The 142,177-nt window shown below is 40.7% G+C and overlaps 7 protein-coding genes across 13 annotated transcripts; 5 read left to right on the top strand and 2 right to left on the bottom strand.

Moving 5' to 3' along the window:
- The first annotated feature begins 27,086 nt into the window (after positions 1-27,086).
- LOC121347465 (cysteine-rich venom protein kaouthin-2-like) lies at positions 27,087-36,971 on the top strand. The gene is made up of 8 exons (XM_041426135.1): positions 27,087-27,126; positions 30,076-30,137; positions 31,619-31,738; positions 32,211-32,298; positions 33,416-33,561; positions 34,299-34,393; positions 35,998-36,086; positions 36,778-36,971. Exons 2-8 carry the CDS (start codon positions 30,078-30,080, stop codon positions 36,786-36,788), a joined length of 609 nt encoding a protein of 202 aa, XP_041282069.1. The 5' UTR covers positions 27,087-27,126; positions 30,076-30,077; the 3' UTR covers positions 36,789-36,971.
- An 18,743-nt stretch (positions 36,972-55,714) lies between these two features.
- On the top strand, positions 55,715-60,262 carry LOC121347469 (cysteine-rich venom protein-like). Its single transcript, XM_041426138.1, has 7 exons — positions 55,715-55,774; positions 56,581-56,712; positions 57,920-58,010; positions 58,412-58,557; positions 59,145-59,239; positions 59,835-59,923; positions 60,135-60,262. Exons 1-7 carry the CDS (start codon positions 55,715-55,717, stop codon positions 60,260-60,262), a joined length of 741 nt encoding a protein of 246 aa, XP_041282072.1.
- Positions 60,263-72,029: 11,767 nt separating this feature from the next.
- Positions 72,030-87,113, top strand: RHAG (Rh associated glycoprotein). Its single transcript, XM_041426168.1, has 10 exons — positions 72,030-72,236; positions 76,736-76,919; positions 78,744-78,894; positions 79,089-79,236; positions 79,961-80,118; positions 80,961-81,098; positions 81,324-81,445; positions 82,154-82,239; positions 83,114-83,187; positions 83,863-87,113. Exons 1-10 carry the CDS (start codon positions 72,104-72,106, stop codon positions 83,938-83,940), a joined length of 1,272 nt encoding a protein of 423 aa, XP_041282102.1. The 5' UTR covers positions 72,030-72,103; the 3' UTR covers positions 83,941-87,113.
- Positions 87,114-89,322: 2,209 nt separating this feature from the next.
- Positions 89,323-97,210, top strand: LOC121347462 (cytochrome P450 2K6-like). Of its 2 annotated transcripts, XM_041426132.1 has the most exons (10): positions 89,323-89,395; positions 89,468-89,580; positions 91,138-91,300; positions 92,267-92,416; positions 92,887-93,047; positions 93,699-93,872; positions 94,475-94,616; positions 95,321-95,505; positions 95,585-95,726; positions 97,023-97,210. In XM_041426132.1, exons 1-10 carry the CDS (start codon positions 89,323-89,325, stop codon positions 97,208-97,210), a joined length of 1,491 nt encoding a protein of 496 aa, XP_041282066.1. The 2 variants fall into 2 exon arrangements, with proteins under 2 accessions (XP_041282066.1, XP_041282065.1); XM_041426131.1 differs by having other exon boundaries at positions 89,323-89,580.
- A 2,065-nt stretch (positions 97,211-99,275) lies between these two features.
- CENPQ (centromere protein Q) lies at positions 99,276-103,561 on the bottom strand. Of its 6 annotated transcripts, XM_041426175.1 has the most exons (10): positions 103,483-103,548; positions 103,028-103,128; positions 102,356-102,511; positions 101,990-102,047; positions 101,743-101,857; positions 101,532-101,600; positions 100,811-100,940; positions 100,480-100,599; positions 100,110-100,187; positions 99,276-99,534 (listed from the first exon to the last, which is right to left on the bottom strand). In XM_041426175.1, exons 3-10 carry the CDS (start codon positions 102,506-102,508, stop codon positions 99,406-99,408), a joined length of 852 nt encoding a protein of 283 aa, XP_041282109.1. In that variant the 5' UTR covers positions 102,509-102,511; positions 103,028-103,128; positions 103,483-103,548; the 3' UTR covers positions 99,276-99,405. The 6 variants fall into 6 exon arrangements, with proteins under 6 accessions (XP_041282109.1, XP_041282110.1, XP_041282108.1 ...); XM_041426176.1 differs by lacking the exon at positions 103,028-103,128 and having other exon boundaries at positions 103,483-103,561; XM_041426174.1 differs by lacking the exon at positions 103,483-103,548 and having other exon boundaries at positions 102,864-103,424.
- Positions 103,559-121,003, top strand: MMUT (methylmalonyl-CoA mutase). Its single transcript, XM_041426170.1, has 13 exons — positions 103,559-103,645; positions 105,841-106,220; positions 107,141-107,508; positions 108,188-108,345; positions 108,567-108,738; positions 110,100-110,348; positions 110,630-110,741; positions 111,994-112,109; positions 112,642-112,757; positions 117,129-117,260; positions 118,824-118,971; positions 119,080-119,247; positions 120,591-121,003. The coding sequence occupies exons 2-13, from the start codon at positions 105,866-105,868 to the stop codon at positions 120,717-120,719; spliced, it is 2,223 nt and encodes a 740-aa protein (XP_041282104.1). The 5' UTR covers positions 103,559-103,645; positions 105,841-105,865; the 3' UTR covers positions 120,720-121,003.
- Positions 121,004-123,351: 2,348 nt separating this feature from the next.
- LOC121347468 (opsin-5-like) lies at positions 123,352-129,829 on the bottom strand. The gene is made up of 4 exons (XM_041426137.1): positions 129,757-129,829; positions 126,001-126,294; positions 125,097-125,428; positions 123,352-123,699 (listed from the first exon to the last, which is right to left on the bottom strand). Exons 1-4 carry the CDS (start codon positions 129,827-129,829, stop codon positions 123,352-123,354), a joined length of 1,047 nt encoding a protein of 348 aa, XP_041282071.1.
- Between the last annotated feature and the right edge of the window lie 12,348 nt (positions 129,830-142,177).

Raw genomic sequence — 142,177 nt, 5'->3', positions numbered from 1 at the left:
TCTGCAGAGAAGTCTGGACTTGTCCCACACTGGGGGAAGTTCGATAAACCTGTTTATTTCACTGCTGCTTGTTGTAAAACAGGGGAAGTAGATACTGTAGTCAGAATGGAACTGTCAGCTTAATCTGATTAATGTCCCCTGGAGAGAATAAGGATCTTCTGCTGTAACAGGATGGGGCTGCACTGACTACCCTGATGTAAAAACAGCTGCTTGAAGGCTGCACTCTTCCCAGCTGACACTGTCTAGTATCAGGTTAGCTCTGTTACACCCAGGTAAATTCTGTTAAATAATACACAGCATTGCACTGGAAGTTGTGTCTGCCCCATGCCTGGAAGTGTTCAAGGCCTGGATGGGGCTTGGAGCATCCTGGCCTAATGAAAGGTATCCCTGCCCATGGCAGGGGGTTTGGAAATAGATGATCCTTAATGTCCCTTCCAGCCCAAACCATTCTCAGTTTCTGTGATTTTGAGATTCAAATGCATCACAATGGTATACACTGGCTAATTAAGTTACTGTATTTTGAAGATAATTTTAATTTCCTGTCTCAGCAGTAAATACAATAAAACCCTCTTGATGTTCAGAACAGTACACCAGTGTCTTTTTTATTTCAAACAGAGGAAACAGCTCCTTTTAGTGAAGCAGTTCTATTGTTGCAGTGATACGTTGCTCTCCATTTCACATCACTTTTCTCCTTTCATTAAACCTTCCAAGATAAAATATGGAGAAAAATAACTTTTATATAAGAGGGTCAGAAACAATCAGAAAGTACTGCTATTTTACAGATGTCCTAAGCACAATCCAAACAAACTAAGACCTTTACTGTTGACTTTGGAATTTTATAGATTTATAAAGGATGGTTACAATTTCTGACATCTTTTGTGCAGTACAGCAATAATATCTCAATATCTATATGCCAATGTATTATCCTATATCCTATGTATCCCCCTGAAGTTGCATGAGAATAGATATTCCATAAAGACAGCCTGATTTAAAGGCACCAAGATGAAATATTAGGGATGTTCATCCTTCTCTGTTAAATACATGTGCAGTGCTCTGCTGTGATTAGTCTGGCTTTATCATGGACCCTTTACCCACTGTTATTCCTTCCTCAGCTGAAGGGAAAATAAATTCTGTAAAGAAACATTGAACATTTTTTTATTATTTATTTATTTTATTACTGGGTTATAGACCTCACAACATATTCAAGCCAACTTGCTAGGACAAAAACAAAGGAAGCCTGAAGGAGATAGATATTTTCTCATGTTAGACTTTTCTACAACAGAAGAAACATTTACATGGTAAAGACAAAGCCACCATTTACATTCCAAATTCAAATAACAGTAATAATATTTTCTGGCTCCAGATTTATGTTTCCATCTGGCTGAAGTGACTTGGCAACCAAAAGCATAAGCTTTGTTTCAATTCTTGGTATCAACAAGTACCCTTAAGGCATATTAGGGAGGTATGACAAAAATCTAGTGAATGCCAAAAGCAGTGAAGCTTATAAATTGGCTTGCCAGCATGAGAGAAATATAATCTGCATTTTGTAAGTATGAATATAGAACAAGCCCTGGCATTGCAAGCCGCTGTCAGTCAGGAGGAACTTCCTACTTCTTTTCAGAATATATTTTATTTTATGCCAATTTATTTTTGCAGCTTGATTTACTGAACAGAGGATTAAGCACAATGGTGTGGCATAAAACAACCTATGTGTAGTCTTTGAATACAGATTTTCTTATTCCACACCACCGCACTTAGCCCAGCATTCCTTGGGGAATGGATAACTAAGAATTAGTTCATCTCAGAGCTTTCTTGGGCATTAGTTTTGTTGTCCTAAAAGTGACTTAAGAGTATTTAAAAGCCTCATGTAATTACAAGACCTTCATCCGGGGTGTCTATGTATCAGAGGCTTGGCCTTGGATACGAAATCTTCATTAATCTGCCTTTGGCAGAATTTGAATCAAAATGTGATTCAAATAAGAAATGGAACATATTACTGTGAAGTGGGCAATAATGAGTGGGGCATTGTGCTCTGGGATGACCCTGCTTGAGCAGGGAGGTTGGATCAGATAAACCCACCAGTGGTCTCTTCCAACCTTACCCATTCTGTGATTTTGTGATTCCACACTGGATCTTCTCCCTCTGCTTGCGTGTGTTTCTTATTTAAGCTGTTCAGTTCAATTCTGCTTCCAAAATTTTCTACACAACATTTTCAGTGTTAAATACCTGTGTCCTGATTTCCAGTGGCTACGGAAGCAGGCAAGAGGGTGAATCAAGGCTGGAAGGCATCAGTGGTAGGAGGAATTTGAAATGTGGGTATTGCAACAAATCTTCTGAGACCTTTTTAAGAGAAACCCATCAGCTGTCTGATCTGTCATTCTGTGGCTCCTGAGCAGTGCTGGATGAAGACATCACCTAATCTGCCATGGATTTGTGTTGGGTGAGCACTGCTGGTTAGTCTGGCTCTGCTGGAGGCAAATGAACCATGGAAGCTGATGAAATTACCACTGCCAAATAGTCCAGGAATCTGGCTACATATCCATGTTCTGATCCCATGATGTGAAGCTGGACACATGAATGCTTTGGTATGTGACATACTGGCTCTTGGAGCTTGGCCGCCTCCATTTAAAAGAGTCAGACATAAAACAGTTCCAGATGCTGATTTTTCTTGGTTTTGTTGTTGTTTTGTTTGTTTGTTTGTTTTGTAGGGGTTATTTGCTTGTTTTTAGCTTTATCTTTCTCTGAATTACAGGAATGATCTTCTGTAGGAGGCCTCCCTAGTCTCCTGTTATTTAATGTAAGTTTTCCATGTCTTTCAGCCGAAGTCACAACGGAAAAAGCTTAACACAACCACCTTTCCCCTTTGACCAAGTTTTTATTTTTGTCAAGATTCACCTCAAAGGACAGTGATGGGCCTGAGATCACCTATTGCACCAGGAGCCTGAGCTATGCTTGCTGTCATTTCCAGGCTGTGGCCCTGAATGCAATGAAACTTTTGGGGGTTATTATTTTCTTATTATGCAATTTATCAAATCCCACTGAACAGACAAACTGTAGTACATTTTCAAGTTCATCTGGTCCAAGTAGGCTTTCAGCTTCCTGAGCTGTTTGGAGGTAGAGATTATGGAGAAAAAAAAAAACAGATTTTGAAGTCTGAGACAGTCTCTTTCCCTTTCTGCTGCCTTACAGTAGAACAAGTGTCTAGAGACATTTCCATGTCCCTCTCAGCAGTGCCATTGTCATTGCTATGCCTTCTCCTCATCTGAGCCCAAGGCTGTTTCAGGCTTTTCCTAGAACCCTTCTCCCCATTCCATTGTCCTAAGGCAGGACCAGGCAGATGCTTTCCCCGTCTTCCCCAGAGTGATGGAAAATCAAGAGTCCCAAGGAGCCAATCCTGGGCAATTGCCTTCTGGGCTACACCACAAGAAGTGTGGCCAGAGAGTCAAGGGAGGGGATGCTCATCCTCTACTCCACTCTTGTGAGAGCCACACCTGGAGCACTGCACCCACATCTGGGTTCTCTGGTACAGGACAGACATGGACCTGTTGGAATGGGTCCAGAGGTCCTTTTCCTATAAAGGCAGAGAGAGTCTTTTCCTGAGGGCCTCTAGTGACAGGAAAAGGAGCAGTGGACAAGGAGCAATTGTTTTAAACTGAAAGAGGAAAGCATTAGGTGAAATATGAAAAAGACATATTTAAAAATTAGGGGCTTGAGACTCTGGCACAGGTTGGCCAGAGAAGCTGTGGCTGCCCAAGGCCAGGCTGGATGGGGCTTGGAGCAACCTGGGATAGTGGAAGGTGTCCCTGCCCATGGCACAGGGGTTGTCACTTGATGATCTTTAAGGTCTCTTCCATTCTAAATCATACTATGAGTCTACATGCCTATAAAGGAATGTTAGAAATAGAAGGTGCTTTTTGGAGACAAAGAGACTGCCAGTCTCCTGAGTGTTCTGAGGTCCTACTGCAACTTCACAGTGTAATCAGCTGTCAGGGGGAAGTTAAGGAAAGGAAAGGAATGGGGAAAGGCAGTTTTGACCATGAAATAACTTCCTTAAATCATTCACTGCTCTTCAAATGTTCATCATAACTTCTTGATCTCACCCCTAAGCCCCCCTTCACATCCCTGAAACTTCCTGCAAACCCACATCTTCCTTCAGAACCCCACTGATCCTTCTTGTCACCCATCATCACATCGATCTCCATAAAAACCTCCACACTTCTGTCACAGCCACAAAATGCGATTTTTTTTCCTAAGACGTGTCAAATCAGCTGCGTACGAGGCGTAGGAAAAAGATTTAAGATGCCACAACAGCCTTGGAGAAATCACTAACAGTTGCAAACACGGGATTTCAAGTGAGTACAAGTGCTCCTGAACATCTGTATTTGTATGTGTGCATGCACAGTGGGGTGCATCATACAGCCTATGTGGTAGAGACTGATACTGCTCCAAGACTTGCCTTACCTTTCTAATTAAGTATGGAGTAGTACAAGAATTAAATTGTGAATTCTGCACCTGTTTGACTTTCTTCTTTATGACATAGCCCAGATCAGTGCATGTGGGTTCATTGAAAAAGGGACCGGTCTCAGTTTGGAAGAAAATATGGTTGGTAAAATCAGAGTTTCCTCATTCCCTTTGTTTTCACTCTTCCAGATGTATTTTCTGCAGCTGGACAGAGAAATACAGGAAAAAAAAAATCAGATGTGCTCCAGGAAATATCCCTTTCACAGTGATACTGTGGCCAGTCTACAGGAGCTCTTTTCTGAACACTGACTGAACAAAAACTGAGAGAAAACTTAAATTGATGTATAAATAAATTATGTATAAATGAAATTTATTAGATAGCCAATTAGGATGATATTAATTGCAACCAGGAGTTCTCTCTCCCTGACTGCACAAAGAGTCTAGATGAAGAACTTAAAAGAGCTTTACAGTCCATGTCTAAAGTAGAGGAAATGGATCCTGCCTTCAGTGACTCTCCAAATGTTCAGTTCTCGCCTCTATACCAGGGATATATGATTAAAAATATGCTCAAAAAGAGTATGAGTTGAAATTTGGCTATAGAATAGACATGTTAAAATGAGAGAAAAATGGGAGGGTGGAAGAAATATCACCAAAGTCATAGGATATGAGGACTTTTGTTGGCTATTTTTTCTTAAATTTAATCACGATTGAACTGCTAATATTCTGGTTTTATTTCAACAAAATGTATTGCTTACTTTTTTTTTAGAGGCTCAGGTGTTCTAGAAGGATTTAACATGAAGAACCATTCATCCAGCCTTCATCGTGCTGAAGAAATAGTTGAGTTAATTCTAGTCAAATACTCCCTCTCTCTTGCTCTCTCTCTCTATCTCTGTGTGTATATATATATATATATATTTATGTATACACAAATTTATGTATACACAGTAGTTTGTTGCTATAGGAAGTGATACAGTCACAGGGAATGGTATGGCTACACAGAAGTAAAATGACATTAAAATAAAGCAGCTTTTCCAGAAAGGAGAAGATCACTACAGATTAACCAAAATTTACAATTAAATGGGAAGCCCTGGTCAATGATCCATATTTCCCTCTCTTTCCTAACATCCACCCACTCTGCTGAGCACCTTGCTAATGTTAATTTATTCATCCTCTGCAATACTGAATCCCTTTCACTTGAGTTGGGCACTGAGCAAGCAACAAAGGGATCAGTTTCTACAGGGGACACCAGGATGAAAATGAAATCAGGAGTCAAAAGCAGAAGTTGTTTGTGCTGGGGTTGAAAACATCAAACATTTAACCTTCCATTTAGGGGGAAGAGAAACACAGCCCTTTCCCTACACATTTTTTTCAATGTATTTTAATCACTGAAGTGCCATGGGGAAGTGGAACATTGCCAGCAGCATCCAGGAGATTCTGTTGCTGATATTTATTACATTAATTACACTTTATTTCATTAAAATAGCACCCAGGATTCCCTGTGGAGTACAGTCTCTGTGTTACACATAACGCACATTCAGAGGATGATGATGAGGTCTGCTTCCTTAAATGACAGGGCCAAGGAATGGCATATTTGTGAGTCAAACCTCAACCTAGTCAGGAATTCCAACACTAACTCTTCTGTGATTCTATGAAATGGCCATTTATCTGCTTGTTTGTTTTATGGTGTGCCAGCCTCTGGGGAATTTTATTGTTACGAAACAGAGACATCTACAGCTCTGAAATTACTTTAGGTTAACTAGAGGGGTTGGAAAACAGAATTTTTAAAATATAACCACTGATTCTTTGTAAGTTCCAATTTATATATGCAAAATAGTTTCTCAGTTAAACAAAGTGTGTGCCAAAACCCACTGGCTTTGTTTAAAACACAAATGAGATTTTGTTATCTGTGGACCAAGACATTATAATGGACCAATCCCTTAAAACATCTCCTAGTTCTAATTATAGAAGAGGATCACAGAATCATTAAGGCTGGAAAAAACCTCCAAGATCATGAAGTCCAGCCTTTGACTGAGTAACACCATGAACCATACCACATCTGCTCATTTTCTAAACACTCCCAGGAATGGTGACTCCAACACTTGCCTGGGCAGCCTGTTCCAATCCTTAATCACTCTTCCAGTGAAGAAATTCCTAATATAAAAAAAAAAATCATATAAGTCTGCAGCTGGAGAGGTTTATCCAAGCAGTTTTCTTGTGCCATCAAACAAGAAAAGACGCAGTTTTCCTTGCACTGACTTTGTAGAATCAAAGTTTGTACTTAAAAATAGACAGAATTTATGTTTTCCTGTCTCAAACTCATTGACTGGTCAAAGTTAAAAGCATGGTCAACACTGAGGTGAGCTGAATTCATTCATGAGGATAACAAGAGTTTTGGCATTTTCATAATTTCCATATAGGTTTGAACACACTTATCCAGGTAGTAAAAGCTGCTAGTTTTGAACAAGAATAATATGATGGTTTGGGTAGAAAAAGAACCTTTAAAAGTCATTTAGTTTAGCCCCTAACATTACTGTTCTGGTTATCAAACCTTGATCTCAACCATATTTCATTTTCTACATAAAATAACCTCATCATATTTTGAGGATCTTCAGATATCAAATATGTGGGTGATATTTCTGTGTATATAGAAGCAGGAAAAGAGTAATAATATATTACTAAATAAATCAATTTTTAAACAGAAATAACTCATTATTAAAGTTTTTTTAAAAGCCTTATTAGAGTCAAGGACTCCAAGAGTTGGGTCAGAGACTAACTTTTCTCATTGAGAAAATTCCTGCCCAATTCCACAATGAGTAGGAGGTTGGAATACATGACTCCAGAATTCTTTGTGTCAATACCTCCAGAGAACATTCATCCAAACAAGCAAGACGTCAGCCAGGATATCTGATGTTCCTTTTCCACCTCAGTGATTTAGTCACTGCTCCTACCTCATACTTGTTCCTGTGTCCTAGGAGCACAACATTGCTGACACAGATGATGATGTCTCCTTTTAAATTTTGTTTTCTTGGGCTTTTATAAGAAAAAAGCACTGGTAGTTCTAGAATATACCAGTTTAGTGGGGGTTTTAATGTTTTTTTCTTTTTTCCTAGCAGCAGAATTTAAAAAAAATCAAGAGTCTAAATCATGGTGCTTGTTCATCCAGAAATTTCCCAAATCAGGAAAGTTTCTTGCCATGAGGGTGAATGGCCTTTTGCTGCATGTCTCATTGCAATGATTACAGCCCAATTCCAAAAAAAAAAAACCCAGCAGGTTTGGGGAGGAACTATTCTCCACATTAAGGCAATGAAGAATAGTGGTGTATAAAAGGAAGAAAGAAAGAAAAAGAAGAAAGAAAGAAAAGAAAGAAGAAAGAAAGAAAGAAAGAAAGAAAGAAAGAAAGAAAGAAAGAAAGAAAGAAAGAAAGAAAGAAAGAAAGAAAGAAAGAAAGAAAAGAATCCCTTCCAAAAATAATCTTGAAAATGTGGTTTGAGGAGTTTGTGGTTTGTTTTTGGGTTTTGGGATTTTTTTGTTTTTTAGTGGGGATGGAGGGTTGTAAACTTTTGTGTTACATTTTATAAAAAAAAGTAATGTTTGAGTTAAAAGATTTGAAATTAAAATGTTAAAAACTCCCCTTTAAAATGTCAGTAAAGAGGAAACTGTAAACTCCATGGATGTGTATATACTTGAGTGTATACATATGTACACACATAGACATACTGGTGACTATATTTAATTTATAGTTAGCACGCTGATGTTCAATGGAATTTCTCTTACAGAAAAAATGAACAGCTAGTTCTTTAAACTTCTGTCCTTTTGCTACATGACTCAGAGGGAAGCACAAGAGAATAATTGCTCTCTACTTAGATGCTACTCTTCAAGTAATTTGCTTGCACAGTAGCCCGTTGAAGTCAACCCTGAAGGTGCAGCTCCTGCAGTTCTGGAAAACAACAAAGTGAAAATCCCTTTGGAAACCTCCTAATCTTCCTATTGTGGTCAAAAGAAATTGGTATTTCTAGATTTCAGTTCATCTCATCCTTCAGGAAACACTCAAATGTCCAGTAAGAATCAGGTCATGACACCTTTTCCCCATTCACTTCTAAGAGAAATCAAGCAACTGATGCAGGCATCTGTATTTTCAGGAATGTCACAATAATACTTTGATTGTGAGCTCTGTTGCTGTGTTCTGCTCCAATTTGAGTGATTTTATCCCACTCCATTTATTTGTGATGATGTCAATGTTTTTGATGAAGTCTGCAATATTTACACAGATAAATCACAGAATTGCAGAATGAGTAGGGTTGGCACAGGGTGCCCAGAGAAGCTGGGGCTGCCCCTCCCCTGGAAGCGTTCAAGGCCAGGTTGGATGGGGCTTGGAGCAGCCTGGGACAGTGGAAGGTGTCCTTGTCCATGGCACAAGTGGTGGTCTAGGTGACCTTTAAAGGTTTCTTCCAACCCAAACTATTCTATTACTCTATTCTAAAATGACATATAGGTGTCTTTATGTGCCAGCTAAATCCCACCTGTTGCTTCAGCTCCACTGCTCCCAAAATTGTTGTTTAGTAGTGAAAGTGCTGCAAGACAAAGTTGTCAGTTAGCAATATTGCTCTCAGTTTTGAGAGATATCACAAAGGTGACAAAAACACCCTTCAGTTGTCAATATAGTATTTCCCTGCCCAACCACACAAGCTCCATGCCAAACAGGAGCTACAAAAATGTAGTTGTGCTATTGCTTCATTCAGCATTAAAGCTGCAATTGATAAATCTAATTTTTCTAGTTAGGATGCATTTGCTATAATAAGCATAGTAGACAGAGATTATAATTAAGCACATTCAGTTTTGCAGGATCCAGGAGCTGTTGGTTAATGAAGTTCAATGTGATACTGTCAGTAACCAACATGATAATTGGTTACAGAGAAAAGGCAATTTTAACAAATGCTCCTCATGCAGGTGGCTGGGAGAAATTGCTTTCACTCAATTATCTCTTCAATTATTTTGGATGAATGAGGCAGGATTCTTTAGCTCATTATAAGCCCAATTCCACAATAAGTAAGTAAATATTTTGACACGGTGTTGAAACTTCTGCAAAAGCATCTATAATATTTATAAGCATTGGAGAGGTCACATATTGTATTATCATCATTTGGTGCATTCAGTGCCAACTAAAAGAAATTAATGGTTTCAGTAGCCAATATCACTGGAGTAATACTGTAAGTAGTCAGTAGTTTTCTGGAATATTGTCAGAGATTTTATGGCTTATAAATACCCATGTCTGGTATCATCTCTAAGAATGGAGCATTACGCAATAGGACACATTTGCACTGGTTATGGAGTAAACTATATGTTATCATACATTGTGTTGGAAAAGACATATCTATCGATTTAGGAGTAGAATTTGATATTAATTTACATCAAAGACAAGACTATATAAAAATACAAGAAAATATGAAATGTCAGAAGATTTATTTAATATGGTTGAGGTCCAAACATTGTCATGTTCTCTTCACATCCCTGTTCATCCTGAAGGAAGAACAGATTTCCACCACTCTGCTGGCTGCCCAAAAAGCCAACTGTAACATTTGACTGGAGCATTTCAGAATGAACATCCACAGTCAAAAATTATTACCAAGATTTAGGTAATCCCTTCCTGCATTTGTATGTATTTTTTATTAGTCATTCAATAAAATCACACTCTTTGATGCATTAATTATATTACTTTGTCAGAGGGTTTTATGGAAGCTGTCCAGGTGATGCAACTTGCAACACTTCAGGGAATTTTTTTTTTCTTTTCAGGGATGAGTTTATCAGCTGTGTTCATCCAGCCAGCTCACAGAAGTATAAAATTCAGATTTGAGATACCCCTCAGACAGCTAAGACTTTCTTAGGAGACTTTTGAGGAGGCCCAACATGTGGCCACGAGAAACACTTGTAGCAGACATGGAAAATTTCAAGTATTGCTGGCAAACATCTCTCCCAGGCTGGCACCAGGAACTGTGACCTGCTGATATTCAAAATCCATCTGGGCATCTGAAAACGGTTTGGATAGTTCTGCTTGAGCACGGAGGGTGGACAAATTGACCTCCAGAGGTCCTTTCCAACCCCAACTGTTCCAAGATTCTGCATCTTCCAGACCCCCAAACCACATGGCTGCTCATTTTCCTTGTATTCTTGTATAATATTTATAATATTATAACACCTGTGGAATTGTAAAATAATTCCTGAAATTGATCTCAAAAGGAGAACCAAAGAGGGATCAATATGACAATGGACTGTCTCATGGAGTCTGGAATTCATGAGATATCCCTGTTGAGAATCCATGGGAAAGGAAAGGAAAGGAAAGGAAAGGAAAGGAAAGGAAAGGAAAGGAAAGGAAAGGAAAGGAAAGGAAAGGAAAGGAAAGGAAAGGAAAGGAAAAAGGGGAACAAAAAGTTCTCAGAAACAGAGGCTTCAATTTAGATAAAAATTAAATCCTTTTTATAACATAGAGACATAAGAAAGCACAGGACATCACCACTACAAGGAGCCAATGAATGTTTTTAATTTCAATTTTTCACCTGAACCAGCCAAAAATTATGATAATTTTTGTTCTTTCAGACCATGATCATGTCCCCAAACTGTTTCCACTTTTTCAGCTGATATATGGCTGTTACAATTTCTTGTGCTTATGGATGGCATCTCAGGGTATCTCTGGCTTCTGGGAACCCCAGCTGTACTTTAAGGAGGCCAGATGCAGTTGTCAGGGATGTTTGTAGCATGAAAGTTCCCAGGCTCACAGCTGCCAGGCTAGCTGGGAATATCTCTGCCAGTATTTTCCAGCAGACATTTTCTTCTGCTAGGTAATTTTGCCTCTCTAACCAGGCCACCTTTAAGGCTGCTCACACTGAAGCCTCTGCAAAGATCCATTCTCATTATCCCACCTGTTTTCCTTTTCCAGGTGGAAATTCAGTCCCTCCTGAAAGGATGCAGTTATCTTAGTGTAAATATCTACCTCCTCCAGTGTGAGCACCTCTATTTCTTCCTAGGAAAAGGAATACTTTCTGAAAAAAAAATCTAAGATATAACACAAATTTAAGCAGGATTTAGGCTGGCTATACTACATATGTATGCACATGTTGTGGAGCTGAAAGAGGTCAAGAAGGCAGAGGTTATAAATCATCAGTGAGCCTTTTCATCAGAAGAATAAATAGTAGTGATGATGATGAGAAGTGCAGAAAATCTGGAGGAAAAAAAAAAAAAAGGAGAGGAACTGCAGAAAGCAAGGTCTGAAACTACTGTTAGCCACTAAAAAAAAATGTCAAGAGTGGCACCAAAAAAAAAATAAAAGAGGAGCCAAAAAAAAAAAAAAAAAAAAAAAAAAAAAAAAGAAAAAAAAAAAAAAAGAAAAGAAAAAAATAATGCCTTGCTTTGGACTCAATAAAACCAATCTGCTTTCTGAATGGTCTGAAGAATTCCAGCATTCCTTGAGTTTTCAAGACTATTAACCTGAAAATATTTTTTTCAATATGTATTGCACATGCACACAAGGCTCAATTTGCTCTTAGGTGCTTGTATAACAAAAGCAAGATACTTGCAAAAAGCCTTGGAAAAATCCGTGCCTAAAACAAGTTTCTAAGGTAAATTTTATTTTATCCTGTTAAATGTTTTGCCTCTGCCATGAGGTGCCTTGAAGCACTGTCCTCGTCATGCACAAGGGAAATCTTACCTGATATTTATAGCAAATTTTGCATTATCCACAGTGAACCTGACTGCTTCCCCCACATTCTCAAGGATTATAAACCATGGATCTGCTGCTTCATATTGCTTGACTGAATGTTTAGGTGAATCAGTTTCCTTTATAGCATGTGAAAATGTGCTTATTTAGCAGCCGATTGTGAATTTTCTGGGTTTCTTTCTGAGATGGTCTGTGCTTATGGGTGACAAAAGGAAAAGAAAGGATATGTGGGAACTGCAAGAAGTCAGAAACAAGGACTTGTGGGACTGCAGCAGATCGATTTATAGTGCTTACAGATTGTGTGCCCAGATAATTTCAAAGCACATGGTATGAAGGGGTCAGATCAGCCTCGTGCCAACATTTTTTGCAGCATCAGGCAAGACTGTCACTTAAGACCCAGCCAAGAGATTTACAATGTAAAAATGGTTAGTGCATATGGGCATGAGATTGCCTAAAGTCCCCAGCTGCCAGCGTAGACAAAGCCTTAATTAGCCAATAATGCTGGAAATTTGTGCTTCTGTGGAAGTTTTCTTTATTCAATAAGCAGTTCCCCAAATAGTACTGAATTGAAAACAACAACCAGTTTGACAAGGAACTGAGGAATGTGGCTTTAGGTCAGTATATATTAACTAAAAATTCAATCAGCTAGCTAAAGGTAAAAGTTTATCATTATATCTCATTTGACATTGGTACACTAAGTGACTAAGAACATGTTTCTTTTCAAAGATTAGACATATCTATGGGGATCTAATTCCTTAGTGAGAAACCTGATTACATGGCCAGTTTTATAGATCCAGAGAAATGCAGTTTCCATGAGGTATATAAGAAACTGTAAGCATTTGTTCTGCAGACAAGAACTGTCCACATATCTAGGCAAAGAAATGCAACAGGTTCCAGGGATTTAGACTCAGTTCTCAGCAGGTATCAAAAATGGCATCTTTTATATTCAACTTTAGGTAAAGCCACTAAATGATACAAAATCCCTTTTATTGTTTGAATTAATAGTATTTGTTACCCTTTATTTTCTTGATTATGAAATTATGTTGCTGCAAACAATGTTCAACCTTAAGCAGAGAAGTGTACTTTGTTTTGTAGTTTTACATATGCAAAACAGTACAAATACGTTTTTTTGGTTGTTAGTCTTCCTTAAGTGCTTCCTAACTTGACTCAGATTTTGACCTTCTTTTGCATGTAGAGAAAAGAAGAGCAGAAGTATTGTGACATTATTTCCAAAAATACAAGAATTTTGGATTACTTGCTGTGCTGGTGCAGAGTCAAAGTGCATAAGGTACAGATAGGCATGCAAGACCAATCAGCCTAATGCTCATAAGAATTATTGAGATGTGTCCAAATTGGTACTTTGAAGCACTGCTCTGTCTCATTTGTATGCTATGCTCTTTAATTCTCAATAAGGTCTCAATTGTTTCAAAAATTTTCCTTGACAAAAGTAAGAAAACTCTCATAATATGTATCATCTGTATTTTTCATGTGGCTAAAAATTCTTAGTTGCAAGTGGGCACACCACATGATCTTCTTCAGTCCTAGACTGGTTTGGTGAAACTCAAACCTTCATGTGTAATGGACCAACAACATCCAGGACAGTAGTGAGAAATCAATCCCAGGTATTGTTTGAATTACAAAAAATATTCTGCATTGGGAGAAAAAACCTTTTGCTGTGCCAAACCTTTTTGACTTTGCAACAGCTGTGTGCTACTAAGTACTATTAATACCTAAATTCGGTTTCAGAACTTGGTGAATTATGTTATAGTTAAGCTCTCCCTACAACAGATAAGGCATGGAAATGAGTGAGACCAGCATTTCTCTTCCAGCCCCAACACTTTATGGAAGTTAGAATTCAGCTGTCTGAAAATTAGATAAGTACTAGCTAGATATTAGTTTCTCTCTTTGGGTTACTGCTGCAGTACCAGAGAAAAAGATTGCTTGTCTTCTTTGGAACAGATACTAAGAATAGATTTTGTTCCATTTTACATTACTTCAAAATTTCAAAGGGTAACTAATGAACTATGCTTACACTCCTCGCCCCAAAAGAGCCCCCTGCAGAAAGTGTCCTCATATTTGCAACAATGGACTGAGCAATAAGTGAAGAGGTGGTGGGAATTTTTGTGGATATTTGATGTAGCTTCAGCAGTGTTGAGCTGGTGAATCCATTACAGGTCCAGGGAAGGCGATTTGTCTTCCTGTTTGCTTTAAAAAAGAAGTGTTTGTATTACCAAATATCCTCATATTCAGTGCATAAAGAACTACCTGATATATCAACAGAGATGAAGTGTACTATTATGGTCTTTTAAATGCAGAAGATATGTGAGTTTATATCTCTTTAAGGAATAAAACTGGTAAGTGGTAAATTATATGTCTGGGAGTGCAATGTCTTCCCACTGCCCAGATGTGATTGCTCCTGTAGGCTTATACCACTGGTACAAAAGTAGGGTCAAACTGCTACAAAAGCAATGTCAAAGGAGCCAATTTCAGTGGAGCAGGTGCAGATAGTTTGTTCTGACAAGTTATCTTGTCAGAACGGAACTTTGGGAAGTAAAACCACACGTGTGTCTGAAAACACGGTACTGGTTCCTGTAAGTGCATCACTGATAGAAAACCACTTGCTTTAAGAGTGCTATGCAATTAAGATAGAGGAGGTTAGTTCTTGTGGTACAATGCAAATTATCTGTATTAAAAACTACTTCTAAATCTATAAAAACTACGTCTGCTTTACTCTATAGTTACACTATGGCCATATTATAATCTTCCAGTTGGCCTTTCTTTGCTATTAAGTTTTGCTGCCTATTAACTACAAATATATCCCTTCCAAACCTCCTTGCCAATCTAATTCCTTACTGAAATGGCTAGACCCTCATAATCTTTTTTTTCTCAATGTTATTTGCCTTGACACCACTTGAGAGAACTGAAGAAAGATGCTCCTTTACAAAGCTGCTTCCAGCTTTCAATCACCATTGAATTCTCAGAGAATCTGCAATGTCTTGTTTTCGAGGTTTCTGAACACCTAAAGAAAATTCAAGGTATGTTGCCTAACTGCAGATTTCTGGAGATGATCCTGTGTAGCCTTTTCATTTTCCTTGGATAAAAAGAATGTACTGCAGAGAATATTTTATCCTACTTTTCAGACATCTGCAAAGAAGTGATGTGGAGCCTTCTTGCAGTTGTCCATCTCTCTTCATCTACTACATGGGGAGCCTACAGAACCTGTTAAATTTGTCATTTAATGTGAGAAGATTAATTTGGGTCAGATCAATTCTCCCCTCTACTGAACTACTGCATATTTGCATTTCAGTGAAGTAATTATGAATCAGATGAAAACCAGAACAAAGAAATGTGATCCAATTTCTGCAAAAATGTCTTTAAATATATATAAAATATCCTATTTTTAATTCTGGGGGAGTCAAATTAAGGAATTTTTGTACCATATAGACAAATGTTGCACAAGAGCACACGCCTAACTTTTGCTCAGGCATAAATTCAAAGACTTGAAGAGCAGGAAAAAAAAAAAAGGAAGCCTGGAACTTAAGCAAACTGACATCTGTTTCATTAACAGACAACCTGGATAACTCAGGTTTGTGTGTAAGAGGTTTTCATTTGTCACAATTCTTCAAACTGGAGGAACTGTTTAATCAGCTTCAGCAGAGCATAATCCCTTAACTTTGGTACTTTCCCCTCACAGCACATAGCAATGCAAACTATGTTGTGAATACCTGGAAGCATTGCAGCAGATTCACAATAGCAACCTGTCTTCATCTGCCCAAGTGAAATTGTTCCTGAGACAAAAACAAACAACAACAACAACAAAAGAAGAAACTACTAAGACAAAATGGCTGTCATTTGGGAAACTCATATTAATTGCCTACAGTCATACTCAATGTGAACCCACTCAGCAAGGAATATTTAACATTATGATTTGAGCAGTCCCCAGAAAGTCAGCTTCTCTGTTTTAAGTGAGTTGCATGCTTTAACAACTGGCAGAAGAGGATTTTCACTAAGACAGTTGCTCCATTGATCTGGAAATGACAAGATTAAGGACATGCATTTACATAGAACAGAGGTGGGGACAGCTTGAAAAGTTAGCAGAGTATGGAAATTTTCAAGAACGTAAACCTAAGGTTTCCATCATGGACCATATGTGTGCCCCCAACAGGCACTGCCAAATAGGTTATCCTGGGTAACTAAAGCTGTTTCAGACTGGCAGTAAGAAAGTCAGAAAAAATGAAAAGTAGAAAGTGTTGAGAAGAAATGCAGGAATTATTCAAGCAGATAAAGTTTAAAAAAAAAAAATAAAACAACAAACAAAAGCAGAAGATCTCATCCTCTGTGAACATCTCTAGTTTGCAAGAGAATCAAATGAATCAATCTCTCCTCAAGATATCTGGATGAAATAGAGGGGTGGAAAAAAGGCAGAATAACACAAATCCTTCATATCAGTCCCTGTGATCTCTGTGATTGTCATGGTGCTCTAGTTTCCTCAGGAAAACCAATATATTACCAATATATGACCAATGTATTTCTGTTGCTACTGAACCTTTCCCTTATCAGTGCAGGGAATTACTCTCTTCCACAATATTAATGCTGATGAAGATCTCATTTTTCTTCCTCACAAGCTTCACACAATACATAAACCATGAGATGGGACCTTTTTTCCTCCACATCTCTTTGCCCCACCTCGATTTACAACACCTTTCCCTTGTGTATTTTTTCCTGTATACCTGCAAGAATCAGAGCTATTGAGGTAATCAATGCAGAATCAGTGGCAATTCCTGAGATTTTGCTGGGTATTTAAGAAATCAGTCATCTGGAAGAAGTGTAACACCAAGTGAGCTCCCCTTGACATATCAAATCTCATGGAGATTTATCTTACTGAAACTATGATCTATTTCTGAGCAGACCCACTGATTCTTAAAATAATTCACTGTTAAATTGCAGCTGAATGACACAAGGTTGTGCAACTAATTAAGTGCAGAAAGTGTCAAGAACCTCAGAAGAAAATAGGTCAGTGCTGGCATGACTGGCATGGAAATGGTACAAAAAGTGATTAGAAAAATGGCAAAAGTGTTTCATTCTACCTGTAAATAACTATAAAAATTGTTGACATGACTATTTAATATGAATGTGATTTTTCCTTGTTTCTCTGTTTACAGAGTCTTTCATAACCTTGTTCAAAGTTTTAATTAATTACTCAGGAAAAAAAATTTTATAAAAAGGACTTTCATCTGGGTTTAACAAAAACAAACAAAAGTACAAACAAACAAACAAACAAACAAAACCTCCCCAAACCTAAGTAGAAGGAAAATATTTCATTAGAAAGTCAAAATTTTGAGACTTCAGAAGAAATTTTGGTCTTTTACTTCAGTGATTTTTAAGACAGACATTTGTGTCCAAGAGCTCTGCCATCAATGTAGCAGTGCAAGCATTTCCAAAAGCAGTAGGTCTGGTCTTTAGTTGTCCAAGTGGGTTAAATCCTGCCCTAATGGTGTCTTTTTCAGTCTAATCACTGCAGGACATCTATATGTTTATCTTAGACCAGACACCAGGCTTTAAAATAAGAAAACCTTGTTGAAAAATTATCTCACCATTCATACCTAAATATGGTTATGTTATCCTTTGATATAAAAAAGAAAAATACCATCTGTTTTGTATAACTCTCTTCAGTAATAAACCCTTGTTCTTTTCTAAATGGAGTGAAAATTAATATGAAGAAACATTTTTCAGTGCAACTGTAACTTATTTTGAGTAAGGTAATTTTGGGCTGCATGTGCAGGTCTGGTGAGTACAAAGAACCTATTGAATGGTGAGACAACATCAAGCGAGATTACAAAAAGATTAATAATGAAAGAGCACACCTTTGTCTATAATTTAAGTCCCAAATACACAGTTATGTAGCAACATTAGGGCATAGTGAATGTGCTCTGTTATTTGCTTCACGGTGGGCTTTGAGCCAGGGAGTCATTCTGCCCGAGAGACAAAAGACACTCTGTCTGCACAGAGATCCTGCATCTTCCCGACACGTTTCCTCATACATTTTGTGAACTGTCTTTCCCCTCCCCTCTCCCTCTGTTATGTGAGCTGTGAACTGCACTGAAAATCTGTCTGTGACAGACACTTTCAGTACTTGGTCAGCTGTCAGACAAGCATGAGGTGAAAGACTTCAAATATGGCATTGGGCTCACAAACACACACGCACACACATAGAGAGAGAAACAGCCATCACTGGCTACTGCTCATGTCCAAGCATGGAGAAAACAACAGAACACACCAAACCCCCCCAAAAAAATCCAAGACAGAGAGTGCTTCTATATAAGTCTGAGATCTTGCAAACAAAGAAAGCATATTTTATGGTTTTCACAGAATCACAGACACAATGGGTGAGGTTGGAAAGGGGCACAATGGGTCACCTGCTCCAACTTCCCCAATCAAGCAAGGTCATTCCAGATCACATTTTAGTTTGTGCTCCAAGTGAAATATCCTCTCTGGGCTATGTACAATAACAAAATAATGTTGTCTTCTCCTTCAGCACCCTGCAAACACAATGCAATACTCAGGGAAACCAAAGGAAACATCCCAGGTAGATCTAGTCTGAGATCAGATCCTGAAAAGCTTTCTTTGTTAAAAATCTCACCTAATAAAGCATCTGGTCTGGAGTACACAGAGGACACAAACTCCTTGATTTCTTTTTGACTCTGAGAGAGATATTTTTTGTCCCCTGAGCTGCAGGACTCTTTCAGTGTAATTTATAAATCTAAACAAAAACCATGTCCCACATGAGTATGTCTAATATTCATAGGTATTCCTAATGTCTCTGGATGCCTGTAGAAAACTGAATTTTGCTGCCAGGGATTACAGGAGTCAGGACATGTTGCTCAAGTGTAGACATTTACAATTAAGTGTGTGAATTTGAATCCTGCCATTCAAATATAGGCACCACCAGTGGGTGGCTCATCCTTTTTTAAGATTGAGAAAAAAACATGTCAAATATAAGTTTGATAGAAGTGTTCTGAATTTCATCTTCACTGAGCCCTAAAGTGGACTAAATGGCTACCATTTAGACAGCTGAGTGTCCATTCCTCTCCCTGAGGGTTATTCTTGGCTCTCTGAGATGCCCTGTCAAGTCTGAGACAGCCACCCAGGGCTGTCAGATATTGCAAAACATCAATGGGAAGCTCAAACTTTCTGTACCAGTAGCTAATGTTGAGGCAGAATATTTTACAGCATCTCAAGACAGTGCCAGGCACTGAAGTGGAGACAAATGAAATCAAATTTGAAGGAAAGTGACTAAATCAGACAATGGGCTAAACTCAGCTGCCCAAACTTTCTTGTTTAGTATCATGTACCCCAAAAAAAGAGGAAGGCAGCAAAAACACCAGAACAACTAGCTCCTGGATATACTCAAACAGAAAAAGGAAGCAATTGACAGACAATGCCTGGTAAATCCCCAGAGCTGGAAGCACAGCTGAGGCCAGGCAATTTGACTTACCACACATGAAATAATGGGAATGTGATTCATTTACCTCCATGTAGACATTTAGGGTTATTTTAAGTACTGCAGAATGTCCTACCTTTCCTCCATCTGACACTCCAGAAGGGGAGTCTCCCATAAGTGCTGTGTAATACCTGTTAGTACCGTGCATATGTCTCAAATATGCTACAGCAAAATTGGCAACAGACGTCCATGTTTCAGCAACAAAATCCTCTCTTGCGCCTGCACTTCCAACTTCCCTGAGCATTTGGAGACCCCCACCTTGCAAGTTGTCACCCAAATAGCACAGAGGAGTGTCAGCCAGTGATGGCACAGAGCAGTGCAGTCTGGTGTGCAATCCAAGATACCCTCATTCCCAGGCAGTGGGAGCACATGGCTCCATGAATGGAGACATTTGTTCCTTCTTTTCCAGCCATGAGGGGGTCGGTTCCTTCTCCCAAGTAATCAGCAACAGGACAACAGCACATGGTTTCAAATTGTGCCAGGAGAGGTTAGGATTGGTTATTAGGAAAAACTTCTTCACTGGAAGGGTGGTCAGGCATTGGGACAGGCTGCCCAGAGAAGTTGTGGGGTCACCAGGCCCAGAGGAGTTTAACAGATGTGCAGATGTGGCACTGAGGGACATGGTTCAGTGGTAGCCTTGGCATTGCTGGTTGTTGATCTGAGAGGTCTTTTCCAGCTTACATCACATCAATTCTGTGATTCTATGGGTCTTGCAAATAATCCAAGCTTATTCAGTGCTCTCTACATTTAATGCTGAGGACACATCCAGAGCATATCCTTCTGGTGCATGTTCAGCATACAGGTTGAGATCTGCATCATACAGTTCCCCATAATGACATCTTTTTCAAGAAAAGGTGAAGGGAAATCCTGGCTTTGTGTGCAGAAGTTGAGTTCCATCTGTGACTGAGCCACAGCCTTCTTGCCTGTGACAACCAACTCCTTTCTTCTTATTTCCTTCCATCTCATCCTGTAATCAACATTAACTCCCCTTTTCTGAGATTACTTGAGTGGGCATATCCATTGATTCTTATCAAATATGTCCAGAAATATCTTTATCACTGAAATTTTTGGAATTGTTGAGGGTTCTTGACAGAGAGATCATAATCAGTTTCCTCCTGACAGTGCTGAACTTTCTCACTTCTCTCCACCTCTCTGTTCCTTCTTATTTTTGTTTGTGATGAGCACCAAGAAGGCCCAGTTCATCTCCACAAATTCAACCTTCACGTAATATAGGGTTTGCTTTTTCTTCCACAATTTAGCATTTAGTATTCTCTTCCCCTTGCTCTGACTGAATTCTACCTTTTCTGAGTCTGTCTTTAAAAGTGTGTCTTTCCCCAGCCTGAGAAACCACACAAACCAGAGAGGAGCTGCAGAATTTCTCTCTGAAGAGAAGAACAGAAAAGATTAATTCTCTGGAGATGTTCATGTGTTGTTCCCTTCCTTCACCAAAATTTCCTCAGCTTCTGCTACATGCTTAGCCCCATAAGGTGAGCTTTTATTATCCTTTTCATTAGTAAGTTAAATATAAATAATTAAAATAAAAAGACAGAATTGAAAATATATAAGGCTTTAATAAGGCCATTCAATAATCATAATATTATGATTACAGATATGTCTAGGACAACATAAGATTTTGTTTAGATGCTAACTTTGGGATCAAAAGAAACATGTCCCAGAAATAACTGTTAATTTTCAAAGTCTGTGAAAGGAGTCTTCCTCAAATGTAGATGCACATGGTTATTTAAATTAAATCCATTTCATATGCATAAATGACATTTACAAAGTGGTCTTGATGATCTTTGCAATATTCTTTCCTTCCGAATATCTTGTCATCTTTCCTGGTAAAATTTGATTTTAGGTAGATTCAACAAGGATGTGACTATATAAGCTATCAATGTAGGATATGGCTACAGATGTAAAGTATAGATTACAAATACTTATTAAAAAACCAAAATGCACAATTTGGTAGAATTATCTCTATTTCTTCTTTACACTGTAATCACAACTTAATTTTGACACAGAAGTTCTTCAGATCTGTAGGCTGATAAAGTTTATTGCACTTTGTGTGTCTATTAACATAGAATACCTGACCAAAAGGTTTATTTTTTATTATCTTTATATGCATAGGGTTTAGCATGACAATATTACTTCAAAGCCATTTGGGATTATGTCCAGGTACTTGATAGCAGGATATTATTTCAAACTTAGAATAAAAGGGAATTAGTTTCAAATATTGTGGGGTTTCTCAATAAAACTGGAAGTACATTATTCATAGAAATCAACATTAAGCTCCCCAGCAGTGGAAAATTTGTGCTTGTACATTTCCTGTGCATGGTGTTAAGACAAGACCTTTTTTGTGGGAGGCAGATCAAAAAGATTTTGTGGGTTTCCCTTCCTGTGACAGGCTACAAGGTGTAATTCTGCACTGCCATTAAGGAGGACATAAATGTGTTCAGAAGCGAACTAGAGTAGCCTGGAGAACTACAAGTACTGGGGAAAAACAGGTTTGCACTGCGAACAAAATTCCCCCTGTCCAGTGCATTTTCTTCTCCAAGTCAAGAAGAGTTAAATAAACACACACACAGATAAAGTAAAACAGAACTACAGTTTGGTAACAAAATTTTCTGCCACTTAGATACCTTAACAGAGTAAATTTTAGAAATATAATTCTATAATTCTATTTTCCTTATAATGTACATCACTACTCTTAAACACAAGACACTGCTGCTCCTGTAAGGACTCTTGTTTTAGACTACCCCAGGGTTTGATCAGGCTAAAGACTGAAAAATCACATTGAAAGGAAGAGAAACAAGGACTTCACTAGTCCAGTGCAGCAATCAATGATGAAACTGAATTTTGTAACTTTTCCAGGGATGCACTTCAATGATCCATGCACAAAAAAGGGTATGGAATGTATATCAGACATTTATAAAAATCCACAGAATGCTTCCATTCTATTTTTTTTTTTCCGGGCACAAAACACTTATCATAAACCTTGCCTTCCATGATATCTAACATTTTCTTCTTGACATTTTAAAACCAGAATTGGTAACAGCAGGCATGGTGGGAATTAACTGTACCAAAGATCTAAAGGAGACATTATAGAAAAGTGTGGTATGGTATAAGGATGTTACACAGCCTTGCTATACTGCTAAGATAGTGGCAAACAACATCTCACCCTAAACACAGAGACACTTCTTTCAGATAAATTATGCAAATTTAATTACAGTTTTAGCTGCATTTCTCTTGTGATTGCCTGGTCGAGTCAATCCTTGAAACAGAATCCTTCTAAATAAATGCACTGTTGCTAAATGCATTTGCTATGGCAGAAATCTGAAAATATTAAAAAAATAATCTTCTTCAGAGTCCTGCTGCCTTAGAGTTACTGGCTCTGGGAAGAGCTACAGAAGAGCCTGGGGTCTGTGCCCTCAGTCAAAGTTAGGGATAAAAGAGCCATTGACTCTTGAAAGAACCAGTGTAATTTTTAGGATGGAAGCACCAAACCTCAGTGATGGACTTTGCAATCTGTCTATTCCTGGAGAAACACTAGATATACTAGATAGAGAGTGGAGCCTCCAGGCTGCTGTTTTCCAAAGGTTGTGCTTATGTCACAGTGTGTCCATCAGTTTCCTTTGAGAATTAAAGCCCTGGGAAACCAAAAACTGAGGTAGAAATAAAAGTCAAGGCATTAAGTTTCTTTAAGGATTATTAATATAATTTGGAATTTCTGTAATGGACTCAAAATATTTATCAAGCCATGTAATCTGAGGCTGCACTGAATTACCTCCCTGAGATAAATGCAGATGATACATAGGAAAAAAACACACTTTTGTTCAGGCTAATAAAAAAATGATATGCTCTAATAATTGAGAAAATTCTTATCATATGGAATATGAGAAAAGAATGTGGCTGATTATATCTCAAATTCCAGCGGGAAAACTGCCAAGAAAGTCTTAAGAGCAATAAATGTATTGACCATTCTATTTGTGTAACAGGAATGGAACTCCAGCTGAGCATCTGGGTTTTCAGTTTGTGGTGGACAGAAAATGAGAAAACTCCACCCATTTAGGACTGAGGAACAGAAAGAACACAGGTAAAATATCTGAAATGTTTTGTGAAGGTAAAATATCTCAGATGTTTTGACATCTTTAATTCAGGTCTCTTCTTTATTCAGTGAACAGGGATGTCACCCAAGGTTGGTCTCTAAGATGAACCTGGAGGTTACCCACCACTTTAAAGACTTAAAAATAATTTTTAGATTGATAAATTTAGTTTAGCTTAATCCTAACCTATGATAACAATTATTTTTTCCTTCACTGGAAAAAAGCTAATTTCTTCTACCTCTAATTCTCTCCCTTCAACAACGAAGCTGAAAATACCAGGAGCATCTAGATATCTGGAGACCACCTCCCACATAAAAAAAGTAACTTGGCAGAGTGGAGTTTCAGAGGCTTTTGTGACATTTATTCTAAGTCAGGGTCCCTGTGTGGCCAACAAGAACAGAACAATTCTTTGAGAAGTTAATTTACTAAGATGGGAGTCTAAGACAGGAAAATAGAAAAGTGTCTGTGTCTATTGAATATTGAGAAAATCTGGACACCTATATGTGTTAGATATGTATCATTTGGAAATCTAAAGACAGAGGAAACTCAATTCTTTATATAGTTTATTAATGCTTTTTGTTCTTGCTGTGATAGGCTCTGGGAACCTGCTCTGGGAACTCTAGAAGATGCTCTAGAAATAAGGAGCAGATGATTTTTCTCCTACATATTGGATGGCTGGGTACAAAATAAAAGAAGGGTACAAATAAATAGGAATAGTAAATGGAGAAAATTAAAAAAAAATAGGTTTGATCTGTATGTAAGACAATACCCACAGACTAGATCTAGTTTACTGCATTGAAATATTTTGTAGGCATCAAAACAAAGAAAATACAGAAGAAACTGCAAATGTTTATTGATCACTTTCCCATAACAAAACTAAAGATGTTGAAGATTAACAGGTTAAATTCATCACCAGGCACTGAAGGAGTCATGGTCAAAATCTGAAAACTGGGTGAAAGATGAATGTCAGGAGACAAAGAGGGGCTCTACATATCTGAAAAATGGAAACAGTATCTTATGACTAATGAGATGGAGCTGGCATGAAAATTTAAAGACAAGGACTTGTATACTTATTAGCAATGCCAGGCATAAAGAGTCACTAGAAATGCCTAAGACTTAATGGGATTTGCTAGAGAAGTGAGGTTTAATAATCAGCCAATTTGCAGGTGATGCAAACCTGAAAGGAGGGGCTCCTACAGCAGGTGGTTGAGCTGCTGTTCATAGGGACCTCAACAGGCTGGAGGAATGATCTTTAGAGGTCCCTTCCAACCTGAGATGTTCTGTGATTCTATGAAAATAAACTATGGGAACAACTTATGAGGTGTCATGACAGAATATTCGCAGAAATGTTGTTGGGGATAGGTTGTTGTTCTGAATCGTTTTCTCGGGTTTATAGGCAGCTCTTACACTTGAGTGGGGAGCTGATTCACAGGGTCTCAGTGTATGTTAGGCAGAGAGATGACTGACAAACATAACAGGATATATTCTTTACCTTATGATCCATTGCTCACTGATCTCATGCGTAGAGCTTTTCATTAGTAATGGTTGTAATGATTATGCTAATAACGCTTGTTTTTTTCATACAGCAATTAGAGGTTCCCACTGTAATGTGTTGAACTGTTGTATCTGTCAACAAATAAAATAAGACAAGTCTCATTTTGTTCCTCTCCAGTGTAAGCAACATAAAAATCACACAACCTTAGAACAGTTTTGGTTGCACAGGATCTCTGAAGCTCATCCGGTCCAACACCATGTTCAGCCTCAAGTCTGTATTGTAAAAGAGTCAATTTTTGCCTTATCCCTTTCCAACACCATAGCCTTCTGCTGGGCTTACTCTGCTGAAGCCTTTCTTGTACTGAGGACTCTAAAACTGGGCACAGCAGACCCAACACCATTTCAGAATTGCTCAAAAGTGGGCTTAATCACTATTTTCAGTTCGTGCACCATGCAGTGGCCAATCCAGTGGAGTTCATTGTTCATGATGACTCTTGTGCAATTTCTCATAGAACCATTTACATTGGGAAAGACCTCTCAGATCATCCCTGCCCATGGTGGGAGGCTTGGAAGTAAATGATCTCTAATGTCTCTTTCAACCCAAACCACTCTATGATCAAGTCCAACCCCTAATGCATTTTTGTTGAGTTGTTCCCTTGACAATTGGTATCTCTCAATTGTTTGCTTTCAGATATTTTCTGTCAAATCACAGCTCCAGCTTTCTGAGATTCATCTGAATGATAGCCGTTTTATCCAGCATGTGGACTGCTCCCTGCAGTTTGGTGTCAGCCCCAAACTTGCTGACGGTGTGTTTCTCTCCACATAATTACAAACCATCAACCACCCCACAGACATTTCATCTGGCAGAGCCAGGGTGCTGATTTCCCAGGTGTGGAAAAGCAAAGGCCTGTTCTGAAGGCACAACATGAGCTCTCAGGGAGGAGCTGAGTAACTAGGAAGAGGGGAGATCTGAATTTAAATAGAAAAACAGCAACATTTGATATAAAAGCAGAAAATGACAGCTGCTCTGGTCAGCAATTACTGGAGATTGAACATGGACAGAAGCAGTCAGTGCACACACAAAAGCCCTTCTGATCTGGCAGTGTTCCCATCCATCCCATCTCACCCTATATACCCAGAAATGCAAGAACAAATACGTGTTTTAATGTTAGTGCACATGGTAATCTTTCAATCCTTATCCAATATTGATTAAAAATATAAATTACAGAATTGTCTTCTTTTTTGGCTTTTACACTATAGGACCAGTATAAAGAAGCCACAGAATGAACAGGAACTTGGCCCAAGGTTTTTTAAACTCCCATGGAAAAAAATCAATGGGCAAGATTTCATCTTGGTTACAACAATGTCAGTCTGGAGGCATTGTTTAATAATAGTAATAATAATAATAATAATAATAATAGCAATAAACAACACAGTAGCTAGCTAGCTGAGTTTATTTGCATTGCTGGAGATTAGGATCAAATGTTACTACAACTGGATGTGTCAATCTTTAGCAGAGAGCGTTGTACCTGGCCTCCCCACTGACTGCAAATTTCAAATTTAAGATGTAATACAACCAAAAATAATTTCAGAGTATTCCACCTATTCCAGTACAAGAAGTAAGAGGAAATTAAAACTAAAGACAAGCAAACAACCTCCTTTTTGGATGAATTTAAGCTTGAAAAATATGCTGTTCTATCTGGTCACTAAGTGAATTTTGTAATACCTGTGACGTTGAATCACCTGTCCTATCAGGAAATAGGAGAGCTATAAATCATCCTCCAGTAAAGAATTCCAGCCAATTACACAACTACCTGATGAAGGACAGAAGAAACTTCTGATCCTGGTGGAAACAAAAGGTAAGATTCGCCTTGATTCATTGGCTTAAATTATTGTGATTTTTTTTCATGCATTGAAATACAACCTATCATCAGAAGACTTCTTGAAAAATTTAGGACAGTCACAGAAGAGGATTTTATTCAGTGAAAAATAAGGATTAAATGTGGAATACTGTAGCACAAGCTAAAACAAAAAGGTAGAGAAAATGGATGAACAATCAAAAATACCAGAAAATCCACCTGTATCAAGAAAGCAGCATCTTAGTAAATTATTTGTACGTAGAGAAAGGGACAGAGAGACAGTCAAACACATTGAATAGGATATACATTCAGCTTAGTAAGTTCTATTGGTTCATGTTTCTATCACCACCTATTTTCAGAGTGGGAAAATTGCCACCTTGCTTAATTGACTCCTCTTCTGCAAAGTGGCTGCTGAGTAACCTTTGTGCAGTAACGCTGTACAAGTGCAATGACAGAAACTTTATTCTATTTCAGGTCTTTTTCAAGGATAACAAAAAAAAAATTGGGATTTTTTTTTGTAATGGTTATCCAATTAAATGAATAATTCAGGATACACCTTTTTATTTTTTATTTTAGAAGGAGACACAGGAAAAATATATTCTTATGAGTTTGCCAAACTCATACAAACTAGGGATGCTAAAGCACCATCTTTCAGTGGCAGATCCCGGTATACAGATGGATTTGCAGGAAAGTCAGTAAGACTTGGCACATGTCCTGATTTATGTTTGATTGAGGGGGAGCAGGGAGGGGGAGAGAGAGACTGATTTTAGGACCGGTGCCTAGAAATTAATGCAGAGCAATTAAATTTACATCTCATAAACTGTAAGCATTTGGTTGAAATCAGTGGGATTGCCAAAAGTATGTTAATATCTTGGAGTGGGAAACCCACTGGGTCTTAAAAAGCATTCCAATGGCATTTTGAAACTTGTATCATGTATTAAGTTACCAATTATATTTAATTGTAAGTTAATTCATAGAAAATATTACCGTGAATGAATACTTTGCCCATGTCTCTAAGTCAGCTTCTTCAGCTTGGTTTACAAACTAGAAAGATTCATCATTTCAGTGAAGGGTTTTTTTTCCTTTAATATATGCTTTATGCGCAAAAAGGGTTGCTTTCTACTTGCATCTCATCATATTTTGCACTCAAAAGATATACTTTTGCTTGTAACTTGAGTACAGCTAAAAATAGCCCAAATTCTATTTACTTTCTAGTTGGTAAATAAGTGAAAACCTATGATATTGGGAGTATAACCTTTTGTTGCTAAGCACCTAAGTCAGACAAAATGCAAAGTTTTGTAACAGCTCTGAGAAATACGAGTTAGAGAAGTTAATAAGAAAAACATTCTATGATTCTAAAGCACTTCAAGGAGGCAGAGGTGATGTTAAAATTAAAAGTAAGGGACATAAAGCAATACTAAGAACAGGAGATCAATGACTTATTCTGTTAAGTATCCATATGTTTTCCCCTGGATCAACTAGATCTTCCCTCAAATACAAGTGCTTGGAATAAGCCACCCTATTTTGAAGGGTGTGAGAGTTTAATTCGACAGATGTGACCAGTCTTTCCAGTTTTTTTGGCCTCTGAGCTCCAGCTGCCCATAGTCACAGTCCATGGGCTTTGTTGTTTAGCAGAGCTGGAGCAGCATCCCTGCCTAAGGCTGGGCACTGTGGGTCACCCCCAGAGCAAGGTGAGAGGCTGGTGAAGAACAGGGGCCTTGCTGTAACACCTGGAAAATAATAGTTTTTCTTAACCACTTGTTCTCCACAAGTACCAGCATTCTCCAGAGCACTCTGTGTTTTATATAAACTGGTTGCCTCAAGGCAAAGGGGCTTTGCTGAATATGAAAGGAACAGCAAACCCAACTGGCCTCTCCCCAAGAATAATTTAAAACTAAAATCAGCAGCCCCTCAAAACCAAACAAGGTAAGCTAATAATATACCTCTGTGGTAACGTGCCCATAAATTCCCTCAGAGTGGGAGGCTGGGAAAATTGCCAGAACAAGTAAATTCCACTCTAGTCACCTGCTTGCCTGCCAGAGGTAGGTGAGCAGAAACAAGCTAAATGTAACTCATGCGACTGATTGCAGATACCTGAACTTTGTAGTGACCTGCTTGGTCACTGGAGTGGTATTTGAGCCTCCCAGGCAAGTCCAGGGAGTCCAGGGTCTGGTGGATGCTTCTTCAATTAGAATCAGATATTTGTAGAGTAACCTGAGTTGATCCACAAGGACCATCAGAGTCCTAGTCCTGGCCCTGCATAGGAAATATCAAGAATCACACTTGTTAGAGAGGGCTCTAATTTCTGTTGGCATTTCTTATTACTTGTAATATAATCAAGACTTGCCTTAAAAAAAACAAAACAAAACAAAAAAATCTTCCTGAAACAGGTCTTTCCCAGTTCTGCCCCAGTTCACACAAAAGATTTCATAGTGCTGGTCATCAAGCTTTGAGCAGGTTTTGGATTTTGACTCCCACACCTGACTGTAGAGATCAGATGGAGTCAGTGTCCAGTTCCCCTTTCAACCAAAGCAATCCAGTCAGAGCAGGCAAAGAGCAGCAGGGGAGTTTTCAGATTCACCTAGACACAGGAACAGGCTAAGAGCAGCATCCCATCCCATTCTGCAGTTTGAAAATGAGCAATAGGCTTCCTGCAGGAAGGGCAGCAACAATTCCTGTGAATACCTGTGGAGATATTCCATCAGGGCTACAGCAGGAAGCATGAGATGTAAAAAGCAGTTGATTCATAGAAATTTGGAAATGAAAAGAGAGAATAAATTTTATTATTTTAGTTCTATAAATGAATGGGAAGGAAGGAAGGAAGGAAGGAAGGAAGGAAGGAAGGAACTTGAAAAAAAGCCAGCAAACACAGGAGAAACTTGTATTTTGTATTCAGAGAAATGAAAGCTCTGTAAAAAGAAAATTAATTCCTTGTTCTCACCTTTTCAGAGATGATTCTGGCAGTGGTGTTCCTGTGCCTCACAGCTGTGCTGCCCCCATCCACTGGACAGGTAGAATACCGATCTCTTATTTGTAAAATTTGGGTGGGTCCTGAGGCACTCGTAGACCAACTGAATATGGCTTTTCCCATGCACACCAAACAAATGCAGAAAGAGTCTGATGAGATATTTAGGATCTGGAAAGCATGTATTCTTGAAGTAATAGATATAGGATCTGGAAAGTGTTTATCCTTGAAGTCTGCTTCATTTCAAAGCAGTTGTCTGGTTCCACATTTGCACAAAAAAAAATCTAAAGATTCAGCATTACTTGTAAGTTGGGTCAGAGATAACTGTATTTTCCAGAAGTTTCCATACACAAACGCAATAATCTGGACCTTCTAAAGATCAAGCACTTTTCCCATTAATTCCGCATAGGTTTATGGATATGATTTACTTACCTGTCTTCCTTTCTCGTCCTACAGGTCCTGAGGTATTGCCTCTCCCTTTCCTCACAGTCCCATCCACTCAGCCCATATCCCTCATTTCCCTCAAAGAGCTAAATTAACACCCTGAATGCACACGCAGAGTGGTTCCTCCCAATCCAAACTTAGTCTGAAGTTTGTTACTTCTGCATCAGAAACATTGGATGTGACCTATGGCTTGACTGCATTTCCCCCTAATTCTTCAATTTCTCCTCTCAATGCTGCAGTCTAGACTAGTTGAGAATGGATGTAAAGAGGAGGCTGAGTTCCTCACACGGCTATTTTTTAATTAGAGAACATGTGAAAAGCATGAGAAATTTTATCAGTTGTGACAGAATTGGAAGAAAATCTATGGCATGAAAGGTATAAACATTTTCTGTTCAGTGGGATGTCCTGATGAAGTACCACGAGAGCCCTGAGATTAAACAACAGATTTCTTCAATAGAAAGACATTGAAAAGGATGTTTAAAACTAGACAGAATAGAAGCACATCATAAACACAATTTGTACATTCTGATGATTTTTAGATCCTCTTTCCACATGACCTCATTAAGAAATTATAATATTGGCAAATGAGTCTGGTTCTGTTGCCTAAATGTATGAGTCTACAGGCACAGAGGCATTCCAGGATATCTCAGTCCTCCCCAAAGGGTTGGGAGATACAATACAGGAATCTGTGTTATTACTGCTGAGCTCTACACTGTGGGACCACTGAAATGTTGCTCCACAGAGAAGCACCCCTGGAGACACTTAGGAGACAAAGAGGACCAAAGTCCTTCCTCCCCCACTGGGATTATCTCCTTGGTTGATAATAAAATTTTGGTATTTTAATATTTCCTACACAGGATGCAGGGTTTAGTAACATTCAAATAAAACAGAAATACAGCTTTTTTTTTTTTTTTTTTTTGGGGGGGGGGGGGGTTGGGGGGGGTTGGTTTTTTGTTTTTTGTTTTTTGTTGTTTTTTTTTTTGTTTGTTTGTTTTTTGTGGGGTTTTTTGGGTTTGGTTTTTTTTTTTTTTTTTGGTTGGGTGGGTGGTTTTTTTTGGGTGTTTTTTTTTTTTTTTAATTTAGGAAACTGCAGCTCTCAGTACTCTGTCAAGCAGCAGAGCAGAGCAGCAAAAGTTGATTGTTAACAGACATAATGCCCTCAGGAGAGGAGTAAAACCAACTGCCAGCAACATGATGAAGATGGTAAGTTGTGTGCTGTAAATCTATCTTTAATGAGTGGTGGACTCTATGAGAGATACAGGACTGTATGCAGGATCACATTATTTTGCTTAGCCACAAATTCCTTCTCCAGACCTCTCCTAAGGATTGAGCACAGCCAGCATCAAGAGAAACATAAGGCTGGGCAGGTGGAAGAAAAAAAACCTGGAAAATTTGGTGGTGTATCAACAGTAATGTCTCTTTTGAAGTAAATTAAAAGGGGAAGAAAGATCCATAGCATAATTAATTTCTTTCTGATGCATTCTTCATCAGGCTTGTCAGTTTTTCTTCCCTTGGTGCACAGTAACTTTGCTCCTACCTCCCTCTCCCCTCAAAAAATGGGATGAAAAGGATTTTGCGTTTGATGTTTTTCTTATTTAAATGTAATTTCTAAATATTGTTCCTTTATGAGGGGTTATTCATGGGTATGTGACAGATATTTTCTTCTTTTGTTAAGGAATGGTGTCCTGCAGCTGCAGAGAATGCCCAAAATTGGGCCAATCAATGTACTTTAAGGCACAGTCCTCCTAATCTGAGGAGAACCAGTAAGTGCAGCATGAGTGGAACTGATCAACATCACACATTATTGATGTGGCCAGTTTGGGGTTTTGCTTGTTGAGGGAAAATGAGATGAAATTTTAATTCCATATTGATTGGGTTTTTTGTGTTACAAAGGGAAATTTCTAGGTAGGAATCTGCCCAGTGAGTGGGAAAAGTTCAATCCCATTCCCATCCCAGTTTTACATAGGTATATCCCATTTCTACAGCAGATGAAAAAACTAAATCATACTGATAAAGCATATTCTCCTAAAATATCCATCAGAAAAAAAGAAAATCTAGAGATCTAGAGCCAGCTAAGTGCAGAAACCAGTTTACCTGTGCTGGTTTGAAATGTGTGGGAAGAAAGGGGCAAAAGGCAAAGGTGTAAAACTGGCTGGTGGTGCTAAGCATAGTTTCTCAGACGAGATTTAGAGTTTTTAAATCCCCTGGCAAATTGCAAGGTAAAACTGTCTTTGAGGTTCAGATTAACGCTTCAGTCAGTGGCTGGATATTGAATTTACAGCTGTACCATGTTAACGGCCCAGTGTGTTGTTGATTGACTTCTACCCACAGCATATCTAAGATGTGGACAGTCCTGTCAATAATTTTTCTTAAAATCCAAATCCTCTGTTTTTTTGTGAGGGTGAATCCCATTTGAGGACCAATGCAGTGGGGTTAGACCTGAATAAAAGCAATAGATAAGGGCAGTATAGGCATTTTCTTGTGTGCCATGCATAAAATTTGGATTACTGGGATTTTCCCAAGATTACTGGTCTGTGACCTGGGTAATGATTGTGTTGGCAACTTCCAAATAGCAACATTACAGACATGAACCTGTGATGCACCTGTGCAGGTATTCCTGCAGTCATGTAGAATGTCTGTAACAACCAACCACCAGCCAAACAGGCCATGCTGCAAACTGGCCAAGTGACACCTTCAGTATTTACAAAAGGTCATGTCACTCAACTGGAAAAAATCAACCTACATCCTGCTGCCCCATTTAGAATGAGAATTTCAGTGGAAATCATCCCACCTTTTGCTGGTTTGTTTTGTTGGTTTTTTGGTTTTTTTTTTCTCATGTGATTATTCTCTATGCATTTCTCAGCACCATTCTCTTTTCAGATGTACTATGTGGTGAAAACCTTTTCATGTCCTCTGCCCCGTTCTCATGGTCAGATGTTCTTCAGGCCTGGTACAATGAGGAGAAAAATTTTGAATATGGAATTGGGGCAAAACCAAAAGGTGCTATGTTTGGCCATTACACTCAGGTACATGTATTTTTAATGTATATATATTTATATTTCAGGCTGAACAAATAAATGTTAGCTAAGCAAGTTTTACCCTCTCGTCTTTAAAGGAATCAAATACAATGGAGACATGAGAGTTATTCTGACAAAACAAGATGAAAACTTTCAAAGGAACAGAATTAGAATGAAAATAATAGGTAAAGTAACAAAATTAAAATGAAAATAATAGTCTAAGTGTATGTAGGAGTAAAGAGTAAAGATACTGGTATTTTAAGACTTCAGGAAGAAACCACTTATATGTTTAGCACCTGAGAATTGCCTAGATGCTGGAAAAACAGGGTTATTAAAGTGTCTGCAAGGAAATATAAATAGGTTTGTTGCAGTCAACAGAGTTCTTTTGACTCAGAGGAGCTGGACAATGGTTTATCCTAAACTTCCACCATACCTGCATAAAACACAGGATACAGAATTTTACATCATCATTCCTACATTAACAGTTTCAATTGAATGCAGGCATAAAAGCAAAATTAAAAATTTTATAAACATGTGTCTTGAATTATTATTGTTATATTCCCAATATTCTTTGGTTGAATAAGGGTGAAAGCAGATTTTCAGTAACATGGGGCTCATATTTTTACTATAAAAGGTAAATAAAGTGACTTAACATCATTGCACATTTCTGTGATGCATATTGTATTTAAATGACTTTTAAATGCATATTTTTCATACTCTCATGATATTTATTCTTATACCTACAGATGGTTTGGCACAATTCTTATAAAGTTGGATGTGGTTTCTCTTTCTGCAGCAACACTACGTACAGTTACTTTTATGTCTGCCAGTACTGCCCCGCGTACGTATTGATTCTGATTTTGGTACTTGTTACATTATCAAAATTAGCCAGGAGCTAGAGATATTTGTATCAGGGCACATCACCAATACCTGAGAAACAGGTTGGAAGACTGTATTAGGAATAGAAAGGACAGAAACACACTCATGAAATGAAAAGAGTTGTCAAAAAAGGAAAGGCATAAAATATATAAAAGGGACACCAATTTTCAGATTAAATGTCACTTGCCTAAATATCCTAATTTTCATAATAGTTAATTAGAAATAAATATTTTGCACATTCTACTTGAAATGTCAGTTAAGAAAGGCATACCAGTATGTACAGTACAGTGAAGACTATAATTAATACCAAAATACTTTAACGGGAATGTTAAGGTAAAGTGACGATTTCATATAGTGCCTAAAATTAATTTCTACATTCACAATACCTTGTTGTGGGTTGAACTTGACTGACCCTCAGTAGCTCACTCAGCCTCTCTGACTCTTCTCAACAGGATGGAGTAATTTAAAAATATGGCAAAAAGTTCATGAGTGAGGATGAGGTCAGGGGATTTCATTACCAATTACTGTCATGGAAAAAAGAGACTTGGGAAAATTAACTTCATTTGTGACTAATCAAAATAGACTAGGAAAATAAGAAGTAAAACCAAACCTAAAGTGCCTTCACCACCCATCACCTTCTTCCCAAGATGGACTCCTGATTTTCTCTGCCTCCTCTCCCTCAGCAGCACAATGGGATGGACTGAGGGCTCTGGTCAGTTCATCATGTGCCATTTCTGCCACTCCTTCCTCCCCTTGCTCTTCCCCCTCTCCATTGTGGGTCCTTCTCACTGGAGAGAGACCTCCATGAACTTCAGCGTGGGTCCTTCCCACAGGCTGCAGTTCCTCCTAAACTGCTCCAGCATGGATTCCTTCCATGCTTCCATTCCCTCAGGGTTGGACTGCTGCAATGTGTGTCCCCCACAGGGTCACAAGTCCAGTCAGGAGCCTGATCCAGTGAGGGTTTCCCATGGGATCACAGCCTCCTTCAGGCATCCTCCTGCTCCAGTGGGGGTCCTCCACAGGTTGCAGGTGGATCTTTGCATCCCCATGGACATCCATGGGCTGCAGGGGCACAGCTGCCTCTCCATGGGCTGCACCAGGGAACCTCAGCTCAGGTGCCTGGGTCACCTCCTGCCTCTCCTTCCGCACTGGCCTGGGTGTCTGCAGAGTGATTTCTCTCTTTTATTCTCACTCATTTCTTCTGGTTGCCGTTGCATGCAGAATTTATCCTCCATTGAATGTGTTACCACAGAGGCACAATCACCATCACATGGGTCCAACTTGGAGCTGGCCAGCACTGGCCCTGTCTGGAACAGAGAGAGTCTCTGGTGTCTTCTCAAAAAAGCCACCCCTGCAAATTCCTCCCCCTCTTTGCCCACTACAAAGCATTTCCAAATAAACCCAGCACACATGCAAAAAAATGGACATAACCAAGGACCAAACATAAATGTAACCTTAAGTTACATAGGTAACCTAATGTAAATCTAAACATCTTTATAATTTAGTTTTCCTCTCAGATATGGTGTAGTGACTTCATGGCTGATGTTGGTAACATTGATGTTTCAGGGGAAACCTAATAAGATCAATGAAGACACCCTACAAGGAAGGAGAGCCCTGTGGGGATTGCCCCAATGCTTGTGAGGATGGATTATGCAGTAAGTTCCAAGCATTTTAATTGTGACATGGGTAAAGTTGATGCTTAAAAAAAAACCCTAAACAACAATTAATTTATGCAAACTGATTTAAAAAAAATATTTGCTGAAATACTTGGCCAAAAGCACTATCAAAGAATCACATTTCACCGTGCTATCTGCTTTTCCTAGGTGAGATGACACTTTTCCATGCCCAGGAGAGATAAATCTCATCCTTGAACTTAAGAAATTCTAGGGAAGGAGGGGACTGCTTTGCTTTTTTTTTTTTTTTTTTATTTTTCATCCTTTAAACAATGGTGGCAGTTCAAATGGAAGTAGAAACACACTTGATATGAGCAAGTGGCAAACCTGACTTTTTAGAATTCTGATAGGAAATAAAAACATATGGGCTGAGTCTCACAATGCAAGATTTAATTCATATCTTCTGTTATTGAATTAACCAAATTCTCATCACAGGCTGTAGCATAAAGAAAGCTTTAAAACACCTTTATGGATAAGTAAGAAATCTCCTTGAGAAAGCCACTTATTTTCTGTGTGTGATCAAAGTAGTGGTTTGGATGGTGCTGGGGCATAAATGGCAACAGAGAAGAAAACATTAGAGAGGAAATTGTTGTTGAAAAATTATTCTGAAAGGACATGATGCAGGTTTTCACTTCCCACTCGTGATTAATTTTGTGTTTCAAATAATTTTCAGCTAAGCCTTGAAAGTTTGAAGATGCTTTTTTCCAACATTGCTGGTAAAGTGTCCAGGATGTACCAAGAGCTTCGTCAAGTCTGCTCCTGTGAATGCAAAACTGGGATAAAAGGACAGGCTCAATTTTTACCTTCCTGGACATCCATCTCCTTAATAAATTCTTCCACAAACATCCTGCCTCTCCAACATATGCAGAAGGACTGGCTTCAGTACACTGACTCACACAAGAAAGATCTGTAGGATGATGTAAATATTCTATTTATATAATGGTCTAGAGCATGGTAGAAATCTTAATTTAAAATTGTTGTTTGTTTGCCAGATATATTTAATTATTAGCTTTTCTCATCTTTCTTTTCCCAAAATGTTATCAAATAAACATTTTTTAAAGGTCTGTGGTTCCATATGTTTGTTATGTTCTTGGCATAGATGGATAGTGCTTGGTCATGTAACTACTTTTAACTTGATTGAAAATTTAAACTATTGTACTGTTAACAGGACCAGAAGATAAACAGAATTGCTTGAAATATGTAATTCTTAAAAGAAATTAGGAGAGCAGACCAGTTTCCTGTAGATCTATTCTGGTTTAGAATCTGTTGCTGACATATGTTCCACTGTAAAATGCTCAGTTGTGAAAAAACACAAAAATACCCCCAAAAAACCACACCAAATGTACTTAATTTAAATTAAAAATCCTGTTTATAGTGTAAGATTGCATTTAAATACAGGTAACCAAACTTACCTTGTAAAGAAAAAAGACTTTCTGAGAAAAGGACTTAATTCACAGCAACAGATAGTCAAAAGGGGAAGGTCCCTGCATTTGGAAACTATTTTTCATAACAAGTAGACATGTGTTTCAATTTTTTTAATATGTTCTTTCGCTGTATCAGTCATTAAATTACTCATTCTTCACTGACCAGTTCATCATAATTTTCATTCTTTCTTATTACCATGAAATAAAATTCTCTAAACTTCACCAAAGTTGTGACTTTATTAGCATTAGGTGTTGAAGGGAGCCTAAATATTTAGCAGCATGAGCAGAATCAGGTTATGTGAGAAGATTTCCTAAGCAAAAACAGAAGTCAGGAAAACAACCCTCCATCAGACTCCCCTTCAGAGAGAAATAACAATTTTCATAAATAACATGCAATACCCACTCGGTGACCTCTGGGATACTGGTGGTTTTCTGTGCAGTTAACAATGGGGTTAAATATTATTTCAGCCTCACCTTAAAGAGGTTGCACATTCCAGTCCCATTTTAGTACGGAAGATGCTGTCATAATTAAGATTGCAAGTCCCAGAGCCCTTGGCACAGAATAATTTCATCACACATTTGACTCCTTCAATCCAGTGGCATTTCTTCTAGTGTGAAAGACAAGTTAAAAGTTCAATTTCACAACTCAAAGTGCTTATTATTTGGGTTGGGATTTTTCCTCATTCATCTCCACCACTTTTCCCCTCCATTGCACACTGCCCTCTCAGCTGGCGACGGCTCTAAAAGTAAATTAAGCAATGCCAGCGCAGAGGTGTGAGTGCTGGAACATGACTTATTACTCTCTAAAATAATTAGCATAAGTCCAAGTAAGAATGATTATGTTGCAATAATTAATCCAGTGTTGTTATCAATAAGGAAGTGGGCAGAACCATTACCCTCACTCACAAAAGACTCCTTTACCAAGAATAATGGGTCAAGAAATCATAGCATCATTAAGGCTGGAAAACCCCTCTAAGAGCATCCAGTCCAAACATTTACCTGTCACTAAACCATCACTAAACCATGTCCCTAAGAACCAGAACTGCATATTTCTTGAGCACTTCCAGGGGTTACTCCAACACTTCCCTGAGTAGCCTGTTCCAATGCTTGACAACACCTTCTGTGAAGAAATTTTTTGCCAATGTCCAATCTAAACCTCCCTTGGCACAGCTTGAAGCATTTCTTGTCCTATTGTTTGCTACCTGGGAGCAGAAAGCAACTTCATCGTGGCTACAACCTCTTTATAGGGAATTGTGGAGAGCCAGAAAATCGTCCCTGAGCCTCCTTTTCTCCAGGCTGAGCCTCCCCAGCTCCCTCAGCTGCTCCTCATCAGACCTGTGCTCCAGACCCTTCCCCAGCTTTGTTCTCTCCTCTGGATACACTCCAGCCCCTCAATGTCTTTGCTGTAGTGATTTCTGCAAGCCAAGCCACAAGAATTCATTCCTCAGTCATTCAAAAGAGGAAAAAAGTAGTGTAATAAGGTAAAAATCAACCATCACACATCTGACACAAGGCATAAAGGTCCATAAGCCTAATTCAGATCTTCAGGAAGATAATGGAACAAATTTTTTACCTGTCATTTTGTAACCACTAGGGTATTAAATATCAGCATGGATCCTTCATGTACTGATCTTGCTGAAACAAACTCTCTTCAGTGAGTCACTCAGATGAGAAGTTGTGATGGTTTAAGTAACAAACTGTGTGGTTCAGATGAAAGTACTAAAACACTGCACATCCATGCAGCTGAACACACACATCCATGGATGCTCTGAGCTGGGGGAGGAGACAGAGACCTCTGACACCTCGGGGTCCTGGTGGATGACAAGATGTCCATGAACCATTGTGAGCCATGTGAGCAAGGAGTCCCAGTGAGGCACATCTGGGGTGCTGTGTCCAGCTCTGGGCTCCTCAGGACAAGAGAGACATGGAGCTCCTGGAGTGGGTTTGGTGGAGGGTGACAGTGATGGAGGGTCTGGAGCATCTCCCTGACAGGGAAATGCTGAGGGAGCTGGGGATGTTCAGCCTGGAGAGGAGACACAGCTGAGAGGGGCCCTCAGCCCTGGGTGTCCCTGTGTGCAGGGAGGGCTCCGAGCAGGGCCCAGGCTCTGCTCCAGGGCCCAGCAGTGGCACCAGACGAACAGGCAGGAGCTGATCCCAGTGAGTGCCACCTGGACACGAGGAAGAACTTTCCTGTGCAGTGACCAAGCACTGAACAGATTGTCCAGAGAGGCTGTGGAGTCTCCCTCACTGGGGATATTCCAGAACTGTCTGGAAACACAATCTTGTGCTGTGTGCTCTAAGACCACTACTTTATGTGAGGCCCAGCTATTGATGTTTCTAGGGCATGAGAAATATTCAGTGACTGACTATGATACCAATGTGCCATGTTGCAATCAGTGCTGGTAAAAGATTTAAAAGTCATTATAATATGGCTAACATATTGCAAGGCAGTTTACCTTGTCCCTGACAGCTCCTGTCATCACTGAGATCCCCACAGCAGAGCAGCTTTCCTCCTAGCACACCCTGTTCCTGCTTCCTTCCACCTTTCAAGGAGATACCCTTGATACCCTTCCTACCTTTAGCAAGGATCCGGAGCAAACAAGGAGATGCCATGGGAAGGCCTGTGGAAAGGGATTATTTCCCATTCCCCCTTCACACCTACTCTGCAGAGAGCTGGCTGCTCTGGGACAGGGCCTGAATTATGTCCCACATGATGGATTTCCTGGTTCACTGTGGAAAAGTACACAAGATGGATAGGATAGGATAGGATAGGATAGGATAGGATAGGATAGGATAGGATAGGATGGGATGGGATGGGATAGGATAGGATAGGATAGGATAGGATAGGATAGGATAGGATAGGATAGGATAGGATAGGATAGGATAGGATGGGACAGGATAGGATAGGATAGGATGGGATGGGATTAATTCAGTTAGAGGGGACCTACCTAGTGCAACTTCCTGACCAAAGATTAGTTTGGAATAAGTTCTTTGAGTGCAAGAATCATCTCACTTGTGCAGTGGTTTAAGAGGAACATGGTGATGTGGACAGTTCAGCCAAGGCAGTGTCCTGTCTCTTCCCATTACAAAGAGAATGCCCCTTAATGGCAGCTGGAAAAATCTTGTGGCAGAAAGAACTGAATTTCTTCTTCCTCTAGATTTGATGTCCTTTATAATGACCTTAAAAAAATGGGACTGTTGCACTTGAAATATTAATCATCTGAGCAGAAAAGTGCTTCCTTTTCTCCTTGTATGGAGATAATTCTTATTGATTTTCCCTGCAACATTTAGCCACAAATAAGCTTTTTAGACAAATGTTATACAGTGAAGAAATGAACATTGTACTAGCTCTAACTGGGCCATTTTTAGATGGATTTCCTGACTTTATGTCACCATCCATCTGCTCTGCTCTATCAGATTGCTGAACATGTAAGAAAGATAAAATTTAAAAAAAAACAGAAATAATCTATAGATTGATTTATATGTTTGTAACTTATCATTCTATCATTTTGTAGCTGGAAAAGAAATCATCAGGTTTCTCAGGTGATGCATGTCAAGATCATAGAGGGGCCTGAGAACATCTGTGCCCCAGCTGATACAAGAAATGCTCCAGAATCTGATGGTTTGCACCCTGAAATCCATCTGTGGCACCCACAGTCCTCTGTTTGGCACCCAGGCTGCTCAACACAGTGATTTACGTGAGAGGAAAGTATCTCCAAATTAGATGCTAATTGCAACAAATGACTGAGCAAGAAGTGACCTATTTCAATTTAATAAGAATCAAAGTTTTAATCCTTCTCCTCCCTCCATGCTGGGGTATACACACAGGTTAAAGATTTCCCTAGGCATGGCAGAGTGCTATCAGAGGCAGTTAGGACCACACATTTGGATTTAAGCAGCTGTATTTCTCCCTGAGCTGTCTGTAGGGATCCTTTAATCTCAGTCTCAGCCTGTCCACAAACCAGCACTCGCTGTAATATGTTAATAAAAACCCTCTTACTTTCTCAGCTTAAAGTGTCAGGCACTGCCTGTTTATTACTCTGCCTATAATGCATTTGCCCATAGTTTGCTGGGATTATAATTTAGTATCAAAAAATTGCTCTCAATTTTCCCGTAAATTTTGCTGTTAATGCTCACCGTGGAAGTGAAGTTACCTGAGGTGGGTTACACAGGTTGGAAGAGGAAGACCATCCCCAGTGCCACCACATTTCCTCCTTACTGAACTGATCTCACTTCCTAATCTGGCAGAAAATGATCCACAGCATGGCTGGTACTGAGACACCCAGCCACAGAAAGAAATATGCAGGACAATTCAGGACAATTCAGGACAAGAGGAAATGTTGTCAAGTTTTGCCAGGGTAGGTTTAGATTAGATATTGGGAAAAATTTATTGACTGAAACAGTGATCAGGCATTGGAACAGACTGCCTAAGGAAATTATGAAATCACAAAAAATGTGAAGATGTGGTGCTTAGGGCCATGGTTTGGTGGTGAACATAGAGCTCCCAGGATCAGGTGCAGCCTCAGGATGAGGGACAGACCTTGAGTCTTTGGTCACACAAGACTCACACCATTACCACCAGTATTAAGAAGATGCTACCTTTCCTTAATCCACCCCTTTTCTCCCTCCTCACAAAATCCATATCTGATTGGGATAAGAAGTAACCAAGGCAGTTTTATCTATCTTCAAGAAAAGTGTCCTTGTACCTGATTAACTCTTGCTGACATAAACCAGGACACTAACCCAGCAGAAAAATATTCCTCTGGTTAGTTTTCTCTTAGACGGGGTAGCTGCTGTCCTCTAAACACAACATCAAAGCTAAAAGCAGGACCTTAGGCAACTGAATGTGCTTGACTTCCCTGTACCATGTAGCTGCTGGAATTAAATGCCCACATTCACACAAAGACACAACACTTCCTGAGGTACAGGGAGCAGCTAAACAAGATTGTGTTTCTGGTTTAAATGTGCCTTAAGATCTGCAGCCACAATGCTCGAACAAAAGAGAAAACAGGTCAAAAAACACTTGTTAGATGAAGCCCCTCTACAGAGCTACTGCTAAGATTTTAGTGCCAGGGGAATACGTTGCAGGGTCTGTCATGTGTTTATCTCCCAGTTTATCAGAGGAGGGTGTCAAAGGAAACAATAAGTAAAAGATAAGCTAGTTTGAGACTGACAAGGCCATGTTGTCTAGGTTGCCTGAACAGCGACACAGCAAAGTGTTAACCAGCATCGTTAGCAAAATCAGGGATGGGAATTGCATGTCTGATGGCACTTGTGAGGAGCAGCCACCATCTAATGAGTGACACGGGTCTCTGGTTAGTGCTGTGTACTGCTGGCTACATCTGTGAAACAAGATGGAGATAAAAGATAAGGAATAATAAAGAGGGATGTCATTAATCGGCTTCTACAGAAGGAGCGTATCAGTAGATAGCATTTAATAATGCATCGCCCCAAGCAGCTTGGTGTCTGAGCCTGATCTTATCCTCTGCATAAAGCATCTCCCCTGAGCCCCTGCTGTCTTTGTTCACTTCATGAACTGCAGCATCAGACCTGCTTTGCAGGAAGTGGGTGGGAGCAAGAGGCTCATCCTGCCAGGAGGTGATACACAATGCATAGGATGCCTTTCTGCTCAATTTAAGGAAATAGCAGCAAATAACAAGGCCATTTAGGCTAAACCATAATTGCTAGCTAGCCCACCCATTGCCAGCTAACAAGAATGAAACAAGATTGTACACGCTGAGCACTGAAGGCTCTGCTTAGCCAAGATGGACCACCACTGCTGGGTTCAACCAAAGCAAATGAGTTTGCCCATGAAAAACTCATGAATATCAGGAATATCAAAATGAATGAGGGTCTTCACTCATTTCTGGGGAAGCAGCAGGCACATTACAAAGACAAAAGAGCAATTGTGCAGCATGCCTGAATATTCCACATATATGGAATACATATGGTGTGTGCACTATTGTCCCTCTTCATGACCAAGAAACACATCAACAACTGCAGTGCACACTAAAAGCAGCCCTAAGATCCAGGCAGGAATGGGAGTTGTGTGTGCACATGTGTGTGCATGTGTGCATGAGGGAGCTGTGAGTAACTGAGAGCTGAAGAAGTGGAGAGATGTGGTTTTGCATTGCTTCTCCCAGAGGAAGAAACAATTTTAGCCCATTTTAGTCATTCCTGCATACCCATGGTGACACCATCAAACAGGCTCCAAAGGGAACACTCTGATGAGAAGATGAATCATGTGTCCATTGCTGTCTAACACCTTCCCTGTGTATTCCAGAAGATACCTACACACTGTTGGTATGTCACTGACGGCATTCTACAGCAGGACAAGTAAATGCTTTCTCTGTGGCATGACCTGAATAGATTCTTAATTTCAGGCCTTTTAAAATAGATTTTCCTCTGAAACCTTTCCATCCATTTTTTTTTTTCATGTCTGTCTGTAATGACAGGTTGCACAGAATCAGATCACAGGTCTGTGCACTGAAAAGGTTTTCTGTGCCTTTCTAACCTTAGTCCTTGATGCAATTTTGGCTTAGACCAAATACCATTACCTTCCAGAAAAGCCTTGGTATGTTTGACAAGTTAATAATGCCAAGGGCCTTTTAGCATCCTGGAAAACATGGTTCAAGAAGCAGAGTTCAGTTCTTCTGACCACAGCCAAAGCAATGGCCTTAAGACCCAAAAAGTTATCACAGACAAATTGTACCATGCATATTATTACATCTCCCCCAAACAATTGTTTTCCTCAACCTTACCTGGAAAGAGATATAGAATAGGAAGTGACTTGACATATAATGCTTTTAAAAAAAATTCTTGGTGATGTCAAGGTAGTCTTATTTACCTTATCTTGTCATCCAGCCTGTCTCAGGCATCTGCTGTAAGAAGAAAAAGTGAAATACAGACCTGAAGTACCTCCATTACCTATAAAAGCAGCATAAGGAGAATGGTTTTGAAGTAGAGCCCTGGTGAGAAAAATGCCACTCTTGCAGTCTGGATCATGCTCTGGCAGGGACAGGTTTTCCTCACCATTTGCAGGTTCAAGAGACCTGTAGCTATAGTGAGGTTGATTTTGATGACAGCAGGCCTGGCTGGGGTGGAGCTGGAAGGTGAGGGGTCTGCAGAGAAAAAAGGTTCTGGATCAAAAGCCAGGAAGTGAATAGTGGAGATGCAGTCAGTTAAGCACTGAGACATTTTCTGCAGTGGGTCAAAAGAAGTCTAAAAAGTGTTTAAGATAAGTAGTCACAAAACACAGCAGAGAATTGAAGTGACTGGTCTCATTAGATTAACCAGTTTTCCCACATTCAAATCCTGAAGGCACAGAGGTCATCTGCTACACCACACATTCATAAGAGATCCTTACTCTTGATCTCTGATTACATTAGGAATGATGGATTTGGCCAGAGAAGACAGTGGCTGATGAATTTTCTGGAGCACAGGGAAGAGGAGTCACCACATAACCAGGCAGTAAAGTCACCTTTACACAGCCATAGAATGCAGAGCTATAATCAACTGCAGGGGAAAAAAAACTGTGGCAGACAGAAACCATGCCAAAGGTGTCCATAGGAAAAATACAAGTGAGAAGGAAGGATTGAAAAAATGACACATGCTTACACCTGTGTTAGCTCAGCCTGGTTGTGTCCTGAGTCATCTCATTGGGTGCAGTTTAACAGAGATGTTTCCTCGGAACAGAGCTGAGTGTGACTGTCTGATTTCAGGCTGTTCCTCCTCTCTGACTTAAGAGGAAGGGAAAAGTATTTACCTGACCAGTTTATGAGCAGCTGTGAGAATCTGTCACTTTTCACATGGTGCTAGAACCTCTAAACTGTTCAATGCATCATAATCTCAATCTCTGTTTACCCTGTTCATCTATATTTTGGTCAAATTACTAGAAAATCTTATTTCCTCCTTAATCTGCCTTTTCCAGCTACTGCAGTAACTAAAGAATGAACTTGATTAAATACATCTTTAGGAAGTAATTCAGACTTGAGAGAGCCTATTCAGAAATTTGGTTTACTCTTGTATGCATAAATAAAGCAAACTAGTAATTTTTTGAAACATTTTATTCAGAGCCTTGGCTTTTCTCATGTTCATCTCCACAAAATCATGCTTTCTCTTATTTCTTTAGAAAGAAAGATTTTTTTTTTCCTCTTCTTTCTCTTCTTTTATCAATAAACAAAGTGCCTGGACTTTGTTCATTCAAGGGTCTTACCTTAATTACTGAAAATCATTCTAAGTTATAAGAGCTAAAAAAGGGGTTTAAAATCCCAGTAATATATGATAGGGATATATATACACACACATAGGGGTATACATATATCTCTGACAGGAACACAGTCCAGCTAAGCCAACAGATTCTTCAAAGTTTACTTTGTATTTTGATGTAAACTGCCGAGTACCAAAACTACACAATCAACCCAAGCAGCATCAACTGTGGAAGTGACTTAATTTTTATAACAATGTGTGCTTTTATGAGTGAACATAAAACCACAAGACTGTGCATGGGATGGAATATTCCATGGAAAATACTGAAATCTGGTACCAGATCTGGCGACACAAGTGGCCTTGTTGTCCTCAGGAGGAAGACACAGATCCCTTAATTAAACTGGGCCATACCAAACACTGTGTGTCTGAACTGGTTATTTATTTTGTGTGCATCAGCCTCACACACACGGGGTTCTGAAGCATGGCTGTGCCCCATCAGGAGGCAGTGGAGGGTCCCAGATGATGGACAGTGCTGCCAGATGTGCAACAAGGTCATTCTGCTCCTGCATTTTTCCCTCTCACAGCTGAAATTGTACTGCACACACAAAACTGCTGTCTTGTTCCCAAACTTGCCTTCATTGAAAATATAGGAGTGCCCTCTGGTGGAAAACTGAGCAGCTGATGCTCCAGTGTCACTAAAAATAAGCATTTTTCCTCAAATGAAAATACAAATTTCTTGCTGGTAAACCAAAACACTGAATATTTCAAGGCCAGATACATCATTTTGTGCTTTTTCATTCTGCAAGGAAGTCTTCAGAGCCCTGAGGCTCCAGGTTCCAACCAGGGGCTGTGGTTCAGTGAAAATATCAGAGGGAGGGTTTGGGTTGGAAGGGGCCTGAAAGATCACCTTATTCCAACCCCCTGCCATGGCAGGGACACCTTCCACTGTTTGACAGGCTCCTCCAAGCCCTGTCAAACCTGGCCTTGGACACTCCCAGGGATGGGGCAGCCACAGCTGCTCTGGGCACCCTGTGTCAGCTTTGAGTTTTCCTCTAAGGACAAGTTTAATCCCATTGCTCTGCAATCTGGAGCTCCATCCAGATGTGAGCCAGGGCTTGGCTGCCTCTGTCCCTGATACCCAGGGCTCAAGCACTCACACTTGACTCCTGCTACTGGGAAGGAGTAGGTGGAAAGTTTGCAGAGGGTCAGCAAAGTAAAGAAATTAAGTACTGTTGAGATTTGTGTATTAGTAGCTCAATGATTTAAAAAAGAAAACATCAACATTTAAATGTAGAAAGGGAAAAAAATATTTCAAAAAGCCATGGAATTGGATTAGGTGCTAATTGGGAATCCCCAGGGTTTTGGGTGTGCTATCAGAGCCATCTGTGTCTACAGAACTGGTGGAAGTTGGTATCACAGCAGTGCTGCCAGAAAGAGAGAAAGAGAGGGAGAGAAAGAGAAAAAAAAAAAGAAAAAAGAAAAAAAGAAAAGAAAAGAAAAGAAAAGAAAAGAAAAGAAAAGAAAAGAAAAGAAAAGAAAAGAAAAGAAAGAAAGAAAGAAAGAAAGAAAGAAAGAAAGAAAGAAAGAAAGAAAGAAAGAAAGAAAGAAAGAAAGAAAGAAAGAAAGAAAGGTAGTAGTAATTTGCTAAAAAACTCAGGCTCTCAGATGATGACGTTATTTCAAGGTAAATATACATTAGCTTGATTATTTGATAACCTGAACAGCGCTTTTGATTTGTTGCTTGGCACTAAAAGTATCCTTGGAGCTGATGAAAAAAAGTCCTGCTTTTGCAATATGGAATATTAAAGAAAAATTACTTTGGCAAATGGCAAGTTTCCTGGTAAACACTCTCTGGCTCTGTGGGAGTGGTACTTCACTGACCCAAAGTGTTTGCTTTCTACAGAGCAAAGGACAAGCAAGAAGAAGCTGTGTGAGACTGAAATCTGCAAGTCTGTCATATGACAATGTCACAGTGTAAAAACTTTTTAATATTTATCTTCTAAAGCCACACAGACATGGAGATAATCCAGGCAGTGAAATTTAAACCCCTTTTTATACACAGGGAAATTCAATAAACCTCCATGTAAATGGTTTTCACTACAATAGAACAGTGGGATGACAGAGGGGGAGTCAAGGCTGATGAAATTCTCCACCAGTACCTAAAGAAGTAATTGAATAAATCTTTGAACCGTGATCAAGGCTCAAGGCAAGGTTGGATGAGGCTCTAAGCAGCCTGCTCTAGTGGGTCTCATCCCTGCCTATTGCAGCTACATGGTCTTTAATGTCCCTTGCAATTCTGTGATTCTGTGATTTTAACATCCAACTTCATGAAGACAATCATCACACAAAAGTAATTTAGAGAATTGGGATGATGGATATGGAACTTCTGCCCAAAAAGGGAACCAAGGGAGCATTTGATTACTGACCTCATCTGATCCAGGGAAAAACTATGAATCAAATTATTGAAAAAGCAATGCATAAATCCACGGAAGCTGTGCTGATGGCAAAACACATCTAATATTTCAAACTTCCATCAAGCAAGCCTGTGAGATGAAAAGGCCTCATGGCAGCAAAGTCCTTAAAAGGGAACTTTTATATTTCTCTTTACATAGACAAAGCAGAAATGTGAAACTGTTACTCTGCTGCTCTGGTATGCAAACTTCTGGCAAACTTCTTATGTTCAGCTGAAAGAATCAAGGCTAAAATAGAATAATTACATCAAGTGGCTGGGTATGGTAAAGTAAATACAATAAATATGGCATGGAAAATGGCAGAGAGGTTTGGGTTGCAGTGACTCACACTACTGTGTCAGTAATGCCATATACGGACAAGATTGCCACAAGAACACTCAGAAATATCGTGGTTTGGATAGACTAGGAGCAAAACTAAGTTCAGAGGGGGATGTGGAATTAGGAAAGGAGATAATGGGGTGAGAGGGAAGGGAGGAGATTGGCTCTAAGGAAAAGGGAGAATGAAAAATAGACTCAAAGAACATTAGGAAGTGAATCATCTGGCAACAAGGACAGGGACATGTACAGACATCAATGATGCCAACCTGTGGGCAGCTGAGGGCCACCACTGTGAAATCCAATGTCCTTTTCATGAGGTCAGAGTCTGGGTGAGTGGAATAAAACTGGGTCACAGTATTCATAGAATCGTAATTTGAAAGTGGATCTACATCTTAGTTTACATTGCAGAGATATAATTAATAGCTTCATGGTTGCACATAAATGCCTGCATAGCAGTGAATTAGTATTCACAGAATCATAGAATTGTTTGGAAAGGACCTGAAAGATCATCTTATTCCACCCCCTGCCATGGGCAGGGACACCTGCCCCTATCCCAGGTTGCTCCAGCCCTGTCCCACCAGGCCTTGGACACTTCTAGGGATGGGGCAACCACAGCTTCTCAGGGCTACATGTGCCAGGGCCTCACCAAGCTCTGAGTAAAGAATTTCTTCCCAACATCTAGTCTAACCCTGCCCTCAGTCAGTTTGAAGTCATCACCCCTTATCCTGTCACTCCATGCCCTTGCCAAAAGTCCCTCTCCAGCTCTCTTAGCTCCCCTTTAGGTGCTGAAAGGTCTAAGGTATCCCTGGAGCATTCTGTTCTCCAGAGTGAACAATCCCAATTCTCTCAGCTTTTCATATTCCTCAAAGCATTTACTTCAGTTGTGAGTCTACAGCTTCCTGACATTCCCCAGGGTATCCTGCCAGGGCTCCAGATAAAATCTGGAAAGGCAGAAGTCTTCCATATGCACTTGCAACATCCTTAGCATTGCAAAGGTGTCTTGGTTTATATGAGGTCTGCATTGCTTTGTGTCTTTCACTATTAGCTAGAGAGGAAGGGGTGTATTCTCACTTCCTTTAAATAGCAATAAAAAATAATAAATCACCTATGTCAAAAGTCAGTTTGAATTCTTAGAAAAGTCATTATGATTTGTTTGCTCTGTTTCCTGCTGGCCAGATGTAGTTCAAATAAGGGATTTTTTATAGAGGATCAGCTGGGCTTTGGTTTGGTTATGCCTGACTCTCACCGAGAAAGAAATATCTGAAAAAAAATAGTGTTATCCTAATGGTTTCCACACAGAATTCTTCTCTGTTCACTTTCTGTGTATCCTTCCATGCTGTTGTTATAATTCACTTAGAACAGGCATTGTTTTATTTGGTTTATGGGAAAAATATGATTGAAGGGATGAAGCTCATCTCTCTCATTGACCTGTATCTGATATTTTCTCTTATTCTAATCTAACATTTTCAATATATTAGATATGTTGCTCCCCAAAGGTGACTTCAGAGGTGTGTTTTATCTATTTACAAGAAAAACTCAAGCTAAAATGTAAGTGCTTTCACAATTGTGTTGTCCCAGGAGATGGAATAAGTTTTACCCCAAATTTCTTTTCTGGAGTCAGATTCTTGTGTTCCACAGCAGAGATTTAGAACATGTTTCTATTGACTTACTAGATCTAAAGCGAAGATTAATTAACAATCCCTATATGCTTAAAAAAGGAGAATTATGCATTTTTACAGTGCTCAGCTTTGCCCCATTTCAGCAAAGATTGAAAAGAGCATGAACACAGGCACATATTGAACTTTGATATGAGAAGTGTATGATTGTTCTGATTGAATTATTTGCTAATCCATTTTGGGCTTCATGAGAATGACTTTCACACACATGCACAAAATCCCTCCTGCAACTTTGTATGTTAGACCTTAAAAGCTTTCTGGAATAATAGCACTATGAAAGAATGATATTCATCACTCAAGAAAACTATGAAATCTCCTTGTTGCAAACTTTCTAGAAATATATAGAAAAACATCTCTAAGGAACAGCCTATTTTTTACAGATCACTTTCTGGGAGCTCAAGAGAAGGACTAGGACTCTAAAAGTTTCTTGATAACAATTTTTTTTCATTATTGCATTATACTGTGCTTATGTACAGTTACTCTGATAGCAACTATTTGATTGACTCTGTTGCTTCTCTCTATAATAATAGTAATAGTAATAGTAATAGTAATAGTAATCCTGAGTGGAAGGTGAGTTGGGTTGTGTGGAAGAAATCAGTACTGTTCCTTTTTGCCAAACAAAGTCAGGTCTGCAAGGAGTTATGACAGCCAACAAAAAGATCTTTGCAATGTTCTGAACCACACAGAACTGCATGGATTTTAATCTAAAGCGCTACTTTTACTGTCATTGGCTTCAGTGGAAATAAAGAATTAAAGAAAGTGTATTTTTGTCTTCATTCATTGAGATAAATCAGATTCCCGCAGTTCAGGTTTACACAAGGCCTGGAGGAGAATTTTCACAGTCAAATCATTCAAGCTGATCTTTTTCTTAAGAACTTTCCATAGATTTATCTTTTGAAATATACATATGTTTGCACAACTCCATGGAATAATTCTTAATTTATTTTTTTAATTAAATTACCCCACCCCTTCAGGTAACCACACATGAGGAAGTGGGAATTGCTATGCTAAATTGTTCTTTGTACCATGGTTCCGGATGTCAGTTTTATTAATCTTTTCTTTCTTCACAGTTATTTCAGCCACAGACCATGAAATGTAGCATATCTGACAGTCATCTTTTAAAGAACAAATTGTTTTCACTATTCAAACAGGTGGGGCACACTTTAAAGGAATACCTGTATTAGCATAATTTCATTTTAACAGTACAAATAAAGCTCAGGTGACTGTAGTGAATGAATGAAAATTGTTGAGTGGGGTGGATGGGGTAAAAGAGTGGAAGTATCTCCCATGACATTGGGAATCTGGAGCTGCTGGACTGCCTCCCCTCACAGTGAACAGAAATGCAGTCAATAACTATGGTAGCTGTCTCATAAGGCTTTCTGGTGGTGATAACCCTCGTCTCATCAAAATTGTCGCAAGCACTTCAGATAAAAAAGTAACTGTGCCCTTATCTCAGAACATGCAAGGATATGGGAGACCTTATCAGAGGCAACTTCCCGCGAGCGCTGCCCGCTGTGCAAAGGAAGAACAAAGGCAGCTGTGTTTTCCAGCACAGGGGTTATAATACAATATTGGAATTCTGGCAACAGCAGGCAGCTGCAGGAATTCTGCAGAAATCTGGGAACAGTGAGGCAATACTGACTTGCAGCATGGGCAGCAACCTGCACCCAGGGTGGTGGAAAGGGTGCTCAGTGTGCAACGCACCACAGCAAAGGCAAGGATGAGGAAGGGAACCAAGAAAGGAATAAGGAGATGTGCAGATGCTTTATGCCTTCTGACAGCAAACAGATTGCATGGAAGGAAGCAAGAAAAGTTGTATTTGAGCAATGAGGATCTGTCGAAGCTGCCTTTGTGATATTTTACCTTATAAGAGAGTGCAAACAAAGATTCTTCAAGAAGGAAGGATGAGCAGAGTGATGCCAGGATGAATAGGGCTTGGAGCAACCCGAACTAGTGGTGTCCCTGCTCATGGCAGGGGATTGGAACTCGGAAATCTTTAGGGTCTTTTCAACCCTGACCATTTTATGCTGCACTAGAGCAGAGCACAGGCCACACATCTCCCCGGACTGAAGATGTGAAATATCTGCAGCTGTTCTGCAGTAACTTAATCTTGAGCAATATCTGGGGTGAGTTATGGACCAAATAATCACAGAATCACAGAATCACAGAATGGTTTGGGTTGGAAGGGACCTTAAAGATCACCCCATGTTTGGGCAGAGACACCTTCCACTGGACCAGATTACTCAGAAACCCATCCAACCTTGTTTTGAGCATTTTCCAGGGATGGGGCAGGAAGATCACCCCATGTTTGGGCAGAGACACCTTCCACTGGACCAGATTACTCAGAGACCCATCCAACCTTGTTTTGAACATTTCCAGGGATGGGGCAGTCAGAGCTTCTCTGGGCAACCTCTTCCAGAGTCTCAGCACAGTCCAGAATTTCCTCCTAATATCTATTCTGCTCCCTTTCAGTTTAAAGTCATCCCCCTTTGTCCTATCACTACATGTGCTGGTAAAAAGTGATGCCCAGTGTCACAGCCTCAGTGAGCTAATGGAATATAAGTTTTATTCAGCAAATGGAAGTTCAGGAACAACTTGGAAGAACACATTAATGTGTTGCCTACAGTACAGGTCGTTCTGTGTACAGCTAAGATGCTCACTCATGCCTCTGCCTCAAAATATTTATCCTATACTTTTGCCAGAAACAGGAAAGACAACTGTAAAACAACCAGCTCAGAACTTAAGCTTTTATTTTGTGAACACATTAGCACTGCAGCTTGCTGATCAGACTAGACACTGAAGTTCTGCAAAAGGACAGGTCTTCTGTCTTCTCTTTTTCCTTACCCTAGAGACAAGGGAAAAAAATCCAGAAAAATGCAGGTGGATTGGCTCATTTTCAGTCACTAGGTCTTCTGTCTTCTCTTTTTCCTTACCCTAGAGACAAGGGAAAAAAAATCCAGAAAAATGCATGTGAATTGGCTCATTTTCAGTCACCTGTTCCTTAAGAAAAGTTCTTCTTTGCACAATGGGCAGCCCCAAAGCTGATGTCATTTATCATCAATAAATATTGACAAGGAAGAAAAAGGGGAAATGTGTATATATATATAACTCTGGACTGGGGAGAGCCTTTCACTCTCCTGCCACTTCCTCAGGTACAGAAGGATTCTGGTGGATGAAGGTAATGTATGCAGAACTGAATTTCAGCCTTAGACCTTTTATCCATAGAGTCTCTTGTTCATTATGGTACAAATTTTAGTGGAGTTAATAGCTGAGTTATACCAATAATTGATAATGTGATAATTGAAAGAAAATTTATGCTTATAACATCTTAGAGAAAGACTGTAAAATAAAAAAAATAAAACATATCTTCTCTGAAGCCACACTTTCCATGAGTAGGAATGAAAAATTGCTTCAGTGGAGTCTAATTCCTGTATTTCTTTAGATGAAAATGTAATACTTGGACCCACTTGCTTCTTCCTTGAAATGTGAACATAAAAGAATCCATTTTGCATGGGGTTGTCAGTCATGGGAAATGCTTTTCTAATGTATTTTGAATTGTTTTGGTGTTAAATTTATTTCATATGAGTATTGGGATAGACCAGTACAGCTGAACTCAGAATTTTGTCATCTCTAAATGTTAACTATCTGTCCAAACTTTCAGGTATATATGCTGGTGAAATGTCTAATATATATTGTACTATCTAATAAGCTGATTACCTTTCCTTAATGGACAGTGAATTTATTACTCTAATGAAATTCAAAGAGGTAAAGTCAGAGAAGGTAGAGGAAAAATATATCAAAATAACTGAAAAGACAAATATTCTCACTCTGCCAAACTTTCATACTTGCTATGCCCTGAAAGCTGTACCAAAAGGCAGGAGAAAGGTTATCCTGAGGAATAAAACACCAGGATTAAACATAAAGACCATATTTTTCAAATAGAAATTTGTTTACAGTTTTGAAGCTAACAATGTTTATTTTATTTCTTTTTACACTCAATCAAATTTTCATAAAACCTCAGGTTTTCAAGTAGAGCTGTCTAAAAGTGTGTTGCTGGCATTTGTTTTTCAGAAGCATAGAAGTGATTTAGTGGACTAAGCACTACTGAAAGAGCAGTATAAATGTATCTGTGAACCATAATTTTTTGACTTTGAAAGTAAAGCCCAACACATTTAGTCCATGAGAAAGATTTGATGGTAGAGTTTGGCAGTTGAAGATGTGCAGTAGTATTTAATCAACTTCAACTCTGGATCTAGAAATATTTTATGTTTCCTGTTGCAGTATTTAATCTGGGAAGTCCAAAAAATATTTTGTTTCTGTGTGTACAGAAGGGCATGTCAGCTCCTTAGTGTCTAAAAATATCCCTGCAGTTTAAGAATTTATTCTTCATTGATATCACTGAGATCCATTCCTCTACTTCATGCAAATGAGTTCCTCATGAAATCACAGGAAAACAAGATAAAGACTGAATGTCTGAATGACATGATAGGACAAGGGGTAGTGATTCTAAACTAAAGGGGGGGGGATAACATTTTTTTTTTTTTTTAACAATGATAGTTTCCCTATCAAGCAGAATTTCCTAGATTGCTATTGACCAGTCCTGCTCATACCACGGATTTTTCTGAGAGGCCAGCTCTAAGGCATTTTGTATTTGTTGGGCTTTGTTATCTCTATTTCCCTCTTGCCTGTCTGGTTTAAGGAAGCCTGCTGAGCTCAAAGTCTTCCTTGGGACTTTGCCACACCTTTTTAATAACCAAAAAGACATTTCCCCCCATATATCCTCATCAATACAAAGATATACAACTTTCGCTCTGTTGATGTGCAGAAAAAGCATCCTGCTTGTACAGTTGGGTTTCAGAGTGTCTGTACACCTGCATGAGGTGCCTCAGGAGTCAGAGTGCAGTAGTCAACACTATTTGTTAATAACATCGTATTTGAAGGTTTTCTTTATGTCTAAGTGTTAGATGAAACTTGAGGTGATCACCACCATTTGCTTGAGCCTTTGTGATGCTGATTTAATGAGGAAACAGGGAAGGGAGAAAGAAATGAAGGCTGTAGTCCATGTGGTCAGTGCTCCACTCCAAAACACCAAATCACACAATGGATGGGGCTTGAGAAGCACTCTGATGTGACAGTACTGAACACATTTATGGGCTTTTTTATAGCAGGGAGGCAGACATGAAGAAAATGCTGCAAATTCAAGATAACTTGAATAAAGGATTCAAAAGGAGGCTGATCCATCTATTCCAAATACCACACAACTTTATGCTACTTACAGCCCCTGCTTCCAAGCAAGGTGGAGTCTTCTCTCTGTAGGAGGCAGTGGTGCCTATGCAGAGTTTCAGCACATCCATATTCAGGATCAACTAAAATAAACTTCTTTGTGCAGGCTTTACTTTGCAACAGTTTTGTATCTTGCTCACATATCACATTATGCCATAAAATGTATGCAAAAGAGACTAATGGATTTTGGGGGTTTTGTTTTGTTTTTTTTTTTTTTCTCTCCTGTAGAAATGTATCTACTAACTGCAATTATTCTCCTGGCTGCTTTGTTACACCAATCTGATGGACAGGTAGGAACATTCATCTCTGCAAAACACCCATATCTGACTCCTTTGTATAGAAATCTGTCCTGATATAGTCTGATCTTGTGGTCTCTGGAGAATTATAATTATGGGGTGCAAGTATTGTTAATATGTTAACGTAACATATTAAAGATGAACTCTCATTTCATACAGATTTTTGTAATATTATTATTATTGTTATTGTTACTACTATTATTAGCAGTAGTAGCAGTAATGTTCTGGTTGAGCAACCTGTTCTAGTGGAAGGTGTCCCTGTATAAGACAGGGGCTTCAGAGCTACTGGCTCTTTGAGCTTCCAACCCAAATCATTCTGTGATCCTGCCTATGAAAATACTCTTCCCTTCATGGGGCTAATTTTAAAAATACATTTTTCATAAATAAATGAATAATTTAAGATTCAGAAATCTGATTCGTAAATCTCCTAGAATGCATTAGGTTTGTCAGATATCTGCTAAGCAGGTACTTGCATGAGAGCTATTTATTAAGATCTTCTTATTAATGAATGAAAAGAAACAAGTACTTTAGGAAAGTACTTCATTTTCTTCAATAAATCTGATTTTTGAAACCAATAAATGTGGTAAGTTGATACTTTCCTTTACCTGAGTATAGCTGCAGCCTAAAACTACTGGCTGAGATGTAATTTCTACCACCATAAATGTCATAAGTTAAACAAGATTTATGAGACCAGTTATTGGTGTAGATTCAGTTGACCAAAAAAAAGTGACAAGAAGCTCATAATTTATCTTGTTTATTATATTTCTGTTAAATGGGACCTTCACTGTTATTTTTTCCAGGGTTTTCCATATAAAAGCGTGAAAGGTTTCTCCTTTCCTCATTTTAAATCTCAAAATGAAAAACAGATCCTTGAGCTACACAATGAAATACGGAGATCTGTTAATCCCACAGCCAGGAACATGCTGAAGATGGTGAGCTATGAATTACAGCTAGCCTGTTTTTCTCTTAAAAGAAATGATGGGACAAACCCAGCATCAAAGGAAGGTGTGGGATGAAGGGATTAAGAGCAGCCTGATGAGAAGAACTTGGAGATGTTCATGGATGAGAAACTCAACATGATCCAGCAAGATGCTCCAAGGGCACCCCTGCTCTGGAGCCGAGCTGGGAGAGCTGGGGGTGTTCAGCTTGGGGAAGAAAAGGATCCAAAGGAACCTTAGAGCACCTTCCAGTACCTAAAGGGGATCTATAAGAATGAGGAAAAACACTTTATCAGGGCCTCTTGCAACAGCACAAGGACTAATTGTTTTCAGTTAAATGCAGGTAGATTAAAATTAGATATAAAAAGATTTTTTTATGATGAGGGTGGGGACACCCTGGCACGGGTTGCCCAGAGAAGCTGTGGCTGCCCCTGGATCCCTGGATGTATCAAGACCAGGCTGGATGGGGCTCTGAGAAACCTGGTCTGGTTGAAGGTGTCCCTGCTCATTGCACAGGGTTTAGACTAGATGACCCTTCAAGGTCCATTCCAACCCAAACTATCTCTGATTCTCTGAATCTAAGAAGAGAAACAAACTCTGGACGAAGGAAAGTGCAGGCAAAGCAAAGGGGGAGCTGCAGCTTCTGAATCTCACACTGTCAGGACAAAAGAGACCTAGATCTGCAAAACTTCTCCCATCCCTGTCACCCTTGATATCCTTGTTATCCCTGTACCACAAGCAGATGAGCTGGTCAGTGCTTTGCGGTTAATCCTGCATGGCAAGGCCTGAAACATTCCCCAGGTTCAAAGCCCAGCTGATATTAATCTCTACAACTCAGCTGCACCTGGGCTGAAAATCAGATTTATACTGCTTAGTCCAGTGCACCCTGCAGTGTTCATTCAGACACAAAGATGAAGGAAAGCAGTAGTATGTTATAAAAACCCTTTTAATCAGCACCATCTGAAGATCAAGACTGGGTGATAGAACTGTTCAGGATAGCCTTCACTGAAACTTTTAAGAGTTGAAGAAATGTGGTTTCTGTGCCCCAGGAGAGTAAATCGGCACAACTCGTTTCTGTTGAAAGCCATGGGAGCATTCAGTGCTCAACACCCAAGCCATTCCCTATTTTTTTTATTTTTTTTTCTCATGGGCTGCACTAACCTATCTGTGACCTGGATACTTCTTGCTTTGTGTCTTTCAGGTGTGGAGTGACAAAACTGCCAAAAATGCTCAGAAATGGGCAAATCAGTGTGGGATGAAAGTCAGTCCAAGAGACAGGAGAGTTATTAATGGTACTGACAAGCCTGGAGCCTGAGCTGATGGGTTAATGACAGATTGCAGATGACCCCTGTGAAAGTGAAATAGAAATAAGCATGACTTTAATCTATTGTAGAATAGCTTTTTAAGATTATTAGATGGAAGGTGTCCCTGTACATGGCAGGAGGGTTGGAACAAAATGATCTTTAGGCCCTTCCAACCCAAACCATTCTGTGATTCTGTGATTATTAAACAAAACCATAATTTTTGCCAGATAAACGCTCTGAAAGACAACATTTTGCAAGGCCTTAAAATCACAGGGGAAAGTGAATGGCATCATAGGCATTTTTTTAGCATATAGCTACAGCCCCTCTGCCCCACCTCCTGCTCTATCCTTTGCTTCTCTCCTAATAAAATAGATTTACTTCTACTCCAGGTGTCACCTGTGGTGAGAATGTGTTACTGTCAACCTATCCAAGGACATGGGCTGATGCAATTCAAGTGTGGTACAGTCAGTCCTCCAATTTCAAGTATGGATATGGAGCAATCTCGAAAAATGTCAATGTTGAGAGCTACACTCAGGTATGGAGACTTGAAACAAACTGCAGGGATACATCAAAACCACAGGAGTACACTTGAGCCAGCTGGGAGTTATTTATAATCAGGAAAAAATTATCAATGTAATCAAACTACTATCTATAATTCATAGTCTGATCCAAAGATGAATGATAAGCTAAAATTCTTCTCTGTCTAATTCGGAGGCAATGGAAGCAGTATTTTGGAAGAGCTGTCCAAAAAGAAAATATTAGTCTGTAGAAAAACCTTTAATTTAGAAATTAATATTTTCTATACAGGAATTGAAATACGTGATTAAGAAACACCAAAGGAAAAAAAAAAAAAAAAACAAACAAACAAAAAAAAAACCTATGATGAAAATATTTGAATTTCAGCTTCAGTGTCCTGCCAGAAACTGTGTTCAAAAACATTTAGAAATTGGAGGAAACTCATTTTTTTATGTATTCTTTATGACAGCTAAACTTTAAATTTAAAAGCTGACTAGAAAAAAAATGAAAGGAAAAAAATATTTTCTTGTTCTGTTACTTTATGAGGTTTTGGGGTTTTTTACAAGAATTCACTCTGAAATAATGTTCTTGTTTTTTAATCTACAGCTAATCTGGTACAACAGTTACAAGGTGGGATGTGCAGTTTCCTACTGTCCCACAGGCCCATACAAGTACTTTTACGTTTGCCAATACTGCCCTGCGTACGTACTGCCTTCTTACTCCGTCATGGTGATTATGGATATGTTTCCAAAACATCCTTGGCTATAGGATGAAATAATTGCAATCTACTTTAACCATATATACTTTTGAAAATTCCAATATAAATCGTGGGTTTAGCTGCAAGCTGAATATCAATATCTGTCTTATTTCGCATTGAAAGAGATATTAGGGACATTTTAGCAGATGAACAAGGGTTTATCTCTGTCAGAATCAGACAGGTATTAGGCACAAATCATGCTGTAATTTTGACCACAAAGGAGAACATCAGATGTAAAGTGGAAGCCAACAGAAAATGAATATTCACAGAGGTAAAAACTGCATTTCAGAAGGGTTTTGCTGGGGTTTGGAGCAATCTGGTCTGGTGGGAGGTGCCCATGGCAGGGTGTTGGAGCTAAGTGATATCTGAGGATCCCTCCAACCCAAAGCAGTCTGTGATTCTGTGATTTTATGATTACCACAATCAGTTGAAATCTATTAGAGAAGCAGAGCTAGGAAGCACATACATTTTTAACAGATAATGCTATACATATACAATCAATCAATTAATTTTATTACTCTAATTCTTTCAAATTTCAGAGGAAATAACCCAATGCAAATAGCTATGCCTTACAGAAGTGGACCAAAATGTGCTGACTGTCCTGGCCACTGTGACAAAGGACTTTGCAGTAAGTTTACTCCATTCTCCTTGATAAAACACATTCTATAATATTCAAGCCATTTTAATAGCAGAGCAAAAGTACAAAGTTTATACAGACATGTTTATATGGACAAAGTTTATATGGACAACTGGAATTTCTGGAAAATGCAGAATCATCAAACCAGAGCTCAGTTTCCACATGGTATTTCATGAGTTTGCTTCTCTCTCTTTTATTTCAGCCAACCCTTGCAAGTATCAAGACCTCCTTGGAAACTGCAAAAATCTGAAAATGTTGTTTGGCTGTGGCCACTCGCTGGTGAAGAAGAAGTGTCCTGCAAGCTGCAAATGCACCACCCAAATCATCTAAAGTCCTGCTGGGTGTCATTACAGCTGCAGAGAGATTTTAAGGAAAGAGTAGGATCCACTGTAAAGTGTATTCTCTCTCAGTGCGTCTGCTCAGATTTACCTGTAGGTAATAATTTTATCAGAAATCTGACCATTACTTCAGTCTTAAATTAGACTAGTAGCTCAAAATAACCTCTGATGTTATTTTAGGTTTTGTGGAAATCATGTTTTAAGCTACTAATGTGTTACTTTCTTTGTGTTGTGTTACTTTCTAATGTGTTGTCTTTCTTTGAAGTGGATCTGCCACGGATTTATTTCTTTTTAATAGGAAACCCACTTTTAAAACACTTCAGGTTTTTTTTTTGTTTTTGTTTTTTGTTTTTTGGTTTTTTTACATAATTCATTAGATGCCACTAAATTTTCTTCTGTTACCTTTTTTTTTCATTGTTAATGGAATGTCTTCCTGCCAAATAAACACATGATCTACCACCAGTTCACAAACAGAGCTTTTAATTAAAATTATTTATAAACAACGGGGTGGGGTTTTATTTAATTTGGAAAATTCCTTATGGGTATTTTGAGGTTCTTTTATACTTCATGTGAGTGTGGATGAGAAAAGAAGTACAAAGCAAAAAGGGAGGTAATTTTTTGTACAAAATAAGAGGCACACACTGTATCTACAACTTTTCCTCTGACCTAATCACAAAAATTCTGCTACATCTGCCTGCAGGTGATAAATGATAAATTTATTCCTGTGGCTCTTTCCCACTAACCTTGCACCACACTGGGTGTCCCACCAGACCTCCAGCTGCTCCTGAAAGGGTTCTGGTTTTCCATCACTCTTTTATCACATAAACCAGTCTTGAGGAGGGCAGAACTCACCACTTTCCCTTCTTATTTCAGGCCAGTAAAAATAATTTTCTCCACAAGACTGCAATTCTAGATAAAGACACAAGAGGGTGAGCCATACCCAGACATGAACCTGCATTGCTTTTTCATTTTTATACCTGTATAAAGGATATTCCCTTTTATTAGATGATAAAGTTCTGGTCCTAGTCTCTCTTGCACAAAGTTTCTTAGCTAATATTGGCTCAATAAATAATTAAAACATATAGAAACAGTTTGACAGTGGTTTCCTCCCCTCTATTCTTTCATCCTGTTTCTGCTGGTTAAATTACCATCATATTAAACAACTGAGAGTGTCGAATTAGGGAAATCAGTGGTTTCCAGGATATAAATTAATTCTGGTAGCCTTGATTTTGTACCTTCCTGAAGCTGAGTTTCACCTTCATGACTACTGCCACAGCGCAAGGCTCCAGAGAAGCTGGAGAGAGACTTTTAACAATGGCAGGAGAATTAGGACAAGGATGAATGGCTTCAAATTGAGAGGGGGCAGGGTTAGGTTGGATAATAGGAAGAAATTCTCTGTTTTGAGGGTGGTGAGGCCCTGGCACGGGTTGTTCAGAGAAACTGTGGTTGCCCTATCCCTGGCAGTGTCCATGGCCAGGTTGGATGGGGCTTGGAGCACCCTGAGATAGTGGAAAGTGTCCATGCCCATGGGAGGGAGTGGAACAAGATGAACTTTCAGCTCCCTTCCTACCTAAACCTTGATTCTATGATTTTTAGGGAGTGTAATTTGAACTAAAGCTGGTGAAAATTTCCTAAAAATGTTGTGTTTTCTTCAGAAAATGCTAACCTGTAAAACCCCAATTCTCTTATGGAGGGATGCATAATTTTGGCAAAACTCTCAGGTGTTTTCTGGGTTATTTTCCAAGTTTTTCCCCTTTCCTCCCCCTTTATCTGGGCCAATGAATATTTAACATGGAATTAGTTTATTATCAGAGATTTCTGATACAGCTCCCTTCCCAAAGAGCCAAGTTTCACACTCTGGATATCCAGCTATGCTGTTTGAGCATGGCTACAGCAGGAGCTGGAAGGGATCTCCTACAGCTTGAGGTGCCACCCTGGAACACCAGGCACACTTATGGGTTACTGCAGGGTATCCAGGCACAGCCTTTGTGCTTTTGTGAGAGATTTCAGAAGGTTCTGCTTCCCCACTGATGTGGAACAGAACACATAGGAGGCGAGATGAAATGCTGGAAATGCTGCCTGGATGTTTCTGTTTCTCAGAGCTGACATCAGGGAGTGCTTGGGATACTTCACTTTGTTGTTCACGTCCCTGTGAAAGCTGAGATGCTGCTGAATATGGGTTCATCACACTCAGATGGGGTAAAAGCAATATGACATTTGCTGAGATCCAGCATGTCAAATGACTTTTCTCTCTGTTACTTGCCTGTATTGTCACAGAGTTATTTTTCCTACTGATGTCTTGAGAGTGCCTTCATTTTTGACACTAAGATGTGCTTTTTGGTTTGTGCTGTATTGTGCTACTTTTTAGGTATTAGTCCAGGCAAGAAGAAAATAACACCAGGAATTTCTTACATTTTCTGTTCTGGTTCACATGAAGCACATGTGCTGAGAGATGATAAGAACAACTGCTACAGAACAAGTCTAAGCTTTATCTGTGGAGAGGGGTGTAAGAGCTCTTCAGCTGTTAACTCACATGAAGGGCCTTAAACACAGTTTTGAACAAAGGTCATGAAGTAACTTAACAGTCTGACAGTTTCTGAAGAAAGAATATTTTTGATATTTAAAATGCACCAATGGCAGCAGCTTCATGACCAGATTTGGCCTCTGGGCTAAACCAAAGGGAAGGTCATCACTTCCAGTATCCCAATGTCATGCTGAGTGCCATGGGCCAGTATCTCCCCTGTTTTTCTCCATCCATTGATATTTTAGAACAAATCTTCCACAAAACTAGCCTCACTCTTGCTCTTGACAAATCTCACCAACAGGTTAACATGAAATTACAGAATCATTAAGGTAAGAAAAGACCTTCACGATTAAACCACGACCCCATGTGCCACTTCCACATGCCTTTTAAACACCTCCTGGGTTGGTGACTTCACCGCTTCCCAGGACAGCCCATTCCAATGTTTGACAGCCATGAAGAAATTTTCCCTAATACCCTATCTAAATCTTCCCTGGCACAACTTGAGGCTACTCCCTCAAAACCTCATACTAAATAGGAAGCAAGGGTTGGAAAGCTTCACATGGCATTAGAAATTTGTATTGTCAGAATATCCAATTTATTCCCATAAAATAAATTCATGGTAAGATGTTTGAGCAAGCCCAAGCAGAAAAGGTCCATCAGAGCAGGGACAGGAGAGGATGTTCCCCACCTCTGGGCTGCTCCCATCACTCTAGGCCAAGCTGCCAAAAATGGGATTCCTCTAATGTAAAGGCCATGGTTAAACTGTGAAAAACAGGAGATGGACTCTCTGATTAAGAACTTTCTTGACAGCTCCTGTCTCCACTCTAGGCTGTGAGCAAGACTTTTAACCCCCAAGCAAGACATTTGACCTGCGAGCTTCAGCCTCACCAACTGCAAGGCAGAGATAAACCCACACAGTCAGGGCAAGGAAGATTAATTAGTGAACGCGGAGAAAGAGCCCACAAAGCACCAGGCTCTGTAAATTATAATATCACATTTGATAGCCACACCTCCAGCATAATTATATCTCAGTTTAACCACAAGGCAAAGGGGACAGGGGGCAGTGGGAGATAGAAGCGAGGACGTGTCACTCCCTCCTGACCCACCAGTGACGTCTGAGGTTCATGGGCTGGTCACTGGGCTCAGCCCTCTGCCTTGCGCTCTGTGAAAAGCCAGCCTCAGACTGCTCCCCAGGACTGACAGATACTCCAGCACCAGCACCAATAACAACGCTGGAAGAAAGGCAAATTTTAGGAAAAGTTGAGGTAGCAAACTGGCATGGAAAATGGCCATGTTAAATATTCATTCGGTCACTGATGGAGAGCCCAAGGCTCAACACATTAATTACTCTTTTAAATTACTCTTTTAAATCATTATCATCAGATTCTTGAGATTTTCTACACAGAAATGACCATTTGAAATCAAATTATATTTTTCATTTGATGTTTTGCATCATTAACACTCCTCTGCTTTCTTCTCTTTTCCCACTGCTCCATGAAATGCTAAAAGTAAAAGAGAAAAGCCCTGGATGCCACACTAAAATAAAATTATGTATTTTATTTATTTTGTTGAATGAGCCAGAGGATTTTTTTATTTCAAGCACTGACTTTAAACCACCAGGGTTTATTTAGGACACTCAAAACCATCCATCTATCTTCTTTAAAAAGTCTTTTCCCAATGTAAACAAATTCTAGAAAACGACACTAAAGATAACAAAGGAAGTGTTATCTTATATTAAATGTGTTATTTTTATTTAGTGACATACAGCATTCTTTGTGCAAGCACATATGATAAGTTTCCCACAAAGTGATTACTGAAGGGTCATAAGAGGCTTATTTTGGCAAAAATGGAACTGTAGCCCTTGTGATTTTTGACAGGACTGACACACTGAGGAGTCAGGGACATTTTCTGAGCACTACTGCTTCTGAAGCACAGAAATTACAGAATTTCTGTATATGCAAAGCAAGAACGTATTCAACTCTTATGTAAATGTGGCTGTGCAACTCCAGTCAGATGATGGAGGTGATTTTCCACACTCACCCAACAGTATACCAGAAAATGTCTCCGAAAAGAGACTCTTTAAGCTGATGGTTTTTTACTAGGAGTGACCCCTGTGCAGGTGCCACTATTTCTTATGGCAGGAGATATTCCTCAGCATTCATTCATTCATTCATTCATTCATTCATTCATTCTCAACATTTCTCAACATTTTATTCTTTATTTTCTGCACAAAACCAAAATATATATACATATATATACATGTGTATGTATATGTTATGTATATAGATATATAATTCATATACAATTTATAGATATTTATATACATGATATATTAGAAAATAATATATATAATAATTATATATTATATTACATAATTATATATATAATTCATATCCAAAACTGAGTATATATATATATATATATATATATATATATATATATATAATTCATTAAGAAATTTAGTGAGGAAAGTAAATTTCTCAGCATTAAAACTGGAAAGGTCAGCAGCAGCCTTCCATCTGAATGAAGAAAGACACAAATTTTACAGAGAGCAAAATATTTCTTGAAGGTATTATGTGGCAACCTACCTACAATTGCAGGAAAAGTCCTCAGTGAACTAAAAATTCCATGCTCCTGAAGAGACAAATGCTGGCTGATTGAAGAGGCAAAAAATGTCAGTCACAATAAATTAGGTGTTGGAAGACAGTGATCATGCTGCTTCCACAGATAGCAGTGGCTCAGTGTTCTTGAGGAAATCAGCTTATAAATAGGAAACGAGAAAAATGGCAAAGGAAAATAAATGTGTAAAGAACGTGGAGGGGAAAGATGAAATGAAAATGAGTGGAAAAGTGTGGAAAAAAGATTTCCACAAAGATGTGGAAATTTGCTGGGCAGGTAAAAATAGCCAGAAATATCAACAATGATCCAAGCCTAGTATTTAATAATGAGCACTGAGAAGGTTTTAGACTCCTTGAAGCTTCTCCCACCACCTGCCCATGGCCCAGGAACATCATTTTGGGTCAATCTGTCTCTGCTCTTGCTTTTTGACCTGCCTCCTAGATGAGCCTTTGACCATCTTTTCTGTGATCAATGAACATATGGGTGCAGTGGAAACAGAAAACCAATTCAGACCATTTTGACATAGTATTAACCATAACATGTCATAAATCAAGCTTAAATCTTTGGATCTTAGTTTATTCCAGTAGTCTTGCACTAAGAGTCATTGCAGACCTAGACAGACCAGTTATGCAGACCTGTAAAAAGATTTTTATCCAGCTTTATATGAGTTATTTAACACTCTCTGCATGTTTTAGAGGGAAATGAGAGGTATCTAAGGAGAATGTAGCACCTAATGAGCTACAGCACAAAAATTTGTACTCTCACAGCTTGGTATGAACATTTCAGAGGCTGGATTTTTCCACTGAGGTAATTTTTCCTTCAATACTCATATTTATTTGCTCCCAATTCATTGTAGTACCTCCTGTGTTGGCTTGTCCCGGAAGGGGTGTTTTATTTTAGATAGTAAGTTGAGTTGTAGTTGTTCATTGAATTTGTCCTTGGCCTGTTGTGAGGAAATAATAAATTCATCTTGTCAGTTCAATAGCAGAGGACTACTTCGGGATATTCAGTGATTTATCACCTACTTCCTGACAATTAAAAAACAGTCATGTAAATTAATTATGAAGGTGACAAATCATGTCTTCCATCAGGTCAGCATTCAAGTTGCAAACAAAGAAGCCCCCACTTGCCTAACCTCCTCAGCCAGCTGGAGGAGATGTTAGCTGTACACAGGAAAAACAAACAATATGGGAGTTTCTTATAAGAATTTATGTACTAATTGTTCTACCCACATTTGCAACTTGTGCCAAGGTCAAAATTATTAGAATTTGTGGGTCAGTGTGAACAAATGGACAAAAGGCACAGTTTATGTTGGGGTTTAACTTGTGCTGTGGCTCAGAGATTACAGCACTCACTGAGTCATAGAAATTTTATATTTACTGACTCTATCTGGTTTGATCCTTACGTGGATAAGACCAACTACCTCATGGTACCCCTAAACCACACCCTGAGGCTGTACCACTGAGAACATCACAGCTCAGCCTCCAGTGGCTGAGGGTTGTACAAATGATGGAAGAGCCACACTTAGCAGGAGATTTTCTGGGATTGCTGAGATTCACCTGTGCTTGTGTCCACTCTTTTAAATAAGGAATGCATCACGAAAGGTCACTGAGGAACAAAAGGCTTATGGAATCATAGAATCACAGAATGGTGTGGATTGGGAAGGACCTAAAATAATATCTATTTCCAATCCCTTCCCATGGACAGGGACACCTTGCAATATCCCAGGGTGCTCCAAACCCCATCCAGCCTGGCCTTGGACACTTCCAGGGATGTGCCAGGGCCACAGCTTCTCTGGGCACCCTGTGCCAGGGCCTCAGCACCCTCATAGGGAAGAATTTCTTCCTAATATCCAAGAGTCAATGCAATTCTCTTCACCTTCTTTTACAAGTGTCCTTTCCTAGTGCTCTTCTGGCGTGATGCAAGGAGTGAACACAAATCCAAGTGTAATCACAGCTACGGAGTGGATTTTGAAACCTAGAGGTTTCCACCTTCAGACAGTCCTCTGTAAGGAAAATCAACTGAGATGATTCCCTGCCATGTCTGAAGTCATCTCCTTGTGCTTTTTCAGAAGCTTAAGACCAGCTTGCCTTTAGAACCAGACCCTGTAAGGGATTTCACATGGGCAGGAACAACCACATCAAGTGCTCTGTTAGAAGTAAACACAGGGGACTGATGGGGAGCAAGAGAAACACATTAACATAAGAAAAGTAAATAAAAATACATGATTCATCACTCACACCATCTGAGACTGAAACAAAGACATCTAGTTTTTATTATTTCTTATTGCTTTCATAAAATAATAGGTAGAGCTCCTAGGTGTTATGCAAAGCATTCATCTTAGCTGAGGTTCCTTTTTATCACAAGAGCAGTTCAGACAGGCCCACTGGCCCTTGCAGAAGGGAGCAGAACCCTGTTATCTCTAGTAAACAGCTTTCTTGCAACTTTGGGATACACCTCAACCAAAAGTTTCTGTTTCAGCATTTAACCCCTGCTTTGCAACACTCATGAAACAAAAGCAGACATGAAAGAGTGAAGCTTTTAAGTGAAACATGCTCCCCTTCAACAAGTCATGCTTTAGCTGAACATAGCCTAACTGGATGCAATTATTTGGCCTATTCTATTTAGAGGAAAGAAAAAAAGCTCATTCCTTCTAGTGTTACCTTCTATTGATGTTCTTTGTGTGCTGGAAAGATTAAGAATACTGCCTAGTAATCAAGTAAGGTCTTAGAGAACAAAGTCTGTGAGATTTCAAATGGAAAAATAAAACACATTTATTTTAGAAAGAGACACTGCAATATCAACCCACATTTACAAGAAATCAGCTAAGAGGCTGGTGGGGGCGATTTGGTTCCAGTGAAGACAAAGGGGCAATGGGCAGAAACACTTTCTGGGGCACAGAAAGTTCTACCTGAGCAGGAGGCAGAACTCCTTCCCTGTGCAGTGACCAAGACCTGGAATGGATTGTCCAGAGAGGCTGTGAAATGTCCCTCACTGGGGATATTCCAGAACTGCCTGTGCCCTGTGCTCTGGGATGACCCTCTTTGAGCACGGAGGTGGGACCAGATGATCCACTGTGGTCCCTTCCAACCTGACCCATTCCGTGATCTTATTGTTGCTATCCAAGGAGTCAGAAAATCCACTGAATGTTATTTCTCTCTTTAGGGTGAAGGAAGCTATTTAAGGACTGCATGGACAAACTGCATTTTCTTGGATGAGCTTTCAACTTGCAGAGAGATAGGGTCTGCTGACTTGAAGAATTGAGGTTAATGTTTAATGAAAAAGATGTTTCTTCCACAACACTGCAGAAATAGGACAAATGTCAATGTTCTCAAAAAAACTTAGCTCAAAGTTCAGGAGATGTAAGAATATTTCTGTCCCAGTGTGGGAGAAAGATGCACCTTATTCCACCCCCTTGGTCTCCACAGCTGTGTCTACAAGAAGAGCACACACCAAAGAAGAAAATCGAAGATTATTGTGCACCCAAGTCATGCTTTGTAAATCCACTTTGACTGAGGAATCCTTGTAGCTCAGACTTCAGTGAACTGAGCTCAGAGTCTTAAATAACCTCAGCCTCTTGTAGGAGACATCCTGGACCTGATTTAACTGTGTTGGCCAACAAACGTGACCAAAAAGGGCACTTCCATTCACCTGTCCTATTTTGCCACGTATTTTAGGTAACTTCCTTTACCATGAAAACAATTGCTCTTAGAAGTTTCTATTTCTTCTGGAAAATAAATAGAAAACACTCGTAGATATGGTGCTGAGGGAGTATAGTTGGTGGTGTTGGTCTAGTGGTGAACCTGGCAGTGGTGGGTTAATGGTAGGACTTCACAGTCTTAGAGGTCTTTTCCAGCCTTGATGATTCCACGAGTCCATGATTTAAAAGGAAAACATTGCAGGTTAGATCATGTACAGAAATGCACAGGGTGTGTCTATTCCTGTGGATGCTACTCCTAATGATACTTGAGGGCATTCTGAAAGAAGATTATTAAATGCACATTCTTTCTCATTCTTTAGGTAAGATACTGCCCAAGTATCTTTTATTACTTACTTTTATCATTCCAGAAGCTCAAAATTCTGCCATAACTGTTCACATTTATTTACATAAAGTTTGTGATATGTCATCAACATCCTATTTAGATGGAAAGCTGGATTAAAAAAATCCAACAGCTATTTAAATGACAAATATGTACAGTTATTTAGTAGATCCAGGTGTGCAACAATAATATTTGTCAAACACCCTCACTCCCTCGTTTGCATTAATGGCCACCAGGACTGGGCTAAAACAAATAAGGAGACAGAAGGAAATTTCCTAACGAGGAACAGTTCAAGAAGTGTGCATTTTGATTGCCCTATGCAGCAGCTGGATGGACACACAAAGGCATTTGAAATGAGATTTTGGAGGTGGCTGTTCCCCATCACCTGGAAAGCCTGTGTCAGAAACAAGGCAATCAGGAAAAAAGTGGGAATGACAGACAGCCATGGCAGTTGCTTCTTCTGGGAAATACATCGGAGCAAAATGTAGGACCTCCTATGTACAAAGTTTCCAGTGTGATGTAGGGCTGAAAGATCCAGACTTTATTTTCATGATTTAACAGGACAGACATTCTGTACTCTCCACAGATGGTGTGACTGGGTGTGTGTATACCCAGGGTATGGATATTCACAATTCTTCCCTTGAGGAGAATATCCAAAGTACCTGTCATTTCCTGAAGCAATGCCCAGACCAAATATGACAAAGGCCAAAGCCCATCTCAGCAAGCAAAAACTGAGGCAGTAAGTCAGGCCAAACTGGGTTTTCCCAAAAGGTCCAATGAGGAAAATAGTCCAGCTCCACCCCTTGGATAAAGCATCTTATTCCTGGTTTGCATTGCCAGTCCTTTTACCTTAAAGGTGGCAATATCTGAAGATAATTTGTGACAGATTCAGCCTTGTTAGTGATGAGACAGAAATGTTTCATTTATTTAGAAGAACAAATATTAGAGTGCATAAATATCAGAATATAATTTCTTCAGTATCCCTATTTGTGTGTTAATCACCTGTACATGTCTAGGGCCATCATTCTGTGGCTGCTGGACACTAGTTCACCTCTCTGAGAAAGCTAAGTTATTCTTCCTGGCTAAGGAAAAAGGAAAAAGACATGGATGAATACTCTTCCAATACAGATTGTGTGCCTCTGTGTGTATGCACCTGCATGAGATTTAAGACATAAAATAATAACCTCAGAAAAAGTCCTGATGGAATGGACTTGACCCATTTTAAATTCTAAACAATATTAAAAGGCTCTTTTCCTGTTAAAATTTCAGCAAGGAAATTTTTCTGTACCCCTAAAACATCTTAAGGTGCAATAAGGATTGCATGTATGTGAGATCTTCACAAGGAAAAACTTTATGCAAAGAATACACAGGATATTTGTGGCTGAGCTATGAGTAAAAAAATCAAATGAACTTCACTCATGAATTTGTCCTTTTTCAATCACCTCCTGAGCAAATGTAGGAGCTCACAAGTCCTCACGATCAAAGCTGGCTGTGTGTCCTATCCTGTGGTGCAGTAAGGATGAGTGATAGCTTTTTAACAAAGCTCTGCTTCCTCTCTTTGAGCTGCTCAAGTGAAATACAGCTGCTATGAAGGAAAAAACACACATGTGCTTATTTTAGCTTTGCCACTTGCAGGCTTGATAATGTGATAGACACGAATTTTCTTGCTAAATACTTTGGTTTCCCTTCCAAATGCAGAGACTCATTTTCAGGGAGAAAAAACTGTGAGAACTTTGAACTTAGTTTGGATATTGGTCTAACTCTACCTTTATACTAGAGAAGCAATTAGACTCTGAAGAGCAAGAGATCATCCAACAGTAAACTATGTGAAATTTAATTTTCTCCTCCATTTGTGAGAAAGTTTACAAATTAAGCTTTTTAAACCATGTAATAGATTTGGTCTCTGACATATTTCCATTGTCTGAGCTAAGGGGAATGTTAAAAAAAGCAATCATTAAAAATGAAAATTGGAGTTGCTCTCTTCAAATTCCTCTTTTTAGTAATTGCAGCTTTCCTTTATAAGAATTATGAATATCCTTTTTACATTTAAATAAGTACAATAATTTCCTTTATAAATAAAAGTTTACACTGGGAACTTGTGCTCTGTGAATGAGTACTTCACTGTAAAATAAAAAAAATATGTCTTCAGATTGTTGAAAGAGATTCTCTTTGCTTATAACAGCCTACATGAAGAGAAGTGATTTCCCATGTTTTATTTGCAATGCAAAATTATTTACTTTTTGGAAGAAGAGCTACAACTTGAAAATATTATTGACTACAGGCAACAAAATTGAAAGTCACTGCTCCTTACTATGTGCAGCAAACCAGGCTCTGTGCGATTTTCTTAAAGGCTAATTCCTTTTTAAAATACATATTGCAGTGAGAAGTATGTCTGTGGCTGAATGAGCTAGTTTGCATTACAAACTGGAAAAAACCCCACATGCAAACCAGTATTTCAGACACAGAAGTACCCTGGGAAATTGAAACCACTATATTGACCCATACTTTTTCCCTCCCATAGTGGGTGGGACGGTGTGTTCACGTCTCTGTTTCTTTTTTTTTCACTATATCACCCAGATCCACAGAATAGCCAGCTCCTCTGAAGGCAAACACCCATTATCAAGCTCTTACAGCCACCTGCTCTCCAGCAATGCCTCCAGACTTTGACACCAACATGAAGTTCAAGTTCTCGATCCTGGCACTTCTTCTGGAAGTGATTGTCATTATTTTGTTTGGGATATTTGTGGATTATGACCCAGATCCTTCTAAAATGTTATACCCACGTAAGTATTTCTGTCTAAGATTTATAGAAGTTGAAATTTCTTTAAATTGATCCTAAGCAAGATTTCTGAATAACTTATGAGACCTACTGATAGAGCTGGAAAAGAAAGTTGAGTTTTGGGGCAAACACATTTTCCTGAGATGTGAAAGCAGCAGGCTTTAAAGACAAATCCAAATTGAGCAGATACAAAATTCTGCAACAACCTCCCTGCTGAGATGTTTGCTGTTTTGGGAGAGAAGAGCCTGGGAAATAGTTCTAGTGTTTGCACAGCAGGTTAAGACCTGGAGAACTGTGCATTGCTTTGAAAGAGTCCAACATTTTGCAGAGACAGATGGAGGTGTTTCTTGCCAGACCTTCTATCCTGATTAATGTATTAAATAATTAAAATGAATAGAATGTTTCGTTACTACCATTCAGGTTTGGAAAAGGTGTCTTATGAGAACATGGAAATTGAGCTGCATATTCATCATTGCTATAAAATGTTTGTGAAACCTGAACTCCAAAAAGGGCCATAGTTTTGGTGACAAGGTGGATAATCCCCTGCTATCTTCCAAAGCAGTGCCTCCATTAGGCTATAATACTTTAGCCTGAAAATGTTTCTGTTGATTTGTTTCTCTGCAAATACTTGGAGAAGATCAGAAAAAGCTCTTGGCCTGAGAAGTAGTTAGTCACTTCTCTCATCCATGATATGACTATTGTGAATTAATAGAAAACAAAGTTTGCAGAGCTGCAAACTGTGTTTTCCTGGCAGTATTGAAGGTTGCTTGTTCAGTTTTTTGGCTCTGAGGCTTCAATGACTTGTAGCCCTGATTGCAATGTGCTTGATGAGGATCACAGAGTACAGAACTCCCTGCTTGCAGGTAGCACCTGTGTATTTTGAATGTAATTTTGTAATTTTGAACCCTCTTTTTCTCTCATCTTAACTGTCCTTTCAGTGGCTGTTACAGGGGCATGTGAAATCAGGTTGGAGTAATTGTGTGTAGTGTACTCTCACAGAGAGCATTGTCTGGGTCAGAGAACAGCAAATGAGGGCGTTATTCAGCTCCAGATGCAAGTCTGCTGATGGACATCAGGGACTAATTACTCACATTTAGGTTAGCTCCATTGAGATGTGGCAGTATCCCTGAGATGTGGTACCTTGGGCTGTGCCCACTCTCCGTAAGAGTTTGGCCATGTCAATGATGTTCATAGAGCCAAAGGAAAGTTTGGGTTGGAAGGGACCTTAAAGATACTCTCATTCCACCCCCTTGCCACGGGCAGGGTCACCTTCCACTACCCCAGGGTGCTCCAAGCCCCATCCAACCTTGGACACTTCCAGGGATGGGGCAACCACAGCTTCTCTGGGCAAACTGTGCCAGGGCCTCTCCACCCTCACAGAGAGAATTTCTTCCTAATAACCAATATACATCTCTCCTCTTTTAATCTAAAACTGTTCCCTCTTGTCCTATTTTTATCTGCCCATTTAAGAAGTCACTCTCCCACTTTTTTTATAAGACCCTTCAAGTACTAGAAAGTGCTTTAAGGTCTCCCCAGAGCCTTCTCTTCTCCAGGCTGAACAAATGCAGCTGTCTTAGCTGGGGTTATATTAAACTATCCCCATTGTGTTGAACTATCCAAGTTCCTAAATTAGGTGGCCTTGTCTAAACAGTGTATTGGGAATTACTCTTGGTCCACTGTCACCCAGGAGGTGATTGTTGGCCTAGGCAAAAATTATGCCCAAACCCACAGGAATAATTTGACAGCACAGGTAATTGCACTAACACTACGATATAGATCTTCAAATGTAGCCTACCCAGTTAAAGATCACTTATGCTTATTTCTTCATTAATATCAGTGTCTAAAAAGTGTGGGAGGAATTTCCTGCTGCCTCTTATGCCTCCCTGCACAGGCAGTGTAAGACTGTGTTATTCCTGCATACTTGTCCCTCAGCTGCCATTGACCTGTGAGCAGCCTTCTGAAATGGTTTGGGCTCATGAAAACTGGCCCCTTGACCTCCTGCCAGGTATGGCTTTAGGCACAGCATGGATAAGGGACTACTCTAAGGTGGGAACAGAGTTTTAAGAGAGAAGAACATATATTTCTTTTGGCCAGGTTGTTCAGATTACCAGTAGAGACATAAACCAAGCAAACACCACCAATGTCATGTTGAATTTTTAGATGCTGTCCTCACAGAGGTCATTCCCAATAAAGAATGGGAATAAAAGCAGATTTCAACAATATCTATATTTTCACTTTTAGTGCTCCTTACTCTCAAATTTACCTGTACAAAGTGGAAACAAAAGTGCAGTTTGCCTGAGGACTTGGCAGAAATTTCATGCTATGGTTGTATAGGTGTATTAGGAAGTATCTCGAGCCAGGACTTCCTTAAATGATGGGCTCAAACTGCTTCCCATGCTGTGCCTTAGGATTTTAACCCATGTGTACCTCAGAGATTTAGTTCTTTCATCCAGGAGGTAAATTTTATTCTCAGGACTACAGTGTAAGGCCTGATTTTGTATGCCTTAGACACCTCAGCACCATGAATTCAAGTTGTTTCAGTGGTTTTTGGATAGAAGAAAACTAAAAATTGTAGTGGAGGATCAGCATAGCTTTGCACTCAGGTAAGGAGGGCTAAGCTGAGATCATTCCCAAAGTGTAGCTTTGCATTGTATCTATTTCTGGTGGGTACAAGTACAGGCATGGCAAATTGGATGGACACTTTCAGGTGTGTTGTGCCACTGGAATGGGAGAACAAGGGAGTGGGGTGGTTCTTCAAGCACTGCAAGAGGATTTCTTTCATGTTGGCATCCTGTTTGCATTGTCCTGTGAGCATCCATGACTCATGGCTTAGGAAAACTTATGCATCCCTCTTGCTCAGGGTTCTATGGTTGACAACTCTAGGCCAAGCAAGATCAGTTCTAGAGTATGTCACAAGCATCTTTGTGTTGAGACTGGCCACCTTGCAGTGGAAGTAATATGATGGTCTTGGCCAGCCTTGCAGAATTCTGTGTAGTTTCTTTGTCCTGGATCTGCTGGAGTGTTTTTCCCAATCTTTATTTTCCTCTCTCCTAGATGTGCTATGCTTTGTCAAACACAACTAGTCACTGAAACAGTTCAGTTCAAATCATGTGGTTTTCTTTATCATTTATAGTCACTCCAGACCTACTCTTTAAAATCATGCACAAAAAATAGTTAAAGTTCAAGGTACAGGCTAAACTAGAAGGAATTTGTCCTCAAGACCCATGAATTAGCCTAATTTTAACCATTTGAGTGAATAAGTTCAGACAGCTTTAAAATGTCCAGCCTGAAAAGGAAGCAAAAAGGTTGGTGCGAACCGCCTGCATTTCTATAGAATCAGAGAATGGCGTGGGTTGGAAGGCACCTTAAAGTTCATCATCTAATCCCAAACCAACCAACGATGCTGTTTCTTAAATGCAAAGCAAAGGCTCTTATTGCTATTTCAGTGCTAGGGTGGGGCTGGAATAGGACACTGCAAATATCAAAAAGTTTATTAGGAATCCCCAGTAAATTCTTATACTTCTGGGCCCTCTTTTGGCCAAACCTGGTAATGAAAAACTCAGGAATACTTCAAATAATGGGAATTGCAACTTCAAGACAAAAGTTACACTAACCAGCTCATGATTTTCATGCTTATTGGTAGCAAGAGCAATGAAATAAAAATTTTTTAAAACGGTCTCTCTGTTCTGGAGGTCCTTACTAAGAGTGAAATCAGAAGAAAAAGTTGCAATTACAGGACTCAAACCTGTCTGGTTTAGTCAATTAAATCACATAAAGCTTTAAAGTAAAATAAATATTTTAAAATATAAAGTATCCATGTTATGGCGATAGACACACTTTGTATTAAAACCATATAAAAGAAAATTAAAGTCATAACTCTAAAAAGTAGAAAAATAACTAACCATATTTTAACAAAATTCATATTTCAAAAAACAACCAAATATTTGAAGAATGACTAATGATGTGCTGATTAACTATATTACTTTTAAAAATTAAACTTTGCCTTAATATTAACTTTTATCCATGTAAAAAGAACAATGTCTCAGACAGTAATTTTTAGGAATCCCAAGGATTCCTTTGCACTGGGACACCTAGCACTCACCCAAACAAATCCCATGTACAATTTTGGAGTTAGTCAGAACACACTGGCTCTGACCACGTTTATTGGAAGGGGAACATAATTTTTCTGTAAGGACGTGAAGCTGTGATGATGTTCCAGGTAGCTTCACAAAGAGAGGACAATGCAAGACACAAGTAAATTTGCAAGCATAGAGATCCAGTGGCTTTCCATAATGATATAGAAATCAATAGAATCAATAATTAGGTGTGGCATTTTCCAAATATTCTGTTTTCAGCTGGTAGACTGGTCATGAAATGGGAAGAATGGATCACATGCATGACTGGAGTTTGGAACTCTTCTCTACTCAAACTGCCTTCGTCCCCAGATTTTCACCCTTCTCAGTCACTTTTCACAGTCTCTACATAGATGTGCTTTCCCTTCAGATTTTCAGGATGTCCATGTGATGATATTTGTTGGATTTGGTTTCCTGATGACCTTTCTGAAGAAATATGGATTCAGCAGTGTTGGTTTCAACATGCTCATTGCCGCCTTCGGTCTCCAGTGGGGAATTCTGATGCAAGGATTTTGGCATATGGAAAGAGGGAAAATTTCTGTTAACATCGAAAGGTATATGTGAATTCACAAAAATTGATATTTCTATGCCTAAAGATATCATGAGAAGCCATAAACCACAACACCTAGGGGGTCAGACTTGAACTAAATTTCATTAAGCCTTACTGTCCTCCTCTCCACATCCTTCTGCCCTTCACCTCTGAGGGGCCCACTCCTGGTGCACTGGGCCAAAGTTTGTGCAGAAATTTGAGGTGCTATGTTATAAGTGGGAGGTGTGGGTCCTGTAGAGTTTTTGCTTTGAATCTCTGACTCTGTGGAAGCTGGAAGATTTCCAGCAGTAGCACAGCACGTCCTGCATCCAGCAGACTTGGAAGGATCTGTCTTTCCATGACACATGTGGTCACAGAAGAAAGGCTGCAGCAGCATGTCTGTGCACTCACAAGGTTTTCTCTTACTCCTCAAGGAATGATTTCCATGAGCATCATTCTCCAGCAGGGTCTGAACACCAATCACAGAATGAGACGTCATGGGCAATTTCTCTAAGTGATTTTAATGCCCCTCCTCTTCACCTGTCCTGCCTCTACCAAGGGTCTCAGAGTGTTTTCCACATCCACAGTTCTGTTTGCTGATACAACTTGTAAACACTTTCAAAATGAACAGCATCAGAACATTACTGAGAGGAAAGCAGGAATAATACAAGTAGCTCCCTAATGCTTACAGGCAGGCATCTTTAGAGAGACCCACAGGTTAGTGCCTCTCTGTGCTCTAAGTTTTTGATCAGTTTCTGGTTTTATTTACCTTTGCCAATCCCCAAAAACATATTGACACTGCTCCAGTGTGACAGCTCATGCAAAGATGGTGGACAGAGACAGACAGGTGTGCAAGGCTTCCAGCATTATATAAACCATCTGACCAAAGACACACTGTCATCTTTGAAGACTAGGTGGCAGTCAGGGCTGGAAATTGAGGGGCTGGAGCATGTTCAGAGGACAGAGGAGCTGGAGAAGAGTCTGGAGCACAGGTTTGATGAGGAGCAGCTGAGGGAGCTGGGAAAGGGGCTCAGCCTGGAGAAAAGGAGGCTCAGGGGGGACCTTCTAGCTCTGCACAACTCCCTGACAGGAGGGGACAGCCAGGTGGGAGTCAGGCTCTGCTCCCAGGGAATGAGAGACAGGACAAGAAAAAATGGCCTGAAGTGACAAGAAGAAATCACACCAAGGGAGGTTTAGTCGGATATTAGGACAAATATCTTCACAATGGCCTGAAGTGACAAGAAGAAATCACACCAAGGGAGGTTTGGTCAGATAATAGGACAAATCTCTTCACAGAAAGGGTGGTCAGGCATTGGAAGAGGCTGCCCAGGGAAGCTGTAGAGTCACCTGCCCTGGAAGTTTTTTAACAAACCTGCAGATGTGGCACTGAGGAACATGGTTTAGTGGTGGCCTTGGCAGTGCTGGGTAAAATTGCCTTAGAGACCTTTTCCAATCTAAATGATTCTGTGATTGGACTCAATGGTCTCAAAGACCTTTTCCAACCTAAATGATTCTTTGATTCCATGGCATCCCTGCACATCCCCATACACTTCTCCTCTGCCTTTTCATCATAATTCCAACCAGGTAGCCACATGTATGGTGTAAGCGGGAGGAAACCTTTTACACTTACTCTTCACTAGGTGGTAAGATCCTTACAAATCCATCTGGAAAGGCTGATTTCATTTTTATCCATGAAGATGAACTTGATAATGTTGTATCTGAAGAATTAAAGCTCTGTAATTTTAATGATATAATTTTAATGGCATGTTGGGTATTACAGCTTTTAAACTGATTTTCTTTTATTTTTGTGGTTTGGTTTTTGTTTTTGTTTTCTTTTTCTTATCTTCAGCATGATAAATGCAGACTTCAGTACAGCAACAGCTTTGATTTCATTTGGAGCACTCCTGGGGAAAACAAGTCCCATTCAGATGCTGATCCTGACTCTCCTGGAGATCACCATGTTTGCATGCAACGAACACCTAGTTACCAAAGTATTCAAGGTACAACTATTTAGCAATCATTGTTTTCTCTTTATAACAAATGCTTTCACTTTGAAGTACTTCCAGTTTGCTTATTCTACGCTCTGGTTTCTACCACAGAATTAAACCATTAACTCCTCCAGACTTCTCATTCATCAGACCCTTGTCTTCATGCTGTATAAAATCTCTGGCATTACTTTGGGTCCCTGTTACAGGCCACAGATGTTGGAGCTTCGATGACTATCCATGCTTTTGGAGCTTATTTTGGTTTGGCTGCAGCTTTCGTCTTGTACCGTCCTGGTCTGACAAACAAACATGACAATGATGAATCCACCTACCACTCAGACATGTTTGCCATGATTGGTAAGTGATGTAATATTGAGAGCTGATCAGCTGTTCATCCCTCTCCCATCCCTATTTTTTTCCGATTACCTATTATTATGCTACATTAATTTTCCTAAGTACACTTCTGGAGGCAAATTCCTTTTACTCTCATGCATGCACCGTAATTTCAGTGGCACACATATTTTTACAATTTTTCCTTGCTTCCAAGGATGGAAAGATCAAATAAAATATGTGTTTTCACTGTGCCAGAGTGGTAAATTCCTTTCTGTTAAATCTTGTGCTTTTCAGCAGTACTTCCAAAGCAATTGTCCATAATTAAAGGGATTGAGTTGTACTTGTCGTGGTAATAAATGTCAAAAACCATATAGCTATTTGTCCATGAGACCTGTTCATAGACCAATTCACCAGCTAAAGCTTTCAGTTGTATTGATAAAGGATTTGCATGTGAATTGTGTTGCCTGTGCCTCCTGCTCTGGCTGGGGTTTCACAGTGGTGGTGAGCTCTGACAGTGAGTGGAGCATGACAAGGGGTCATTAAAGCCTTCCAGTAAGATTTGACAAGAGACCATGTGTCAAAATCCCAGCTGCCAGTGTCAAAAGCTTCTGCATACTCTATTATTTCTTCCAGAATTTTGGCCGTTCTGTGTTTCTCATTAATCATTGTCCTCATTTCTTGTAGCTCACTCTGTTTCGGCCCTTGTGAATAAATAGCCTTGGCTTTGTTTTCACTTCTATTCCTGCAGGTACCCTGTTCCTTTGGCTTTTTTGGCCCAGTTTTAACTCTGCCATTGCACAAGCCCAGGTAACAGCCATTATCAACACTTACTACTCCTTGGCTGCCTGTACCATCGTAACATTCGCCCTCTCCAGCTTGGTGGATAAAAGAGGCAAATTCAGTATGGTAAGAATCACAACATATCCCTTGTTAAATCGAGTCAACCCTCTCCAATAAGGATGAGAAGGCAGATTCCCAGTCTCTGTCTATCTGTCCAGGCTATCTGGAGCCTTTCCCCATACTATGGCCAGAATTAGAGCTATTATACTTGTAAAACCTGTAAAGTCTGATGAGAAGTGGCTGAGGGAGCTGAGGGGGGCTCAGAAGAAAAGGAGGCTCAGGGAGGATCTTCTCATTCACTACAACTCCCTGAGGAAGAAAGGTTCAACCAGGTGGGGCTTGGTCTCTTCAAATACCAAGTGACAGGATGAGAGGAAACAGCCTCAAGTTGCATCAGGGCAGTTTAGGCTGGATATTAGGGGAAATTTCTTCACAGAAAAGGTTGGAAAGCAGTGTGGGGACTGGAAACATGGTGGTTGTACTGATTTGATGGTTGGATTTATTAGTCTCAAAGGTCTCTTCCAGCTTTAATGATTCTGTGATGATTCTCTCTCATTCACAGAACCTGCTGGACCTTAGAGACATTAGTCCAGTGTTCAGGTGGACTTTTGAATCTTATTTCAAAGGAGTTCCTACTTGAGTTTTCTTATTACAACAGCCAAAAGGTCTCTCAAGGAAAGGACCTGTTCTCTGGAAGTCTCAGTGCAGTTGCGACAACAGACAAAACCAAACCAGCTTCTATCCCCTCACCCTAAAATCCAGCTCAGTTTTCACCCTCTCCTTTCCAGCAGCTGCAGTTATTTGTCTGAGCACAGCATGTGCAAGAGAGCCTGGAGGGGCACTCAGCCCTAAAACAAGCCACTGCTCCTCATGTGCCACCTCTGCCTCACTCTGTGTCCCCCCTGCAGGTTCTCATTCAAAATGCCACCCTGGCAGGAGGAGTGGCCGTGGGTACCTGTGCTGACCTGGAAATCCACCCTTTTTCTGCCATGTTCATTGGGGTCGTTGCTGGAATTGTCTCTGTCCTTGGGTTCCAGTTCCTGACTGTAAGTACTGGGGACCCAGCTCTGCTCCCATTTTTTATTTCTCTTTGGCTTTTCTGGAGCTCCCTTGGTTTGCTACAAAGGGAGGATAGATACAGTAAATCCAGGTAATGGTGATTTTTAATAATGATTTGATTCTTGTACTTATGCTCTTTCTTTTGCATATCCATCTAGAGATCATGGAAAATTACAAACTCACTCTAAACCTCCTATTTCCCCTCATTTCAGCCTGTGATGGCATCCAAGTTGAAAATTCAAGACACTTGTGGAGTTCATAACTTACATGGTTTACCTGGAATTCTGGGGGGTATTGCTGGCATCATAGTGACTGCGATAAAAACAGAAAGTAGGTGAGTTACAGAGAGATGAGAGAAAGAAGTTTTTTGATTTTGGAACGTCTTTCTAATTTGCTACCATCTTTAGGTCTAATTATTAATTTTTTTCAGAAATGCATAATATATTTGATGTCAGGCATTGTATTCTCATTTAACTTGGGTTCTTCTTGATCTCCTGCCTTTAAGACACTGCTTAAATGCCAAGCTTGTTACAGATTAAAAGATCAAATAAAAATAAATAAATTAAAGCATCATAAAGAAACAGCACACCGAACCATTCAAACATAGAAATGCCTTTATTATGATTCTACAATTACACTGTTGGTATTTGTAAGATTAAAAAAAAAAAAAAAAAAAAAGCAAAATGGCTTTTTTCCACTGTCTCCGAAGACTCCAAATAGATGAAATGCTGGCTGTTTTGACAACAGGGAGTATTCTCTAATGGCTTACAGGGCATTAATAACCTTCTCAAATAACTTGTTTTCATCTGTAGCCTAAAACAAAGTTAAATTAAAGTCATTAGTTCCTTCTTGTACACAACAATGGCAGGATTTGTTGGACTCAATGTTCTTGGAGATCGTTTCCAACCATAAAGATTCTAAGATATTTTCCTATCAGTCACCTTCTCCAGCATGCTGCAAGTACAAGTTGTAAGAATGGTCATCAGCCTCAAAGTGTAACAATTTTTTGATTGGCAATGGTTTGGTTTTTTACCCTTTTCAGGAATGGTCATGTGCTTACTCCTGCCATGCAGGCTGCTGCCCTGGGAAGTACACTTGCAATTGCAATTGTGGGAGGAGCACTCACAGGTCAGTATGATGCTTATAGTGACTAAAAACATATGTGAATTTAGAGGTTTCTCCATTGAGAACTTAAATGTATCAACAATTTTGTGTGAATAATACAAATTTGAAATAATGGGTTCCAACGCCAGAAACTCAAATATGGCAAAACAGTTTTCCAAAGTTTTTGTCTTCAAATGAAGTTCAGGTTTGTCAGGAAGAATTTCTTCACTGAAAGGGTGGTCAGGCATTGGAAGGTGCTTCCCTGGGAAGTGGTGGAGTCCCCATCCCTGGAGGTTCCAAGGAGTAACTGGATGTGGCACTCAGGGCTCTGGTGTGGCTGACAAAGATGGTGTTTGGTCTAGGATTGGACCTGATTATCTTGGAGGTTTTTTCCAAGCTAGATGTTTCTATGATTCTGTGACTGTATATATCTCACTGAATACATGCTCCAAAGATATTGAGTTTTATATCTATAGAAGTAATAAGGTTTTGTTCTGGAAGGAATTCTTCTCCAGATTCAGACACTTCAAATTCTGAACAGAAACTAGTTTGAGATCAAGACCTACTCAAGGAGGTGTCACGCATTTCCATGTGTTTGTGAATACTTCCAAACAAAAAATTGTTCCAACAAACAAAAAATCAGGCTGAAACAGAAAATTTTGGTCTGAAATCTGGTCAATTAAAAGCAAGCTGTTATTTATGCTCTTATTTATGTTTGTGTGAAGAAATCTGCATCACCTCTCAGAATAATGAGCCTGATGTCCCCAGGATGGTTGAGCATTTCTGTAGATGAGGAAATCAGTCAGAAAACTTAGCTGCATGTCTAGGGCACAGCTGAGGAACATTCATTTGGTCATTTTCTTCACTTCTTAAACCTCTGGTGCTGGTTTTTCTGCAGGTGCTATTCTAAAGATCCCCTTCTTGGGACAAGTATCTGACCAGAACTGCTTTGATGACTCTGTTTACTGGGAGGTAAGACACAACCTCCTTTTATTTTCATTATATTGGAGGATGTACAGTCACTGCAGCCCTGCTCTCCTGGGCTTTGTGGTTTGCACACATGAATCAGAAAGTTTGCCTCCTCTAAATTCAAAAATCCTCCTCTACTTCAGGCTGTAAATGTATCAAGACCAGGTGACCTTCAGGATAATTTTTGGCCTTCTTAGGTAATCATGCCTTTTTCATTGGACTCACCTTGAACAAAAAGCAGAAAGAGAGACAAATTGATATCACAGTGGAGGCCTTTATCTCTCTCTTACATGCTCACTGTATCAGGTATCCTCTTCCTTATCAGACATTGATGTCATATTCCTAATTTAAGCAATCTGAACTTTATCATTTTATGACAGGACAAACCCAAAAAAGCGAGGCAAGAATATATAATATACATTCCTTGTAAATAATATGTGAAGTTAAAGGAAATTTTATTAAGTTTTTTCAATAAATTAAACTCCTTCTTCTATGAAGAAAACCCTGTGTTCATCCCTCAGTATCCAGAATTGATGGCTCATGTCAGGCTGTGTCAATGTTAATAAAAAGACATATATTATATAGAAATGGAATTACATTCTCAGCACATTTTAGTCTTTTATGGCAAAAGCAAATCCATGTATCCTTAACTGAGCTCCTCTTTGTTTTTCATGGCAGGTTCCAGAGGAGGAGACAGTGCCTGAGTTTCACTCCAGCCACCGTGATGAGCACAGCAGATTTGAAGCTGCCATGTAGAAAAATAATTAATTCTGCAGTATTTGTCCTAATGGTGCCCTTTTCTGTTTCTAATGCTAAGAAAAAAATGAAACAACATCCAAGTATTGTCCCAACCACACCAGGTTTGCAAGAAAAGCCTGAAGATATTTTTGTAGAAGAAAACAAGATTGATTTTAGATTACTTAGTCATTATGCCAAGCTCAGGTGAATAAAATAGGTCCTTCTAATATATTTGTTCATCAAAAAAAGGCACCACAAATTGCTCTTTAAAATTATCTATATTTTATCAGGACAATAGATTTAATTGTGAGATTTCTGAGTTACATCCTTCAGCTGTATAGGGGTAATCAAGAAGAAATTAATTGATATTTTTTATATGGATTTGAACAAACTTTTCACCAGAGTATCCCACCTTAAATTTTTGAGAAAGTTTGTTGTCCTGTTTTCTGGTGGAGGAGAAAACATGCTGTATTTTGAAGCTTGATTATGACAGGAAGCAAAATGTTGAAATAATTCTTATGGCAAATCACAGAATACAGTGATTGATAAGGCGATATGTGTATCAAGATTCATTGTTAATCTGTTTATTGAAAGGGAAAAGAAAGTGAAATTGTAAAAAAAGTTCATTATTGTCATAGATCTATTTATTTATTGTCATAGATTTAGTTAGTTTCAAGGACATAATAAGGGAACTGAGTAGGAGCTAAGAAAACCAAGTGATTGCATGATAGGTCTTATTCTATTCAAAAGTAATAAGTGGATTGCAGCAGTGTTAATGGCAAGAAATACAACCTGAACTAATGCCAGCTCCAGAAAAACACAAATTGTTTGGAACTGATTGGAAAGAAATTGTGTTCAACCTACAGAAGACTCAGCAGAGAACTTCCATGGGGTGAGTCACTGACTCGGAAGTCACTTTATCCTAAAAGAAGTGAAAGCAAGAAGAAGAAAACTGAAGCTAAATTAAGGAAAATTAACTTCCTCGGAGAAGTGGTGACAGAGGCTGCTCAGTTCAGAGACAAAAATTGAGGTAGCTGAAGGAATTCCATGAGGTGCCTTCGTGTATGGGATAATCCATTGAGAGAAAATGGATGGATGGGAAGTGGAGATCAAGCAGAAGGAACACAGTGCCTCAATCCATCATTCACGGAAAGCTACTGCTGATGTCTGAATAACAGGCCAAAGAGGGTGAACTTTCAACCTTCTTTTTTAATACTAGGATCTTATTTCAAGTCTTACTTACCAGACTTAAGGGGAAAACTCCTCTCATATAAAATAGCACATGCATTTTCATTTCTGCTGATGTATTTTTCCTTGAAAATCTTTAGAAAGATACTAGGTAGGGCTGTCCCAAATGTTGTACCTGCTGTATACTGCTACATATGTCAGATTTCTATCCATGAATAAAAATACACTTGTTGTATCACACTTTATTTCAGATAAACTCTTTTGCAGATGTGCAGTGACTGACTCTCTTCTACCTTGTTGGCTGTAAGATGACCTTTATCCTCTCAGAGCTGTCACACATTCATTTATGTAAAAATTGGGGAAGCATTTAATAATGTAAATATTGCATTTGTAAAAATTTTAGAAGTATTTTGTGCATCATTTATGGAGTGTTGAAGTACTTGAAAAAGATTCCATCTCTGATCAGCCTGTAAAAATTTTATATTCAATACATGAATTTCACCCCTCAAATTCCTGCTTGGGAGTTCAGAGGGTCTTTCATTCACCTTAAAGGGGGGTGAGGTAATTTCAGTACTTTTGAGTCCTGACCACACAGGAATACCTGAGTTAGGAAGAACCACCTACTGGCAGTAAACTAATAATTTGAATTATAGTAATTAATAATTTGAATTATAGAATCCTTAAGGTTGGAAAATACTTCCAAGACCATCAAGTCCAACCTTGGATGGATTATAATCATGGCCAGAAAACCACATTGAGAATTCCATGTCTACTCACTTCTTGAACCAGGGATGGTGACTCCCCTTCTTCCCTGGGGAGCCTGTTCCAGTGTTTAACCACTCTTCCAGTGAAGAATTTTTTCCTAATATCCAACCTAAACTTTCCTTGGTGATGGATGCCCTCAATAATAACATTTAGGGTTTTTTTTTAAATCCAAAAGGGAAAAAATGAACTATACCTTTTTTTTCTCCAGTCTTCCTTATAATCTTTCCATAGTAATCCATACCCTCATCCTCTCAGTACTCATTGTCCCCAAACTTCTTTTTCAGAAGATTCCTCCCCCAGAGAAATCACTCTCGTAAGTTCTGTCAAAAAACACAGTAGAGAGATGAATCCCTTTGTCTTACTAGAGCTTTAAATGTTGAGTTTTTTCCATGCAACTGTGCCCTTGAAGTACACAATTTCTTTCTCCAAAGGCTTTTTACCCTAATTTCTCACGTCCACCTTGCAGATGCCAGTGGCATTTGGTCCTCTGGCTTAGGGCATTTTCTTTGGTTGGTTATTTCCCAATTAATCAAAGCTTTGAATACCTTGAATCAGCAGAGCTTCATTAATAATTAGTTGCAACTTCTGTGAAATACATGACTGGATGCTTAAAAGACAGAAGCTGAAAATATTTTACTAAAACCCCTTTTGTTCTTCCATGAGAAGGCCTTACACTGGCAAGAAAAGAAAGTAAGGAGTTAAATAAGACATGGAGTGAAGGATGAGCTTAAAGGATGGGACTGAAAATTAAACAGAAGTTAAAGTACAACTACTCTAAATTTGAGGCTCGCAATATCAGCATTTCTTGTCTTTCTCATAAAAGACTGGCAATGTTTTATCCCTTCCAACAACCACTCAGCACTCTTCCTGTCTTACCTTTGTTCTCACTTTGACTTTTTTTACATTTAGAGAGCTTAAATAAGGCATCTTGGGGTGAGGTCTTTTTGGGTTTTTTTGGTTTTTGGGGTTTTTTTTAATGAGTAAAACTTCAATGATATCTTCTTTAAACTAACTAAAGGTCAAGCTTACTTTAAACTAACTAAAGGTCAAGCTTATTTGTCAGCCCTTTTCAGAATACCAGTGGGTAATCATAGCTTTGAAGGCTGTTGTATAGTTCTCCATTCCTACCTCAGAGCAGTATCTTTATGAAAAGAAAATGTATTTGAAAGCCATTGGCTGAATATTTGCTTACAAAATTTATTTTAACATTTGTGCTCAAATCTGCTGCTGAATAAATGCATTAATTGAATGATCAAATGACCAACTGTATTTGTTTGACATTTCTTGGGGATGTCTTCTTTCTCTTACTGGGATCAATTTTTCTCAAAATATATCAACAAAATATGTCTCCTCTTGCCAAAGGAGAGCTCTTCCTGTTCTTCTCAAGCCTCCTGCAAAAGGTTCACCTTTCAGCTTCCTCTCAGTTCCTTGCTGTTAGTTAAATTCTAGATATATGTGACATTTTCAGTGCCTTTTCACACTCTGGAAAAGTGAAGTAGAATCAAGCAAACTGGAGAACAGCTGGACACTGGCCCTGGACTTCTTCCAGGACATCTTCCAGGCAGGTGAAATGTCCTGGTCTCTCCTCCAGAGCTCCTGGGGTCAGCAGCAGGCTCAGGGTGAGCCAGCCCAAGAGCAGTCTTGTTCAGACCCCTCTCCCAGGCCTGCTCAAACCCCTCTCCCAGGCCTGCTCGGACCCCTCTTCCAGGTTTGCTCAAGCCCCTCTCCCAGGCCTGCTCAAGCCTCCCTCCCAGGCTCCCAGCCATGTGCCAGGGCTTTTTTCCTCTAGGTCTCTGCACCCCCATTCCCTGGGAAATTCCCCCATTCCCTCCTCTCCTCTGCCTCTGGCCATGTCTCTGCAGGGACCCTGACACTTTCGGGAGAGAAGGACAAGGGGCTCAGCCTTGAGGCACTTCACCTCACACAACATTCAGGTTCTGGCCTCAAGGCCACATGCAACTTAGTGTTCAAGATTTCTGCTGGAAAACTCTTCCAAACACTGTCCTGTAGGCTGTGACTCAGCTTTTCTGTCCAGTCTTCCCCTTGGCTTGTTCTTTCAACACCTCTTCCTCTGCTGTTCACTCTCTGAGACACCTGAGTTAGGCTGTACCTCAGCCCCCTGTCCTCAGCCAACAGAGGATGATTTTTCCCAGTGCTTTGTCCTGTTCTGGGATTCCCAGTACCAAAGAGATATGGGCAGACTGGAGAGAGTCCAGAAAAGGGCCACAAAGATGCTGGAGTGATTGCAACATCTCTTATATGAGGAAACACAGAGAGGTGGGAGTTCAGCCTAGAGGAGAGAAGGCTCAGCAGGATCTTATCAGTACAAACACCTGGGGGAGGATCAAATAAATCAGAGCCAGACTCTCCTCAGTGTATGCCCAGCGCCAGGGCCAGAGGCCATGGGCACACACTGAAACACAAGAGGTTCCCTCTGAACATCAGGAAACACTTTTATATTGTGAGAGTGACTAAGCACTGGCATAGACTGCCCAGGAGATGTGGAGTCTCCCTCCTTAGTGTCATATAATTTTTTAGGTCCTTGGAGATGTTCCAAACCTGTCTGGACATAGGCTGGGGCTAGCGGCTCTTGGTGACCCAGCTTGAAAGGGGGATAGAACCAGACAAATTCCAGAGTCCCATCCAGCTTCAATAATTCTGTGATTCTGTGATTTCAAATTCCCAATGAATTCAATGGAATCAAAGTTATGCCACCCATAATCAGTTTTGTGAAAAGCCCTGGGATGCATGGGAGAAAGCAATTACACACAATCTGAAAACAGGATAGGCATCCTGTTTCCTCAAACCTCCAAACCTTGAGAAAAATAACAGATTGTCAGGCTGACAGGTTTATTAGAGACCTGCAACTGGGTTATGTGCAAAGAACTGAACAGAGATTCTCACACTAAGTGTGTGAGTACTGTCTTAACTCTGCAAAAACAGATACTTCTGCTCTCAGCTTGTGAGTCTCACATTCATACATCACACACTTTAAAAAAAAAAATAACAATCTCTTTGCACTACACCCCTGGGCAGTGGAATTTTGATTCCTCAGGGGTATCAAGGATATCTGTGCTAAAGGCAAAAGCATGATTAATCAGTAACCTGGACAGCACGCAGAATTTATGGTTTTTATAGCAAATGTCAGGTTGATGACCTGCAGTTACCCATGTTCTTGGACTTTCACACTTGCCCAGTGACCCATACTCTCACCCAGTCACATTGGTCACATTAGTAAACACATATATGCCCCTGTACCCTTCTGAAGACCCATTAGGAAGTGCATGGGAAAAGAGCAAGTCACCAGCCACGATTGAAACATACCCTTCAGTGAAAAAGAGGTTTATGGACTGACACAAGATCCTCCCAAGCACAATAATTTCAGGAGGACAGACATCCAGAGTCCACATTTTCTCTTTTCTGTGGCAAATACTTGGCTGAACAGAGATGGGCTGGAACAGCAGCACTTCCATTGGTTTTGTGTTCATCCTGGCTTTTGTCTCCATTTTGAAAACAGCAGGTTTCTGGAACAGCAGCACTTCCATTGTTTTAGCGTTGATCCTGGCTTTTCTCTCCATTTTGAAAACAACAGGTTTCTGGAACAATGACCGAAGACAGAACTTTCCTCCAGGTCCAAGACCATTACCTATAATTGGAAATCTTCTTTTGTTTGATTTGAAGAGACCCTACAGGACTTATCTAGAGGTACTCATTTTCTTTTCTGTTGGTCCTATCAACAAGCCCCATAGTCCAAGATGTCAGGCAATTTCTCCTATTGCACCCAATGTATTGCATCCATACACGAGCCTTTAGCCAGGGATCCAGAAATGGTTATTTGAGCAGAAAATGTTGAATGCAGCATGGTTTCTAGACTGTAATATTTTGTCCAGGTTTCAGCCTTCAACAACTTTCAAATTAATAGCAAGCATCCACCTTATTTTTGTGGTAATTTTGAGAAAAAGACAATGGACTAAGAAATGATTGTGATATGTGGTGCAACCCTCTCTGCCTTCCACTGATTGATGCACCTGGAGCTGTGACTGCAGCATCTTGGCATTACTGATTTATCAACGTTCTCATCTCCCTTTCCTCTTTTCTTCCCCAGAACCTGAAGATATAACTATATACTCTTAATATTCAGCGCCAACCTTTGCCAAAATAATAAATCTTTCAGTTTTCTTCTAGTGCTTACTTTACTTAGTTTTTTGCAGGGCTTTGGTGACTTTGAGTTAGAAGAGTTATATGAACCTGCTCCTTTCTTAGAGTTTTTTCTGCTTAGACATTAAAATTACACATTTTCCCTGCTGATGATTTTGAAAGGGATATTTGCACCAACGAACCTGTATGGATGTTGTACCCACAAATCAAAAGACTGGCTAGATGCAATATCTGGAATATCACTGTAGCTCTCCTACACAGTCCAATTGTGTTGACAAAAGCAAGTTCCATCTGTTTTCAGGCTAGCCGACAAACATGTGTCTGCTGTAATTCAGTGATTCCTTTCTGATGGTGGATACTGGCTCTCTGACTTGAGCACAATTCAGATGTGGGTGACTGCTCCTGTTTTTTCAGCTAGCTGTACTTGCTTACCACTTGCTGAACATTTTGCATCTTGATGCTTCTGTTTCTCTCTGCAAAGCCACTAGAAAATGAGTGCAGTCAGGAAACCCTTCTCCAGTAGTCAGAAGAATCAGGAACACTGAGTTACAGAAAAATAAATCTACCTGTACCAGCTAAAAAACAACATTGTCTCTGAGACAGATTCATGGTGCATGTAATTATGTATAAAAAGCTTGAATGTGTCTAATGCTAAATCCTGGCCCAGAAACAAACTGATTTATTTCTAATAAAATAATGGTACCAAACATTTGAACAGGTTATTCAGGTGCAGCCTGTGCACAAAAGAAACACAATAGCATAGAGCTGTCTGAAAGCATGAGTCAAACTGAATTTACAAGGGCTTCTGAGGGCAGACAGAACTCTCAGAGCAATCCTTTGCTGATTTGGGGTTTCAGCTGTTGATACTTCTGCTCAGTTTAGCACAATGGAACTCTTCTCCCAACTGTTCCATTTAGTCATTATCTACCACAATGTCTGGCACATTGCCATCATTTAAATCCAGTGTCTTTCCTTGTAGTCAGGAAAATATCTACCATGTGAGTAACCCAGAGGAAGGACTGAAAAATAAGCAGCACTGGAATGGATGATGAATTTCTTTGTAAGTTGTCAAAGTGGTAAATCACTGTTCTCTTTTCCTGACAGCTGTCCAGAAAATATGGTCCAGTCTTCAGTGTTCAGATGGGGTACAGGAAAGTTGTAGTGATTTCTGGCTATGAGACAGTGAAGGAAGCTCTCGTAAACCAGGCAGATGCATTTGCAGAGAGACCTAAAATACCAGTCTTTGAAGATTTGACCAAAGGAAATGGTAAGTTTGTCTTATTCTTCCTTATCAGCTTCACTTGTTTGTTTTTTTTTTTTTTTTATTTTCCCTGTAGACACAGCAGGAGCTGGGACAACACTTTGGATCAGAAATCACAAAAGGCATTGGAAATAGGGAGCAATTTCATTGACTTTAGCACACTTATTCAACTTTGAAATTACTGACAGTGGCAACAAAACAACCATAACTCTAAAAAAACCTACAGCAACAGAAAATGGATAGTGACACATTTTCGGGATCTAGAACAGGGCATCCTTGCCAGAGAAGCATTTCTAGCTCTCATGATATGGCTCTGGACTTGTGGGGTTTTGGGCTTATCACAGAACAACCTTTTCTGAAATTAGTATTCTACTCTTGCTCATCATGTCAGTGGTAAATAGTGCTTTTATATTCAGAATAGGACAATAGATTGCATGTAGCACAATGTAGAACTGTGGATTTATTTTAAAAAGAGGAATACTGTGTAATGAGCTGGGTTTCAAAAAAAGAATTTCAAACCCATAGTTGAGGTCATCAGTTAAATGATGTAACAATTTCAGTGAAAAAAAAGCTGATGGTGGAGTCTTTAAGACATTACCTAATTTTTTAAGACATTTTTTCTTACTTAATTTTTTCCCTGCAGCCATCAGAGGTCTTAGTTCAATTCCACTTCCAAACTATGATGACCAGCAGTTTGAACTTGAATTTCATATGTCTACTTTCTTTCAGTGACAAGTGTCTTTAAGGATCTATATTCTTCTTAAGATTTGATTAAATAAACCTTAAATATTTATCCTTTGCTTGTGTAATGAACCTATTGCTGAGGATTGAAAATACTTAAGGCACAGTTGTGTGTTTTTCCTCATCTGGATGCAATTTGTTTTAAAAGTGACTGCTACTAAACAGCTCCATTGTATGCCTACAAAACTATTTAAAATCTTCTGCCACGTTGAAATGTTCTCTTGGTCTCAGGCGTTGTTTTTGCCCACGGTGAAAACTGGAAGGTGATGCGAAGGTTTACCCTCACAGCCTTACGAGACTTTGGGATGGGCAAAAAGGCCATTGAGGATCGAATCATGGAGGAGTACGGGCACCTGGCAGACTCCATCGCCTCACAGGAAGGTGGGTGGGCTGTTCATTCTGCAAACCCATGGAATTACAGTCACAGAATGGTTTGGGTTCGAAGGGACCTTAAAGTTCATCCAGCTCCACCCTCTGCCATGGGCAGGGACACCTTCCCCTACCCAGGCTGCTCCCAGCCCTGTCCAGCCTGGCCTGGAACACTTCCAGGAGTGGAGCAGCCATAGCTTCTCTGGGCAGCCAGTGCCAGGGCCTCACTACCTCTGAGGTTTTGTCCAAGTATGCAAAGGCTTTTTGAGCCTTTTCAAGTTCAGACCTTTTTAGGAAATGTACACCAGTTTGATGAATTTGGCTCCTCTGGCATTTTTGTGTCTTGATATGGTATTCTGACACTGGATAATAATCAATGATAGCAACCAACCATAACAAATAGCAATATTTAATAATAATTTTACATTTACAAATTACATCTCTTTATTACAATGTAATCAATTCTCTTGTTCCTTGTCCAGGAAATCCTGTTGATGCCAGCAAAATAATTAATGCAGCAGTTGCTAATATAATTGTGTCAATATTGCTTGGAAAACGATTTGACTACAAAGACTCCAGATTTGTGAGACTTCTAAATCTGACCAATGAAAATATGAGGCTTGCTGGGAAACCTCTGGTCACGGTAATGATTCACATGTTTATGTTGCTGTTCCACTGCACGCCGATAGCAATACTGGTTATAAGTTTCTTCTATTAAACAGGAAAATATGAGACTTTGAGAGATAATAGATTTACAAAGCACTTTCTCAGAGAAAAAAAAGCCTTGAGAGAGAGTTTGAGAATCATTAAGTCAACAATCAAGACCCTAGTCTCTCAAAAACATATTTAAGATGGAGTTTGAAGAGTGCTTATGAGTGAAAAATACCTTCAGTTACTTGCATGCAATGCTGCCACACCCTGGATTGATTTATATTTATCTAGTTTTTGAAAAAGAAAAAAAAAAAGTTAGTGGAAGAGCTGGCCAAAACAATAACAAAAGTTGCTGGCCAACATTTCCATCTGCCTGATGGCAGCTTGAAGTTGTTTCAGCCTGACACCTACACTACTCTTGAAAAATAGTCATTTGAGGCAAGATTTTTACATCTATTCAGTGGTCCTTGATGAATTTTCTACTACGAATTCATCCAGTCACTTTTTTTGTGTTCTAAAAACCAAAATATTTATCTTAAGTTTTTGACTTTGTATTTGCAAGGAAGGCCAAACGTTGTTAATTTGTTTCTGTAGTGTTTTCAGAGCTCTGGCTGATAAACTCTAACAACTTCCACTCTTGTAGATGTACAATATCTTCCCATACCTTGGATTCCTCCTAAGGGCTAACAAGGCTCTCCTTCGAAACAGAGATGAATTCCATGATTTTGTAAGAGTTACTTTTGTGGAGCACCTCAAAAACCTGGACAAAAATGACCAAAGAAGTTTTATTGATGCCTTCCTGGTTAAACAGCAGGAGGTAACTGGGCATTTTCTTGCTGATTCCATCTTTTATGGTTTTATGAGCACATTTGCAATTTTCTTTCAGTCCTTACAATTACAGCTGAATTTCTTTAGGGAAGCTGTCTTTGAGAAAATACATACTACAAAGTGGTAGAGTTGAACACATACTTCATGCTGTTGAAATTCCAACCTCTTTTAATCAGTGAACCTTTATCCTTTTTTTTTTTTTTTTTTTTTTTTTCAGACTGTATAAATATATTTGCTAAGGCTGCATCTTTTTATCTGCTTTCTCTGTTGCCCCAGCTCTTCTGGCTCTTTTGAAAACATAACACATAACACTATGGAATCACTACCTGGGCTTTACTGGGACTTATTTTTGGTCTCTGATATGGCTGGGTTACCTTCCCATGGGGAAGGCAGCTCCCTTTGCAGATGGTCCCAGTAAATACAAAGATATGTCAGCACTCTGCTCCAGGCACAAGCCCAAAGCTCTTCCTTGTCTTTCACAATTTTTTAAAATGTAGGATTTATATCTTAGCAAATATTTATCTACATAAATTGCATTTTCACATGGAAAACTTTGAGTTTTCATCCTTTTATCTCAACGACTTTTTTCAGGAGAAATCCACTACCAATGGGTATTTCCATAATGGCAACTTGCTAAGCTTGGTGAGCAATTTGTTTACTGCTGGTGTTGAGACCATTTCCACCACACTAAACTGGGGCTTTCTGCTGATGCTAAAGTACCCTGAAATCCAGAGTAAGTGGTTTAATGATAGATACTGTTACAGTCAGGGAATTAGTGACCAAACAGGAACCTGGAGGATCAAGACCTCCAAGTTGCAAAGAACTGAGATTTAATAGGCCAAGTTACAAAGAGCTGAGATTTCCAGCCAATTACTGCCTCTGTGTCCTCTGGTTCAGACCCAGTGAGGCTTGCACTGGTCAGCCAGGAGCAGGACACAGAGTTCATACAGGCCAGGCCCTCTGCTTGGGGAAATCTCATTAATTAGTAAGTAAAGAGCTGTCCTGTGTTGGTCAATGATTTTGTTCCAGGTTACCCTCAGAAACTGTCAATAAACCAAAGGCCTGTGCAGATGTTAAATGAACTGTACTGAGGCTTTGGGGACTTGAGAAGATTCATGGAATTGCCTTTGCCTGGCATCTCCATTCCAGCTGATGGTACAGGGTTGTTTAGAGTCAAATGGGGTTTTAGAGACAACCCTTGGGCAGAACATGAATCTTTAGACAGAAGAGATGGCAGAAAAAAAGCCTTTAGGTTCCTTTTTGGTAAAGAATTAAACATGGTAGTCCTGTTCACCTCCTATTATTTCTGAAAGGAAAAAAAGATTTTGGGAGAATTTATTGTTTGTACTCCAGATCTATTATACTTGACATCAGTAAAGCACACTGTGTCTCAGGGGTGAATGAGTCCTTGCATCTTAGAGTTGATTCTTTCTTTAGAAAAGGTCCAAGAAGAGATAGAGCAAGTGATAGGGTCCAACCCCCCGCGGATCGAGCACCGAGCTCAGATGCCATACACAGATGCTGTCATCCATGAAATTCAGAGGTTTGCCAATATCCTGCCACTGGATTTGCCTCATGAGACTGCTGCAGATGTCACCCTCCAAGGCTATTTCATCCCCAAGGTGAGACGCCTACAGGATTGCTTAACATTTCTTCTTTCTGAATTTGTCTAGGAATTTATTCCTCTGTCCTATATTGCAGGGAACCTACATCATCCCTTTACTGACCTCAGTCCTGAAAGACCAGTCACAGTGGGAGAAACCAGACATGTTCTACCCTGAGCACTTCCTTGATGCCAATGGGAAATTTGTGAAGAAAGATGCTTTCATGCCTTTCTCAGCAGGTGCTTTCTCTTTTACATTTATACAGAATACACAGCGAAGATGCTTCTGTGCATTCCTGCTTCATTTTTCCATGTCCCTTTTAAAAAGTCACAAAAAATGTCAGCTGGGTCAAGGTTTCATATAGTATGATGATAAAAAAAGCCCAAATTCTGTGTAAAATCAAAGGAAAGAAGGGACTTGCCCTTTGAGGCTTTCTCAGAATGTGACATTCACCTGAATTTACACACCTACACCATTTGCCATGGGAGATTCCAACTCTGCTCCTTTTCTGGCATTTCTTCTGCTTTGCAGGCTCTGTAATTGCTCTTTTTAAGTTCCCATACATCAGTCTCTGGCTAATTTATGTGGCATATCCACAACACTCTCCATTTTTTAATCAACCCTATTTGTATATTTTCGACTCTGTATGATCTTCAAATAAGATTTTTTTCTTGTCATACCAGCCAGTACACTGTAATTTTTTTTTTCGTTTAGAAGAATTTATGACACTTCCAGTTCCCAGGTCTTCTTTTCCAGACTTAAGTTTAGATGTCCCAGCTGAAAGCAGACCCAGGGAATGTCAGGTCTGGGCATTCCCTGGAGGACTTATTTCATATCACAGCCATGAAATAGCTCTCCATTTTCTCTCACACAGGAGTGTTAAAACCAAATTTTAGCTCAAGTTTTTGTTAGTTCTGGCTTGAATCATCGTGCTATGAATAAGGCAGTTTACTAGCTACTGGATTTGACAGAACTTACATTTACAGCATTTTTGAATATTCATAGAATATCTCCTCCACCTGGCTTCTCAGTCCCACTCTGGCCAGCATTTGTGAATCTTCAAGGAATTTGCTGAAAAATTTTAGGATAAAAAATTGCCTCTGAGTTGACTAATAGACTTAAACTCTAGACTAAACCAGTTGGTTTGGGATCAAAACATTCAGCCAAGTAGAAAAAAAAAATTGTGAAAATGAAGTAAAAATTCAATTTTACTGAAAACTCAAGTTAAGGAATTCAGACTACATTTCCATACATTTCTCTCCAAATGCAAGCATTTAGACAAAGGAAAACAAAATCTATCACCACCTGGCTTTGGTACCTCTGAAGATCAAATTTCCTCTCTGATAACTTGTACCCAAAAGACTTTAAATCTACTGTGTTCTTTATTCATACCTAGGATATAACATTCAAATGTTCTGGATTCCCATTGAAGCTGGATTTCCAGCTTTTCAGAGCTGGTAAAAGGGGTTTTTTTCTTCCAATACTGGAGAAGCAGCTCACTGATTTTCCTGTGGTCCTTTTGCCTTTTGTTCCAGGGCGGAGGATCTGTGCTGGGGAGACTCTTGCCAAAATGGAGCTCTTCCTCTTCTTCACCAGTCTCCTGCAGAGGTTCAACTTCCTCCCTCCACCTGGAGTTTCCAGCTCAGACCTGGACCTCAGCCCTGCCATTTCATTTAATGTCATCCCCAAACCCTATAAAATGTGTGCTGTAGCACGTTCCTAGAACTACAATCCATTGTGTTTCTAAAATGTTTAAATCACTTTTCCATTACATCAGTCTTAATTCTTTGACCAAAATAATTCATATTTCAATTAAGGTTTCCAGCACTTCTAAACCAAAGTGGTGTTCTTTTATTTTTTATTTTTTGGGAGGGCAGAAATGGACCAGAACTGTGAAGTACCTGATGGCTCATGGATTAATCTCTTAGATCACCCAATCTTGGCTAAATAATACAGGCCTTCAGCTTTCCTATTCTCGCTGCCATGTTCACTGTTTGTTGAAAGCATATCTCAAAAAATGCTCCCAAGTCCAGGTTTTTCCCAAAAGACACATGGGCTATGAAGCTGTGCTTAGGTTGTACAAGGAGATAAATGTGGGATGTTCAGAGTTTCAGGCTGTCAGAACAGAAGGGCTGTTTGACCTTGGCAGTCATCTGGGTTTGAAGCTGGGCTGGATGTCCTGACCTTCCCCAGTGCCTCAGTGCAGCTTCTTCCCTTGGCTCTTCTCCCTACTCCATTTCCATATGCAAAGAAATCACAGTTCTGTACTTGTAGATCACTTCTGAGAAAAAAACCTTAAGCCAAGTTGATCTGAATCCAGAATTTAAGATTTTCCCTGAGTATTCATTAGATGGATAAACTCAGTACATAAAGCATACATACACAAGATAATGGTTTACCTACTTAAAGACAAGGTTTGTCAAATTGAAGTTTCAGGTGCTCCCAGGTCAAATCACACAGCTGTGGTCACAGCTCCACACACACAGATCACCAGTGAACCTTCTGGAAGAAGCCTCAAATCTCATCAAAACCAATAATCTGATCATTCTGCAACTCTGTCCAAGAGTATCCACTATCGAGCTAAGACCACCTCCTAAATGTCTGGATTTATGTTCCCTGGTTCATGTTACTCTGTTTATGTGTGCATGACAACCCCAAAGTAACATCCCTCACAGCCAGCCTATCATAAATCACCCAGTGTCAGGGAAAAAAATTAAAGTAATTATGGCTTGCCTCTGTATCTATCCAGCACTGTAATGCAGAAGCTCATTCTTCAGTTACTATTTCAACCTCCTTGTGTAGAAGCTGAATCTGACTCGTACTCACTGCCCTTCTCCATACTTTCTTTTCAAAATAAAAAACTTTGAAAAAGACAAAGGTCTCTATGTGGTTCAGGAAGTTCAAAACCCACACAGTAAATCACCCTTTATGAAAATCTTTACTTAACCTTTTCCCGGCGTGCAGGAAAATCTTTAACCCATGCTCTGGATTAAATTATTTTGGGGTAATGATTATATCCATAAATGCTCTCCTTGCCAAGTGATCACAAATTTCAGAAATACTTTTAAATAATTATATTCCTTCTCCTGTGATTCAGTATAAAGCAAGTACTTAGTCTGGTTTTCCTGATCCTACATGGTTTAGGCAATCCTGTGAGGAGCAGAGAGCTGGACCCAGAGATCCTTACAGGTTCATTCCAACTTGAGATATTCCATGATTCTAACTCCAGAGAGGCTTTCAAGCCCTCATAGAAGAGAGATAATTACCTTTTGTCTCATTAAGAGTAGCAGCAACTTGTTAACGGCAAAACAAGAGTTTATGAAGCAAGTCAGGGTAAAGAGCACTGCTATCTTTCAGCAGGTAATTTAACCTCAGAAAGTACTTTATGTTGTTTGATGGTTTTTGTATTAAGTAATGAAAATGTAAAAGCAATTTTGTAAATTTGATAAAAATTATTCAATTTTCTTCAATTGAGGGTTTTTGTTAAAAAATAGTAAGACAGTTGAAAGTGGGATTTACAAGTGAGTATTAGACAAGTTTATTTTTACTACATGTTTCAGGTTTAAACTCCCAAATAAAAACTACTGTTGTAGAAGACAACCTTCAGTGATTTAGAGAGAAAGAAGTGCAAATAGAAAGGAACAGTTCCCTTATTCTGTAAAAACCCCCAAATAACTATTTCCCTCCCTTTTCCTAAGACAGGATATATCATCATTAGAAATCATCACAGGTTAAAAAAACCCCAAAAACCCTTGACAAGACGACTTAAACCACTTGAGTCCCAAAATGTATCTACACATTTATATACCAATGTTAATAGAAAATGTTTTAACAGAAATGCAGCAGTCACAACAAGAAGGCCATTAGGAAGAAAGCAGATTCCAAACTCAACACAGAGGCTCCACACACTTTGGCTTCTCAAAGCAAATCCACCTTCTCATAGGTCTTTTCAACAAGGGTTAGTAAGTTCTTCAAGTCAGCTGACTGCTGAATAGCATTCATATCCTTTAAAAGGTCCTTCTGATTCTTTACCTTCAAAATTTCCTCCTAAAGAAGAAAAGAATCATAGACAACAAATAAAAAATCAGCTTTCGTTGAGTGCAACAGGAATTTCACCTTCATGCAGCTACAGCTTAAACAAAAGAAGATTCACAGTCAGAGAATGAGTCTTCCCTCCAGCATTTATAGATATATTTCAGAAATTGCAAGTTCCCTCGGGCCATAGGGTTTCTAGGAAAAAAGCAGGTGATGTTTTAAATCATAAGATCACAGAATTGTTTGGGTTAGAAGGGACCTTTAAGATCAGCTTGTTCCAAGCCCCTGCCATGGGCAGGGACACCTCCCACAGGGTTCCACTATCCCAGGCTGCTCAGAGCCTCATCCAACCTGGCCTTGAATACTTCCAGGGATAAGGAGGGTTTTTAGGGTTTTGTCCTGGTTTTAAAGCATAAGCATATCGTTCTCAATGAAAAGAAAAAAAATGTAACATGGAAAATGAAAACCTATTCAAATTTTCATAATTGCCCCCTCTGGCAGAGGTTAAGGGATAAAAGCACATTCTGTTGCCTTCCTCCTCATAACCGAAGTATCTCTGAAAAGACAAATATTTATTCCACCTTCACCTGCAAAGTGGGTGCCTGCAAACTGCACTTGGGGAGTTCTGGAAGCTGGAGTTCTCCACTGCCATTTTCCTGGAATACCTAGAAAAAGAAGAGAATGAAAAAACTATCCAAACCCCCAAATATCAGGCACACAAGTAGGAAAATAACATGTTTGTCATTATCCAACTTCTGAAACTAAATTTAATTCTGCAGCTGAAGTTGGAAAGATTAAGAAAATCCATTCCCAAAAGCACGAGGCCTTCCTTAAACGACACTGCCTGAGAAACAACTTGTTTGAGAAAGCTCTGGAAGTCAGCCCATTCCTCAAGGTTATGGGAGTACACAAGTATTTATTTTATATATTTATTCATATTTATTTATTATTTTATACCTTCCTGGCATCTTTTTCATCTTTCTCTAACTGGTTCTTGAGCACCTGGATTTTGTGCTGCAGCCGCTGTATATTTTCCTCAATGCGCTCCACTGATCGCACTACTTCAGTTATTTCATCCTAAAACAAAACAAACACAAAACCAGAAGAAAATTTACTTTAGAGATGGTGAATCTTTCCCACAGAACACATTGAGTCACTGACAAAATGTCCAAAAAGAGACAGTGCTTTGCAGCAAAAGTGGCTGACGATGATGAACACTGGACACTCCACAACAGCTCAGGCACAGCAGTGTGGTAAGGTAATTTTTTCCCTTCCTTGCTTTTCATACCTGCAGTTGTACCAAAGACTCCTCATTTGTCTCAAGCATTTCTTTCTCTGCCATTTGAAGGCTCAGGATATTCTTCAGGTTGCCCAGCTTCTCTGGAGGTACATTTAAAGTCTTGAAACTTCTCAGCACCCTTCAATTACAGAAAAAGGAAAGTGTGACTTGTTTGGAGTTCTTTGCAAAGCGAAAAGAAAATTCTGGGGAAAAACTAATCTCACTATAGTTTTAAATTTAACTGCTGCCAGTGAAGTAAATGATTGCAGAAGGAAAGAAAAACTGCCTTGAATTGTCTTCCAAAATCATGTGGAAGAGGTGTCCAAGGAAAGAACCAGGAACAAGAAATCCCAAAATTCTCATGTTTGCTATTGCACTGACTTTGTGTGGTTTATATTCCACTGGCCTCTACACTCCCTGACTGTAAACTGACATTAATTAATATTTTCCTAATATTTTCCCAGTGCTGACCCTTCTACTTTTCAATGTTCTAAGAGGAGAATTCACAACTGCTTCCAAATGATGATCATTTTAGTAAAACCTGGAAATTATTTTATGAAACATGATATATAGCTTTCTCTATATATCTAAATCTAAACACTTATATATATATATGTATGTATGTATGACAGAGTAGAGTTTTAGTTCACCCTCAAAGTGAAATGGTACAAAACAACTGGATAGAAGAAATCTTTTCTCTCCCTTTTTCCTTTGATTTATAATTTCTTACTTGTTTTTCAGGACATTGAGGTGCTTCTGAACATCATCTTTTTCCTCCCTCTGTTGGGACAAAACAGATCTGGAAAGAAAATACAGGCAGAATTTCCATCACAAAGTGTGCAAGCACAGAGAACACATCAAAAAACACACTGACTTCCAGTTTAAGTAATACTATGATTTTTACATTGTTCCTTGAGGAAATTAAGATATTTGGCACTTACAGTACTACTGAATCCACTATACTTTCCAGGAACAGCCTACTGTTCTCTGAGAGAGGCTGCCAAGATCTTATTGTAGCACTGGACAGCTTCACCTTTTTTGAAGAACCATTTTCTCCTGTTATCACAAAGGAAAAAAGAGAAATATGACTTCTCAAACCTGGACAGAGAGCTTTGTGACTCAATTCAGTCAGACTGCAGTCAAAGGTGTAAAACACTTCAGATTTAAGAGGAAAGAACAGGACCTTACCTGCAGGGGAATAGTCCTTCAGTTCCTTAACTCCCCTTTTGCCTTTCTGAGGGACCTGCTGAAGGGAAAAACTTACAGCAAATGTGGTAATTTTGAGACATCCTCTGCTGTGCAATCACTCATCTACTTCTATGAACTCACTATGCCAGTGTCTGACAAAAGTCTTTGAGCACAAAAAAAACCCCTAAAAGCTTTACTGAAGACTGCTCAAAAGAGCTCTTCACACTGGGTATTTCCTCAAGAGGACTATTCTTAGTTGATAAACTATTCACTATAAATTCCAATTAAAAAATGGGGGAAAATACTCTTTCCCCTTGCCCCACCTTCAGTTACTTTTCTACATGTTTGATCCAAAATAATGAATACCTGTCTTTTTTGACCTTGTTTTCTTCCTTGTTCATCTGCTCTCTTTTTTTTGCTAGAAGTCCCTTGTTGATTTTTTGATTTAAAAGCATTTTTTGCTGATTTCCCACCACTTGGTGTCCCCATTTTATTGGAAGATGTGTGGCGGGGTTTCATTATCTGTAAACCAATGGGAATAGGAGGAAACAAAGACAAAATTAAAATCCAGCAATTACAACCCATATAATGCAAACCATACCTTAAAAAAAAAAAAATGAAATTGGGCTCAACCCAATAAGCCCCAAATGAGCCTAAATGAGATTAAATGTTTGAATATTTGCTAACCTAGAGCTCAAATCCTGTAAATTTACCTAAATGTAGAACCACTAAAAAAGCATCCCCATTTGAAGGACGCCTCTGCCCATGGCCAGGAGTTGTAAATAGATGATCTTTAAGGTCTCCTCCAACCCAAACCATTCTGACTTATCTTTCTAATTTTCAGTGGAGTCATCCAATTACCAGAACTTTTTACCTTAGCACATAAGCACAGTGGTCTCTGATGCGGTTTAAATCTATAGTTTTTCTTACTATAGAGACAGAGGAAAAAGCTGACACACAGAAGGGAGTAGCCACAAACCCAGCACCCTTCTCGTCTCTCAAGCACCACGACTCGGATTTATTCAGCTTTTCACTCACTCCCTCAGGCCGCTCTTTCCTCACTCAGGTCCTGTCACTCCTCACCAGGCAAGTGTCCAAATTGACAGCAGACAAACAAGCCCCAGCAGGGTTACTGAGGCCTAAAAAAGGTAAATAAACCATATGGCAGGTAAACAAACTCCACATCAGCTAAATAAACCCTAAAACAAGCAAATAAGCCCTGCATGTTCCCTCCTTCCTAACTACCCATGTTGTAGGACAGCTTTCACAGCGGACCGCAAATGAGATATGGACTACAACTCCCGGCATGCATCGCTCCCCATCGCCGCATAATACCTTCTCCTCTATCGCAGTGCATGCTGGGAGTTGTAGTCGTCACCCATATGCCTTCACATCCCCAGACGCCCGCTCCCCAGTGCTGCCGGATAGCATAATGGACAACATCTCCACAAAGCCCTTCCTCTCCTCCCGGCTCATGCCGCCCCAAGCCTCACCTTCCCGGCGCTGCGCCCCCCTCCTCAGCGCTACCGCCGGTCCCGCCTCAGCCCGCCGGGGCGTTACCAAACAAACCCGCTCTTCCCGCGGCGCAAGCGCAACGCCGCTCCCGCCCACCGCGCGTGCGCGGGAGTCGCGCGCTGACGGAGGGGCCGGTGACAGGTAACGGGGGATCCCATCCCTGTCCTGATCCCGATCCTTTTCCATGTCCTTGTCCATGTCCGGAGCCCCGAGCCCTGTCCCTGTCCTTGTCCTTATCCCTTATTCCAGCTCCCGGCCCGGCCCTCCGTCCCCATTGGCCGCGCGAGGGGCGTGTTGGGGGCGGGCGCTGTCCCGGGACGGAGAGCAGAGCGTTCCTGTGGGTACTGAGGGGAGAGAGGTGTGGAGAGGGGGGGACAGGGCGGGGATGGGAGATGGGCAGAGAGGAATTGGCTGAAACTGAACAAGGATAGATGCAGCGCCCAGCTCCGGGGCAGGAATAATCCCGGCGTGAGTTAGGAAGAGTACTGCCAGCAGGAAGGTGATCCTGCCCCTCTGCTCAGCCCTGCTGAGGCACATCTGGGGTGCTATGTCCAGTTCTGGGCTCCTCAGGACAAGAGGGACATGGAGCTCCTGGAGTGGGTCCAGTGCTGGGTGGCAAAGAGGATGGAGGGCCTGGAGCATCTCCCTGAGGAGGAAAGGCTGAGGGAGCTGGGGCTGTTCAGCCTGGAGAGGAGACACAGCTGAGAGGGGCCCTCAGCCCTGGGTGTCCCTGTGTGCAGGGAGGGCTCCGAGCAGGGCCCAGGCTCTGCTCCAGGGCCTAGCAATGGCACCAGAGGAACGGGCAGGGACTGATCCCAGTGAGTTCCACCTGGACACGAGGAAGAACTTCTTTCCTGTGCAGTGACAGAGCACTGAACAGATTGTCCAGAGAGGCTGTGGAGTCTCCCTCACTGGGGATATTCCAGAGCTGTCTGGACACAATCCTGTGCCCTGTGCTCTGGGATGACCCTACTTGAGCAGGAAGGTTGGATCAGATGGGCCACTGTGGTCCCTTCCAGCCTGACCCATCCTGTGACCCATGCAGGGCTGTGGGCAGATGTTGCCTTCCGTCCTGGCTGCAGTCTCACATCCCTGCAGGGCATTAGTGCTCCTCAGGAGCTCCTCTGTGTTCCTCAGGTTATAGGCATACCACACAGCATATATATTATTAAAGCTCATGTTTGGAGGGTGTTGCTGCAGTGATACTGATGCTTTCCAGCTTTATGCAGGATTTTTCATAAAGATGTCAGGGATGTATGTGTTTCTTTGCAGTTGTGAAAGAGATGAGAGAGTGAGGAAGTGACTGACCCTTGGAGCCAAGCTGTAAAGGTTTTGTTTTTGTAAGGAAGTGCAAGGATAGGCTATGGAGAGTAGAAGCAGAGGTGCGTACAGTTTTTAGGAGTTACTGAACTCACAGACTGGTTTGAGTTGGAAAGGACCTGAAAGATCATCTCATTCCAACCCCTGCCATGGGCAGGGACATCTTCCACTAGACCAGGTTGCTCTAAGCTTCATGCAACCTGGCCTTGGACACTTCCACGGATTGGGCAGCCACAGCTTCTCTGGGCAACCTGTGCCAGGGCCTCCCCACCCTCACAGGAAATTGTTCACATTGTTGCCCCATCAGTCTCAGGCATGGTGGGACAAGCTCTGCAGCTTGTATTGTCCCTGTGTTCTCACATACCACATGTTTTTTTCTCCTTTCTTTTTCAACCTATCCCTAGTTTCAACCTATCCCTTTTTCAACCTGTCTCTAGTTTCCATCCAGCCCAAGCCATCTTTTCCAAAGTGTATGATTATATCAGCAATTTTCTGACAGCTCATTTCCTGCAGAGTGCCTCCTTGATGTTGGATACTGGGAAGAAATTCTGTGAGGCTGGTGAGGCCCTGGCACAGGTTGCCCAGAGAAGCTGTAGCTGCCCCATCCCTGGAAAAGCATCGCTCTTTGGCATGAAGGAGTTCCTAGATGAGGGAGATGTGAAGGTGAGAGGGTAGCTGGCCATGCCATCTTCATGCCTCACACTGGCTTTTCAGTGACTGATTAATGACAGTGATGCTGAGGGACTGAAATAAGTTACACATCTCAGATGTGGATGTAGATAAGCTGAGGGAATGTTTTTCTTGGTTAGAGGAAAATGTAGGATTTTTCCTGAACTCTCTTCCTGGTTGAAAGGGAAGAGGAAGGGCTATCTGTCAAATCAGTGCGTGAGTAACACATTTCACTTTTCTCCTGAGGGATTGTTTTGGATTTAGCAAACTGCATGACCTCTCCATCCTCACATCTCCTGTGTTAGGTGCATATGATAATGCCAAATGCATGTTTTTGTTTTGTCCAGCTTGCCCCACCCTGCGAGCAGAGCCATGCTGAGGGCCGGGGATGCTGTCCTGCGGCTGCGGCCGCGCCGCTGCGCGCTCCCGGCCTGGCGCGCCCTGCACAGGCAGCCGCTGCACCCCGAGTGGGCTGTCCTGGCTCAGAAGCAGCTGAAAGGCAAGAACCCAAAGGATTTAATCTGGCACACCCCAGAGGGGATCGACATCAAGCCTTTATACTCCAAAAGGGACACAGAGGACTTCCCTGAGGAGCTGCCAGGGATGAAGCCTTTCACTCGAGGGCCCTACCCCACCATGTACACGTACAGGCCGTGGACCATCCGCCAGTACGCTGGGTTCAGCACAGTGGAGGAGAGCAACAAGTTCTACAAGGACAACATCAAAGGTGGGGCAGCTGCTCTGGGAAACAACACTGCCTTGTGAAGCAATGGGGGACATGAATTCAGTCAGTTACCTGGCAAATGTGATTATTCTGCACTGTGAGTTTGGATTTCTGAAAAGGTCTTCTCAGTGGCACTCTTTCTTTATTACTGGGAAATTGGATTGTTTCTGGAAGTGCCTTTGTTTCATTTTTCTCTGGAGAACGAATGTGTTAAATGCTGGTTTTGGTTATTGCACCTTAACACATAGAAATAATTTGCATCCATCCCAGGGTTCAGGCAACTGAGATCATGGAGCTGAAGCAGAAGTGGTAACCTGGGTTAGCTGGTAGCACAGCCCAGTCGCTGGTCAGAGCAGGGAATGCCTGGGGACAGCAGAGCTTTGGGTTCTGCTTTCAGGTTGCAGCAACAAGAGCTCTGGCTGTCCTGTTCCCTGCTTTATATGAATAATTTTCTCTTACTGCAGCTTTGCAAATAACAACATGTGTCAGTAGAGCCAGGGAACAGTTTGTGGTGTTTAGTTTGTCATAAAGAGAAGGTAACGTGACAGAGTTTATGACACTTCTGCTCCCAGCTAAGCCAAGCTGATTTATATGTATAAGCTCTTATACTGCTTATCTAGGTGCATTTATAACTTGTGGGTGAGCTGTTGTTCAGCAATTTTTAAAGCACAGTAAGGACTACCTTTTTGGCTTTTTTTTCCCAGTTAAAAACTTCTTCATTTAAAGTTTAAGATTACTAAACCTTGGACAGGTTTGGGGCGGGAACAATGTTTAACATCAAAATTTAGTTTGCCCTTCAAGCCTGAATCATGTAAAATAGAGTTAATAAATTTAAATATCCCATCCTAATACAAGTCTGTTCAACACCTCTAACTATCTCTCTTTGTTGTTTTGGGGGTTTTTTTCCTTTCTTTTTCACGTAGCTGGCCAGCAGGGATTATCAGTTGCTTTTGATTTAGCCACGCACCGTGGTTATGATTCAGACAATCCCCGAGTTCGAGGAGATGTTGGAATGGCTGGAGTTGCCATTGACACAGTAGAAGACACCAAAATCCTTTTTGATGGAATTCCTTTGGAGAAAATGTCAGTTTCTATGACAATGAACGGGGCAGTCATTCCTGTGCTGGCTACATTCATTGTGACTGGGGAAGAGCAGGGAGTGCCTCAGGCCAAGCTAACAGGGACAATCCAAAATGACATCCTGAAGGAGTTCATGGTCAGAAATACCTACATTTTCCCCCCAGAACCATCCATGAGGATCATTGCTGACATCTTCCAGTACACCTCAAAGGTATTCATTGTTTAAATGTGTAACATCTATTATTAGGGTAAGTGTTCATGATGCACTTTAGAGAATAAAGAAAAGATGGGAAGACATGTCATAGAGAAGAGTAATATGGTGGAAAGGGCCAGTAGAAGTTAAGATCCAACATAATTTAGAATAGAAATTTGAAGTTTGAGTCAAACTTCAAATTTCAAGCACAATGACTCAAACACATCTTTGTAGAGATGGGTTGTATTTGAAGTGAACAAGGAAGTCAGAGAATGGGCTGGAGACAGGCTGAGAAAGCTGGGGGTGTTCAGCCTGGAGAAGCCTCCAGGGGGACCTCATTGCAGCCTTTCAGTACCTTAGAGGGGTTTATAAAATAGATTAAGAGCAACCTTTTACACCAATACTGACAACTTTCTTCCCTGTGAGGGTGTTGAGGCCCTGGCAGAGGTTTCCCAGAGCAGCTGTGTCTGCCCCTGCATGGAAGTGTCCAAGGCCAGGTTGGATGTGGCTTGGAGCAATCTGGGATAGTGGGAGGTTTCCCTGCCCATGGCAGGGGGTGTTGAAACCAGATGATCTTTAACTCCCTTCCAACTCAAACCATTCTGTGTTTCTGTGTTAATGTGATAGAACAAGTATTTGATGCTCTCTTCTGCTCTTATATCCTGTTGTATCTTTTTTTTTTTTTTTTTTTTTTCAGCATATGCCAAAATTTAATTCCATTTCCATTAGTGGGTACCACATGCAAGAGGCAGGAGCTGACGCCATCCTGGAATTAGCTTATACCATAGCAGATGGCTTGGAGTACTGCAGAACTGGGCTTAAAGCTGGCCTCACTATTGATGAATTTGCACCTAGGTGAGCTCAAGAAATTTGCTAGTATAAAACCCACTTTTAGTAAAACCTCCATAGAGTTTAATATCAAATTGTGTATTTTTACACATACAAGCAAATAGGAACATTCCCATCACCTGTAAAAGTACATTAATCAGAGACCTTGCTGTATGGCTTCTCCTTTACTGATCCAGAGTTATCTGAATGATTCAATGTTATATTCTATTCATGTTCTCCTATTACAGGCTCTCTTTCTTCTGGGGAATTGGCATGAACTTCTATATGGAAATAGCAAAGATGAGAGCTGGGAGGCGGCTGTGGGCTCACTTGATTGAGAAAATGTTTAAGCCCAAGGATTCCAAATCTCTTCTGCTGAGAGCTCATTGTCAGACTTCCGGCTGGTCACTCACTGAGCAGGTTAGAAATTGGACTCTCATCAACCTCCTGACTTAAAGGTATTCTCCTGGTGTGTGTCTTAAAGGGGGCTGCTGGTGTTACTCACAAAGGTGCAGCAGCTGTCCTCTCACTCTGACAAATGCACACACTGGCACTGGATACACCTTTATGTCAATTCAGGACTCAGAGGATGAAGCTCTCTTGGGATTTGTCCTGTGAGTTATCCTTCCAAAATGCAGTGCAGTCAGCAAGTAGAGGCACTTTTTTTCTCAGTATCACTGGCTTGAGAATTAATTTCAGCAGCAAAGGGAGTCCTTCACACCCCTGACACTCAGTGCTGAAGAGAGAAGTAATGGTTACAGCTCATCTGATCCTTTGAAACTCGGTGCACTCTGTGCTCCTCCTGCTGATTTACCTTACAGCAAGGAGATAAATCATTGGAGTGCATACAGTTTCCCAGGTGATGTCAGAGCTGGGTTCCAGCTGTGATCCCAAGGCCTGCTGCTCAATCAAAGTCATGTAATAGGAGTTATTTTTAGGTTGTGATTGTAAGTATTGACTTCTGTGCCTTGTTTTTTTTGTTTGTTTGTTTTTGGGTTTTTTTTAAGTAAATGTAATGTTTACTTACATTACAACAACACAGTAAAACTAAAACAATGGAATTTTCTGAACAGTGACCTTTGTGGGTCCTCCAATTAAAAGTATTGTGGGAGTGCAAAAATGTTATTATTACCAAAACTATATTCAATTGTCTTGCAGTGTCCAGTGTAAATGTATTTCTGGCTAGATCATAACTCTGTCTAAACACTGTGGTTTATCTTAGTATAGCTTCTCAGTGTGCAGTATTTTCTCCTTACAGGTTTCAGATGGCAAATATACTTAACATGCCTTTAGATAGGTATCTCCTCATAAATTATGTTTTACATTCTTACCCATCCAAATCACAGTTTTCTATAATTACCTTAATGTGATGCTGTCATCAATGAAAATATTTAAGCACATTTAGTTCCAAAACACATCTTGACTAGTAATTTGTCTGACATATGTACTGTTCACTGCTCCAAGAATTCTGGATTTGGAGGATGGAAGACATCGGGCCTACTGTTCCATCCTCTCTGATTTGCATTCACTCAGTTTTTGAAACACCACTAAATATAAATTAGGCTTTGATTTGTTACTGTGAGCAGCTTTCTTTATAGATTAATCTCTTTGTTAAGATATCGACAAGCGATAAATCAGTTTGATGGGGATTTTTTTCAGCTTTTGTTCTGATTACATTGTTTCAGTGGGGAATTTTGTATTTGTTTCTTTGCAATAATGACTAACCTGCCTCAGCCCCGTGGCAGAACCACTGAGCTTCAGAGCTCCCCTTTTCCTTCCAGGATCCCTTCAACAACGTCATCCGCACCACCATCGAAGCCATGGCTGCGGTGTTCGGGGGGACGCAGTCTCTGCACACCAATTCCTACGATGAAGCCTTGGGGCTGCCCACAGTGAAGAGTGCTCGCATTGCCCGCAACACTCAGATCATCATCCAGGAGGAATCAGGGATTCCCAAAGTGGCAGATCCCTGGGGGGGATCTTACCTCATGGAGTGCCTCACCAACGATGTCTATGAAGCTGCTTTAAAGGTCAGTTTGCAAGATCTTCTCTGGGAAAATTTTAGGGATAGGAGTTTTGAGAAATGTCTTTCTAAGGGAAAGACTTCTTATGTCTTCTTTGTTTGATAAATTGCTAACTTCTAATCAAGGAATTGTTTTACACTTCAGTGATGTCTTTGTAAATAAACTTTACAAAACAGCACAAAAACTGTATAAAAAAGTTTCATGAAAATGTGGGTGATAGCACAGGTACTAAGCTCAGTTTTTAAACCTTGCTACTACTCACTAACTCAATCCTCTTCATTTCTTAGCTTATTGAGGAGATAGAAGAAATGGGTGGAATGGCCAAAGCTGTTGCTGAGGGAATCCCCAAACTTCGCATTGAAGAGTGTGCAGCTCGGAGACAAGCCAGGATTGACTCTGGTGAGAGCAGGGGATAAAAGAAGGGAAAATTGCCAATAGAATACTCCAGTATAAAGGGTTTTTACACACATGTTCATTGTGTTTTTTTATTTCTCAGTTTAGGAGTAGCAGATTGTGAGTGCTAGGACAAATGGTGATGGTTTTATGTCAGTGAAAGCTCTGGAAAGAGACAAGAGTGTACAAAATACAGTACCAGTGTGAAAAGTCTTGCTTGACATGTTCAAGATTAGATTAGACAAAGCAGTAGAAGCAGCATTTTAAAAGAGTGTTTGGGGCTTTCAACAGTGAATGGCTTGATTTCTGATAGGAGCTTTAAGCTGTGATTTCTGAGTTTAAAAGCAGAAATGCCACCAGATGGCGATACTCACCATAGCTGGCCAAATTCCTGGGTTTTCTGGAGAGCTGCCCATTTTTCCTGAATGGTCAGATCATAGCAGAGGATGATACATCTCCTTGCTTACTATACATATGTGCATTTGTGGAGATATTTATACGTGTGTGCTTAAAACTCTATTCCAATTTTTGTAATCTGCATTCCAGTAGTAATCCAGGAACAGAAACCAGGGGTAACTCAAACATGAAAGTTATATGGACTTCTTTGTAAGGAGGATAAATTTGAAGCAGGTCTTAATTAAGACCAGTAGAGAATAATCAGTAAAGTTCTGTGTTTTCTCTTGTAAGGTAAATTACTTCATGTTGCTTCAAATAGTGTATCAATGTTATCAGGCACTCTCAAATTAAAATATCTGATAAGTCCATAATGATTGAAACCTAAAATATAATTTTCCAACATGATAAATTAATTTTTATGCACATGGAGTAGTTTTAGGTAAGAACTTCTCTTTCTTATCTCTTAAATCAGAGAAGTAAATGCAGAGCAGGAGACCAGCACTTCTGCTTAGTCCTGTCAGATACACTAATGTAAGCTTAAAAGAGAAAAATACACAGTTTATTTTAGGGACTCATTATTAAATTGGTTTGCAAGATAAATATTGTTTTATTTCATTTTTTCTACTGCTGCAGTATTCACTGAGTTGAATGTCCATGCATTTAATCTTTCATCGTAAAATCTGGAAAATACAGACTTAAATCCATTCTATAGGAGCAGATTTTACATATTTGAATTGTATGTGGTTATATAAGCAAAGCAATGCATAATAATGCTCAAAATCTTCTTGTCCTGTTAACATTGTGTCTTTTCACAGTAGTTTGCAAATGTGTTCTGAGTTTCTGGTGTTTCCACTGGAAATAGGGTCTGAAGTAATTGTTGGAGTGAACAAGCACCAGCTAGAGAAAGAGGAGGCAGTGGAAGTTCTGGCCATTGATAACTCTGTAGTCCGTGCCAAGCAGATTGAGAAAATCAACAAGGTGAGAAAAACCTTCTTAAAAATGAATCTTACTGTAATTGCAGACAGAGACTGAGTAAAGGCAGCTTGCCAGAAGTTTACCTTCCAGTTCCTGAGAGTCCACTCTGGTCATTAGTGGAGAAACTGGAATATATATCTGTATGTCCAGCCTTTAAAAATTGAGAGCTTTACATGTTCTGAAAATGTGATAGAAACCATCTATGCAATGTTTTGTTCTAAAAGCCTGTGACATTGCTTAATCACTCACTGTTGGGTGCTTCTAGTCAAGTGCTACTGGGGGCTACAGAACCAGAAATCAACATCCACTTTCATAATCAGTGAAAACATAGATAAAATTGGTTTAGGTTTATGTAATGGACTTGTACACATTTTAAGGTCCAAGCTGCCTTTTGACTTCTAATCTCATTGAAATAGGAAGTGGATATTCACAATTCCACATCCAGAATAAAATATTTGAAATTAGTCTTCCACACTTGATTTCCCATTTCACTTTTTGGTTTCTTTGAACTGAATGTCTCTCTCCTGCACATTAGGTGAAAGCCAGCAGAGACCAAGCAGCAGCCCAGCAGTCCCTGGCTGCTCTCACACAATGTGCTGCCACTGGGGAAGGCAACTTACTTGCTCTGGCAGTGGAAGCAGCACGTGCCAGGTACTGGGGGTGGGGTTGAACAGCCAATTCTTATTTAAAAATTGATGGTTCATTTTCACCTTTTAACTTTCCTTGGGTGTGGTCTCAGCAAGATTGGAGTTTTGGGTTTTTTCTTTAGAGGTGGAAGCAAATAATGCCTGCAGTTTCACATTGTAAGACACACTGTTACTATATTACAACTTCTCAAGGCAATGCTTTGATTTTTCTCAAGGAATAAATAATTTTTCACTACATATATAAAGAATCTGATAGGAAATGAGGCTGTTTGTACACATTCTGCTGTTTACAACTCATATTCTTACCAATTTCAGGACATAATTGAATTTCTGTGTCACTCAGCTGTTTCATGGGTCAAGGAGTTTAAGAAGTGTCTGAGATGTGAAAATGGATATTCACAGTCTTATCATGCTCTGTTGCTTCATCTTTCCTTGCACCACAGATTGGTGTGAAAACATTTTTCGGCTGAAGGAGAAATCAGTTTGCTTAGTCAGGCAAAGTTGTAAGAAATGTTCTTGAGCAGCGTGAGGCATCCTTAGAGTCCAGTGGAAGAGTTCCTTTTTTCACCCAAGGTGCTTTTGAGGCTGTTTTGTTTTGTGTTTCAAGGTCAGCATCAGTCTCTAGAATGGATCCTGTCTGTCTGTTCCTTAATTAACTAAATGGCCCAAATATGAGCAAACCAAATTCACTCCTTGTTGAGGTGCTGCCCTGTTTTTACTGTCATGTCTCCAATTCCTTCATTCCCATTCCTAGAATACTTAATAACTGTATTTTAAATCCATCTAACCACAGCCTGTCAGGAATCTCCAGCAGTATGTCTACATTTGTCTTGAAACTGGGGGGGTCAGAGGAAGGCAGTGTTGGATTTACAAGGGATTCATATCTTCTGTAGCAAAATTAACCAGTTAACTCACAGTTTCTCTCATTGGTGACCTTGGTTTTGTTAATTGTAAAAGCATTAATGAACTGTAGATGCATTTTGTAAGTTCCAAACACAGAACTTAATTCTGCCCCAAAACTATATAAGGGATGTGACCACAGAAAGAAACTGTTGTGGCATCTGATAGAGAGTGTTTGAAGGAGGATTGTGAGCTCTGGGATCATGTTCAGGGAGCCTTCCTGTTGGGGGCAACATGGGAAAAGGTTTCAAAATTAACACATTCACTTTTCACAAGCAGTAGACAAGTGGGCCAGTATCACCAACATGAGAGGGACAGCTGCCTCTTTCCTGGTAAATGGAAAATGATTAATTTTGAGCATGATTCAATATAAGTCACTTGGAATAAAATTCCAAGCAACAGAATTGTCAGTGCTGAACTATGGAAAAGATTCTGTGGACTAGTACAGAGATTTCAGTGCTGACAAACACGAGTTGAAAAGTTAATGTTTTTATCCTAACCCAAGAAATAAGGCAGATCTGAAGTTACAGGGAATGAGAGCAGTACCTCCCTTCTGTGCTTCATGTTTCATGAGAAACCCCATTACAGGAAAGTGGGACAGGTTACACCAAGTTCTTTCTTTCCTCCCTCACCTGCTGTGCTGGTTTTGTGTCTCTCTCTAGACCTGCAATTCAGTGATGGAATGGGAAGGCAGAAATGCAGCATAGCTGCTTGTGCTTCTTCTTTTTCTTTTTCTGCCCAGTCTGTGTCCTTGTACTTCCTTACCTGATTTCACTGCTGCCTCTGCTTACTGGGGAAATGCAGAGAGCAGCAGAGACTGAGCAGACACAGGGTGCCAGCTCTAACAGGCACATTATGATCATTGACTTTCTCCAGACTGGTATTTGGGCTCTGCAGCTGGTTGTGAACCACTGGGAGAGAGTCACACACAAATACAAATGGATAAAAAATGACTCTGTTAGGAAAAGAGGTTGTATTCCTGGCTCCAGAGACAGCTATTCCATTGTGGATTCATATGTGGCAGAGATTAAAAAAAAAAGTTTCATGGTAAACAGCAGGAAGGTATTCATGAGTAGTTTAAAAGCAAAACTCCTGTTATTACTTAAAAGCTTTAGATTTTAAGGGTTGCAGAGATTTGGGACACAATTTTCAAAACACAGAAATTTTAGAAGCAGTGTCTATAGAAGAAAGAAGTGTGTTTCATTTTTGTACAGTACACAAAAACAGCTTCATCCCAGCCACCAGGTTATACCTCATTTATTTTTCATTTGTAACACGAAAATTTCTTTCACACTTTTATGTAATAAGAACAGAAAAACACATTACAGCCATGCTGGGCTTTATTTTATACTGAGGTATACTCAGATACTGCTTCTGCAAAAGTGGAAGAGAATGATTTATCTAATGTTAGTTTTCTCTAGAAAAAAGATGTGTTTTATGCCACGGTAGCCCTTCACCACACTGCCAGGAGCAAGCCCTCAGTGTTTGTGGATAGGGTGTATTTATTTTGGGTTGCAGTGAGTGATGTCTGGCACTCTGAAAGGGAGTCAATATTTATAGACACTGTTTTTAAGTCTGCTGCAAACTTGCTTTTTAGGTAACTTGGGGAAGTCACCTTACCTAATGTACTTTTGCAGTTTACTTTTCATTCTTTGTTAGTAATTACAGAAAGCCGTAATATTAATAATATTATTTATATGTCCTGAAAATCAAAACCTGATGACCCAGCGATTAATAGTGAGTCAAACAGAATTTCAGAAAGCCAGGGGAGGGGAAATGACAAAAATTACCAAAATTGTATCAATAATGAGTTAAAAATGTGTGTTCCAGAGTGATGCTGTCTTTAGGCAAAGCTGGCCAACTGTGAAAAGCGATACCAGAGATAAGAGGTCACTTCAGACATCTGAGCTGTACAGATCTTGATATGTGATCACAAATGGATTTCTGACATTTTGCCTTTGCATAGTTTACATTTCTAACTAAGTTTGCTGAGTATGAGCTGGTAAAAGAGCAAATTAGTTGGGTGGTCACAGGAAGTGAAACATCTCTGAATTTACTGCAGGATTCAGCAAATGCAGCAGAAATCCATGTCTTGTTACTTTGGGGGTATGTGTGGCAGATTGTACATGGTAGGAATCAGTACCTGCTAAAACTGCAGTAGAGGTGTGTGGACAGCAAGGTGCATCTTCTCCAGTCTTTCCTGAGCATTTTATATAAAAGCTTTAGAGAATGCTTAAGTTAATTTTGCCTCAGAGTAGCTTGTAGTTAAATCATAGAATCATTTAGGTTGGAAAATACCTTGAAGATCATTGAGCCCAACCATTCCCTCAGCACTGCTAGTCCACTACTAGGGCCACATCTACACAGCTTTTAAATCCCTCAGGGATGGGAACTCCACCACTGCCCTGGGCAGCCTGTCCTACTGCTTCCCACCCATTTCAGTGAAGGAATTTTTCCTAACATCCAACCTAAACCTCCCCTGGTGCAACTTAGGGCCATTTCCTTTTGTCTTGTCTCGTGTTACCTGGGAGAAGAGACTGACCCCTACCTGGCTCCACCCTCCTTTCAGGGAGTTGTAGAGAATAAATACAATGTGACAGGAGAAAATACAAATTCCAGGGGTTTGAAATGTGCTAGATTAATTATTTATATACTTAATACTGCTTTGGTGTCTGTATTTGTAAGTGCAGTTTTAAAGTCATTTAAAAGAGTAGTATTTTTATTTCCTTCCTGTGGCAAAGTTTGCACCAAGTTGTATTCAGCACAAATTTTTTAATTGCTTTGGGATAGAGGCTGTTATTGCTGATGTTTGTACAAGAAAACAGCACAGCCTAGTTTGCTTCTCTCACTTGTGCTACAGCAGAAGAATTATTTCAAACATGTACAGTGTGTCCAGTAGCAAACAAAACTTGTAACTTGCACGTAAATAAATTTTCTGGATCCTCCTGCATCTAGTGGAGGATCTAGTAAAGGAGCTGTGTCAGGAGTAGAGGAGAAGAATAAACACTAAAATAAAAGTATCAAGGGAAAGGCAAATAAATTCCTGTTAAAATGTTAGGTTTCAGTCTCTTCTGTGTGTTCTTCCTTTTTTTTTTTTTGTCCCCTCTTGATTTATGTTTTGTATTTTGGCATGAGTCCAAATGGAGGATCTTTCAGTCTGAGCCTCCCCCAAAAAAATCCCCATTCAGAAAATCTGATGTAATTTCCTGAAGCATTTTGCCATTCCCCATTGCATTGCCAGTTGTAAATCCTCACATGAGCAATGAAATATTTTCTTAAAAATGCCTGTGCATGTTTTGTCAGTGGGTGGCAGTGGGGTGAGCTGGATTTTCAGAGTTGCAGCACTGAAAGGGAAACCAGTGTAAATAAATTTGTCCAGCAGCAAGGCAAATTGTTGGGCCAGTGGCAGCAATGTCTGTGTTCTGTTTTCATTTCAGCCTGCTGATAACACGAATGGTTTTTGTCTGTGCCTCAGGTGCACCGTGGGGGAGATTACAGATGCCATGAAGAAGGTGTTCGGGGAGCACAAAGCCAGCGACCGCATGGTGAGCGGGGCTTATCGCCAGGAGTTTGGGGAGAGTGATGAAATCCTTCATGCCATCAAGAGGTGAGAGCTCTTCCCAGATAGCCAAACATGTAATAGCCTCGCATTTAATCCAGGAGGTACATGTGCTACTGGCTGTGCCCTAAAAAACCATTTCCCAAATCTGGGTGACATCCCTGGGGAAAAACAATTACTTGCAAAAGCACTCTCGTAAGCAGGAAAGTAGAATGACAAGGATTAAGTACAATAAGGCAAAGTCAAAACTTAATTGGAGTTGTGTTTGCTTGCAGACAAAATTCACTGAGAAGTTATGATTTGAAGGTTTTGTTCAAATAGCCTAAGACACAAATAGCCTAAGCCTCAGGATTAAGAGGCTGAGAAACATTGCCTGAAATCCCTGTACAGTGGGTTGCTTCTTTTAAAGACTGTGTAATAGTCATCTTTAAAATATTTCCAGCAGTTCATACTACAAAACTTGTTTTGAACTACCCATAAATTGTTCCTGCAATTTCACTCTTACTGTTGCTAAAACTGTTGCTAAAATCTGTCTGAATATCCATATATAACCTCCAGTCTTTGGGTATTACTCATACCCCTTCGGAGAAGGCATGCCAAGATGTTGGTATGTGTGAAAACAGTTGCCTTTTGGGTCTTTTCTCAGCTTCTGCCTTTACTGCTGCCCTCAGGGGTACAGAGCCTGAATTGCTGCTGTGGGAGATGATGCAGCACAAATCAGTCCCTGCTCTGTTGGGGTTTTACCCATTTTAAGAGTTCAGACTCTCCTGAAAGGGAATTACTGATAGCTTTGCAGTGGTGATGATTAAACTGTCTTGAAAGTAGCTGTGCTAAGAAATGTCACCATTGTTCTTTTAATTATTTAAATTTGACTATTTTAAATTATGCTTTTATGTGAAAGAGAACTGAACTAACCCTTGAAAACCCATCTTGAAAATCAAGATGTAGCTCCCTTTCTTACATAGAATCACAGAATCATTTAGGTTGGAAAAGACTTTCAAGATCAGCTTGTAACCACAGACAGATCCTGGTGGTACTTTAATAATGAGCAGTATGATGACAGGTTAATATCTGAGGCTCTGATTACACAGTAGCATCAATACAACAGAAATATGAACTCCAAAAAAAAAGAGGGGCAGTGGAACAAGTGCACAGAATAGGAGATACAATAATCCTTCCATGGACAGATTTTACCCAGTGGAATGATAATGCATAATGTGATGTCCAGGACCCATCTCTGTGCGAGTACTTCTGAAATAATAGTCATAATTATTCTTAAAAACTAAAAAATGTGTTTTAGTGAGTTGTAATTCAGCTCATTATACCCTCAGAGAATTCAGTATTTTACCTGTTAGAAAGCAAAATAATAAGGGAAGATTTTAAAAATAAGAATATTTTATTTTTGAGGCTGCTAAGTACAAGAAGTGAGTTAGTAATAGCATAACATGAATATTAACACAGTGTGCAGACTGCACAGCTAAACCATGACTTAGAAGATCTTTTTGTTTGATGGAATTACGCTACACTTGCAGCAAGTGCTTTTTTTATGTGTGGAAATACTTCCAATGATTCTCAGTGACTTGCACTGACAGAACGTGTGTTTTCAACCAGAGTTGACAAGTTCATGGACTGTGAGGGCCGCAGGCCTCGTATCCTCGTTGCCAAGATGGGCCAGGATGGCCACGACAGAGGGGCCAAAGTCATCGCTACCGGATTCGCTGACATCGGTTTTGACGTGGACATAGGCCCCCTCTTCCAGGTAGGACTGAGCAGCACCCAGAGCATTCCCTTGGCATCCCTTCTCCCTGGGGGCATGCCCAGCCCCCGGGCTGTGCTGTGCCCTGCCCCACGCCCTGTGTGCTCACAGACCCCGCGGGAGGTGGCGCAGCAGGCCGCGGATGCAGACGTGCACTGCGTCGGGGTGAGCACGCTCGCCGCGGGGCACAAAACCCTGGTGCCTGAACTCATCAAGGAGCTCAATGCCCTGGGCCGGCCCGACATCCTGGTCATGTGTGGAGGAGTCATCCCCCCTCAGGTATGGGCAGCACCACTTCCATCGAGCTGGGAGACTGATTGATCTCTGTCTGAGCTGCTGAGCTGTTTCCTCTGTTCTGTAATGTCAGAGCACTGAAGACTTCTCTGTACAGTCACCAGGGCCAGCACAGCTCTGTAAGGTGGGATCGCCCTGATCTGATTTTCTGTACACCATGCCCTGGTTTAACTTTGAGTGTTTGTGGGATGGACTATGGACCTCTGTAAGGTGGGATCGCCCTGATCTGATTTTCTGTACACCATTCCTTGCTTTGAGTGTTTGTGGGATGAACTATGGAGCTGTGTTGTGAAAAGATGAGCTTCAGGGAGATGGTCTTTATGCTCTGTTGTTTCACATCACCAGTCCTTGCTGACCACCAGGCTGGATTCTGTCTTAAGAGATTTTTTGACTTCCAGCAATGGTTGGGAATAGCCACAGCTAGTCACTAAGGCCCCTGGCAGGTCCCATCACCCCTAGACTGCACATCTCACTCACTTTTCAGCCTTTCCTCACCTTTCCCATCATCAGGCAGGTGTTGCCTCTCATTCCCTCGGCTTTCTCCTAAACTGTTGAGCAGCTTATTGAATTCCTTTGCAGTCAGATCTGTGCTTTCATCTTTAAATTTTCCTTAGCTCATGCAAAATCTGCCCGTCTCCATCACCTTACAGCCATCTTCTGTCTATAGTGATCCAAACTAATTTTGGACATAAATCTCCTGTTATTCCGTTTTTCCACACCTCTCCCTTTTCTAGGCAGCCAAGTAACTATTCAGGAATGACAGAATTCTAAACTGAACAAACAAAATTCATAGTATTTTTCTAGGAGACAATTTGTGTTTTGTCCATTATCTCTCAATGGGATGCTACTACCCTGTGGTTGGTAAAGGTGTAATATATCCTGTGCAGAAGAAAGAGAGAATAAGAACTGCTTCCCAAGTCTTTTTGAAATTTCAAGAGAGTCATAAAATTCAATTAACTCTAGATTGCAAGAGACCACTGGCAGTCATGTGCTCCAAGCCCTTGTTTAAAGTAGTATTTTCAAAATTAGAAGTTAGATCAAATTCAGGTTGGGTTACTCAGACTTATATACAGTTGACTTTTGAATACTTTCCAAGGATTGCCAGTAGTCTGACTCTAAAGAAATAAACCCTTTCCTATGGATATTTTTTAGTATTTTTCTACCTTCTAACTTCCACCCATTTCCCATTTCCTTGAAGCTGTGCTGCCTCTCTCTGAGACTTGTTGCTTTCTCAGGCCCAGCATAGAGGAGAGAGCACGCACATTATAAATCAATTACCAATTTTCTTTTTCACTATTAACTATAATCTTAAATCTCTTTTCCAACAGGATTACGACTTCCTGTATGAAGCCGGCGTTGCCAATGTGTTTGGCCCGGGCACTCGTATTCCAAAAGCAGCTGTGCAGGTGTTGGATGACATTGAGAAGTGCCTGGAGAAGAGGCAGCAATCCATGTGACCCTGAAATGTCACAGCTCAGCAGCCTTACACTGACCACTTGACTGTCAGCAAGGGATGGCCAACCACAAACCTCTGCTCCCACTGCCCCCTGGCCTCGTGTTTTGTGCTTTCTAAGAAAGTTCTAAACTCTCTGCTTGTTCTATTTGAGGATTATTTGTATAGGTACCCACAAGAAAATGTTATCTCTATAACTATGATTTCAGGAAGTGAAGGGAATTCAAATAAGTGTGTTTGGGTTTTTTTTCCAGATATACTCATAAATAAAATAACTTCTGCAGCTCTTTTGTTGGTCTCTTTTGCCTGATCTCTTTTGCATGCAGAGAACTTGTTTTGAATTTTTTTGGCAGTTATAGTAGATCTAGAAGTCTTCAGGCAGTATCACTCATTCAGCAGAGATGGGATTGAAAACAGCAGCACTTTGATTTGACAGATGATTTCCCTTCTTAGGGAAGGGCAGTGATGGGAACAGAGCACAGTGCACAGCTGCTCCTATACAGGCTACTGCCATCGACACCATTTGTATGTTATTAAGCCATGAAATCAAAAATTATGATTTACCTATAGTTTTATAAAGGGAGTAACGTTGTGGCTGCCCCACCCCTGGAAGTGTTCAAGGCCAGGTTGGATGGGGCTTGGAGCAACTTGGGATTGTTGAAGGCAGTTGGAACAAGATGATCTTTCAGGTCTCTTCCAACACAAACCACTTTATGATTCTGTGTTTCTATGATTTTATGAAGTTGTTCATCAAACAACTTGTGCTTTACATTTATGAGCAGCAAAACTGTAATCTGTTGTGTGGATGAGAGAAGAACCCAAGACAAAGTTTAAGTTGAGCAGTATTACTGGCAAAGTAATGGGGTGGAATCCAAGCCTTTGCAGTGTTATCCTCATGCTCTAACTTCTGGAATAATGACCTCTCTCAAATAACTGATCTTTGTTCTCAAGTGAGTCACATTTAATTTTACAGATGAAAAATTGACCATTAACAGAAATTTTCTATAAAAAATCTGTAAGCTATTCCTATGGCTCAATAGCCAGAGACTGCCTAGAAGCTTTTTCAAAGTAAGGCATTGAAATTGAACTTATTTTAATACAAATCAGAGTTTTAGTAGTATTACCTAACATATGTCATCATCTGTAGGGAGCTCCATTTATCCTCAGTGGAAAGAAAGAAGCCAAAGGTGGCTGGTTCAGGTTGAGTGTCTGCATTGTAAACCTCCTAAGAGTGGTGAGAAAACTCCTAATATGTGAGAGGTCTGATCTGTTGGAGTTTTGAGATTAAACTTTTGTTTGTATTGACATGGTTGCACTGGTGATTGCAAATATGAGGCGCCCAGACTCACTCCTGAACTCAGTGCTTGCATCCTGAAAAGAGAGCACAGTCCAGGGCTGGGTAGGGAATAACCATGGAATTATAATGTGATCATAAATTACCTTCTTGAAACTTAAAACAACCAAAAAAAACTGGTCTTATGGTTGTACTGAATCAGCAAACTCTGTTCTCAGTTGCAGTCATGTCAGTGCTTCAGCCAGGGGGAATTTGGGATCTCAGGAGCTCCCATGGAAGTCATGAGAGCCAGGACTGCATCTGCAGGGTGATGCTGCTAGGAAGGTCACCTGAGGAATGCCTTGTGTCATCCTGTACAGAGAACAGCTGCAGAGAAAGGGTGGTAAAGCACTGGAACAGGCTGCGCAGGGAAGTGAGGGACTCACCATCCCTGGAAGTGTTCCCAAAATATGTGGATGTGGCACTGGAGGACATGGTTTAGTGGTGAACACAGTGGTGATGGGTCAGTGGTTGGATATGATTTAAAAGGTCTTTTCCAACCTTAACAATTCCAATCCTAAAGTGCTCCAACAGCTTCTGTAGCAGAAGAGCTGGTGTACCTCAGCCAGCAACAGCTAAAGGGAACAGTTCCTGCTGCTGAGAACTCCCTTCCCTTCCCTTCCCTTCCCTTCCCTTCCCTTCCCTTCCCTTCCCACTGTGCCATTTGGGACACACAGAAGGCGTCCTTCACTGACTGTCACATTCCAACCAAACCTCATCCGACCAAGGCTGCTCAGCTCCTTGGACTTGTGCTTGGAGAGTTAGAGCTGCACCTCTGAGAGCAAGGAACCCGAGATCTCTATATCATTTTGGGAGCAGCCACATCCTCACCTTTTCCTGGTAGTGAACATTTCTTGCTCCCCATATGGTTTTCAATCTGAATTGCTGGAAAACCACACACTCAGCTGTGTTTATTTGGTAACACTGTGTGCAACCGATGGTTTTCTCTGATGGCTGTTTTACTGGTCGAGCAAACAGCTGGCAGATAGATTGCATTAAAAAAAAATCATAAGTACAGGAAAAAAATCAACAAAAATAATAATTCTCTTTTTACCTGAAAATAAGTTTAATTTACATGATTTTATGTTTGGTACATAAATCTATTTCCCCTAAAGTAGAATTTCATGGGGAAAAAGTAGATTTATTTTTTTTCTGTGAGGCTTAAAGACAATATTTGAGAGTTGCTTAAAAATATATACTTAAACCTCTGTACTGACATAAGATAGGCAGTGACAACCTCATTTTCTGCATCCCTGCTCCTTTGGGCCTGGGAGTGAGGCCAGGTTGACCCCACGGCTGCATTTCAGGGAGCTGCAGCTCCCGGGTTCTGCACCTTTGGCGCCGCAGACAGACGGACATTGTCCCTCCCGCTCCACATGGTGGACACGGGATTCTCCACGGAGTTTTCGGAGCTGAAGTAGTGAACCCCCCAGCCACAGCAGCACTGCAGCTTCTTCACCTCGCAGCGGAAAGTCTTGCTGAAGATGTAGTAAATGAAAGGGTTGTAGGCCGTGGAGGACTTGGCAAACAGGCAGGGCAGCAGCGTCACCACGGGCTGCAGGGAGTCGCTGGAGTTAAAGATGGACCAGAAGCTGGTGGCTGCATAGGGAGTCCAGGAGCTCAGGAATCCCACTGAGATGAGCACGGCCATCTGCAAGGGAACAGAGCTGTTTGCAGCTGGACAGACTGGGCTGGATGCTCTGGCACAGGAGGTGTGTGTGGTGTGGGAATCCATAAAATCAGAGGGTTTTGGGAAAGCTGCAAAAGGCAGGCGTCAGAGACAGCAGAACTGTGATTTAGAGCTAAGCAGTAGCCATAAAATAAGTTAGCAGAAAAGTTATGTAAAAAGTAGAAAAGAAAGGACAAATAGAACAATGGTCTGTGTATTAACGCTTGTCTAGAATAACTCCTTAAGCTGCAGAAAAGTATATCTAGCGAGATATTATGAGTTCTAAGCTTAATAATAGAGCTCTGTGCATTGTGTTTCAGGCTTACAAACAGGTATTGTATTCCAAATAAGCAAGAATTGTTTTAACTGAAGGTACGTGTACTTACAATGATTGGATGGCACTACTGTCAATATGCTTTTGCTTTGTGTGATTGGCCAAAAAACTTATAAAGTAAGTTGTAACATTAAGCTCTTGGTCTGCTGCCTGGGATGTGAGCTAATGGCATTTTCCCATTGTCATAACCATGTAATGAGACCGATGCTGGAAAATAAAACAGCTCAAGGCATGTTCCTCAGCAGTCCCATCCCATTCGTGATTTGTACACAGCCCCCAGCCAGCGATGTGTGGGACCACACCTGAACTGCAGCATCCGAAGCTGTGCTTGCTGGGCCCGCATGACAAGAGAGATATTGAGGGGCTAGAACATGTCCAGAAAAGGGAGAGGAGCTGGGAAAGGGTCTGGAGCACAAGTCTGAAGAGGAGCAGCAGGGGGAGCTCAGCCTAGAGAAAAGGAGATTCAAGAGGACCTTATCACTCTACAGCTCTCTGGAGGGTAGAGCCTGGTAGGAGTCAGGCCGTGCTCCCAGGTAAAAAATGAAAGGACAAGAGGAAATGCCCTCAGGTTGCACCAGGGGATGTTTAGATTGGATATCAGGAAGCATTTCTTCACAGGAGGGGTTGTCAGTATTGGGACAGACTGCCCAGTACAGTGGTGGAGTCACTGTCATTGGCAATATTTTAAAAAGTGTGTTGCCGTGGTGCTTAGGGGCATGGTTAAGTGGTGGACCTGTCAGTGCTGAATTAATGGTTGGACCTGATGATCTTAGAAACCTTTTCTACCCTTAATGATTCAGTGATTCTATGACTGGCCTCTAGAAAGCTTGGATCAGTTCTGCTTTTCCACAAGAAATGCACAACTGAAGTCCATATTTGGAAAAAAATAATATATTAATACTTAATATATTAAAATCCTGTTTCCACACAAAATTTCTGTGTAGGTCTCTGTAATTCTATGATTCTGTGAACTGTGCATGAGCAGAGCCAGCTCTCTGCCAGCTCCTGATTACTGCACACTCTTCCCATCACAGGGATAACTCACCAGGGTCAGCTTCTTCTCCAGTTTGGCTGCATTGGGGATCCTGTCAATATTCTGGATCTCTTGGTAGGCTTTATGAACCTTCCAGGCAATCCCCAAGTAGCAGGCAACGATGGTCAGCGCAGGCAGGACCGTGCACAGGAGGAACATGCTCAGGATGAAGGAGAAACCATTGGAGGAGTTGTGGAATTTGCTCCAGGCTATTGTGCACGAGATGCCAAAGGGCTCAGGGCCGTAGTAGCCCCAGCCCACCAAGGGCAGGATGGCCCAGAGCAAGGAGTAGAGCCAGATAAAAGCAATCAGGATGCAGACAGTGTTCTTGGTGATTTTGTTACCTGCAAGAAAGAGGAAGAACAAGCATATATGGATCCCAGCCACATGGGGGTTTGCCATAATTTCTCCTTAGACAGAAGGATGGTGGCTACAGACACACCTGGCTGCTGCTGCAGGTCCCTAACCTTGGGGCTTCTGGAGAAGCATTGAACACAGCCCTCAGTGCTCGTCTGGAGCTTAGTAAGGCAGGGAGATTTACAAGATCCATTTCACCTTGAATGTGCTTTGGTCCCAGCCCAGGAATGCCAGAAGAATATTCCTTCCTTTTCAATTCTAGTGTATGTGCTTGGATACAAATAGTAAGGGAAGGCAGTCTGGTCCAGGAAAACTTTTGTGCTCTCCATTTTCAGGTAGTTTCATTTGGTAAAACCGAGAAGTGAAAAACTTTCATACAGACAAAAGTTTCATACAGAATTTAATCAGATCCTTCTGGGAACACCAGGATTTGATACTGCACTAAAAGCTGAGGTTTATTCTGCTGTTACTGACCTGATAGCCTACACCACATTCCACAAAGCACCTCCCAGACCCCAAACACAGCAGCACCAGGTGAGCAGAGGGGCGATGTACTCACTGTTGGATTTGGATGAGTTGGTGACGAGGAATCGAATCACGGCCATGGCACACAGGGTCATCATGCTGCAGACCCCGAAGAGGAAACCCATCAGGGCATAGTAAACACAGGAGACATCTCCCCCTAGCCAGGCATGGTTCCAGGCGGATGCAATGGCCAGAGGGTACATGCTGAGGGCCATGCCAATGTCTGCCACTGCCAGGTTCACTGTCAGCAGCTCCGGTGACTTCAGCAGGGCCGAGCGCTTCACAGCCGTGGCGAGGACGGCTGAGTTCCCAAGGATTGTCAGGATGGCTGAAAGGGAAGGATCAACACAGACAGGAATATCACAAGGTTAACACACCTGGGAAATCCACTGGAAGTATGTGAAGTGCCTGAGAGGGGCTACAACAGAGCTGAGGAAGAACTTCTTACAAGATTATGTTGTGATAAGGGGGAATGGCTTTAAACTGAAAGAGAGCAGGTTTAGATTTGATATTAGGTGTTCTTCCCTGTGAGGGTGGGGAGGCCCTGGCACAGGTTGCCCAGAGAAGTTGTGGCTGCCCCTGGATCCCTGGAAGTGTCCAAGGCCAGGCTGGATGGGGCTTGCAACATCCTGGAATAGCGGAATGTGTCCCTGCCCATGGAGGGGTTTGGAATGTCCTGTCACTGTCTGCCCATGTGAAAAGTCACTTTCTGTCTTTTTTATAAGCCTCCTTTAAGTACTGGAAGGCCACAATGAGGTGTCCCTGTAGCTTTTTCCAGAGACAACCCTTGCCCATGGAGGGGTTTGGAATGTCCTGTCACTGTCTGCCCATGTGAAAAGTCACTTTCTGTCTTTTTTATAAGCCTCCTTTAAGTACTGGAAGGCCACAATGAGGTGTCCCTGTAGCCTTTTCCAGAGAGAACCCCCCAGTTCTCCCAGCCTGTCTCTAGAGCAAAGCTGCTCCAGCCCTCAGAGCATCTTTGTGGCCTCCTCTGGACCCACTCTAGCAGGTCCATGTATTCCTTGCACTGAGAAAGAATATCCTCACTTCTCCTTCCTGTTGAAGTGCTCCAGCCATCCTGGCCACTTGTCCCCTGCACTTCCCAAAGCCTTCCCTCTGTGTGACTTCCCTCATCTTCAACTGGAGTCCCAGCACTGGGCTCTGAGCTGCCTGGGTGGTGGGGAAGTGCTGCCTGGGCAGCTCAGAGTCCTTGCTGATCCCTGAGAATTAGCATGAATGTTCTGGTGGTCTCTGAGAGCAGTGGGACCATGGGAGTTGTTTAGCCAGGGGTGTGCAACAGACCCAGAGCTTGCTTTGAAAAAAGGAGATGTCAGACATACATTATTCAGGTGTACCACAGGGCTTCAAAGCACTGGTGACAGCAGTGTCAGAAGTACATGCACCAAACAACCCGTTTTCTCTCCTCTTTCAAGTAAACATGGTGCTGTAGCAACATTTTGATGAAAGGTTTTCTTGAGAAGGTGTCCTCCAAAGTCAGATGTGAAAGAGGGAGACAGAAAAAGATTCTGTCCTGTTCTCTTGTGGCTGTGAATGCAGGAAGGCTGCATTTGCTTACAGGTACCACTTTAAGTGCCCACAGAGGACTTAATAGAGGCATATACAATAAAATGGAATAAATATATTGGCATAAGTACAAAATCCTCAGAGGTGTCAAGAGAAAGGCTAAACTGAAATAGGAACAAAAATCTGAGACCCCGTGTCCCTCCTTCATTCCCTCTCTGACCACCCACATTCACTTGCCCCCTCTGGATGCCCTTGAAGGGCTCCCTGAGCTCTCAGCATCTCTGTCTCTGCACACATGGGATGATGACCATGGTGGCTTGGCCACTTGTGGGCAGAGCACTCTCCACAGGCTGGATTCCATGGAAACATGGAATCATAGAATCCTTTGGACTGGAAAACATCAGGTCCAACCATTCCCCAGCACTGACCACCTCTAAAGCATGTCCCCACATGCCACATCCATACAGCTTTTAAATCCTCCCAGAGATGGTGACTCCACTGCTGCCCTGGGCAGCTGTTCCTATGCTTCACAGTCCTTTCCATGAAGAAATGCTTCCTAATATCCAATCTAAACCTGCCCTGGTGCAACTTGAGGCAATTTCTTGTTGTCCCGTTACTTGTTATCTGGGAGCAGAGCCCAAACCCCCCTGCCTGTCCCCTCCTGTCAGGGAGCTGTGCAGAGCCAGAAGTTCCCCCTGAGCCTCCTTTTCTCCAGGCTGAGCCCCTTTCCCAGCTCCCGCAGCTGCTCCTGGTGCTCCAGCTCCTTCCCCAGCTCCATTCCCTTCCCTGGAGTCACTCCAGCCTCTCATTCTGTTTCTAGAAGTGAGGGTCCCAAAACAGAACATCCTCAGGCTTCAGGAGGAAAAATGAACCCAGTTCACTTTCTTTGGTAAGAGCCCAGCCCTTACACGAGATGCAGGAAGCAGCTCTGTCACCAGAGGTGACACCCAGGCCCAGCCTCTCTTTCCCCTTGACAGAAGCTCTTCCCCTCCATCCCACAGCCTGTGGGCAGCTGCTGGCACAGGACAGAGCTGTAACTGTGGGACAGGAAACAAAGCTGGTGGTGAATGCTGCTGCCCATGCCCTGGCCTTATTCCTAATAAAAACATCATTTCAGGGCACAAACGTGCAGCCCCAGGGAGGTGGCAAAGCTATGGATAAATACAGCACCTGATTGCAGTTCAGCTCACTGCTTTATTTCTGAGTCCCTGCAGGATGCAGTGAGGCTGGCTGCCACACAGGGCTCTGGATCCCTGCTGGAAGCTGTGCCTGGAGTTTCAGTGCCTCAGAGTCCTTTAGGAGAGGTGTGAGACTGCAGCATGGTGGAACATGAACACGGGGAGCTCCAGCCTCCAGCCCTTTTTTGCTGCCCCTTCCCATTGTGCCTTAACTGCATCTATGTATTTGCACTTCTGAGAGAAGGGAGCTGACATCCTGACTTGAAAAAGCTATTTTTTGTAAACAAGGATTTTCTCACCCTGAGTTGTGCTCTGCTGTGCAGAACAGGAGGAAACATGAAGTGCTAAAGGCCAGCACTTTTGCCCAGAGCCTCAGTATTAAAGCACATGAAAATATAGGCTTGTCTTTCTTATGTCAACCAGAGTTTTAAAGAGATCTGAAGGAAGGAATCTTAGGAAAAATTCAGGTGGAAAGCATGCCTAAACAAGTTCCACTCCTCTCCAAATCTACAAGGGTAGAAAACAAATGCCTGTGTACATGCAAGAAGCAGACAAAGCAGAAAACACTTAATTGAAGCCATGGGCTGGTAGCTATCCCTACTTGTATTTCATTTTCAAGGTGCCTGCAGCAGGGCAAACAGGCTGCTGCAAAACCCAGAACTGCTATTTGGAAACACTCTGCTGCTCTGTATCAGTGCATCCTACCCAGACACAGCAGAATGTCACCTCTCCCACCAAGGGTCAGCCCACAGCTGCCTCCCCTGACCAGTCCCATGGATTGAGCTGCCCTGGCTCAGTTCTCAGGGCTGAGATGCCACAGAAAGTCACACACAACTTATTTCAAATACTTGTGATGCCACAGAGGCAAATTTGTGCTGGTCATTCTTCAGCATCAAAACAAGATTCCAAATCCCAGAGTGGAGATTAATCCTTGCTGCTAAGCAGCTCCAAAGCACTAAGCAGGAGAACCTTTGGGGAAATATTTGCTGCCATTTCCCTCCAGGTTCTTCTGCCTGACCACGGCGCAGACAGGGAATCCCTGTACCCTGTTCCCTGGCTCCAAGCAAACGAGCAGGCTGTGAACTCACCTATGATTAGAAGAAAGACCCCAGCTCCATAATCCACTACTGGGTGGAGTTTGGAAATGTACTGCTCCTCCATGGTCCCTTGGGGAGATGGCTGAAAGTTTCCAATCAAAGGTGAAGGCACTGCAGGAGCAAAGAGCTCGTCCTCATGGCTTGCCTGCTGCAGGTGAGAGCTGGTGTTGGGTGCTGGCAGTGCAGGGACCCTTCTGCTGCCTCCTTGTCCTGCCTGTGGTGTGGCAGGGCAGGAGCCTGGAGTGAGAGGAAGGATTTTCCCCTGGGAGGCAGAGTGAAAACCAGGCAGAGCCTCTGCCAGAGCGATCCCGCCTGCCTGGCTGGCAGAGCATCTCTCCTCCCACCCCTCCTCTCCACCCTTTTGCTCCTTGGCTTGTCAGGAAGATTCACAATGCAAATCCCCTCAGATGAGCAAAACCAATTGTTCTTCAACCATCAGCAGTCCTGGGAAATAAAGCCAGGCTGAGGGGGCAGGCAAGAGAAGGAAGGTTGGGAGTTTTGTTTTCCAGCTTCATGGCTGAGTGTGGGAGACACGAGGCTGGGGCAGGAGTCTCAGAGTTGAAGTGTTAGAGGAAAGGTGTTTGCTGCAGGGGCTCAGCAGGCTCAAAGTCACACCACTGGAGACAGGACTGTCTGAGCTGCTCCAGTGCAGAGCCAGAGGATGCTCTGTCCAGTGCAGGGTACCAGAAGAGAACCAACCTCTGAGGTCACTCTGTGACACCCCAGAGTTCTGACTTGGCCAGCAGCCACAGGAACCCCTCACCTCTGTGCTTTCCTTCTCCTTATAATATCTGAGCCTAAGATCACCATAATGAGCAACCTGGTTTAGTGGGTGGCATCCCTACCCATGGCAGGGGGCTGGAACTAGATGGTCTTTAAGGTCCCTTCCAGCCCAATCCATTCAGTGATTCTGTGATAAGGGATTTTAAAATTCACACGAGCATGGAGTCATCTCAGGTGTGATTTAGGTGGAATTTAGGTGCTCAAGTATAGCAGTAACAGCCTAAACTTAGGAATCTGGGAGACTTTAAAATGCTTTAGTTTCAGCAGGGTTTTGTATATCTCCAAGCATGGAGACTCCACAACAGCTCTTTCAGTGCCTTTTTGTTCTAAGTCTCACACAGTTCTGGAATAAAGACACCACCCAAATGAAATCCAGCAGCTGCTCATGAGCTGCTCAGTGCAGGTGTCCTTCACTGAACATTCCTCAGCAGAGGAGATTCAGCTGAAGGAATGTGGGTGGTTGTTGCCATGCTCTCGAGCCATGGGTGTGTAAACAAGACTCAGTTTAGCATTGGAAAGTAGGATATATACAGTGTTAATCATAACAGGAAGTTGTTCTTCTACAGAACAGAATAAGAAAGAGAAGAGGTGAGGTCTCAAAAACACTGTCAGTATGGAGAGTTTCAAGCAGCTTGGTCAATTTAGTGTAGCCTGTACAAGGAAGACAGGTTACCATTTTACAGCATTTTGAGGGAGTGTCCTGGTTCTGACCAGGACAGGGTTAATTTTACAGTAGCCAGGAGGGGCATGGCCAGGACCTGGAGGTGATTCTATAGCACCTGGACAGAACCACCACAGGGAAAAATGTCTACTAGTGTAGCAAAAGACACAAATCCTGTGGCAGAAAGCAGAAAATTACCACATTCTGTCACTTAATCCAGTACACAAACCCATTGCATTGGTAAATTAAACAATGCCAGATCACCACAAAGAGGCTGGAATCTGACTGCTCACCTTGCTAAATTCACAGAACAGTTCCTGGCACTGATTTGGGCTGGACCAGCTGTCACTGTCCTGGCATTCCCAAGCACAGGTTGGCTAAAATGAGCCCAGGATTGTTACCCACAAGAAGTAACATCATCAGTTTTGAAAACAAAGTGTTTTGTTCCCTGGCACAGATGTTGCCCATAGGTTTTGCTCTTATCCTGAGTGTCAACATTTGTATTCTCATGGTGCAGCAATTGGATGAGGATTGACTGTTTTAAAGTTCTCAAATAGAGCTTTTAATTCTGATTAAACCCTTGCTCGATAAAATTCCTGGCCTGTACTACGCAGTCATCTCACCTAATGTTTGGTTTTGGCCTTTCTTGGTGAAACCATGGCAGAGGGCTCAGTTCAAGCAGCCTGATGTCACCCAGTCCCAGCCAGATCTCCTGCTTTCCCACTTGTTCCATGGTCCATCCTCTCTCTACTGAAATAAAACACTGCCTTTCTTCAGGCAAGCAAGGAGACCAAGGGCAAGATTAAAACCTTTTCCTGATATAACTGCTAATTATTATTTAATTACTGGAGGCTCCACTGACTTCATCAGGAGCCCAATCCTCTGCCAGCTCTTGTGGGCACCTTAGATTACACTGTGTGGCTCTTTCACACTGGTTAGATGGCATTTCATTTCTTGTGAAACCCTCAGCTTAGCATTCACATGGGGCAGGATTACATCAACAGCCCAGTTACGAAATGGAAGAAAAGAAAACGAATTATTAAAACCAGAAGAGCTGATGGGTCCCAAACCCAGTGAATTATTCATGTGTAGTTTAACAATAGCAAGTTGTGCTCATCCCCATCTTCCTGCACACCAGATCAAGCTATATGATCTGTTCACAACAGCCCAAGGTTATACATTTTGACAGACCCAGATTTGGGGGGGATCATATTTTAGAAGTCTTTTATGAAACTTACTTTTGATTTAATAAAGCAGTCATGAAATGAGGTAGATGAAGGATGAAGTTGATACCTACTCATTTCTGAAAGGTTATGTGAAACTTCAAGCAAAAAATGAACTCACCATGAAGCTATTATACATCCTTGATGTAAATATGGGCATACATATAAAACAAGTTCCCATTTTTGGCATAAAACAGGGTATGAGCTGAGGAATTACTTGATGCTACCAAGTGAGAATGTCCTACAACTTTATTTTTACTTTCCACAGGGAAAAACATAAACAGTATTCTGAATCTGTAGGAACAAGGGAATTGCGCTGAATTATCAGCTTCCCACTATGTAGGGTTTCATTTTGAGAGATAAAATGTCTCAATGTGTGGTTGTTTGGGATATGAATACTGGGTTTTGTTTTGTACCATATACCAAAATCAATGATATTTCCTGATATGTGGGAAGGGCTATGAATCTGGGTCCTTATCAGAAATGTCTATCAAAAATAGTCATGTATCATTTAGAGGAGGAGATGACTCTGTTACTCCTGTTTATCTCTGGCTGCTGTGTCCAGATCTCTTTGCAAAGACTCTGAGATCTCAAGTGAGCAGAGTGCGTGAAATCAGTCTGTGGGGACAGGCCCTTTTGAGTGCCCTCTCCTTGCTGCAAAACACATCAGCCATGATGCACAACTCAAGCTTTTTGGTTTAAAAAATGCCACCTTTTCCTTCTCCAGAAATTCCTACAACTTCCTTCCTTTTAAACATTGGTTTATTTCTGAAGTTTTACTTTTGAAGCTCATCTTTGAGCTGAGACCTTTAGCTGGGCTTCTCTAGCTTTCACCTCTATTTATGAAAATCAGAACCAGCATTTAAGTGGAATTCTCAGAGTCTCCTCATGGAGTTGTATGTTTTCAACAATTAAATCTTGTTTAAGCTGGTATTTGCAACCTCAAGTCATTTTTAAATTGTTTTCTTCTGGCTGCCTGCACTGACTTGCATGTTATTGCCTGAGGGGTTATTTACAAAGTCTAAATTCAGTCTAGGGACACTAAACGCCCTAACTTCCGTTGGCAGGAACTGAAGAATCCCCTCTGATCGATACATTTTGCTCTTTCAGTACAACCAGTTTAACACATACTTGGGTGTTGGTAAACCCAGTCCAAGTGAGTAACTTGGGTCACAACAACTCCTGCAGCGCTTCAGGCTGGGGAAAGAGTGTCTGGAAAGCTGGAAAAGGACCTGGAGGTGCTGGTGACAGCAGCTGAACCTGAGCCAGCTGTGCCCAGGTGGGCAAGAAGGCCAAAGGCACCTGGGCTGTGCCAGCCATGGTGTGGCAGCAGGGCCAGGGCAGTGACTGTCCCCTGTGCTGGGCACTGCTGTGGTCACACCTCAAGTGCTCTGTTCAATTTTAGTCCCCTCAGGACAAAAAAGACATTGAGGGGCTGGAGTGTGTCCAGGGAAGAGCAATGGAGCTGGGGAAAGCTTGTGCAACTGAAGCCAGAAGCTCACATTTATTAAACAAAGTCATTATTTCTTGTAACCATGATATTCATGCTGCACTGGTGAAAAAAAAATCAGGTATGCAGTGAGGAAAGTCATACATGGAGTAAAGATGTCCCTGACATGACAAACCAGCTCTTTTCAACTGGGCAATAGGCTGCCCTCTCAGAGACAATTTTTTTCCTCCCCAGCATCTCAAATTTGTGATGAAAGGTTCTAATTTGAGTAAACAAGGCAAAGGAGAAACACAGCAGGAGGTGGGAAAGGAGAGATTGGAGGTTAATTCAACATTAAAGTATGAAGCATACTACAGCTGTTTCAGGGGTGTGAGAAGACAGACACTAATACACTAAGAGTGGAAAAGAAATGGCACCAGAGGTGCTAAAATGAAACTGAAGCTACTAGTGTGTCAAGAAAAGAGAAGAATAAAATGTATTGCCCATGGTATGGAATTTGGCATTGCAACCTGCTCATATTTAATATGATGACTATTTTCCCAGACCTCAGTTTAACAGTGGTGTGAACAGCAATAACTCTCATTTTCAAGGGCTCAAAGAAAAACCATGCTCTGTTATGCTGGATATTGGACAAATAATCACACAGGGACACTTTTTACAGTTTTTTTTCAACTATTTATTGACATGTAGGTTTTGGTAGCAAGCTCCACTGTCTTTTCCTTTGCATTTTGGTCCTGCACTCCAGTTATTCACGATTCCTTTGTGTCATTCAGACAATGGGAAAAGAGCCCACGATTTGCAGAATGGAGCACATGGGACTCAGCCACCACAGGAATATTGCTGTGCAGCAACTCTGTCTCATCATCCTGCACACCTCTATGATGAGCACATCTCTGGGCAAGCACGAGTGTGGCTACAGAGAGGGGTGACCTGGGAAGAAACACATTCCAGCCACTCTACCCTCTAAAAAGCCAGATTCAACTGATTGGATGATCTAAGATTCTCCAGGTTTGTGTTACTGTAGCATGATGGCAACATGGATATGATTGTGATCCTAAGAAAGGTCAGAAGTGTTCTGGAAGCAGCAAAACAGCAAACAGGATTGGGAGACAAGGGATCACAGTGTGTAGAGTTGGGACCAAACCTGTCCAGATTTTTCCAGCAGCACTGTGAGTAGGAAGGCCAGCTCTGCAGGACTCTGCCCACCTTCAGGACTAGTCCCAGCTCTGCTCCTTCCTATTTTTTTCATGTGACCTAGTGCTGATTTGGGCTCACTCCTTCCTCTTTTGAATAACAAAACTCAGTCCTCTCCTTTTTGCTAGGAAATCCAGAACCATGCTGAGAGGGTACCCAGCAGCACAGGTGAAACTGGTCCTTCTCTTTTTTCCTTAACTTGGATAGCAGCACTAGGATCTGGCAGAATGGAGACACGATAAAGCAGGCTGTGGTGGGATGTTTGGGATGCAGGGTCACATGGGATAGCAAACACTGCAGGGCCCTCCCAGACACTGGTGTGGGGACAGTGAAATCTCCCAGTGCTGCCTCTAAAAGAGTTCACTGGTGTTCCTTGCTTCACTGAACAGGGGAAAGGGATTTGTTTTGACGGAAATTTTTTACATTTATTTAAAAGTAGTCAGAGAAAAGGTTACCAGAATGGAAGACGAGATCAGGTTGTGTAAATACAACCTTTGGGGACAAAGCTGATTATATATATATATATATATATATATATATAAAATATATATATGATATATACTGATAATCTTTACCCAAAAGGTGTAACCGAATTGTGTTGACACCATGGGCTCTCTGAACACTCTTTGGGTGCACCCACCTCTATTCCCTGCTCCAGTTTCTCTGCCAAGGCAGGCATAGAGCAGCCCAGGGATGTGATCCCAGAGCAGGCATGGCTGTGTATTCCACACAGACAGTGGAGATGTTCAAGGGTGCAATCCTATGGCACTACAGATGAACTCAATGGCACTGCCCTGGCTCTGCTGCTGCCTACTGTGTGACACTCTTCAAGTCACTTCCTTCCTCTTGCTGTCTCTGATTGACCCTCTGAAATTGTAAATTTTCCAAGGTCTGACTGATCTCCAGCTATTTCTGCCCAGTGCCTGGTAACAAAGCAGCGCCGTTGTTGGTTTGTGCCTCTCAGCACCATTGTGACACAACAATAGCTTAAAAAGGCCAATTTTCTTTCATATTAGAATTACTCTTACTAATTTCTAAATAGACCCATGCTGGGAATTCAAAAATGCCAGGATTACAACTTATTATTTAGAGAAAAGAAAAACAGCTGAGACTGAATCCTGTAAAAATATAGAGACAGATAAGAGTGGAAATTCATGGAGATGCTTCTCTTGGATGGAAAATAGCAGGTTTCCTTGTTTAATCTGGAACACAAAATTTAACGGTTTAATGGAGAAAGAAAAAAAACACATTGCAAAACAAGGGGCACAACAGAAGCTTGATGATAACAAATCTCTTATTAGGTAGAACGGGGAAGACAAAGCTTCTGCTCTGCAATAAACTGTGGTGGCATCACCAGCGTTTTGACGATGACCCTGTTGAGGACAGCACTGAGCAGAGCTGCCTGACTGACCACTACCACAGCAACTTCCCTGGATTTTAACTTCCAGTGAAAGACATTGCTTGGAATTTAAGGGTCACCGGCAGCAGGGAGAGCACCAGAGGCCTCATGTCACGACCCTCTGTCATTTTCTTCATCAAATCATGTTCAGGTCTCTTTTCCAGCCTTCAGATCATAACCATATGAGTGAGAGAAGTCACAGTTCTTCTGGCCTCACTTCCTTTTTGAGGTCTTTTGACCCTTTAAGGCAAGTAGTGGTTAATTCCCCTATACAAAACTGCCAGCTGAAGATGGCTGTAAATATGGCACAGAGTAGGACTGTGAGGGAAAGAATAAAATCTACTTTCTCAAAATTATTATTTCTTAGTCACTAGCATTTTAATTTATTGAGTTTTCAAGGTCAACTGAACTGCAGCAACATGTTGCTTTCAGAGAACATTTTCCACACCTTGTAAAATGCTTTAGGTTTTATTTCTTTGCACTTCACTCCTTTGCCTTTGTGTGAAATGTCCTTTGCAAGGATATAAGAGATCATTAAACTTGCAAAAAATTAATCCCACAAATGTTATTGACTTGTAGCCAGGTCCTCTGCTCATTGCTTTTGATGCTTGACTGGAAATAAAAGTGGGAGTAAGTTACATATTTAGTGGATATTCCCTGCATTCACAGAGAAAAACTTCCAGCTCTTTCCCCCATGTTTACACAGTGCTCAGTTTGTTTTGCTAATATTGAGTTATCCCTCTTCTTGCCTTCCCAGGGCCACTCTACAGTGAAAAACTCCTAAAACAAGGAAGGGCCTCAGAAAAGTATCACTGCAGCCTCCTTTATCTCAGGTAGGGATAACATCAATTCCTTTGCTGCTCATGTTATCTTCTGTACATCAGAAAAGTATTGCCTGGTTTCTAAGAGGCTGGTTCAGATTATTCTCTAATAGACCATGCTCAAAAACAGCAACAGCGACTGTTAATACTTTCTGCACTCAATTACACTGAAAAAACGGAGATGAACATACCCTCAGAAAAAAAAAAGGCTTGTGGTGAGGGCCCTGGGGCATTCTGGGTTCAGATCTTCGCCTTGCCACAGTCTTCCTGTCACTGCTGTTTGGCCAGGGATTAAATCTTTCTGTGCTTTAATGCCACAGAAATGAACTATGGATGCAAACAAAAGCTTTCTTCTTGATGTCTTCTAAATGACTGTCACACATTTATGGGAACAGAATGGTTTGAGTTGGATGGAACCTTGAAGCTCATCTCATTTCAGCCCCTGCCGTGGAGAGGAACACCCTCAACTATCCAGTTTGCTCCAAGCCCCATCCAACCTAGCCTTGGACACTTCCAGGGATGGGGCAGCCACAGCTTCTCTGGGAAATCTGTGCTAGGGCCTCACCACCCTCACAGGGAAAAACTTCTTCCACATATTTAACCCAAATATAAACCCTATCAGTTTGAAGCCATTGTCCCCTGTCCTGTCACTAAATACCCTTGTAAAAAATCCCTTTCTGGCTTTCTTGGAAGCTCCCTTTAGGCACTGGAAGGGCTCTGAGGTCTTCCAGAGCCTTCTCTTCCCCAGGTGAACATCCCCAGCTCTCCTAGCCTGGCTCCAGAGCAGAGGGGCTCCAGCCCTTGGAGCATCTTTGTGTCCTCCTGTGTCCCTGTTGGTGCTCCCAGACCTGGATGTAACTCCAGGTGAAATATCACAAGAGCAAAGCAGAGAGAGAGAATCACTTTCCTTTACCCACTGCCCAGGCTGGTTTTGATGCAGCCCAGGACACAGTTGGCTTTTTGGGCTGCAAGTGCAAGAAATGACCAGTCATTGCTGAGTCATGTCCAGCTTTTCACTGACCAGCACCCCCAAGTCACCCTGGGCAGGGCTGCTCTCAATGCATTCTCTGGGTTGATACCAGGGGTTTTCCTGATCCAGGTGCAGCACCTTATAGAATTTTATGAGGTTTGGTGCTGGGGGCTTATTGAACCTGGATCAGGATATGGGGAAAAAAGTCCCCATGGCTCACTTGTGCTTATCTGGAAGTGGAGCTGCATTTTCCAGTCAGTCTGCATTGCAAACATTGTTTGTTTGTTTGATTGTTTGTTTGTTTGTCGACTCCATATCCTCATCAGGAGAGAAACTCTGTATTCATTCAGAAGAGGAAATTCTAGGCCATCTCTATCCACTATGGTTATTTAGAAAAACTCTGACAGCATAAATACAACAGGCACAATAACCATGAGGTAAATAGTGAGCCATAATTATGACCCTTTTTTCACTCATCATTGCTGTCATATTGACTTTTGACCATTTTAATGCATGGAGTTGACAGAGTAATACTAACCTATTTTTGCCTGAAACTGAATATATTAAAATATTTTCCTATCACACAGGTTGAAATGGTTTTTATAACCCAAACATTGTAACTGATTATATTAGAATCTGTCACATGTACTTAAACAGATTTTATAGCCCTAACTTCACCAAAGAATATATTTCAGCTAAATAAACCATGCAAAACTTTCTGATCTGGTTGAAACTGGTCATCCAGATTTCCTCTGAAGTCAATAGTGAAAGACCACTCAGGTGAAAGACTCTCTTGATGGAGAAATACACACCTACCCTGGATGAGATCAGTGGTTATTTGGAAGTGCCTACTGACATTAAATTTAATAGCAATAATAGCACTAGTAATGATGATAATAATAATAATAATAGTACCATCATTATTCACTGTGAGGGTGGTGAGGCCCTGAAACAGTTTCCCAGAAAACCTGTGGCTGCCCCTGGATCCCTGGAAGTGTCCAAGGCCAGGCTGGAGCAAACTGGGATATTGGAAGGTGTCTACCCATGGTAGGGGGTGGCACAAGATGATCTTTATGGTCCCATCCAACCCAAACTATTCTGGGATTAAAGAGAGCCCAGAGAGGTGTCCTAAATAAGCCACCCAGTTTGAGGTGGCTAAATTTGGTTGATTTGAATCCTGCCCTGACAGACAATCTAAGAAACAAAATAAACCTGTAATAAAGAATGAACTGGAACATGTGGTCTTAAATCTTGAGTTAAGGCTTTCAACTGTGTTATATCCCCCTTGTTTCCATTACCGCCAAAACTGAAATTCCTCAGAGCATGCAGTGATCATGAAGCCTGCTTGCTATTTAAAACAAAACAAAGTATTTTAGCTGTCCAACTTTAACATTATTTTTCCAAAGGTTTTTAATTACAAGTTCCTTCCTGTAGAAACACGACCAGCCCAATGATGTTATTAGTATTTGGATGATTTGAGTTTGACTGTGAAAGTCACATCACACTGACCTGGACAACACAGTGAACATGAGTTTGCCCCTCTTTTATGCAGAAAATTGTCAGTACCTGTAAGGCTTTTCTGGTAAGGCAGTAGTATCTTCTCTGAAGCACTCTGTGGACTCTAAAAGAATAATTTTTCCCAGATGCTGAAAAGGATGTTGAGGCAGTGGGGTGAGTAAAAGTATAAGTATTGCAAAAGCACCCACAATGCCACAAAAATAAGACAAATACTTAAACACTTCTGTTTTCTCTCCAAAGTCTTCACTTACTCCAAAAACTATAATAGCTTTTCAAGTTACTTAATTATTAATTGATGAAGTTTCAAGCTTCAGTTATACAACTCAATATTGAATTTTCTCTTAATAGTTTTCCTTCAAATAAGCCACATCTCTGCCTACCTGGCAGAAAGGAAGAAAATCCAGTTTTTACTCCAAATTTTTTTGTCTATCTTGAATTCTTATCAAAGGTACTTTCAGCCCCCTCTTTTTTAGAGGTGATTTGTTTAATCCACCAAACTTGCTGAGATGCAGCTTCAAGGTGGTCAAAGGCTGAAAGGACAGAGAACACATGTCAGGGAGTGGGGATTGGATGGGGAGGCTGTTCTTTGTAAACCTAAACCACAGACCACTGTCAGCCTTGGAGGAGATGGCCAAAGGGATTAAGTATGGATTTCTATGGTGATGAAGACTATGGACTAGATAAACCAAAGCAGAGGAGACTCAGGTACCAAGGGAAGGAATATTCTGTTAGGAATAGCACATGCACAGCCTTTATGACCAAGTGAGCTGCTGTATTAGTGTGTGGCTAACTTTGGTCTGCCAGCTCTGCTGTAAATGCTGACCTTTGGCAAAACACTGATAATAAAACCCAGGAGAATGATTTTATCTTAAATTGTGGCACCCAGCTGCTAAATTAATGTATGCTGAAACTGGGGTTTGCAAAGCCCATTTAAGCCAGTGGAAAGATTCCCATTCACTTCAATGAATCATTCTCAAATGGAAATGGAGCTCCAGTTCCAGTGGCTGGTCTCATCTCCATGCAGGCTTGTCCTGGGAGAGATCTCATGTCAGCCATGGCATTTTCGAGGTGATAAAGCTATTGCTTATAAGGCCAAACGTTGTACCCTGAAGTGAGGATGGGATGAGTTCCTCCAATCCCATCAGTCACCTGTATCTCAACTAATCCCCCTGTGGCCCTCTAGTACTCAGTGGGGAGAAATCAGCATTTCATCTGCAACTCATCACTCCAAAATAGACATCTAAAATAGGTCAGATGACTCACACTCTAAATTCCTGCTTATCCCCATCAACAATAAAGGGAATAAAGCCTGAAGTAATTTTCTCAGATTCAAACATGTGGTGGAAGAATATCACTCTAAGTATCTTCATTAGACTGGCTTCAAAAATGTTGTCTTTTATAGCTGATTGCTAAATCCAACAGCAAAATCAACACAAGAACCTAATGGAGACATGTTCAGATGAATCCAGTTTGTTTTGAGTTTTCTTGCATGAACTACAGAGCTTTGTCTCAACAGCATTTTTTATTACCAACTAAAACATATTCCAGTGACAAGACAGACTTTGATGTACCCTGCTCTGGTTACATGTTCTGGATCACAGTTCCAAAATGGTCTTATACACATTATAAATATAATAACAATAAATGGACAAGAGGCTTCAAGTTATTGCCACTAGTTTTCAGAAAGCTCTCATCCCATGGGTGAACAAAACAGGGGGGAATTCAGCACCAACTTCAAACCTAAATGGACATGGCTACAACAGTCTAGACTCCCATTATGCTTAGTGGAGAATCACTCAATGCAGGCAATGGAGACAGGAAATAACTTGTGTAAGTAGAGGTATCTAATTTAAGACTGACTTGGTCTACACTTTTCTGGTTGTAGAAAATCCCTCTCCAAATCAGGAATTTGGCCACCAAGCTCCAATGTAGTCACGACACAAAAAAAAACCCCACCTAAAATCGGTTAATTGCTGATGAATCTCATCTACTAGAAACTGCCCACGTGGTTGCCCAGCAATAGCATCCTTACCTGGTGCTTATCCTGACAGGACAGAGTGTGATGAGCTGGGCCATGTCCTGAGCCATTAGAACTGTGGTGTCAGGAGAGAGTCCTTAAATCAGAATATTTTAGAGTAGAAAAAACCTCTAAGAGCATTGAATGCAATCATTAACACAACACTGCCCAGCCTGTCACTAAATCATGTCCCCAAGTGCCACATCTACATGTTTTTTAAATTCCTACAGGGATGGTGACTCTACCACTGCCCTGGGCAACCCATTCCAATAACTGATAACCCATTTAATAAGGATTTTTTTCCTAATATCCAATCTAAACCTCCCCTAGTGAAACTTGAGGCTGTTTCCTCTTGTCCTATCTCTTGTTCCTTGGG

Source organism: Onychostruthus taczanowskii, unplaced genomic scaffold (assembly GCF_017590055.1).
Source record: "Onychostruthus taczanowskii isolate IOZ18803 unplaced genomic scaffold, ASM1759005v1 scaffold90, whole genome shotgun sequence".
Lineage (NCBI taxonomy): Eukaryota > Metazoa > Chordata > Aves > Passeriformes > Passeridae > Onychostruthus > Onychostruthus taczanowskii.
This window is presented reverse-complemented; position numbering and strand designations above follow the sequence as displayed.

What these genes read in the sequence shown, in the direction of transcription:
- LOC121347465 (XM_041426135.1), top strand. Translation starts at nt 30,078, where the DNA reads ATGATTCTGGCAGTGGTGTTCCTGTGCCTCACAGCTGTGCTGCCCCCA. An exon ending in TCCTAATCTGAGGAGAACCA is followed by an intron (nt 32,299 to 33,415) that starts GTAAGTGCAGCA and finishes TTCTCTTTTCAG; the next exon opens with ATGTACTATGTGGTGAAAAC. An exon ending in GTCTGCCAGTACTGCCCCGC is followed by an intron (nt 34,394 to 35,997) that starts GTACGTATTGAT and finishes TTGATGTTTCAG; the next exon opens with GGGAAACCTAATAAGATCAA.
- LOC121347469 (XM_041426138.1), top strand. Translation starts at nt 55,715, where the DNA reads ATGTATCTACTAACTGCAATTATTCTCCTGGCTGCTTTGTTACACCAA. An exon ending in GTTTGCCAATACTGCCCTGC is followed by an intron (nt 59,240 to 59,834) that starts GTACGTACTGCC and finishes TTCAAATTTCAG; the next exon opens with AGGAAATAACCCAATGCAAA. An exon ending in CTGTGACAAAGGACTTTGCA is followed by an intron (nt 59,924 to 60,134) that starts GTAAGTTTACTC and finishes CTTTTATTTCAG; the next exon opens with CCAACCCTTGCAAGTATCAA.
- RHAG (XM_041426168.1), top strand. Translation starts at nt 72,104, where the DNA reads ATGCCTCCAGACTTTGACACCAACATGAAGTTCAAGTTCTCGATCCTG. An exon ending in AAAGAGGCAAATTCAGTATG is followed by an intron (nt 80,119 to 80,960) that starts GTAAGAATCACA and finishes TCCCCCCTGCAG; the next exon opens with GTTCTCATTCAAAATGCCAC. An exon ending in GCGATAAAAACAGAAAGTAG is followed by an intron (nt 81,446 to 82,153) that starts GTGAGTTACAGA and finishes TACCCTTTTCAG; the next exon opens with GAATGGTCATGTGCTTACTC.
- LOC121347462 (XM_041426131.1), top strand. Translation starts at nt 89,323, where the DNA reads ATGGGCTGGAACAGCAGCACTTCCATTGGTTTTGTGTTCATCCTGGCT. An exon ending in AGATTTGACCAAAGGAAATG is followed by an intron (nt 91,301 to 92,266) that starts GTAAGTTTGTCT and finishes TCTTGGTCTCAG; the next exon opens with GCGTTGTTTTTGCCCACGGT. An exon ending in AAAGTACCCTGAAATCCAGA is followed by an intron (nt 94,617 to 95,320) that starts GTAAGTGGTTTA and finishes TTCTTTCTTTAG; the next exon opens with AAAAGGTCCAAGAAGAGATA.
- CENPQ (XM_041426171.1), bottom strand. Translation starts at nt 103,174, where the DNA reads ATGTGGAGTTTGTTTACCTGCCATATGGTTTATTTACCTTTTTTAGGC. An exon ending in AGTCTTTGGTACAACTGCAG is followed by an intron (nt 100,600 to 100,810) that starts GTATGAAAAGCA and finishes GTTTTGTTTTAG; the next exon opens with GATGAAATAACTGAAGTAGT. An exon ending in TGCAGGCACCCACTTTGCAG is followed by an intron (nt 99,535 to 100,109) that starts GTGAAGGTGGAA and finishes TTTCTTCTTTAG; the next exon opens with GAGGAAATTTTGAAGGTAAA.
- MMUT (XM_041426170.1), top strand. Translation starts at nt 105,866, where the DNA reads ATGCTGAGGGCCGGGGATGCTGTCCTGCGGCTGCGGCCGCGCCGCTGC. An exon ending in ATTGATGAATTTGCACCTAG is followed by an intron (nt 108,346 to 108,566) that starts GTGAGCTCAAGA and finishes CTCCTATTACAG; the next exon opens with GCTCTCTTTCTTCTGGGGAA. An exon ending in TCTATGAAGCTGCTTTAAAG is followed by an intron (nt 110,349 to 110,629) that starts GTCAGTTTGCAA and finishes TTCATTTCTTAG; the next exon opens with CTTATTGAGGAGATAGAAGA.
- LOC121347468 (XM_041426137.1), bottom strand. Translation starts at nt 129,829, where the DNA reads ATGGAGGAGCAGTACATTTCCAAACTCCACCCAGTAGTGGATTATGGA. An exon ending in GGTCTTTCTTCTAATCATAG is followed by an intron (nt 126,295 to 129,756) that starts GTGAGTTCACAG and finishes CTTCCCTTTCAG; the next exon opens with CCATCCTGACAATCCTTGGG. An exon ending in TGGAGAAGAAGCTGACCCTG is followed by an intron (nt 123,700 to 125,096) that starts GTGAGTTATCCC and finishes GTTCCCTTGCAG; the next exon opens with ATGGCCGTGCTCATCTCAGT.